Source organism: Equus asinus, chromosome 24 (assembly GCF_041296235.1).
Source record: "Equus asinus isolate D_3611 breed Donkey chromosome 24, EquAss-T2T_v2, whole genome shotgun sequence".
NCBI lineage: Eukaryota > Metazoa > Chordata > Mammalia > Perissodactyla > Equidae > Equus > Equus asinus.
The window spans coordinates 51311189-51455367 of record NC_091813.1 but is presented as its reverse complement, the minus strand read 5'-3'; the positions used below and the strand labels follow the sequence as shown (position 1 = coordinate 51455367).

Here is a 144179-nt window from a genome sequence, read left to right as displayed (position 1 = left end):
CTGCTGTTTTACTCACCTTTTGCTTTCTTAACTCAGTTTTGGCTTATTCAATTTAGAGTTTCCATTTGATGTTTTCCTCTGGACTCCAGTTCTTTAATGAAATTGTCCTTCTTCCTGTCTATTTTCTTGGAGATAGTCATAACAGACATAAAAATTTCTAATACTTGGATCATTTATCAGTCTGTTTCTATTGTCTTTTTTCCCTCTTCTCTTGCTCTTGTCTGTTGGTTTGCCTGGTAAATTTTTTATTAAACCTCAGACATTGTGCATGAAAAATCCTAGAATCTCTAAATGGTATTTAGGTTTTCCTCCATAACGGATTTTAAAATTTTCTGGCAGGCAGTTAGTATAGGTATATGTTACCTTAATCTAATCAAAGATTGAGCCAATTTAAGACTGACTTCCAGTTTTGGTAAGGTCTTGTCTATATTTCCTGTTACTGCTAGAGAGTAGTACTTTAGGGCTCCCAACTGAAAGCTTTGGGCGTTTACCAAGGCTCCCCTTCCTTGATAGGCCCTGAAGTCCAATTTTTATCTCCCCAACACTTGATATTTCCAGTAGCTGAGTATGGATTCTCAGCACCCTGAGAGTTGCTTTATGCTTTGCTTCTCAAACTCTCAGTCTGCATTGCTTTTGATTTCAATGAGTGCTTCAATGGATAAAGAGGCTCAGATTATTTGGCTTACTTGTCTCTTCTCCCCTTGTCTCTTGTATCTTGTATTCTCTCCAGATCCATCATTCCTAATGATTCCCTTTGAATTTTACCTTCCAGACAAACTTACTTCTTCCCATTGCCTAAACATGCCCCTCACATCTTTTTTTATTTGACTCTCATGGCTCTTCCTGCTGAGATAACTCCTATGCCAATATGTTAGCCTGATTGTTAAACATGTAGCACTTGATTTTTAAGGAGAGTAATTGGTATCTCCTCTGAGAATCTAACCCCAAATTGTTATCCTCTTTGAACTGTCCTTACACCCAGTACATATTTCTTTTATAGCAATTCATATTGATAGATAGATAGGTATATATAGATATAGAAATAGACATAGATTTTCCTCTACCAGGGACTTTACTAATCTGCAAAGTCTTTGAGGAAAGGAATGTCTTCATCTTTTTATCCCCAGTACCTTAGTATATTGCATGGCTTATAATGGAAGATCAATAAATATTCTTTGAATAAATTAACAAATTTCCATTGATATTTTTATTCCAACTTAGTAAGTTGTTTCTGCTGATTTTCATAGCTCTGTGCTAGTCACTTGAGGATTTGTAGACTCAGAATGCTCCTTAACTAGATTTACTAATTCTACTCAGTATAGTTAATCTAGATAACCCACCAAAATTCAAAAGCATCTTGCTTCTAAAAAACTGCAAGTCTAGACCCATAAATCTAGCACACTATATGAGACACAGGAGGCTTTATACACAACTCTTTTGCTCTTGATAATTGTTGTGGCCTATTTCACCTAATTAGTAAGATTATTGGGAACAAGTTAAAATTTTTTGCAGTATTTGTCATGCAACACTACCTCCTTAGATAGGAGCCATGTGTTGGTTGAGTTTAATGGATTCACTTATTTTAGGGCTCCTTCAAAGCCCTTTTCCTAATATTTTTGTAATAAATTAGTACAAATATGCTCTTGAGGAACAACTTCTGATCCTAGAACCTGAAAATCCAAGCCAGATATACTCAATTCCTCCAGTGCCTAAGGAGAGTAAAAATTATGTTTGCTATATTCCCTAGTGAGTTCCCAAAACTTTTAACAGAGCTTGGCACATAGTAAATTCACAATATACTTTTGTTGAATTAACAAATAAGCACATAGTAAATTCACAATATACTTTTGTTGAATTAACAAATAAATCAATGATAAAGTATTGGATACAAGTCCTCTAGTCATTAACACAGTGGAGGTAAGAATCTTCCTCTAATCTGTCAGCATTACAGGATTATCAAGAGCCCTGAAGTGACAACTGAACATGATAAACAATTACTTTCAGAAACAAGATTTTAATGTGAAGTATATGAAAATCCAAATCATTGTTTTAAGCAGATAAAATTTAGGATTTTTACTGACAATTTCAAGCAACTTTATTTAACATGCTATTTCATCTTTTAACCATATTCCTGTTCAAAATTAAGCTGTTTGCGGGAAGCTTACCAAAGTTTTCATAGTAGAGTTAGTTGATTGGTTACTTTAGCTATCAACGTTTTCCAGGCCAAGGTCAACCGTTCTATGCTTTCTGCTATATAACTTTGGGATTTCAACAGAATATTTGCTGAAATATTTGAGGAGCTCTCTAAAGAAATATTCCTTAGGAAATTTTTGATCCATTCTGTAACAAAGATATAAATGAAATTTATTTTCATAACAAAATTTCAACTTTTCCTCTTATTCATCTGGAATCTAAAATCTTTAGATATCTGTTTAGTGAATAGCGCAACACCTTTCTTGTAAGCACTTCACCATCTCAAACTGTCAAGGGCATGGCAAACCCTACTGATGGATGTCACGAGTGATCAGAAGCTGGGTGTCACACTCTTGCAGGATTATATCGATATAGATTCTCAAGCTTCATCTGCTGAGATTCTGATTAAGAATCCCACAAATTTTTAAATATTTAAAGCACTTTTCTAAGACAGAGATTTATAAAATAATAAAATCAAAGTGCTGAAGAGGACTTCACTGAACTCTAACTCATCTCAATTTTCAAATAGAACAGCAACTAAACCATGAGAGGTAAATCTCTTTCCCTTTTGTAAATCCTATAGAAACCCATTAATCAATTTCTCTTCACAGTATATCTTACGGTATATTGCCCACTTTAAGTTTAACATCTTATACTTGTATACTATATATTACATATTTTCAGATGAGGACAGAATATTTGAAATTAGAAGATAAAAAAATCTTTTTTTCTGATATATTTAGTCCATGTTTGTGGAAAGGGCAAGTTCTGACCATTTTAGAAGGTTTACCCAAGAATATCCTCAAACATGTATCAGCTGATGAAGTACGGATTTGCAAAGAGCTTTTCCTCTGCTGTTACCAGTAGTTGTTATTGTCCAACACAAACCTGTGAAAGCATCTTCGCTTTAGTTTATTTATCATGCATTCTCAGTGCCTGCAAACGCAAACAGACAGATTAGGAAAACAGGCAGCCATTCCTTTTAGCAGGGCTTGTAAGAACCACACAAATTGCACCACAAATGCCTTCAGGTGTGGAAAGAACTGCATCTCCTTTTGTGTAATTGTGAGGCCAACAATCAGCTTCAAGCCAAAGAGGGACTAGCAAGACTTCCTCTCTGATCAGACAAAGAGATAAGAGTGAAACACTACCTGACAGTTTGTCGAGGGCCCTCAGACAAAACGACAATTTTAATGGACTATGGTAAGCTCATTTACCTTAGAGGTGAAGAAAAATCCTTCACAATGAAACATTCCTAAGAACCAGGGAATTTAAAGCAAGTATCAGAACACATATTTATTTCACCTGTTGAATGAAAGGGAAATGGGTAGATAAGGGCCAATGAGCCAGTACTGATACATAACAAAAAGGAATTATTTTTTCTATGTTTGAGACACAGAGAGAGAGGAAAGCCAGAATCTAGTTATGGTTGAACAGGGTACATTGGAAAAGGAGTGTGGAGGATGTACACAAACTGCATCTTCTGACTTCCTTCACTGGAGCATGTCTACAGGCAACATCTGAAACTTGCATTTGAGGAGAGGCTGTCTTGAAGCTTATGTCAGATACCTAAAAAGGTGGCTCAAATGGCCATCATCCCAGATTGCATTGGGGATGCCTTGTTGAAGCGCTATGTCACTAAAGAGTAGCTTGGCGTCAATAGCTTTCTTGATCTCACACTCAAAAACCTACAGTGGAAATAGAATACCTCTGCTCTTTTACTGTGCAAGTGAAAGGAACAGAAGAATAGGAGCATTCTGATACTTTAAAAAGAGCTCCCAAGCACTTTACTGTCTTTTGAAAACCCTGTGAAGTTTCCTCCTGACACACATGTCTGAATCGCATTCGGTGCTGTGCATTAACTCAGCGCTTGCTCTGAACTTCGCCAGCTGCCAGGTTGCAATGTCCACCTTTGCCAGTCCTTTACACCAGGAGCCCCATTCTTCAGCCTGGCAGCAGCGTGTCGATAGGGCCAACTGAAGCTGGCACTTACTGTGGATTGACAATAGATTGGTAGGCAGGTGGTCTTGGTTCTATTCCTTGCCTCTCCATAAATAGATTTTGTCCCAAGAAAGTCACTTTGCCTCCTTGGACCTCTGCTTCTATATCTGTAAATCAAGGATGTTGAACTGGTTGACTTTTAAGGTGAATTCCCTCTCTCTAATTTTAGATTTCTATATGGCAAAATAGTATCAGTAGGCAATATTTATATTTGAAACCCTCCCTTCTTCCTTTTGCCAGCCATTTTACATCACTTCACGGAAGAAGATGTTTCCATGTGTTATTTTATTTTTTTAAAAGACTCAAACAGATTCTCTTCATGTGTAATTTTAACATTTTAACATTGTGTTAACATTTTAATTGTGTACAACTTGGCCTTCATGTATTCCCAAGAATTTAGCAGCGACTTAGCAAAGCCTCCTCCAGCTCACACCAGCTCTGAGTTGACTTCTGGCATTGTTCACACTGGTCAGAATACTTGGATCAAAAATGTAGATGACGGTTTCGAATAGAGATTTAAAGTATGTTTTTTGTCACCCACACCGTGAGAGACGGTGGCTGAGCTGTTTTCGGGAAGCAAATCTTTCCTGTATTCCTGCAAGGTGTTCTCCATTGTTTAGTCTGCTCTAGTGAGATTTAGACGGGGGGAGATCAGCGTTTCAGCTAAATCACCAGGCTGGCCAAGCACAGAGTGGAGGGACGGTGTGTTGAATAAAGGGTTCAATGCGGGTGACTGTTATCTTTTTACCTGAGCCAGTTCTCTGGATGGGTTCTTTAGCTTTTCATTTTATTTCAAATTTTTATTTTCATCAAAGTTATTTATATGATTAGTTTGAAAGATCCGATTGCCCTGGAAGACTTGCTACAATAAATTGTATAGCGGCTTCTGGTCTCCCTTCTGCTGCTGACTCCAAGTCCGTAGGCCAGCTGCCTTCAACGCTGCTTATTCTCCTGCCTTCTACCTTCATATTTCCATCTCAGCTTTTATGGCTGTAACTGGGTTATTCAGCTCTGGACATTTGCAAAGATTGCTGGTGCTAACGATATTAGTCCTTCTCTTCTTCCCGAGTCTGGGGGAAGACTCCCAGTCTCCTTGCGAGTTACATTAGGGCTGAGAAAGATCTGCTTATGCCAGTAGAAAATGATAGAGCAGATAAATCTCCACATTTTTAAAAATCTTTTTTCACGTTGCCCTCTTGAATCATTCCCTTATTTTGCTTGTTAACCTGCTCCAGTACCCTCCCGAGGCGAGATGCCCACTTTCTCGGCCCTTGTAGATTTAAACACCTTTTATTCTTTTGCTCTCAGTTTAGTCAGGTTTCAGAAGGAGAGATTAGTGTTTGTTTTGCTCAACCAGTAAGGAGCAGACCAGTGATGCGTTTGCAATACCAAACTCAACTTTGGATAAATGTCACTTCACCGTGGAGTGAACAAGGCTCACTTAACCTATGGGGATACTGTCATGCTGATTTCCTCATAAACCATGGTACAATTTCGTTCAAAAGTATTTAGCAAAATTACTGTTAGATTTTTTTCTGCATTTTCTAACTCAACACCAACATTATACTCAGTGCTTTCTGCCCTCAAACATATTCCTTCTCTCTTATCCTGTTGAGGTTGATAGCAGTCATACAATTAGTTGGATCTGAAAACTCAGACATCTTTGGCTCCTCCTTCTCTCCAACTCTGCATGTCCAGAAATGAAGGTTCCTCTCTACCCTATCTTTTTTGCATTCGATGTCACCTTTCCATTTTCACTGCAACCTTTAAGTTTTGTTCAACCTCTTGTTACAGTTCAGCTGGATTTCTGAGCCCTAACACAAAAGCTAGAGTGATTTCATCTGTAGGAACTGAATGATGGACTGAAAGTGGCATTCTCTTAATTAAATTTGTATCTTCCTAATTTTATCTTCCTAAATTTTTCCTTTCCTAATTGAGAAAGAAGTTCAGAGGTAGGCAGTTGCTGGATCAGTTAGGAGCTCAATGACGTCATCAAGGACCCACAGGCTGTTGCTACCTTTGTGCTCTGCCATTCTCAGTATGTCAGTAATATCTACCTAGTAGTCACAAAATGGCTGCTGCAGTGAATTTTTCCAGTCCTCTGACTCCAATTTGACTTATCCCTGCTCTGTGTTCAGAGGACTAACTACATTCTTCCTTCTGTTACATTTTATAGTGGTCATAGTTACTCTTTAGGATCATGAGTTTCTTAATGGCAGCAACTTATACTTGTATGTACCCCTACAGTGTCTTGCTTATAGGAGGTGTTCAATAAATGTGCATTGAGTTAAATTAATTTCAGTTAAATTGTTAAACTCAAGGTCCTTGAAAAGAACGCTAACTCTAGACATTCCTTCAACCTTTAAAGTGTCCTAATGAACTTATCTCTCACTAAAATGAGCTAATCTCATTCTTCTTGGAGGGATTTTACTCTGTGAATGGTGTACTGCTGTTTGGTTGGAATGCAATTTACAGATTTGAAATTCCAAGAAGTTCAAAGTAAACAGAATACAACAATTGAAGCTATTGAAAACAAACTACATTCTAGACGTGCTCACGTTCTGAACAAAGTCAAGTGCTGAGGGAACTCTTAAGGAAGATGTTGATATCTTCTCATTCTTCTCATCCTTGGATAACTTTAAAAGCTGAAAAATAAAGATTTTTCTTTTATGTTACCTTATTTTTATTACATCATTCAGTTAATTTAATCATTCATTCAAAGGTATGCACTAAGCACACACTAAGGAAAAACAATTTATAATTTTGCAGACAAGTATAATAATAGCTATAACAAGTGCATCAGTAGCTGTAACTTAAGTTTATTTCTCCAGCTACTTGAGAAGGGTAGGTATAAGGGAAAGCCAGCGAAAGACAGCCATGGAACGCTTCTTCAGCACAGGGGCTCTTGTGCCAGCAGCAAGATCTCAGTTTCCTCCTGAGCTGCCTCTATGCACAATGGATCTCCCTATATGAAAAAATTAAGCCCCACGCCTCCACAGGAGTTAGGTCTTTTTGTTTGGTTGTCGATATTTCCCACCACTGACTTTTGACTTTCCTGAGTTAAAGAAAAAACTGTTGTCTGCTTCCTTGCAGACCTCTTCATGGGATTTTAATAAGATTTCCCTGATCTACCATTGCTGATTGCATTCATTAGAAGTAACTGCTTAATTTGCAACCTCTGTCTAGTTATAAACACATCTACCCTATGAGATCATAAGCTTGTTTGTCTTAATTCCTAGCTACCGATCATTTACAACAATTATTTTCTGATTAAATGTTACTTAACAGGGAAGATCTTTTCATTCAATGTTCTTTTATTACAATGTTCTCTATGCCTCAGTTTCCTCCCCTGTAAAATGGGAGTAATAACTGTGCTTAGCATAGGGTTATTGATAAATTAATATATGTGAACCATTAGGAAACTTCCCTACTGTAGATGGCACACACTCAATACAAGCTGGCTAGTACTAGTGATTTAAAATTATAACAAACATCTGTTTTTTTTACATACCTAATTGCCTATAAAAATTAAAGTTAAGCGTCACCGAACTAATGGAAGCTACTGACTGAATTCTGTATCTCTGTCCCATTTGAAGATTTAGACTGACGTTATTAAAAACTTGGAAAATAAGTAGGATTTTCCAAAACTTTTTCCTCTCTAAAATTTTCAAGGTCCTTTTGGCCTTGCATCATGGATGAAGCAAATATATATTATTACTGTATTTTTTTTAAGATTTTATTTTTTTCCTTTTTCTCCCAAAGCCCCCCGGTACATAGTTGTATATTCTTCGTTGTGGGTCCTTCTAGTTGTGGCATGTGGGATGCTGCCTCAGCATGGCTTGATGAGCAGTGCCATGTCCGTGCCCAGGACTCAAACCAACGAAACACTGGGCCGCCTGCAGCAGAGCCCGAGAACCTAACCACTCGGCCACGGAGCCAGCCCCTATTACTGTATTTTTAAAGCACTAATGGCATTTTCACTTTAAAAATAACTGTTAGCATTTTTTATGTAGAAGATCTTATGTCAATTTATATGTGTGCTACCAACAACGTAGTCAAATTTGGCTAACTTTGTTTAAACAATTAAATTTATTTTTCAAAAGAACACTAAACTTAGTTGTCAAAGATGTTAAATATGGATTTGGTTATTGTTAATAATTTTCATTTGATTCCTAGTATGACTACTACATAAACTATTGGAATTCTGTAGTCTGGATTTTTTACCATAATTTCCGTATTAGGAATTAACAGTAGACTTTTACATTGCAAGGGTCTCAAGTTTTGACATTTCTAATTTTACTCCTGAGCTCTCTGCATTTTGGGTTTTTGTCATTTTAACAGAAATTCTTATGACAGAAGAAAAATTATCAAGGTTGTTCATTAAAAAGGAAGATGTCAACTTGAAGTCAAATGGAAATCTTGAGAATGAATTTTGTTCACTTAAGGTAGAGAAGGGGTGTTTAGTCTTGAAAATTTGAAAGAACAGGATTATCTTTCTCGCTATTCGCATTCTTGTAAAATAGCCACTTTTGGAAACAGAAACATCAGGGTTGTTTGGTTTTCTGTGAAGCAGCATGTTTGGTAAACAAATGGAGAGAATGGGAACATTTTTCAGCTTCCTGCAAATCCTTTAGATGCATGACTGCACATCATCGCTCCAAACAGAACATACAAATGAGAACGACAACGTAAAATCTGCACAAACACACACGTTTGTTAGAAACACAAAAATTACGGAAAAGATCTCCTGCTACTACGAATTATTATCACTCATTAGATTTTGAATTTATTTTAAAGGGTAGATTTTTTTTTAGCTGTTTTAGAGCTTATTCAGTGTACTAGCAAAAAAATTAAAGTTTAAAATTAATTTTTCTGATTTACAATTTAAGATGATGTCTGGGTGGCAGTCTCCCAATTTTTCAACAAAACACTATGAATATACAGAGAAAGATAAAAAAGCATATCAACACTGAAAATTAAGGTTGATAATCAACCAGAAGATGGTCATAAATTTTACTTCCTTCCTTAAGGGGGAAGACAAAGGATTAGGGAAAACGGTTGGCAGCTCACTCATTCTTCACCCGTTAAAAAGAGTCACCTGCAGATGAACATAGGCATGGAGGCGTTCATAAAACTCCCAGACTATTGGGACCTGCACTAATACTGTAGGCACCAGCCACAGGCAATTATTGAGCACTTTTTTCTTTTTTCTTTTCTTTTTTTGGCAAGGAAGATTGGCCCTGAGCTAACGTCTGTTGCCAATCTTCCTCTTTTTGCTTTGAAGAATATTATCCTTGAGTTAGCATCTGTGCCAATCTCCCACTGCCTTGTATGTGGGACCCTGCCACGGCATGGCTTGATGAACGGTGTGCAGGTCTGGGCCCAGGATCTGAACCTGTGAATCCGAGGCTGCCAAAGTGGAGTGTATGAACACAACACAACCACTATTCCACTGGGCCAGCCCCTTGAGCACTTTTTAAACACGGCTACTAGAAAACTTAAAAATTACGTATGTGGCTTCCATTTGTGGCTCTCATTGTATATAGACAGGTGGGTCTATGGTAGACCCAGTATATCATGGTTCAGGTAGGCGTGGACTGTACTGACTATAAAACTGGACAGCCATATTTTCACTTATTGGAGCTTCTGTTTGAAGTGGCTAGAGTAGTTTCCTTCCTCACTGCCTATCTTTATATCCATGTAGTGACTTGGTCTCAGAAAACAAGGCAGAAATTGGAGGTGGAGTGGGGTTGGTGATTAACTGTTGATGGTTTACTACATCAGGAAGTTTGTGGAAAGGGATGATAAGGAAAATGTCTGATAACAGTGAATATGTTGAAAATGGAAGTTTTTCATTTATAGCATCACTGCAGCGTGTTAGAGAACAAGATAGGGTGATAGGATCAGAGAACACTGCTGTTCAATGGGAAGCGAAGCCAGAGCTATGCTTTTCAGCCTACCTTTTAACAGTAGACCTGAGAAGTGGGTTTATCAGCTCCCACATGAAGAGTAAGAACTAAGGACAATCCATGTACTCTGTTGGAAAATTCCAGGTCCAGATAGATTTCTCCTTATTCAAAATTCATTAAAGAGTAGAGAAAAGAGAAAAGAAAAGAAAGAAACCACTTGGACCAATAGAAAAAAAAAATAACTATAGAGCAAAGGAATAGAAACACCATACTGAAGGATGGGTGGAGGAGCATAATTTGGAAAAAAATTACAAGTTTTCAAATTCACTTAAAATACTTAAAATTGCACTGGAGAGCTTCAGGAAAAAATGGCTATGTAAGGACTTTAAATTTTGAGCTGAAAACGAGGTTAAAAAAAACTGGAAATTTTCTACATTGGCCATCAATAAGCCCATTCCTTCTTATAGCCACACAGCTGATGTTACTGTAAATCAAAGTCTGACCCTGAAGTTGATGAGTTACCTGGTTGATTGATGTTACAGCTTTGTCAGGTCTCATGTAAAAATAAAGGCTTTCGTGGGAAAGAATGAAACATTGAGATTCAAAATGGCTAAATTTTAGAGGATTTGGATAGCTTGGAGTGCCTCAGATCCCCAAATCCCTCTGAGCTCCCTATACCAATAGAAGTAGTCTCTGTTGAGAGGCTGGTCTTGCCTTGCATGGGGACTCATAACTTCACCAAGGTGGGGAGTTTGGGAGAGGATGCCATGTTTCCAAATGATTCAACTTTATTACCAGTATCTTCAGATCAATAGTTAGAGCTAGATAGCAGCATATTCCAATGGGTCAATTATAAACCAACTCAGGGGAAAAGGCTTACATTCTAAGAGAACTGTAATATTTTTCTAACTTATTTTGAATAAGACCTGGTGAGTATATATGAATGGCTTCTGAGGATTCTAGACCAGATGGGTTAGAGCACAGTTTTAGAGTTTATTGACATAGTTGCAAGTATCAGAGATTTTAGATTTAAGGTTCTAGCTTGAGGAGCTTGAAATGATCTTAATTGCTTTCTCAGTTGGTAAACTAAAACTGGACTCAACAGTGGCTTAAGCGCAATAAACTTGAAATACCAGACATTATTTGCCTTAATGTAGAAGACAAAAATACAAATAATTAGGGATATAAGGATGGATGTAAGGTGGATTTATCATGTATAACCAGTTCCCCCTCCAACCATGTCCCCTGAGAGGACTTAGAAGACACACCCTTCATTAAGACAAGCACGCATACATTAGATGAGGGGAGTGCCTGTTCCCTAGGGAAGTGCTGTAGTCTTGCCCTTTGAGGTTGGAATGAAGGGAGGTACTACCTTCAATACATTCCCTGATTTCGGTGGGAATAATGAGATCCTCGGGTGGCAGAAGCCAGGAAAATCAACACTTAACCTCAAGGTTAAGGATCAAATGGGTATGATTACCATAATAGGCAGCAGGCCTTAGATTTTTGTGGTGGCTAGTTGGTCACTAAGACTGAAATAGATGGATAGCCCTCCAAGGTCTAAATTAGTCCGCATAATCAAAAGAATTCTAGGTCTGATGAACCAAGGCCTGACTCGGGGCTCATATCTGTGGAAGTCAGTTCTGGAGAGAAAGGAGCTAGAGCTCAGGATTAGTTTCCTGCACTCCTCCTGGGGCTGGATTCAACTGTTCCTGGAGTTTGGCTGAATAATTTCTTGCTGTTTTAACATCTGCGAGTCCAGGTCTAGGATGGATTAAAGATTTAAATATAAAACATGGCACTTTCAGCACTCATAAAAGCAGGAGAATATATCGGAAAGTATTTAACTGATCTCAGAATTGGCAAGGAATTTAAAACCGTAAAAGCAACGCAAGAAACAAGAAAAGACATATTTGACTGCAGACATGTTTCATATTTCTAAACATCAAAAACAAACCTCAAAACAAAATTGAAAATTGGTATAATATATTAATTGCAAATAGGGCAGAAAAATGTCCTTTATAATAATAATGATCATATGGAATAAGAAAAACTTTATAGGGAAAAAAGGGAACTAAATCAACAATTAAATATTCCATCACAAGAAGATAGTTGCATGACAAATATATGTATTTTAAAGTAAATCTCACTCATAAGAAAAGAAATGTGATTAGACATTGAGATTCTATTTTTAACTTATTAATTCAAGATGTAAAGTAATTCTCACTGCTGGCCAGGTTGCGGTGAAACAGACAATCTTTTTTGTGGTTGGCAGAAGTGTAAATTGGTTCAGTTTTTCTGGAAAGCAGCTAGTCAATGTGCTTCAAGAACCTTAAACCTAGATATTCGACCTAGTTATTTTATTTCTAGGAATCTAGCCCAAGGACATAATTATAAACATGGACAAATATTTGAGTACAAGGTTATCCACTGCAGAATTTTTACTGGGGAAATTCTAAACGACTCAAATAGTAAACTATAGGAAAATTGTTTAATAAATTACAATCTATGCGATACAAAAATATATGAGGCTACTAAAAACTTACATCTTAAATAACATCAGTGCATAGTTTGAATATGCTCAGAATAAAATGCTAAATAAAAAAATCAGTAAATATTCTATACATATACAATTTTGATTATGTAATATAGATATATATAAAGTTTGACATGAAACTACATTTATAAAAGTTAGCATCATTTATATTAGATGATGGTGTGCTGTGGGTAATTTAATTTTTCTTCTTTATATTTCTCACATTTTTTAACACAATAAACATACGTTATGGTTATTACCAGTAAACTACATGAATTTTGAAATCACATGGCCTGTTTTATTCATTGTTGTGATGTTCTTTATTCCTACCCTTTCCAATATTTTAGCCTAGTTTGGATAATAACTAAGGAATGAATGAATACAAAGTCCTTTGAAATGTCTTTGGAAAAATCATTGGTGATTTATCTGCTTTTGTAACTTTTTAAGTTTCAAAATAGTCATACTATTTTGGCCTTTGCAATCTTTCTATTATTTGGTATTTATTTTAAAAATGTGTAGCAGCTTCTTTCCTAAACTGATTTAAGAAAGTTTACAATACAGAATACGCACAGTAATATAAAAAGTAAAAGGAGATGCTGGCTAGTGATGTAGTGGTTAAATTCGTGTGCTCTGCTTTGACAGGGTGGGGTTTGCTGGTTTGGATCCTGAGCGCAGACCTATGCACTGCTTGTCAAGCCATACTGAGGTGGCATCCCATATAGAAGAACTAGAAGGATCTACAACTAGGATATACAGCTATGTACTGGGGCTTGGGGAGAAAAAAAAAAACAGCAAGATTAGCAACAGATGTTAGCTCAGGGCCAATCTTCCTCACCGAAATACATATACACAAAAGTAAATGGAAAATCAAGGCTAGGAAAGAAAAGGAAGAAGCAAATAAGCTATTGATAGGGATTGCCATAAATTATGTGGTTGAGCATTAGACTTGACTTGCATGTCTGTGGCTAGCACAAAGGAAAATCATTGAATGTGTCACAGGTCTTATGATCAGGAAGGAAACGGCATGCCTCCGGAAGGGGCTAGGAGTGTAGGGGGAAAGGATTATTAGAATGTCTGGGGAGTGGAGCACATGTAGCTTGAAGTCCTCCTTCTGAAGATGATTGTGGTTAATACTCGTCTGCCAGATGTTCTCTCATAATTAACGTCTGACCGTTAGAAGTGGGTGTTGGGAAAAAAACTCTTTATGGGTCTCTGATGTTTCTGCATGTCCTCTGACTAGAGGTACTGATTACATTCATCTTTACAGGGATGTTTGTGTAGCAAACAGCCTTGGAAGATAGAGACAGTGTCTCTCTCCAGAGCAGAGGGCAGCTTTGCCTTACATCCAATGTGTTAAAGATAATTTCTCCCTTTGGAGCAAAAGTCACACAGGTTTGCTTACTGTCCATCATAAAAGATTAGGATTCTCTTACTTGGGGTTCTTCAGCTGTGATTCAAATTTGCTGTATGTGCAGTGTCCACCTGCATGTCACCTCTGTGGGCCTTGGGAGGCAAAGAAAACCTTGGCAAACAAGATGCTTCTGCTGCCTGCTGTGTCACCAGTAACTCCGGTCTTGAGCACTGACCTAGGACTTGTGTCTTCAGTTACCATCCATGGAACTGTGGCTGGCTAACTTATTAGCTTGAAAATAGGGTAAAATTGTAGACTCTTTACAGTTTTTGACAATGGTTTGGAAGAGGGAACTTTTCTTGAAGGCTGAAGAGTTGCTAAGCTTGAGCAAGGCTGTGTCTTTGAATGGATGCATCAAGAGACAAATGAAAGTAAGAGAAAGGAGGAAATCACTGATAGCTGGTGAAACTCAACAATGGATTTATTTAAGGGAAACTAATTACAGTGACCAGTATATGAATTAATCAAATAGATAAAAAAGACAGGTAGTAACAAACCCTAGCAATTCCCGAAGATCACTTACTATTAGATATTAGTTAATTGCCGAGGCAGTGGCTCAAAAAATTAACTATTTTTCAATATCTTCTTTTTCATACTGAAGAAATCAAGCTAAAAAGATGTCTTCTCTTTGTATAACATTTGTACATAATGACATCAATGCAAGGCATGCTTAAGTCTTCACACTTCAAAGAAATGACCTTTAAGCCACACTTAGGGAAAGTAAGCTAAAATCAGTGGGGCATTCCAGTTGCCAAGGACACTTGTAATCATTTCCTTAATTGTCCTTGACAATCTTATCATTAAAGATGTGGGACATTAATTAATGATGGAACATCTATTCCTGGAAAAATAGGCCTTGGAGGCACAATAGAGAGCTTATTCTCTGAACATTCTTTGTGAACGCTGTTTCTACAGTGTGGGTCATCCATGTTGCAAGCGTTGCCTGGATGGCATGTAAACATTTGGAGCACTCAATTGTATGAGAATTGGATTGAATAAAATCAATGCTGATAATGCTGAAAATATGTTCAAAACCAATGTTCCCTAAAGAAGCTTTTATGCCTAGATTAGTATCAGTGTTTAATTGACAGCCTCTTCACTTGGTTAATTACTTGGTCTATTGTGGCAGGGAGAGGGAGAACAGGACAAAAGCATTTGTGTTATGAATAGTTGCCAATAAGGGAATCAAATGAGAGAAAGCTCAACACCCTGCCACAGAATGCTATCTTACACAAAGTCTTCCTTGTACACCACATGATTTTTTTTGAATGACTGTCCTTAGAAAAATGGAAATTGTTGAAATAGAGCTTGTCTTTTAAAACACAAGTTAGAATGCTTGTGTTTTTAAGCTACCATGGAAGACAAACTCTGAGGTGAACTTATGGCCTTTGTAGACATTTTGTTGTAAATAAAAGGGTACAGAAACTAAGATGAGAAAACGCATATTGAGGATTTATTCTTTCTACCTTTGAACTTCAGTATAATTTAAACCTTTTCACAAAATGAACCAGAAATTGGGATAATGTGAAAACACATGCACACACTTATTCTTTATACCTTTGATTTATAACGCTATCATTTATAACAGCTATTTCTTTTCTAGATTTTTCTGGAAGAATGTTATGGCAATCCCTATTTATTCTGCAATAGCACCATGATGGTCAAAGACATTTAAAATATAAATGGATTCAGAAAAGGAGTTAGTCTTTGGTCATCTCCTTTTCTGATAAATCCTCATCAGTCTGATCTCTATATTTTGTTGCTCCCAAGGTTGAATCTAAGGTTCTGTCCTTGGTCCTCTGCTCTTTTCTTTCTGTATGTACTTTTTTGGTGATCTCATTCAGCTCATAACTTTAAACGTCATCTATATGCTGATGACACCCATGATGGTATTTCCAGTCTGTACCTCTTACCTGAACACCACTTGGATGTCTACTGGGCATCTGAAACTTAACATGTTCAAAACTAAAGCCGTCTTGGTTCCCTTCTGTTCTCCTCCTCCCATAGTTCTCCTGTACATTGCTCTATTTTCTCTCAACCACACTGTCACTCCTTTAACTGAAGTATAGCCCAGAAACATTGTGGGTTTTTTTTTTACTCTCTCACCACTGCTATTGTTACCTGTTTATTATTTCTTACCTGTACATAATTCTAGTCCCCTAAATGAGACCACTTCCCCATTCTCTTCTCCTATTTCATAGTATCTTTAGTTAACTTTCTTTAAAATCTAAACACTTTACATACGTTACCTTATTTTAATCCTTATAAAAACATTCTGGCATGGGCATTATACCTATTTTATATGTGAAGAACCTGAGCACCAGAGAGGTTAAGGCTTCTATAAGGACTAGAGCCAGACTTTAGGTCCAGCCTTTCTGATTCCTGAGCTTATTCTTTCTATTAAACCACAACATATACTATATTCAGGATTTTAAACACCTGTTAATTTAATGAAAACATTCATCAGATGAGTCATTTTCTGTCACCAAAGAGACTGATGGACTGAGTGCTTCATTTTCGAGCATTGATTTTATTAGAAACAAACTCTCATCTAGACTTCAGCAAGCCTTTTGCTCCATGTGAGTTGGAAGCCAAGCAAGTCACTGTCCTTTGTGGGGAGAGCAACAGGAACATCCGAGAGTGAGCCAAGGAAAAGCAGAGGGAAAGAGTACGACTTGGCTCTACCATTCAAAACCTGATCTGTGCCACGGACACTCATTCAAATGAATTTATGGGGCTTTTTAAAAAGATCATCATTAGTGCCAAAAATCAAAGCCAAAGACTCATGCCATGTTGACTGATATGAGGGACACTATGAAACTAAACGATCAGGCAAGTCCTACAGTTTTATTCCAATGTGCACCATAGTTAGATTAACATTATTTAGGCAAGACATAGATGTTTATCTTTTTATTTCAGTTGGGAAAAAGAATAGGTCTCACAAGTCATCTAATTTGTCCTCTTTAATTTAGGCCTAGATTGATATGTGTCTAAATGAATGAGTAACTTCTGTGTGGCTAAAGATTTCTAGACCAGAATTACCCGCATTGTCATATTCCACCTGAATGGCAGGGATCATTACCCTGACCATGTGCTGATTTTTGTACATAAATATGATGTGACCAGCCTACGAAAGTTGAGATTAGGAAACATCCACTGAGCACTTACTACACACAAAGCAGGCATTATTTTCCCAGTTTACAGATGAGAAAATTGAGACTCAGAAAGGTTAAATGAGTTCCTAAAATCATGACACTAGTTAGTTGCAAACATTCTCTCTGGGCTCCACATCTGCAGCTTAGTGTTCTTTTCATCTGCGATTTATAAAAATGAAAATCTAACCCAACAACAAAAAAAGTGAACACCTTGCATTCTAATAATGCTGTTTTATTAATATAGAAATCTAATAATTCTACTTTTGTGAACACAGGACTTACACAGTTGACATCACATTGTAATGCTGCTTCTATGGAATCATGTCCGTGGCTTTATCCATAGATAAAATATGATTCAGATGAAATAATAATTGAAGATAATATGTTTAATTTATTTATTTTCTGTGTGTCCCACTCAGAACATTCTTTTTAATCCCTAAAAATGACTTTATTATTACTGAAAGTGGAGTTTCATATCCATCATGCTTAAAGTTCCGTTTAAGAATTTGAGCCACAAGCCAGTTTAATAATACGTACATAGCAGAATGTTAAAGAACTAGCTGATTGTCTAACGAAAATGTTGGTACCATAAGATGCTTTCTTAAAACTGATAGATGCAAACAAAATTGTCTACCTAATTTGTTTATAACACCTGTGTAATACATTATAATTTGACTCTGGGATATACTTGGATTTAAGATTTACTATTCCAAGATTGCAGTGAGATTTCCTAGATACTTATTACCAATGAGAGAAATGCCTGTAATGTCTATCCCAGAAATTCCCATACAGAATTACAGTAACCTGTTGCTCATTACAGGTTAAGAGACATGTGCCTGTGGAATTCAATGCTTCAGTGATGGTCAAGGCTGTAATTTGACAGACGTCTCTGTGTTCCTGCCAGAAGCATAGGTCTCTATTTCAAAGCATGCAAAAATGAGAAAGTAAAAAAAAAAAAAAGATGTAAGAAAGAATCAAATGAAAAATAATTGATAATGTTCATTGAGTAATGTTTGTTGGGGAACAAAACCAATCACACACCAGTTCTATAATTATTCCAAGTTGCAATTTAAGTTTCCTAGTGGGTATCAGATTAATTTGACTATAATTGTCTACATTACTCATTTTGAACCTTAATTACTTAAAATCTAGAATTTTATTTAATTCCTATGCACACATATATACATATAACAATTAAATCGACAAAATTCTGGACTTTAAGTCTTGAATTCTCACTTCCTATTCACTCTCCAATGCTTATAAATGAGCTTATTTTCCCATCTGACGAACAGAAACTGCTTATGTCAAGATCACCGATGTTGTCCTTGTTGACAAATCCAATTGACACCTCCTTGTCCTCATCTTTATTTATTAACAGCATTCAACATAGCTGACTATTCCTTCTTTTCTCAAACACTTTCTTCTGTTGACTCCTGTAAAACCATATGCTTCTGGTTCCAGAGATATTGTATGACAAGGCAATTTAACTTTGGTGCCAGGCTGCCTAGGTTTGAATCCCAGCTCATACACTTACAGACTCCATAACCCCGAACAAATTAGTTTTAATTTATCAATAACTCACATTCCTCATATGCAGAATGGGTTGATAGCAGTGTCTATCTGATAGAGTTGTTATAAGGATTAAATAAGTGAATATTCATAAAACATTTAGAAAAGTGCCTGGCATATATTAAGCACTATAAAAACATTCATATTTATCCACGTCACTGTGTGTATCAAAAGTTTGTTATTTTATTATGGAGAAGTATTTGTTGCATGGATATACCATAATTTGATTCTCCATTCACCTGTTGATGGGCATGTGTGTAGTTTCCAATTTTTGGCAAATAAATTTGCAATTTTTGACAAAGCTCCTATCTTCATATGGTCCTAAGTTTTCATTTCTCTTGGATAAATACCTAGGAGTGGAATGGTTGGTTTCTATGGTAGATGATTATTCAACTTTTAAAGAAACTGACAAACTTTTCCAAACATTCCTACTAGCGTGTGAGGTTTCTAGTTCTTCGACATCCTCACCAACACTTTTGATGATCAGTCTTTTTAATATTAGATGTTTTAATAAGTGTGCAGGAGCATCTCATGGCAATTTCAGTTGGCATTTTCTTTGAATCCATAGGTCTCTCTTCATATACTGCAGCTCTAAATAAAATAGTTCAGCTGGCAATTTAAAGCTACATGATAAAGGATAAATATGGAACTGCTTCAGTTGAACTAAGGGCTGGAAATAGAGTCTAGGGCAAATGGTTACAATTAAGTCATAAAAAATTGGTCACCCTGTCTGGTTATCTAATTCTTGAGATATTAGGGATTGTCTTGGAACTCTCTTGTTTCTCAGATATTCTGATATGAAAAATCAAGATGAAGAAAAACTGGAAACTCCCTCTTTGCAGACACTGCTAACTTTGGCTTTAGCATATTGAAAAGATACATGGTGGGAAGGTTTTGAAAGTTGTCAGTGCATGTGAAATTGTTTACGACCTTTCTACAGTTTGTGTATCAAGCTTTGTCCTTCATAGAATTAAGATATTGTCTAGGAGGGGAAAGGACAAGTACGATGAATCTAAGCTTTGTGAAATTTCCTCAAGCTTTAGGATATGACACTAAGTGGCATCTTATTAGTGGAAATGAAGCCTTGCTGTTTCAAACAGCGAACACTTTTAAATCAACTCTTTCATTAACCTTTCACTCCTTTTAGTCCCTCCAAACTTCCCTCAAGGATAAACATTTTCACAGAGCCATAAAATATTAAATACATGTTCACATATTTACTTTGCATGGTGATTTATGACGAATGGGGTTGTAAATGTTCAATAAGCCTGCTCTATCATGAGTGTTTTTCCTTTATTTCTTGCAGATTTCGACTGATTTCACTTTCACTTACTCTAATAATAAATTATACAGTTCAAATATATAAATTTTGTGCTTGCTTTGTGCCAGACACTATGGTGAGCAATTGGAATGTACTTTTTAATCTTCACAAAAATCCTCTAAATAGATCTTATTATTTTAAAAATTATTTTTATTATTATTATAGAGGTTATTAGTACCAATATTAACAAAACGTTGAAGAAAAAACTACGTCCACCTTAAATCACCTTTATTAGTGGATATATATGCATATAACTCATTTTAATATTCTATGGTGCTTTTCCATATTGTTTTCTCTTATCCTAGCTTCTAGGAATTTACTTTTACTTTCTCTCTTGATAATCTCATCTTTAGGATTATATCCTCCTATGTTCCACTGAAAATAGAAGTCTTTCAGGTTCAGACCTGTGCCTTTTCTATTTGCATTCATTTCTAGTGGTGTCTCCACACTCCATAATTCAATTTTTTAAATTCCTCAATGTCTTGGTTTTTCTGTATCAAATGAGAGACAATTTTACATGATCTGACCCTCAATTTCTGTGCTACAACCCACTCTCAAGTATGTCCTATTAGCTATCTTGAACGAACTTTTTCTACTCTAAGGTACAGAAATATTTCTCTTTGTCTTTCTTTCAAACTCTTTTTATCAGATTCACTACCTTTATTTTAATCTGGTTTTATGGGTCTTAAAGTTTATACAATTTGGGTGGAGGGGCTCTTTAAGAGAGTATGCAAACTTATGAATGTAAATTAGGCAAATATTCAGAATGAGAAAAGCAATCATAGCAAATTACAAATTTTAAAAAGCCGCTGAATACCATGAACACTACTAAAAATCAAGAAAAACAACCTCTTATTTTCTATTACTTTCCTTAATGTACCTCTACAATAGTGTTTCTCCCACTTTTTTGTCTGCCTACTTTTTGATCACCTAATTACGTGGTAAGAAATTTTTAAACATTTCTTATAGACAGAATAGAAAGGTAACTCACTCTTTCTTCTAACGTGAATGATAGAAATTTGTTTTTTATTACCGATAATTGGGAAACATAAAATATGTGAATTCACACACAGACATGCTCACTATCTGTCATTTTGACAAAAGCTTATGCCCTACCAATATAGCAATTTTGGTAAATTCTATTTCATGAGATCCCTATTGAAAAGGAAAAAAATATGTGGTGAATTTGCAATACTCTGCACTGCCTCACTGAGCACATTCTCCAGGGGGATAACTTCTTTTTCAGGTAGGTATTGATGAAAACTGAAAACTTGGCTTATAATTTTACACATCAGATAAGAGGAAAAGTTTTCCATAAACGGGCTTCTACCTCCAAACAATTTGAATCTTATTTCTCCTCTACTACACATTCCTTGAGTACTGGTATTGTAGGACATAGTCACAGAATTGTCCCTGACAGCGGCTATTTTGTTTGATATTTCCTCCATCCCTGGCCCTTTGTGTTGCAACACCAGGTGAATCGTCATAGCAGGCAGAAAGAGTATTCCTAAGACTTAGCCATACTCAAAAATGATTGCAAACCACACTACTGTATCTCACTAAACCAAAGCTAACTACTATCTTCAATCCAACTTCCTCTTACCCAGATTCCAAGAAGGCTTACAGCTAAACCACAGTGCCACACTCTTCACGAAGGTGGGAGTGACTGAGGGAAAGTCAGAGTGGAAAAGGGTAATAGTCTTATCTATTGTTGTTACAATATCTTTCTTTTGATAATTTTACGAAAATAGATGACACACATACACATTGTTAAGGTCACTCCCAGGATCTTGAAGGGGGCCTGTGCATTGGAGGGACCCTGGAATTTAAGCTTACGTAGCTCGTTGTAAATCCACCTCTGGTGCTAACTCAAGAAGCTTTGTAATAATAACTGGCATTCACACATATAAGCCATTCCATTGCCAAATGTTAGTACTCTTCAAACCATCACACAAAACTCTCCTCTTACTCCCACATTTGGCCAACCATATTTCCTGAGCACCTACTATATACTAAGTTCTGTATTCAGCCCTGGAAATACAATGATGTATAAGATATGCGTGGTGGTTCTCCTCACAGAGCCTAGAGTCATGGCAATATCTACCCATCTCTGACTGGAACACCTCAGGTTTGCAGTCAGCTGTTGGCCTTCCTAGGTTCTATCCCACGGTGACTAATTCTTTAGGCTATATTCAGCCTACGCTTTGGCCTGGGTCACCGCACCACAGCCCAGATCACAGAACCAGCATGGCTTCCCATTACACTGGGCTTCATGGGCAGGTTCCTCATTCCCAGTTAAAAGGCCCCTATTACACTCTGCTGAACACTTCAGTGGACTCATTTCAGTGTGTTCCCTATGCCACTACCCCCGTTCAGCTCATGGGAACTCCCTTCTGCTCTCTGCCCTTTCATCCAGTTCTCCCTTTTCTAGAACTTCATTCCCTCACCTGCAGAATTACCTCACTCTCTGCAGAGTGCTCCTCACACACAGTGTAACCACTCCTCTCACAGCTGCCCATCCTCCTTGGATCATGTAAGAGAGTTTATCTTCATCACTTACCACAGCGTTTGGGGTAAAAAAATATAAATTTCATTTTCTACATAAAATCATATTACTAATATTCACTAGTCCTGTGCAGGAGCATGATGCTATAAATTGGATAACGCTTTTTTTTTTCTTCTAATAACACAGTTTTAAGGTAATTCTTTTAATGTTAACTTTCAGTTAAGAAATCTTTACTTTTCTGATGGGAATTTTGGAAGAAAATGACTTACAAATGATGAAATCTCGTGGTCTTCAGGCACAACAACGTTTATTGTATAAGTCAGAGGTAGAGCGCATTCAAGTGTTTGCTAGGCTTTGTTAGGCTCGCTTCTCGAATTAACTTTGCTTTCCGATCCAGATGTAGATACGTGAAATGGTCATCAGCCAAATGCAGGAGGATACACTAGTTGGCTACAAGTCATGATGACCTATCTAGTGGAAGGATGAAACTTCACAGAGACTTGGAGATGGACTCAAACACCACCCTGAGATGCTTAAGAATCTGTTAAGAAGCACATTTAAACCACGAGGGGAAATGGTGAACTCGAAAATGTACTAGGGAAAGGTGCAAGAGGCTCAGCCCAACCTTCTTTGGAAAAGCAGTCTCTGTTCTCGAGGATTTCATAGAATAAATTTATTATTACTACTATGGCCTTGCTAATGATGGTCGGGGCTCACATGGACTAAGCGATAATCCATTCCACACAAATCGAATATTCCAAGGGTGTAAACAATCTCTGTGAACCCAGGAGATGCGTATGGCCCTGAGGATAGTGGGTAACAGGTGTATTGTCGCTATTTTCTCAGAGCTGGTCACATGAAAGGAGAAAACAATGATGTGTGCAGCTGTATTTATATCCTGTATTCGATCATGGAAAGTGCAGCATTCAATTTCATTGTCCACCCATTGAAAGTAAGTCTGGAATCATTCTTTTAGGAATCTCACAAGTTATCTGGACACAGAATTCAGTCCTCAACTACACGGCTCTTTCGAGGTTTAAAACGCAATTCTTGTTGGTAAATGTACTTTGAAATTCGTGAAGGCAAAGTAGTTAAGACACATACATTTTGTGAGTCTCTTAGAAATAGTGGCACCATCCCATCCGAGCAGGCACACTGCCTCTCTTAACAGATGGCTGGGAGAGGAGGCAGCCAAAAGACCATGTATGAACAACAAATGTCCTTGCTACGGGCGGGAGTCCAAGTGGCGAATGTCGAAATTGTTTTCCATCCTAAGCTTGCAGGCCTGTGGCAAAGGGAGTGGGGAGTCAGTTGACCGCTGTACGCTAAAGCGAGATGACCAAACAGCTCCCATGACTGTAGGAAAGGAAATTAGCAGATTGGGGAGTGGCAGAGAGTTCCGGAGCATTATGTATGATCATTGTCCTTGTAGCCTTAGATGGAAGTCTCTTCTGCTATTTGTTAGCACCATACTTTATCTTGTTTTCATCTATACAAGTGAAAACTTGAGTGCCAAATGTACACAGACAGGCAATTTGGCATCTCTAGAGATGAGAAGTTTTCCACTAGAGGGATCGGGTGCACAGCTATGTTGCTCAAGAAGAGAGATATTATTTATGAGAAGGGAGCTGTCTTTGATGGCTGCTACTTCTTAAATTGTGCTTTAAACAACTTTCTACCAAATAAATGTGGGTATGACTAATTTGTAATCTTATATCCGTCTCTTTCAAGTGCTGTAAGGATGTAGCAAAACATCTTAAGTTTTGCCCGCATATGTCAGGACCTCTGGAGTAAAAACTGCAATATTTGTGAATTTTGAGGCTATGTTGTTGAATGCTAATTTTTACATTAATGAGTATTTTTCAATATAGTCTATGGATGGAACTGAAATTTTAATAGAAACACCATATTACTGAAGTCCAATGTCAGTAGGTAAAGGGTGTGTGAGGTGGGTATGTGTATGTATGAGGATGGTTTCTATCTGCAAATTACTATATATGAACATGAGAAAGTGTTTATTAATATAGCTGTATTTAGCTATATTAATTTTTCAGACAACTAGGTTTACTCAGTACTCCCCTGAAATGGTACCAAAATGTGACAAAGCACAGAGCAATGAGGTAGGTAACACGTCTCGTTGTAAAATGAGGCCCTTGAGTTTTAGATTTCTGTTGTAGGATGTTTTAGTTCTTAGAAGTGATCCTAAATTATTATATATTCACAATGAGTGGCAGTAAGAGGGAAATAAAGATCCATTTGGTACCTTAAAATTTGTATAAGTATGCCTAAAACTACTTCTCAAACAGGACCCCATCAAGCTGATGTCCACACCCCTCGTCCCGAAGAAGATTTAGGGAATAATCATGTTCAACCTAATCTTTATCAGATTGACTACACTCTCCACCATATTATTATTGGGCCCCACTCATATTAAATACAATGTGGAGGCCAAGGCATTTAAAACATATCATGTATTTTAAATAAATGAGAATCTCTGCATAAAATAGGGCTGGATGATTGGCTCAAGAATTCTCACACCTCCTTAATCTAAATAATGCAGCAAACAGTTACTGATTATTCTAAGACACTGATGAAGTTTTGTGAAATACATTCACAGAAATTCTTGCCAGATATTTTTGCCAGACTTTGTACTTTAAGCCTCTAGAATTGAAAATCAATCGTGCTGACGACTCGTTATTTAAAACTGTTTACACAATTTACCAAATCCAGAAATATTTTCCCTAACTTTCATCAAAACCTAAATGATATTATGATAACATTTTTGAGTTGTCCATCTATAGTTTAAAATAATTTGGGCTTAAAATAATGCAGTTTAAAATGACCTCTTGGTATTGTTGAAATTGTTGGATTATATTTAGAATCTATACCAGAAATTTGAATTTTTAATTAATTTAAATTTTATAGAATCATAAAATAGACTTAAAGCTTCATAGATGTGGAATCAAAATGACAGTTTTATGAAAGTAGAATATTTAATTTAAAATCTTGAAAAAGTCTGTTAGGCTGGTGTAATGGGACGCCAATGAGTTTGAATGATTTAATTATTGGGGCAGTGCTGCCCCCTACTGATAGTATTTGAGAACTTGCTTTATTTGATGATTATTCTCATTACCTAGAACCAGGCCTGTTAATTTAGGCTCATGTTCTCAATCCTGGTTGCACCTTAGAATCACCTGGGAGGCTTTTAAAACAATCCCTACTCCAAACACACAGTAAAGATTCTGATTTATTCACCTATGGCCAGGCATCAGTCGTTTTTATAAGCTCCTCTAGAGATTCAAATATGCATCATATTAAGAAATGCTAGTTAAGGCATAGAAATAAAGAATTCAGGGTAACCAAAAGTTGTACCCTTGTTCCTAGAGCATTTAGCATGCCAGTGATCACCAGTTTCTCTCATCTGTTCTGCACTGCTATTTTCAGAGGCATGGCTTCTGGTCCTCACATTTCCCTGGTTGACCACGTACCAGGTCACCACATATGCACAGCAGTGTGTACAAACATGCATGCTGAAACATACACGTTCACAATTACACAAGCCAGCTCTTCCTTCTGCTTCCTCTGCACCTCAGCTTCCTGCCAGTTTCCAACAAAACACAGCTTCGTTACTATAACTCAGAAGGCTCTAAAATTGATGCCAACCCTGTTGGGAAGAAAGGGGAACAAAAATGGGAGGATGGCATTGAAACTGAAAACAGGAGAGGAGATTATTTTATCTTGAGGGGTGTGTGTGTGTGTGTGTGTGTGTGTCTGTGTGAGCCTGTGTGTGTCTTTGTGTATGTTTGTGTGTATGTCTGTGTTTCCTGTCTTCCCTACCAGAATGTAATTCTAAGAAGAAAGGGATTTTTATCTATTTTAGAACAAAGGTTGGCACATAGCTGGCACTCAATAGACATTGTTTAATAGAAAGACAAATGAACAAATGCATGAATAAGTAGGTTTACGTGTAAGACTGGGTGAGAGAGAGAATCTGGTTAAAAATAAATGTTCACGGTTGTGAAAGAAAGAACAAGTAAACTCAAGTTGAATGAAAGAAGAGACCTATACAATTGAAAGACTGGAAATATATATCTCTGTTAAATAAATGATAGAATGAGAATAACGAAAAAAGCAAATCTATAACTAATTGGTAGAAATCTGTAAGTTATGTCAAAACCCAATCATTCCAAGACTGGCCGAAGAGGTTATTTAAGAACACGTGGTGGGAAACAAAACTAATTGATCACTTAGGAGGATTCTGGGGAACCAATTCATTATTTTGATAACTGGGAAATAAAGAGAAATAGTCTGTCATTTATCTTGCCTTTCCTATCCAAACGATATCACTGGGTAACCAAATATTAGTATGCTTCTTTAGAATTATTCCAGTTAATAAATGAATAAGAAATTATAGAATTAGCATATCATTAGTTTTCAACCCACAATGAATCAATGGTTTAGGCATGGAACTTCAACAGCTACTAACTAGACAAAAGGAGTGACAACCATATATTAGATGCCTCTGGATGGAAGAAAATAACACCACCTATGAAGTAGTCTTGCTAAAATTTGAAGATAAATCTGGCAAGTCTCTAAGTAAAAATGCCAATATACAGAAATACAGAGGACAAAAAACACCCCCAAACTTATTAAAACCATACCACAGAGATGCAATCCTCAAAATCTGGAATGGAGGAAATTGTATAGAGCAAACAACCTGGTTTCATCAAAAATAAATTGCAAGAAGAAAGAGAGTCAAAGGAAGAATCTATAGATTAAATGGCTTAAACGATGGATCAACCAAGCACAATGTGTGCACCTTATTCGGAACTTAATTCAAACAAACCATAAAAAATTAATAACATTTATGGGCTATTAGAATTTGAACACTTACTGAATGTTCAATTTTAAGGATTTGTTAATTTTTAGGTGTAATAATGATATTATAGTTATGTTAGAAAATAGCCCTTATCTTTTAGAATAAATACTGAAATATTTCTGGATGAAATAATATGTGTGAAATTTATTTGAAAATAGCACAACAGAAGGAAGTTAACGGGGGTGTAGACACTTTGAGTTGGCCCTCTGTTGATAATTGTTGAAGCTGCATGGTGAGTGTATGGAGGGGGGTGCTATTTTTTTTACTTTTGTATAGGTTTGAAATTATCCATGATAAATGTTGTTTTGTTTTTTTTTAATTATCTCATGGCAAAAATGCTTCCTTGCTAAAATGGGGGAGATTGGGGAGGGATGTTCATCACAAACTATTTTAAAAACGGAGAATAAAGAAAGAAAAAGGGTAAAAAGAAGGAAATGTTTTTAATAGATTATGTTGTGTCCATGGTAAGATTTTCATTCTTACTGTTTTTCTGTGAAAGTCCTTTTACATAATGCGATATTACCATCGAAGCCAGCAGGCCAAAAGCATTTCTATTTGCAACAAAGAAGAAGGGAGCCCTTACTATCTTTGCTGTGGGGCTTGTGGGAAAGAAAAGAGGAGGGAAATTGCGTAAGGGTTGCTTCTCTACGACATGCAGAATATTTATTCATTCCTTCTAGGAATATATATATTTCTTTCTGCTAAAGAACATTAGCTCTGAGCTCACATCTGTGCCAATCTTCCTCTATTTTATATGTGGGTTGCCACCACAGCATGGCTGACAAGTGGGGTAGGTTTGTGCCCGGTATCTGAACGCCTGAACCTGGACCTCCAAAGTGGAGGGCGCTGAACTTAACCCCCAGGCCAAGGGGCTAGCCCCTTTAGGAATATTTTTGTATCATTGCTCTTTAGAATGTGTGTCTCCACCTGGGGTCATTTGCTTATATTTTCCTTTCCTATGGAAAATCAGTTATGCTATTTCTTTTTCATCCAGTAACATAAACTGTCAGGAAAATGTAAGTTACCTTGCTCTCCCCATTCCATCAAAATGTCCTTCTGTACTTCAGAGCTGGGGCTTGGTTCATAGAGGACAGAGTGAATGAATGGCTGATTTGGAGTTTACAAATCTGGTGATCTACCCGGTAGATCCAGCAGAGGGAGCAGTGAGCACGGATTTGCAGACAAAAGAGGCGAGGCTACTTCAATCAGATGGATAGTATTTAGACACGCTGTTCCTTTAAGCACCTGTTTTCTACTCCAGCTTTATTGTCTGGATGACCCTGGAGCTCCAGGTCGATAAGTGAGTATCCATAAGCAGATCCTATTTAGTCCTTATCCCACAGCCCTGCAAGATTCCAAGATTCTTGTCGTTAACATGGAGCCATCGGGCATGAATCCAAGATTCTCCTTTTTTGTCATTTTAATTCTTCTTCAGAACTAGAAACTTCCTTTGAATTCTCTACCCTTATTTAACTCTCCCATACCCTTTTCCTCTTCTCTGTTTCCATTTCCTCAAAGCCTGGTCAATAGTGAGGTAGGAGCCACTACATTTTTGTGCGGCCCGCTTTAGATTAAAGATAGAGGCTCAGATATGAAAACAGCCTCTGCTGTTCCCAACCAGGTGTCCTTTTACACGCCCCTGTGATAAAGATTGGTGGTATAAACCTTTCCGGACAAGTAGGGCATTCAGTCAGCAAAGACAAGGCCATAATGGGTGCTTTTGGGGCAAAGCTGAGGGTCAGTTAGGTCCGGGGGACAGGTTGGGGCACTAGGTGTCTTTTCAACTCACTGCCTTTGAAAATGAACCAAGCCACAGAAAGAAAAGCTTAAAGAGACCACGGTAACAGCTGATCCACTTTGGCTTCGCTGGTAACACTCTAAGAACACACCAGCCCAGCTCTATCAAATCCTCGTTCTATAAAAAGCAAGAGAGGCCGGCTCCAGCTTAGCTGGCTGGGTGAGAACGAATGTGGGTTAGCCCCTCCTGGGCAGCAGCTGCCTCCTCCACTGACCGTTCTGCCCGCAGAACGCAGAGAAAACTCCAGACAATGTGCCCCATTCAAATCAGTTTGCAGTTGTTATTTAGGGCAATGTAAATTAGTCCTTCTAGTCTCTCTTGTAGAAAGAACCCTCCCTCTTGCATCAGGAAATCTATATTCTAGATTAGTGCTTCTCAGACTTCAGTGAATGTAAGAATCACTTGGAGAACTTGTTGAACTGGGGTTCTGGAGGAGGGCCAGAGATTTTGAAAAGGTCCAAGCTAGGTTCTCAAAGTGTGATCCAGGGACTGGCCCCAGTGGCATCACCTAGAAATGCAAGAGTGAAGTAGTGCTACCATTTTTTTCCTCTCTAGTCAAAGATCCCTAATGCTGGGATGATGATGATGATGATGATGATTTAAAAATACCATTCACTGAGTGCATATTGCCTACTAACAACTATATACATGTCAACTCGAATGCAAATAGCATTCTCCTTATTTTACTCATAAAAAACTGAAGCTCAAACAGGATAAGTAACTTGTCTTAAAGTCACATACCTGGTAAGTGCCCATTCAAATCTAATTTCAAAGCCCGGACCCTCTTTGCCACTCCACACTACAATAACTGAGATCCTCATCCTACCACTGGCCCTACAAGATTCCCTGACTGCTTCCCCAGCCTCACCCATTGCTTGCTCTTCCCACCGATATTTTTTTTCATTACACTTGCTTTGTCTGCAACATCTGTGGACAAACATCTGCACAGACAACCTCTGTGACCTTGTGCAACACAGCTGATGGGAGCAGTCATTCATTCTGGGGGCAGTTTCTCTGTACTTGGCTCAATTGGGAGAGATCATTGTGTCTGCTTGTGGAGTTTACCAACTGTCTAATCTTTATTTTAGAGGAAACAAGTTTCTTTCTCTAGTGTTTTATTAAAGCATTTAATTTGATTTTCTTCACACTCTGATTAATTTCCTCTGTCTGTATTCTCCTTTATAAAAGGAAATTCTCATCTTGCAATATCAGATTCAAGACAGTTTTCCTGGGGCTGGCCCCGTGGCCGAGTGGTTAAGTTCGCACACTCCGCTGCAGGCGGCCCAGTGTTTCATTGGTTCGAATCCTGGGCGCTGACATGGCACTGCTCATCAAACCACGCTGAGGCAGCGTCCCACATACCACAACTAGAAGGACCCACAACAAAGAATATACAACTATGTACCAGGGGGCTTTGGGGAGAAAAAGGAAAAAAGAAAATCTTTAAAAAAAAAAAAGACAATTTTCCTGTAAGCCATTTGTTGAGGAGGTGTTTTGATTTTCTTGTAAAAATAGACTGATAAATCGCTTGACAGAAGACTTATAGATTCTTATGAGTTAGCTACATCACTTTTCTGTGATCTCCCGTGAAATGCCTACGTACATTTATCCAATAAATATTTTTTGAGCACATACTATATGCCAGACATTGTGCTAGGTCTGAGAATATTGTACTAGTAAAATATATGTAGTCCTTGCCTCCATGGAGCTTTATTCAGTTATGATGTCACAGTAAGCTGGCTTCTATTCTGTTGGCCTTTGGGTATGACAGCAGAATCTCAGGTGGAAAGCCTGGAAAAGAAAGTAGATTTTAGGTTTTATATGGAATATGGTATAGTAAAAAGAGTACATTGGGAGTTTAGAGACCTGACATCTCTCTTTCCTTCCTTCCTTCTTTCCTTCCTTTCTTCTTCCTCCCTCCCTCCTTTTCTCCCTTCCTTTCTCCCTTCCTTCTTTCCTCCCTTCCTCCCCTCTTTCCTGCCTTCCTTCCCTCCTTCTCTCCTCCCTCCTTCCTTCTATCTCATCTTCTGCCCTTCCCTTACCTGTCCTCTCTTTCTCATTAAATACATACCCAACATTGTGGTTACAGCAGGAATCAGGCACAAGAAATCCCTGTCTTCACAGAGCTCTGAGTCCGGTGGGGAAGCAGACATTGATCGTTTCAATTGCTCTGAGTTCGATGAGGAAGTGTAAGGCGCCACAGGCACAGGTCTTAAGCAGGCCTGTTTAGCCTGGGTCTGAGATATAGAAAAGATAGGTCCTGATTAAGCTACCAGAAAGTTGTGTGGCAAGTCATTCAATTTCTCTAGGCCTTGTTTGTTTTTTTTAATCCGTAAAAAAAAAAAAAAAAAAAATAGGCATGCGTGTGCATGTGTGTGTGATGTGTGTGATGGATTTGAATTTAACAGTCCTTTTAACTCTTAAAGTTCTAATATTCTATACAAGAGCTTCAACACAAAAATGGATATAGATTGTTCATTATAAAGAAAAATTACAATGTTTTTCATTCATATATAAAATGCAATTAACATATAACATAAAGAGAAATATGCGTGCCAGTAGTATAGAACTCTTCAGAATTGAGAAAAGCCACTATGAAACTAGATACTCTTTCCTTCAAATTCAGAATGTTTTGATACTACAAATCTCTAAATAACCCCGCTTTCCCCCACCGACCCCTCGATTACGTGACTGGAATATAATCATTGTCTCAGAAAGGGTGGCAGTCAAATAACTCGAACAATAGAGTTGCATTTCTGAAAATTGAATTAAGACTAAAAGTTGTTCTTAAGGACTCCCCCCCAGTGTATACTTAAAATCAATTTTATATATAATAATGTTACCTGTGTATGTAAACCCACAAAATTATATATAAATCTTATTAAACAAAACAAAATTCCAAATTATATATAAACAAATCTCCCAAACCAACACTATTCGTATTAACTTTTAATTTCATGTGACAGATGGTTTTGTTTTGCTGGCACCGAGTGTGAATTTGAAACATCGCGATGCTGACTGCTGGGGGGTGGGTTCTTGCGCTGGGCGTGCCTCACTGCTGAGCGCAACGTGGAGACGCAGTTTCCCATCACTTCCCGTTTTTTGATCTGCGGTGATACTGTCATTCATACAGTACGCACAACATCATTTGGCCTTTGCTTGGCATGAATGGATCATTTAGGTCTGCTTTTGCTCTTTTCTCATTAAGACATAAACTGTGGAATCATGTAGTAAACTCAGTCATAGGCACCAATGACACTTAGGTTAGACAACCTTGATTAGAAAGTGAACATCCAGATGATTCAGAATAATTTTCTATTATATTTGAAAGAGATTTAAAAAATCATGTAATTTTAATTGTATATAATATATAATTTTGATACCTATATAAAAATTGTATATATGTATAATTACATATATTTGCATGCAATTATATGTATGATTATGACTTTTGTATATATAATTATATTTATGTATATGTATAGTTTATGTATATATAATCAGATGTATGGTTTTATATACATAAATATAAATATGTATATTTATAATTATATATAAATATATATTATGTATGCATATATACATATATGTAGATTGTATAGGAATAATTTATATTTTATGTATATAGAATTATATTTATGTATATGTATAATGTCTCCATATATTGTTATATATATGATTTTATATATACATAAATACATACATAAATTTTGTATTTATACATATATATAAAATAGAGAGATCACTGATACTTGAAACCATGTCTGAAATTGCCAGTTTGAAAAAAAGCAGGAATAGAAAGAACTGGAAGATATTCACCAGTCAGTAATTCATAAAAGTCAGTGTAAAGAGTGAGATCAAACTTAGAAATTTTATTTGTTTTTAGAGAAATTAGAAAAGCAAAGACTGTTAAGATAGATTTCTGTTGAAACGATTTGCTATCCTTTCTTGACAGGGAAGACCCTTTCTTCTGAGATCATTTTCTTCCTAAAGTTTTTGGAATTTGACATATCCTTTCAGCTGTAAGATGGGAGATCAGTCCAGTTGTTTTAATGAAGCATCATGACTGCTTCAAAGAGTTTTAGGCTCACTCTGACTTGTTCCATAGCAGCCTTACAGTTTGGTCCTACCTTGTTGAGGTTAGACAACCCAGATGACCCGCAGGATTTGTGCCAGATCTAGCACTGCATCCTGTGCTGCACGGCCACACCTGAATTGCTTCCTCTCCCTGGACCTGTTTCCTTACGGGTAAAGTGGAGGCACTGTTTCCTACTTCCTCAGATTGCTGTAGGATTCAATGAGAGCATGTCTGTTAATCTCTCAGCACCGAGCAGCAACTCCAAGAGTTTGGGCAGCCCTCCTCCACACTGTTGGTCAGCTTCTGCAGGAGAAACGCCACTGAGACAAAATTTCAATCCAGAATTCCTTTACTTCAAACTTGAGACAAGGTCAACCAACTAGTCCCAGCATAGACAAGAGGATATTTTCACTTTCTTTCAGTTGTCCCCAAAAAGAACCTCAAAGTGTTGGCAAGTCTGTTTTCTCAGGATGGAAGCAGGATTCATAGGAGCACTATTACTTATATTTGCTCTGTGACCAATGGTGTGTAGTGAGAAAGTGGCAAATACAGCCGTCTCTACCCTTGAGGACACTACCCAGGTGGAGAAGTGCTATGGTCAGGATTTCCTTTACACATCATCTCTGGTCTTGGATTCAATGAAGCAGAAGGCAACAGCAAGAACATAAGCTCCAGATCTTGGATGTGGACACGAACAGCCCTGCTCTTGCCTCTTAGTGACTTTCTGATCCTCTGTCTGACTTAAGCTTCCTTCACTGTGTCCCAGCTAGGCCTGTGCCCCTCCAGATGATGACTTTTTCCTCTTTGTCTACCATGATGATTTTCTCTTCCACCCCTTAACAAGTGAAACCACCAATCGTATCAATGCTGTTGTAATTCCCTAATACATAGGGGCATTATTCCTAGCTAGGCTGAGCCTCTGCTCAACTTCCTTGAGGTTTCAGAGAGCAGCCAGGTCCTCTGATCTGTTCTGATACAGCCTTCCAGTCAAACTTGGGCTGTTTAGTTACTTTTACCAGTGTCATCTCTAGTTTACGCTTCAAGGACAGTCTTGAGTTCTTGCTCCCAGCTCAGCTTAATTTGTGTCTTCTAATTAGGTCCTCTGGGCTGGGACCAAGTTTTCCTGTTGACACCTTGACTCCATCTGTTGAACAGGTAGCATGGAACAGTGAACAGAACATCCAGTGAGAAGCCCTAAGTCCAAGGTTGTAGCCCCAGCTCTGTCACTCACCAGCCTGGCAATCCGGACAAAGGGACCATACTGGGCCCCATTTCTCATCTGTCAAATGAGTAGAACTAGGACAGGCCTGGGTCAGGGGTTCTCCTATGTCAGCATGTATAAAACCATGCCTAGGATTGGTAACAACTGCCAATCTCCAGATCCAGATCTAGATGTTTTTAAGTAAGCACAAAAAATTGGTAAAAATTGGGCATTGAATCTCACCTTGACAAATCCTGGATCTATAAGGTTACTTCTGTGACTGTACTGGGACTCCCACCTTTTGACCCAGTTCAAGTATTTTCAAGTTCTCCCTCTGAACACCTCATTGCTTCCCCCTCTTCCCGCCACCTAGGGACAATCTTCCCACCTGCATTCTGAAATGCGCTTAATCTTTTCAATTCTGGAGATTTTCTTAGTGTAGTTGATTTAAGTCAAGGATTGTATTAGGAAGGTCGTGTGGTGATACTGATTCACAGGTGTGAATGGCCACTCCACATCACTTAACCTAGTGCTCGACAGAGTAGATTTTCAATGTATTTTTGTTAAATAAATTAGCAGTTTAATGAATTGAACCATGATGGCAGGGAGAGGTGCTTAAAAACAGAAGGATGCATTTTAATCAATTTTGATGTCTATCTGGGGGAAGTCCAGGTATTAAAACTAAGTGAAACTCTTAAGACAAAAGTGAGTGAAATAATTTGGGATTGAGGATCCTTTCATGGTCTTTACCAAGAAGTAGGAAATAATACCACCTGAGTCATCTCAGGCTACCGGAGCATTTCACTCAGTTTTCTGCACAGTCAGCCACTTCTTATTCTTCATATGTTGGATCATGAAGTCTTCACATGGTTTTATATACAAATTCCTTTACCCTTGCAGCAAACCCAGCCTTTTCTAGATTGTTATTCTTCACAAATCTCATTATAAGCTGGCAGCTCAGAATGCCTTGGTGGCTTTTGATTGGTCTTGTGATGAAGTCCGAATTCCATGTGGTATACAAGGCCCTTCAACATATAGCTTCTGCCCACCTTCTAGCCTTATTGTCTTCTCCCACACCCTTCCTGCACAAACGGACATCCCAGTGTTCCAGTCATATGGAATGACTGGCAAGGATTTTGTGACTTTGTGACTGCTTTTTCTCATTACCTGGAATATTCTTCTCACTTTTCTTGCCTTGCAAACTCCTAATTAATCTTAAAGACTTAGATTAGGCATCTCCTCTATGGTAGGCAGAATAACGTCCTCTCAAAGACGTCCATACCCTACTCCTTGGAGCCCTCAAATATATTAAGTTACTTGCCAACAGTGACTTTACAGATATAATTTACATTACAGACTGCAAAATAAGTAGATTATCCTGGATTATCCAGATGGGCCCACAGTAATCACAAGGACTCTTAAAGGTAGAGAACTTTCTCTGAGTGGAGGGAGCAGAGAGATGCAGCAGAAGGGAACGTTGTAGAGAATCAAGGTCTGCGAGAGACTTGACTCATCATTGCTGGGTGCAGCCTCCATGGAAAGCTTGAGAAGAAACATGAGTAATCTCTAAGAACAAAGACCAGTCCCGGGCTGACAGCCAACAAAGAAATGCAGACCCCAGTCCTACCATGCAAGAAAATGAATTTAGCCAACAATCTGAATGAACTTAAAAGTCATTTATCCCCATGGCCTACAGAAAAGAACACTGCCCTGCTGACACCTTGATTTTGGCCTGTGAGACTCTAAGCTGAGAGCCAGCTGAGCCCAGCGGGACTATTGACCTACAGAACTGTGAAATAAGTGGATGTTCTTTAAAGCAGATGCTAAATTTGTAGTAATTTGTTATGGCAGCAGTAAAAACCTATTATAGCCTCTTTCAGAGAGTTTTTTCTCAAACCTCTTGCAGCCACCCAAACCTGTGTTTCATGTCTCACCTAGATGGTGCTGTGGCTCCTGTCTTCCTCATCAAGGACTTAGCCCACTATCCTGTATTTTTCTGTTTACTTCTGTTTACCATTACATTTTGAGTGGTCTAAAAGCCGGAGCCATGTTTTATCACATTTGTATCATCAGCACATACACGAGCCTGTACATGGATGGTGCTCAACAATTGTTTACTAAATGAATAAGGTAGATGTTCAATTCATTCAACAGACATTTGTTGAGCATCTACAATGGGCCAGGCATTGCTTTAAATGCTGGAGTTACAACAGAGAACAAGAAAAAGTCATTGATTCAAAGAGGGGTTGGAAGAGGCAACCACTAAATATGAAAATAAATAAATGAATAATTCTGACAGTGAAAATTTCTAATAAGAATATAAAATGAAATAAAGGGATAGAGGGTTGTAGGATGGATGGCAAACCTACCTTAACTAGAATGGTCAGAGAAAGTCTCTCTGGGGGGCATTGAGCTGAATGAGGAGGAGGCACCTGGCAATGATCTGAGGGAAGCTAATGGTGAAAGAGCCCTGTAGGACTGGAGTGTTTGAGGAAGAAAGCACAGGAGATGAGCCGGAAAACTTAGGTAGAGTTCAGAGCCTTGCAGACTATGAAGGAAAAGTTTAGATTGTATTCTAATCCAAAGGGAAGCCTTCAGAGAAGTTTAATTTACATGATCAAACTTAGGCTTTTTTACAGTTTACTTTAACACCAGTGTGAAGAGACTGTGGGGAAAGGTTGGAAGCTAGAAAACCACTCCATCCAAGTGAAAGGTGATGAAGGCTTGAACTAGCAGTGTAGCAGTGGGGACGGAGGGAAGGAGTCAGACGTGAGATATGATTTGCAGGTAGAGGTAACCGGCCTTGCTGAAGGGTTAGATGTAGGATAGGAAGGGTTAAGAGGAACGAATGATGACCCCGAGATTTTTGGCCTAATCAACTTAGGGTGGGGGGATTGGAGTACTAGCCAGATTTTGGAAGGAATGGAAGCGACAAAAAATTTTGCACTGCATGTGTTAAATTTGAGATGACAATCGGTCATCCAAATGGAAATTTCAAAGACAAATGGATGTATTCGTCTGGAATTCAGAGGAGCACTTTGAGCTGGAGATATAGATGTGAGATTGGTGGCATACCAATGGTACTTAATGTTATCAGACAGGATGATATCATCTCGAGAGAGTAGAGAGGGTAAAAGGTTAAGTATAGAGGTCTGGGATTTCTGGCATTTAAAAGCGAACAGATGAAAGCAAGACAGAAAAGACAGTAAAGAGGAAGGAAAAGGAGAATGTGGGCTCCCAGAAACCTGCAGGAAAAAGTGCTTCACAAAGGAAAGTGATCAGCCACAACATATGCTGTCAAGAGGTCCTAACTATAAAGACTAAAATAATTGGCCCCCAAATTTGGCAAGGATCAATAATTGTATTTTGTTCTTAATATAATAATGTTCTTAGCCAGGTCTCTTCACGGGCCTCATTCACTTTATTCAATTCAATTCAACTCAGGAAACTTTAGTTTTCCAAGATATTGTGCTAGGTATGTGGGGAATGAAAAGGTGACGAAAATAGGACTTCTTCCCTTGAAGAACTTACAACTTAATTGAAGAGACAGACTTATCAGAAGCCGAGAGTATAATATAAAATGTAGTAAACTAGTCAGCCATTAATTCTGAAAGAGAGGAACTAGGAGACCTGAGGAGTCTCTAGGGAGAAAAAGGTCCTAGAGTTGAGTCTTGAAGAATTAGTAGTATTTCAGCCAGCAGAAAGAAAGGAGAGAGGGTTCTTTTTGGTTTTTGTTTTTTTTTTCAAATTGACAAAATAGAGATAATGTAGTTTAGGTATAAAAAGTTTCTACATGAGAATGGTGACATTGGGAATGGGAAGGAGGGGAAAAAGTGAGTGATGATGCTATCAATAACTGTTGTTTATATCCATGCTTCACAATACATTTTTTTTCATTTTACATCTACAATTCATGAGACATACAACCCAGGCCTCATTTTCCTCGTTTTACAGAGAAGGAAACTAAAGCACAAGTTACCTAATAAAAACAGTATTGAAATGAATACAATAACCAGACTGAATTGTCAAAGAACGCCGAAGACTTAAACATCACCACAACACACACCATCAATTCGCAGTGAGAATGGAAAGGCATAAATGCCTTTGATATGATTGCAACTGGGAAAAATCAGTCCAACTACATCAAACATAGGTCCAAGACAGATCTTTGAGTCATAATATTGGAGAGATATCTGACCATGGCATTCTACAGTATCTAATGGAGAATACAGAGGATGTACACAGGGCATTTCTTTTTGGAGTTGAGAAGAACAATTTCAAGGAATGTTGCATCCTATAGGATGTAGAATTACAGAAGTAGTTGCACAGAACAATGTAGCATGAGTGAAGATGACCAAGCACATCTCTTTTAAAACTCAAGTACATCATTACAGCCATTCATTCCATAAATGTTAATAGACTGAAGCCTCAAATCTCAAATGGCCACTCTGGAGCAGAGACATTTCATAGAGGAGCTTGAAAATGAAATTCCAGTCCCTTAGTCCTCTTGAAGCACCTCTGCAAACATTGCAAATCTCTTTAGCAGAGTTTGTTTGTATACAAAGAAAATGGTAATATAGAAGAAGCTGAGATACTAGCAAACAAGAAAGCTGCATGTTTAGTCTCAGAGTCAGGAAGAATGCTTTTGTAGCTTGCAGACCATGTTTTATAGAAGACCAGGGACAAGTGGGCGATAAATTAGGAATGTCAATCATCTTTTCAGTAGAGAATTTTTTATGCATTTATTTGGACTCTAAATCTGATGAGAACAAACACTTGTTTGCATGCTTTTCCCAAAAAGGAACAGTCAGTTTAGGGTTAACATTCAGGGAAGATGGAGACTTTTTTTGAGATCCTGTTTTATTTAGCTCCCTGTGCATGATAAATCTTATGTTGCACTTGAAAATAATCTATAGAAGTGACTGAGGAAGGAGCTGAAATCCTCTCACCTGAATAACATGATTATACAAACTCTAGCTGTCTTCACCTCCATTTGCTGTTTTAAGGACTTCCTCTCACACAGACAGTAACACAGCCAACTTGAGATGCTAAGTGATGTTTAACCCTTGGCATTTTCTAATTGGCGTTTGATTTTTGCCATAAGTAGTTCTTTTTTCTCTCAGTGAGAATTGGTTGACACTTATGTTCCACCTAATGCAGTAGTAAAATATTTAATAGAAGTGGAACACGATTGCTACAGTATATTTTCAGGTACTAAAGTTCGAGCAAAATGGAATAAGGGCCAGGTGGCGGTATCTACAAACTGTGCTAATAGCTCCATCAACAGATGTTTAATGTACCTAGAGTTATTCTCCACATCCTACTGTTGCTAATACATTTCCTCCCATACCTCCTCTCAACACAAAAATTTTGAGAGGAAAGGAAACATTAATAACCCCAAAGTGTTTAATTTCAAAGGATATTTAAATCTTAATAATGGCCATAAGGTGACCTATTTGACCACTGGATAGCTTATTGCAGGCTCCAATAATTTTGTTGCCGTCATTAGTAAAAGTCGTTATCCAAGAGAAGGCTTAAAAATGTATAGGTCTTCTCCTTTATTTGCCCATGGATTGCACACTGCTTTGAAGTTATTTTTCAATGGATCAAAAATACAGAGGTGCCATATAGCAGTGTTTTAGCCTTGGGTGCAGGCGAGGTTGGCTGGCTGCCTCCCTGTGTGTGAGAAGCGTGCTGGTCAGCCAGGGAGAACCCCTATTTTCTGCCCATAGTTTTCAGTTTCACGGTCGGTCTATCAAGTCAGGCAACTAAGATGAAGGAGACAATTTTAGAGAGTCACAAGCCAACATCATAGAGTGTTTTTTTTCAACGGTGGGAAAAAAGGATGAAGAGGTGACTCCCACCTGGTGCAGCACCTTCAGTGAACATGTTGGGAGGTTTATTTATATGCTTATTAAGCCTCCAGGTTGCTAGATACGAAGAGGGGCCTGAGGGGATGAGCTGCAGGACAGAAAGGGCTTTGTGAGAGAGAAAGGTAAGCCGGCAGGATAGTTTGGGAGCATGGTGGTTGTGGTCTTCTAAGAGCTCCCCAAAGCAATTCCAAGGGGATGTGGCAAGGGAGGATGTGAATAAATGTGGGCCAGCCCATAAAGGAGCCTCCCATCCAGGCAGCTACATGGACAGATCATTGTTGTCATGTCCCTCGTGCTTGTTTCCCCATCTCATCTCCTTTATCTCTTTTCTCCATCCTATCAAATTGTCAAGCTTTTCAATTTTCAATATTTTTACATGGAGAAGGGGGCCCACAAAAAATGCCTCAGGCTCATGAAACTCATGATGCAGCCCTGCTTGTGCATTCTCATTCAACAAATTTTCATCTGTTTTATAATTTAAAGTCTTCTCAATGTGGGTTAGATATAATAATTCGGTCAATTGACAAATAAGAAGAGGAAGTCATCTTAAAACAAAATTTCAGGATGTGGATTTTCTGTAACACTTGTTTTAAGTTAGATGTCGACAGCAACAATAGAAAAACTTCATCTCTAAAATTAGACTGAAATGGAAGCACCATACGGTGATTGACAGAGTTTTGGAAAGGAAGTCAAGATGCTATCTCCACTTTAACCCTGGTGAGGCCTTATCCAGTTATGAAAGGTTATGAAGGTTACTCATCCTTTGTGATGACCACTGGAATAAGATGATGGCTACTATCCTTTTTAAACTGTAAAAAGTTCTCTGATCCTAAGCATTGGGTTTTGTTCCTGCTTAAGAGAATGCCTACTGACATTTCTGTTTGTAGCCAAGAACAAAAGACAGGTTAAACAGAAGCAAAATCGAGAAACATGAATCTTTGCTCTAATGCAGATTAAAATTGTAGAAGGGCTCTGTCCTATGTGAGATCCTATTTCTATTTAGTAACATTAACAATTATAATTTACAATATTCTCAATGTGAGTTAGATGTAATGATTGAGTTAGTTAAGAAACGAACTTGAGAAAAGAAAAGATATCTTAAAATGAAACTATTGGATGTAGATTTTCCATAACAATAATCTACAACATGAAAAATAACAACCGTTAGCTTTGGGAAGGAGAGGGCTGCTCCTGTGAGAAGAGAGGGATGTGCTGACTTCTAGTGAGCCTTTCTAATGAAGAAAAATGGAGAATAGAAGAGACCAAACAGAGAGGAAAGAGAAAGATATTAAAACAAGGTAGTATTTGAGAAGATGACCATAATAACATAGCACAAACTGCAAATAATGGTTATGAAAATAATGATGTGAAATATAATGGGAAAACAAATGATCAAGATATAAAAAGTAAGAATGTTTTCTAACACTTATTAACTCATGTAAAGACAGTCCTGGTAGGCTATATATTTTCTTTCTTTTACTTACCTTTCCCTGGTTGTAATATCCTTGGGAAATACAGAAAATAGAAAGAAAAAAAGCACCCTAAATCCTATACCACAGTAAAGACTATTTGTATCTGGTATATTTCCTTTCAGATATACACATTTAAAAATAAAATTTGTATGATATTTTATAAACAGTTTTATGTCTTTATTTTCCCAATATTGATTTTCATAAATATTTTCCCTCAGAATCAAATAGTACTTAAAGACTTGGTTTTAAGTGGGCCTATAGTATTTGTTGTCTGGATGAAATGATTCCCCTGTTGTTATAAAAATGTCATTATCCATCACGTGGTAACGTGCAGTTAGAAGTAACAGATTCAGTGTTCACACAGCAGCATACATGGATCTTAAATCCACAATCCTGAGTGGGAAAAAAGTAGGATACAGAACAAGTCATATAACGTAAAGCCATTCATATAAATAAAAACACGTGTGTGCAAAACAATCCACAATGTACAAGAACAGAGCTCAGCACAAACACTTTGTAGCATAGCTTTGGCCATATCATCTAAAGATGAATGTATTATATATACTGTGACTTATAATTCCACTCCTAGGCATAGACCTGATAGAAATATGGAGATGTATTCACCAAAAGATGAACCAGAAAGTTCTTAGCAATCCTAATAGCAAGAGCAATATTGGAACTTACCCAAATGCCCATTAACATTAGAATGGAAATGAAAAATGATATAGTCACAAAGTGGGATATTATACAGCAGTGAGAATGAACGATCTTCAACTGCACGCAAAACCATAGACGAATCTTAAAAATACAATGTTGAGCTGCTGAAGCCAGACACATATGAGTGCAAATGGTGTGATTCTGCTTATGCAATGTGCAAAACCAGCAAAATTGATCTCTTCTGCTAAAAGTCAGGATAGCGGTTCCCCTGAACTGATAGCGACTCGAAGGAAGCAAAAGAAAAGCTTGTGGGTGCTAGCATTGTCTGCTTCTTGATCTTGGGGCTGATTGCACAAGTGTGTTCACTATGTGAAAATTCACCGAGCTGTACACTTAAGATAAGTGGAATTGTCTAAATCTCTATCATATTGCAGTACAAAGCTTTTTTTTTAAAGCTGTACATTAAATACTTTAGAATTTGCATGTCAAGAGGGAAATGAAAGAGAGTCAATGAATTTCAAATGAATGGTTTGCAAGAACTTATCACTGAGAAAGACCAAAGAATTTCTTAATTTTATTATGAATTTCAGAAGAGTAAAATGTTCACCTTTTGCTTCAGGGCTTTTAGAGAACTTGCGGCATAGAATGAAATTAGGTAAGCAACTACACATAAGTCTTGTTACTAAGAATTTAGATAATTAAATTTTGATACTTCTCCAAAAGTGAAATTAATGTGTGGTAATTATGATTCAGAAGGTACTTACTTTGCCTTCAAGTAATCTTTTAAAAATTGCACCTTTTCAGCCACTTTTATTTTTAGAATATAGTCTTTATTAACTTTACTTTTTCTTTTTCCCAGATTTTAACCTTAGCACCAACCTTTCCAAATATTGTTGACTGTAATCCCAGCCACTTCCTGCTGGAATGAGGCATTTTTCCTTCCAGAGCAACCTAAACAGACTAGAAATCACAAAATGTTTCTGATTTTAATTCCCTGCAAGAGTTGCTAGAAGAGTTGTTTTAGGTTATCCTGGTGACATTTATTAAGATCAGAAGGTGCAGAGGTAAGACCATCAGAAATGTTTATTTTACTTAACTGTTTAGACCCTCCCACACCTGCTTAACTCAGTGACCCTAACTATCCTCTAATTGCCTATATTAAATGTTTAGTGGATATGAGGCAAGAATACACCAGCTTAAGGAAAATGTGTGTGGCTTTCTTTTACATCAGTTTTAACGGATGGTTCCCATTCCATTTAATGAATAAAATGAAAAGAATTTCACTGAGTCATTTGTTACATGAGTGTATTGCTAGACATATAGGAAAGCTTTCACTAGGTATTTTAATTTTATTTTTCAGTATTATAAGTTGAATTAGCATCAGGATTTAATCCACAAATAATTTTTTATAGCCTCCAATCCTTTCTGTTTTGGAAAAAAGATGATAATTTTTGTGAAGAAAACGAACTTAAATTTTGCCCACTTGTGTGATGAAAAAAAACCCCAACTTTACAAACATCTAGCAATTGAATCATATCTTAGTATGTCATCACTTTTCCTTTGAGTTTTAAGCCAAAACTGAAAATTTAATGTTTGGAAACACAACTTACTAATATATCATTTCAGAATGATAGTTTTTAATGAACTACAAACTCACTCCTGTGACGAACTCCTTTATGTAGCCTTAACTTTTCCTAATTGCTCATTTTTGCTGAAGGTGAACCCTGTCTCATAATATTGGGCTCCAGTAGACCTCATCAGGCTTGTTTGCGTACGTACATATATTGCATGGTGAAATAGATACTCACGTATATAACTCTTAGTCCTCTGAGGACATTCAATGAATAGAAACCCAGAATCATGTGCTCTGTAGTTTACTAAAGCCCCATGGAAAACCCTACAGCAGTAGCTATGCAAAGTTCTGGTTAAACATTGTCCTAGCGTTTGCACTGCTCCGTCTGTTGTTTTTACGCTACAGACTCAGCCCAGGTTGGAGGCAGTATTGACTTTGTAATTAAACCATTTTACCTTCAGAATTTTGTAATCACTGCATTTAAAACCATCTGTTGTGGTGACAGGGTAAACTCTTTTTCCTTTCAATGTAAAGAAAGAAGTCTACAGTGGCCTTATTTATTTTTTATACTTTCAGAGTCCTGATTTTAGGGCCTTGATTTGCTAACATATCAAATCAAGAAAAAGAAGAGGAAATTCTCTCTGAGTGCTGGAAAAGGAGGCCTGTCATAGAATTCAAAGTAAATTCAGATGAAAGTACCTTCTTACCTGCTGCGCTTTTTCAAAAGTATATTGTTTCCTTTTGTACATGCAGAGTTCTTATTAATTTATTAGAGGATGAATGGGGTGATATCAAAAATGGGTTTTATATGTTTTATAGTATTGGAAACTTCTCTCGCTAACTTGCTGTGATATTGTCTGGACTCTAAGCATGAGCGTTTGCCATGGGTAGTGTGGCGCTTATTACGGTGAGTATAGAGGACTCAAGAACACAAGCAGAATGTTCAGGGAAGGGGGAAAGATTTTTAAAATAACTAATAACAAATGGTTTATGAAATGGATTGGTTTTGTAGTGATATAGAGTCTGTAGGCCTGCCTTTCTGTTCCCCAAAATAGACAAAAGAATGGCCTAATTCGTAGCTCTGTTAAAGCATTTTAAAGGGCATGAAATCAATCTAATCCCTCACCCCCACGCCGTGGACATAAACAAGGTCTGAACTACCATGAATCACACCTTTGCATTTGCAAAATGTAGCAAAAAGAGTTTGAAAATATGAACTTTGGAGTCAGACCAGGACCCAAGTCATGGTCCCTTTTTAGCTCATGGGCTTGGGGACGTTGCTTAACCTCCCTAAACCGAGGTCCCTTCATCTATCAAATAGTCAAAATAAGAGTACTTCTGTCATAGGGTTGGTGTGGGTCTTTATGAGATAATGTGGTAAAGTGCCTGGTACGGTGCCTGACATGTTGGAAACATAAAGAAAATTATATCTTCATCTCCATCAACTGATCTACCTGGAAACAAATTCTTGAGGCATTCCACCTTTAAGTTTCAGCGTAGTTCATCAATAAAAATACCTGGATGTGTGGTTCAATAGTGGATTGTAAGGCAATTTCATATTTATCTCTGGCTGACATTCTATTTTATATGTCACTTGGGAAGAGAAACAAAATAGGGAAATAACTGCCAACTATCATAAAAGGCATTACTAATTGAAAACTTTTTGCAAATAATTTGGAGGCTTTTGAGGACCAATTCAGAGATTCCTTCAAACAGCTCATGGCAAGCCAATGACAGCTGGCTATAACAGGGAACGCGGGTGTGACGGGGGTGAGAAGAAGGGAGGGTGGGTGGGAGCAGAGCACAGTGTCAATCCTAGGCAGAATTGTAATATCTCAGAATTTAAGCTTTAACCTCAGAGTGCCTAGCTTTAACTCTTAGCTCTGTTGCTTACTAGATGTGCAACTTTGGGGAACCCACCTAACATCTCCAGTATACTATTTACTCATCTGTAAAATGGAGATGACAATAGCACCTAACTCACAAGGCTGATGTGGAGAATTACGAGGTAATGCATGTAACCCACTTAGCACAGTGCCTGGCACACACCAGTCACTCAGTAGATTTATTTTTTATTGCAAGGGCACCGTAATTATGTGATGGCTGGCTATCGAACACTGGAATTCAACTTAAGAGAGCTGCCACTGACATCAGGAAGATTCAGAAATAGTTAAGAGCATATAATTTCTCTTATCAGTTTACTCATCCTCTGCCAAACTCAAGGATTATTTATCTTTTAAGGTGTTATTGTGACCATATTAATAGAAGCTGTTATTAAAACCATGTTTATGCCAGATAACCAATAGATAAATGATCCTTTTTACCCTGAAATGGAAGATAAAGAATAATATACCTTTAGCAGCACACTGTGCTAGGCACATAAAAATTACTTCAGGAGTGTGCATTCAGGTCAGTTATATCAATGACGTAATTGATCCAATGTTTATACAGTGGTTCTGATTAAAAATTATATCAAAGGGCAAGCAAAACTCATAAAATTTTGTCCTGCTTATGTTTAGAAAGACAAGATATGTAAATTTTATTTTTAATTTGTTATGATGAACTTGTAATAAGTATTTATGATAATAATTTCAAAAAGTTCTGATACCTATAAAAATATTGCGTAAACTCATAATCCAGGGGCACATTAGGTTGTGTGACTGTTCTAATTGGTAGAACATGTACAGAAAATCTATGAAAAAAATCTAAACGTATGTAGGCTTGAAAAGGAACTAAAGCTAACATCAGGAAAAGAATTTCAAAGAAATGGAAATTACTTGACAGCTACAGGGATTTCTAACTACTTGGATATTCTGAAGAATAAAAAAATCCTATTTCACATTCCATAATCAGTTCAGGAAGCAAAACTTTCTAGAACCCTGAATATTACAGGGAAATATCTTTCTTAAAACTTAATCTGACTTACAATCCTCGTGGAGTAGGAAATTCCTCTTGGTTGAGAAATAGATGGTTTTATGAACCAGCATCTAGCCTTCTACCATAGCTTAGCAATGATCAACGGTGCCTCCTTGAGCTATGGACAAGCTCTTTCTCCTTGAGCATGGGAGGTGGGGAGAAGTGGAATAGAAAGTCTTAAAATCCTCTTGGAGGGAAAACTGTGTGGCCAACACAAATCACAGCTAAACGATCCATACTGCTTGGGAGTTACAAGTATTCCTTTGGATTTTTATGTGAATATATTAATAATATGCTATCATTATCCTTTGTCCAATTCAGATACTTTTCTTGTTCTTATCGGCATAGATAAAATGAGGTAAACCAGATGTGAGAGAAAGCACGGGAACCATCAGCTGTGCATCAGCCACCCAATTGTTCTTCTGTGTCTGTGCTCAAACTTGCCAGTCAACCAGTCACAAAGGCCTCTGCTTTGATCTCAATCTGACTCTATTTGACAAAGCCAGTTGCAGATGCTCTTCATGGAGACAGCAGATTACAGACAATACCATGCTAAAGAAATGCTATCTTCTAGCCATGGATACACTAAAAGCTATCTCTGTATTCTGGGATGTGCTCATTCCAAGGAGTTCCAGAAATGAGGCAACTGTGGAATGGAAAGCATCTATTTACCTGAGTTACAAAATCTCCCTGCGAAAGGCCAAATTCAGCAGCAAGAACTAAGCAACAATTATATATGCCGCAAAATCATATAGATTCATTTTCAAGGAATAGTTAGACAGACTGATGGTGCACTCAGGCAGCTAAATGTGCTCCACATTTTCCCAGAACACGTCAACCTTGAACTGTTGAAAGTGAGCACAATAGCAGAATCACATGATTGAGAGTTAACTTGCAAGCAGGTGATACAAATCTTAAAAATCCATTTTGACCTTTGCTATCTCCATGACTTAGGAAGGAGACTCTGATTCCACTTTGGCCAATAACTATGGAAGGAAAAATACCATTTTAACAACTTAGTTCAAAGTAACCTTTACTACAAGACATATGTGGCTTCTAGTTGCCATAAAGTACAAAGCCCTTTTCTTTGTAATTTGAAATTATACTATCAGAATTGAGCAAATGACTTTGTTGATGTCAAAAGAATGGATTTTGAGTTTTATTCTCGTGTTTGGGTCAGTGCATTGCACAGTGGTCAAGTTCTCCCTGTCTCAGCAGCCTGAGACACATCACATAAAATGACATTGCTTTCCAATCACATTTCTTTTGTGCTAGACTAGAAAATTGTAGTCTTTAATCTTTTAAAGTTAATAAACAAAACTGAAGCCCTTTCTCAGCTTTGCTTCCCTTTAAAAATTGAAAGAAGATATGCTTATCTTTAAGACGCAGTTTCACACCCAGAGTCACGTCACTCTGGCGCTGGCTTGATGCTTCTCATCCCCTCTCATTTCCAGCCACTCCTCTTGTCATTCAAATTTGAGAGCTTCTCATAATCTAAGGCTGTTTATTTACCTCCACTAAACACATTCTCCAAAAAACTTTTTCTTGTCCAAATTAAACAACTATTGTTTTTGTTGTGGTTTTAGTTGGAGCGGTGCAAATGGTCTGCTAGATTTTTGTTTTACCTTGCCTTGGGAAACTGCAACAATGTTTCTAAAATCTATGTGCATATCTGTCATCAGCCAACAGAATGACTACCATTTCCCCTCGATCTGGGCCATAAAATGGAATAATGCAAAGAGAGTCCTTAAACATAAGACAAGTATTCAGAGCTGGATCTGTCCACGAATCTGGTTCATCAAGTTCAAAGGCCTGCTCGGTAGCAGAATTCTCAAGAAAACGTACATTAGCCCCTGGTCACTAGCAAAATATTCAATGCTTTAATTGCCAACTCCTAAATCTTAATAATGTGCGTTATAATACCAGATCTTTTTTCTAATTACAATAGTAATCAACAAAATTTAATTATTGTAGGAAATCATTAAACAGAAAGTCCTGTGTAATTTTCTCCACCCTAGAAAATCACTGTCGCCAATTTGAGGCCTAAAACCCAGCCCCAATATTTTCTTATTTATATTTATACCAAAAAATGTATGCATTAAAAAATATGTGGTATTATGTACACTAACTTGTAATCTTCTTACCCACCCTCTAGTACATGGAAATGTTTCCATGTGTTTCAGAACAGCACTAGGTTTTAAAACTCATTTTGGGGATGAGCCCTGTGGCCTAGTGGTTAAATTTGGCATGCTCTACTTTGGTGGCCCAGATTCACAGGCTCCGATCCTGGGCACAGACCTACACCACTCATCAGCCAGGCTGTGGTGGTGACGCACATATAAAATAGAGGAAGATTGGCACAGATGTTAGCTCAGGGCTAATCTTCTTCAGCAAGAAAAAAATAATAAGAAAAGAAAAACTCATTTTGTAGAGTGTTTGCTTTCAGAAATATCTAATATAAATCCAAACATATACCAAATGTGGTAAGCTCAAATGGAAAACGAGAAGATTGTCTTGTTCAGCGAGTATCTAATCTTTCTTAAATGATAGCATTTCCAAAGTCTCAAAGAAAGTGGAGAAAACCATGAATTCTCTTATCATTGTACAAATGGGCAGACTGCAGAGGCAGTTGTATGGATCCCTACATATCTGTATCCCACAAGGATTCAGTATGAAGTCATGAGGAGTAATTGTTCTCTGGCTCTCTTTCCATATGCCTCTTTTCCACCTCTCACCTTTTTCTTAACTTCTAACCCAGCATCTAGATTTTTTTCTATGTACATAGCATTTCTAACTTTAAAAGTTTGAATTTGTTGCAGGAGATTATTGTTTCCATTACAGCAAGAGAAAATGACTTATTGAGAGTCATTTTCATCCCATTTAAATGTTCTTTAAAAAAAATGAAGAATTTGAACACAAGGTACATGCTTATATTCAGGTGATGTGCAAATTTATACAAGAATATCTATCTTGTCTTGAGTCTTCTTTCTGCTTCGCTCCTTTCTTTCTCTCACTGTGGTAACCAGGGCATAAGGGCAGCTGGAACATGTGGCTTTTTATTTGATCAAAGGTAATGATCAACCAAACCCAGAGCAAGGTAGGTCAGCTTTCCTAGTTCACCTGCAAAATAGAATCTTTTTACGTGCTCTCCAATTGTGAGTCCATCTGTGCCACCATTAAGAAGGAAACATCTACAGACCTAAAGGTGCTGAACACAATAGGAACTGAATATTTAAAGTTGATTTGAGTATGCGTACATGGGGATTGCCACTCTATGAATGCAAATATGTCCTTTTCTCATTGCTGTGAATCAAAAGGACCATACATTGCTTCTGTTGTCTGTTTGCGTATTTTTATTTTCTTCTCCTGTGTCATGATTTTTTCTTTTTTAGATTTTAAGCAGAGGAAACAATTCTCAGGATTGTACCCAGAAACACCGAAATATGCATATGTACTCTGCAATCTATGTTAGGTAATCATAGTTTCCAGAACAAATGGTCTTTGTTTGTGAAGAATGACAAAGGGGAGGAATTCTTTCCAGGCTCCCTAGGTATTTGCTACACTAATATGTTTCTTCCAGCACTTGAGGAAAATTTATAGTATCTTGGAGTTTCTATGAATCCTGACTATTTTTCCGATACAAGTCATGTAAATGATGTCAGCATCAGACTTCCCAAGTTTCTGATGTAATAACTTAATAAACACTATTGGGCTCCCAGGCCACTCTAATGCTATCAGTACCTTTCTTGCCCATGTCTGATTCTTTGTGCTGCTTAGGAATTATATTTTAATTATTAGTAGTGCTCTCTGTACAGACAAAAACCAGAAAATAAAATAAGGTATATCTGCCAATGGCTGTTGGCTCTGGAAAGCCTATCTTACCACCCTTCAAGATAATAGTGCCTGGTGCTTAACAATATTTGTTGGTTGATATATTGACTGATTACCTCAGAAAAGGCTTCTAGAACTGCTGTTGGAAGGTAGTGATAGTTGGCAGTGGGCCAATGACAGTGGATAAAGAATTGTCATATGAGCTGTGAACTTCAGAAGGGAAAGATGACGAAAGAGAAACAGGAGATGGTCATGGATAGAAAGTGAGCTGTTAGGAATGAAGAGAAGACAGAACAAAGGAATCTAAGGAAGTCGCATGTCCTTCTGACAAGGCTGTTTTGATGATGCTATTTTCCCATTGTGACCGTTTTACATTTTATATACACTTATGAAATTAAAAAGACAAAGTATAAATTTACAGCTGTAAAACCTACCACGTAATAAGCACGACAGGACACTTTCACATTTTCTAACCCTCATCCTGTCATCCAGGTCACACATAAGGATGAAGGAGTGAGTGTGAGGGGTGGGCTGGGGGTCAGGAATGGAGTAGGGATGTCTACTGTGCATCTTACCAGGAATTAAAAAGCTGAAAGTTTAACCTCTACCTTTAGAGTAGCATAAAAGTCTCTATGGCATGTTATTGCTATATCAGGACTTCCTGCTTTGCCTAAGGACCAGGAGAATAATATATCTTGGTGTGTTATCTGTACATGTGCGTGTAATGCAGTGGTTTAGAGCCTGCCCTAACTCAATTCAAGCAGTCAGGGAATTCCATGAGATGTGCCCATTAACTTGGATTTTGCAGAAATGTCCACCTTATCATGAAGGTTTTGTGGCTGTGATGCCATAATAATGGATCTCGTCTTGCATGAGGACCACCAAATCATAAGGTCATTTTCTTGCTGATGTAGCAATTAAGAAGTGTACAACCAAGTAGAGAAATCGTTCTGGTTGGATTCTGCTTTCACTTACCAATCACCAGGTCTATTCCAGTTTTCTTCTGCCAGTTTTGCATATCCTACTAATGTATGTCATAGATAATGAATGGCGCATGAATAGAGAGTGTCATGATAAAGCAGTGAGAAGAAAACAATAACAGGTCCCACTGAGCAGCTAGGAGGATTAACATCTGGGATGTCTCTCCAACCATTATCTCCATTTCCCCTGTACCTTTTATGCGTTTCTCTCTGCCAATTGTTTCTCTGCATCCATAAGCATGCTTAAAGTTTTCCTAGTCAAAAAGAAGAAGAAAAACAAACAGTGCTCTTTTAACACTATAGACCCTGTTTCCAATGCAGGGAGTCCAGGAAACATTTTTAAAGAATGTTCCGTATTCATTGTCTTCCTTTTCTCATTCCCATTTTCAGCTCACTCTAAACGTATGCAAGCTGGTGGTTGCAGAATACTCCACTCAAACTGCACTCGCAAAGCCCACCAATCTCCATATTGCCAAACCCAATAGATATTTCCCAAACCTTTTCTTACAGAACATCTACACTATATTTACCACTATTAGCCACTGCATATTCTTGAAATGCTCCACTTCCTGACCGTTAGTCTCCGTCATGAATGTCTTCTCTTTAAACACAGGATTTTCTTTTGGCGCTTTGCTTTGCCCAGTCTATGAACTCTCCCTGAGCAATAACTTTGACACTTATTAGTTATCTAATACTTTATCTTAATGACCATCAAGTGCATATTTCCAGCCTTTATAGTTCCCCCGAGTTTTAGATCAGAAATAGGCCAATCGAGGTATACCTCAGAAGCACCTCAAAATTAATTTACTTCAATGGATTATGTTTTTGTCACTTTTCACCTGTATATCCCTCACAGAAACAATACACCTCCTCCTATATTTCTTAATCAGTTATTGGCATCACCACATACCAAGTCTCCCAGATAGTCTTTTTCTCTCCCATCTTGTATCACCATCTCCATCTCCCACATCCAATTAATCAAGTCTTGTCTTTTCTTCTTTTTAACCTATCAAATTTATCACAAGAGTTGAGGCCTTAAACCAGCTTTAACCTAGAACATCGCAGTATCTTCCTCACTGTTTATACAGATTGTAGTAACCCACCGAATTCCAGGCACAGCTTTTCTATGACACGTGGGGCTTCCTCCCTTGAATTACTTGCACTGCAGCAGAAGCACGAATATACAGACCTGCTCGGAAAAAGCAGTCCAACCAGGAGTTGGTCTCCTTAATATAACTTAGAAAAGTTCTTCATTGTTGGACATTGTTTCTTGCATTGACCTTGGGTGGAAAATTAGATTTTATTCCTTCACAGGGATGTGTGGAAGATGTGTCTGAATCACTCCTTTTATCTAAGGGAATGTGTGATACATCTAGCCTTGAAAGCAGAAGGCAGATGAGTTGCTAGGCTATTGAGAGGTGTGTTTGCATGGAGAAATAATTTCAAGGGAGGAAGCCATGTGTTTATAAGCTCATCAATATTAACTGAACTTGAAATAATGAATTGTGACACTGACATTGATAGTGGATCAAATCATGACCTCCATAGTGTCTCAATTTCACGAAGTGTGGTTCCTTAATGGTATTTACCCTCACTGCAATTCTACTTGCTTGTATTCACTGTTGTCCATTGTGTTCATCATCTCTTACCTAAACTATTGTGATACTCTCATGGATATGTGAACGTGGATGTTCATATTTCAGAAGGTCTTTTTTTGGCATTTGGGCCAATAAGGCTATTTCGTGATAGTCTATCCTAAAGGAATCATACAGAAGTTTCTCCTAATCGTCAGCATGAATGTTAATGTAATATATTACATAGGATCGTTGTGAGGATTAAAAGAACACATCCAGTAGTCAGTATTATTAATATTTTGGGAAGAATTTCCATTTAAGAATATTTAAACAATTTAGTCATCCCCAAAGAATTTTATTTTGAAAATTTTTAATGTGACATCGTTTTCTTCACTTCCAAAGTAGGCAGGTAAAAATTGTTCTGGGGAACAACATGGATAGACCTTGAGGGTATTATGTTGAGTGAAATAAGCCAGACAGAGAAAGACGAACTCTGTATGACTCCACTCATAGGTGGTAGTTAACATATGGACAAAGAGAACTGATCAGTGGTTACCAGGGGAAAGGGGGGGTGGGGGGAGGGCACTAGGGGTGAAGTGGTGTACCTACAACATGACTAATAATGATGTACAACTGTAATTTCACAAGGTTGTTAACTATCATAACCTTAATTAAAAAAAATTGTTGTGGGGATATATTCACAGCCTAAGGATGCCAACTTCTGGGCATGCTAATAGCTGAGCAGGACGTTGCAGTGGTTTTGTCTCCCAGACGTCAGACATGCTGAAAGTACCTGGGAAATTTAGTCCATCATCTGGATGATTCCTTATGTTAAACAAAATCAAGTGTACGTGTTTTCATGTTGGAGTTCAATAAAAACAATGCTAGGACTGGAAAATATTCCAGGCCATATTATGTCCAGCAAACCAGGAAATCATTATCTTTTTCCATTTTTTTTTTTTTAAATCTAGAAACCACTTAAACATCCAACAGTAGGGAATTGGTTAAATAAGTTATAGCATATCCATGTGAAGAAGGTCTGCACAGCTACTAAAAATCTTCTGTTCAAAGAAACTAACATAAAAAAAGAAGTTCAGGGGCTGGCCCAGTGGCGCAGCAGTTGAGTTCCCACATTCTGCTTCGGCGGCCCAGGGTTCGCCGGTTCGGATCCTGGGTGCGGACATGGCACTGCTCGGCACGCCATGCTGTCCCACAAATAAAGTAGAGGAAGATGGGCACAGATGTTAGCTCAGGGCCAGTCTTCCTTAAAAAAAAAATTAATCATATAATGCTGAGTGTGAACCAGTATGCACAGAGAGATGTTCCTAAACCATATATGCCTGTAGTCATGTGTGTACATATGTAAAAATTATGTTTATAGATTTTACTTATGAGAGGTGGGATTATATGTCACTCTTGCCCTTGATTTTGTATTTCTGAGCATCTTTTCCTTTCGTAATTAGGAAAAATATTTAAATGTTTTCAAAGGAAGGGCATTCTTCTCCATCTTATCTAACAAAACCATTTATCACTGCCTAACTGCCCTCCTTAGGGATATGAACATTTGCTAATAAAACTTAAGTAACCTTTTAACTCTCAATAATATATATTTTGTCCTACTCACTGATGCATTGTTGAACTAACATCTCTGGACAAAGTTTTAACTTTTAAAACTGAATAGGATCTCCCCTCTTCCGATTGATTTTTCTCTATTTAATTCATGATTATGAAATATTCAACTCTACCCTAAAGCATACAGAATACTATAACAGACATCAAGGTGCTCATCACTCCACCTTAACAAATGCTGAATATCTCGCCACGTTTGTTTCACATGTTTTTAAGGAACAAAGTGTTTAAGATATAGTTGAAACTGCATGCGGTCCCCCACCTCTGCCTCCTTCCCCCACGGTAGCCATCATGCTGAAGATAAGATATACACCTCCCAACCACGTATTTACACTTTTACCGCATATGTATATCCATAAATAGTTTTGTTTTATGGTTTTTAAATTTACATAAATATTAGACTTTACTTGCTCTTTTGAACTTACTTTTTTTCACTTAACGTTATCTTTTCATGATTTATTCCTGTTAATATGTATAGATTTAATGCATTAATTTTGCCCAAAGTGTAGTATTCCATTGCATGAATTCTTTTTTTAATCTTTCCATCTGTTGATGGTCATTTAAGTTGATTCTGATTTTTTTTCTATTACAAATAACTCTGTAATGAGCATCCTACCATTTGTCTCCTTGAGGAAAAGTGCAAGCATTTATTTAAGATGTATACCTGGATCCCATGGCTTATAAAAGCTTCTTCCAGGCATCCCCAATCAACCAATCAGTGCACTAATATTTGCTGAGGACCTAGTCTACCAAAATAAGTAACTAGATCTTAGTTCTTAGACTCCCCTTGTGTTTCGACCTCGTCTCTGATTCAAAATATAATCAACTCTAAAGACCAATAAAAGTAGCACAACTTTCTTCTCGAAGGAATGCTTCAGACTTGTGACTCTGTCAGGACAAGCTCAGCCTCAGTAAATTTTCATGCTTTGTGCAGTTTTGGGCCCCTGTTAGGGGACAGTGATGGTTGGTTCTGGCCTCATTATGTTATTTGGAACACAGAATCTTGAGCAATGGACCCAAAGGTGATTATTCACTGAGTTTAAAGGTTTTCCTGATGTGCAATTTTAATTAAACATGTTTTTATTGTGGGAATACATCAATAAACCTAACAACCACCTCAACCACCCCAGAGCTTATAGTCTAGTTCAGGAGACAGAAAAACAACACAGTAAGTGTCATACTGGAGAAGCACAGGACCCAAAAGGAGTATACTGGAAGGACACTAACCTGGACTTTGGGGTTTCAGGAGAGACTTCCTAGGGAATGCAACATCTGTACTGGAAGGTTGAGTAAGAGTCAGCCAAGCACAGGATATGCAGAAGGAAGAGGAAGAGGGTTTATTGAATGCCTGTGTGTTAACTCTTGCTTTTTATCTCAACGTTAGCCTCAGTTCTTTCGAGGTCTTTTTCCTCAGGCTTTCAATATCACTTTTTCACACATTAGAAAGACTGAGAATTGAGCCCAAAGTTTCCATCAAATAAGGTTTCTTTCAATGTTGTTTGTGGCAAATGCTAATGTCTTGAAACATTTTAGAGCCATTAAAGCCATTGATTTTTACAAGCATTTAATTTCTATTGACCATTTATCATTCATACTCCTATACTTTCTACTCTGACCACAAAATATAAAGGAAATCACAGTACTCACACAGTGATTACTTTTGACATCTAAAACTTCTTATGAACCTTCCAATTGCAGACAAAGTTCCAAAGAGGATATCCATTATATTGATTAATATTAGGTCCACGCAGGAAAAGCACAAAAGCCTTAGACCCATGCTGACAAGTTTGGGCCTTGTTCTAAGGTCAAAGAGGAGCCGGAGAAGGATCCTGAATAGAAGTGCAGTTTGTGTTTAAGGAAGATTCCTCTGGAAGTGACAGAAGCTGACTGAGTTAGGGCTAATACCGTAATCCTGATAAGAGATGAGAATGCACTGGGGCATTGTACGTGAGGCTGAGGAGGATGAGACGGGAGCTCAGAAAGAGAATTAGAAGGAATAGAGTGACTGGGAGAGGGAGCAGTGAGGAGATCTTGGGATGACGTCCAGGTTTCTGACTGCATAGCACTATATTGACAAGAGGGAAAACATAGTGAGGACACATCTGAGAACAGAGCGAATGGCTCCAGGTCTGTACGTGCTGAACTTCAGGTGCCTGCAGAACATCTTGGAGGAGATGTTCAAAAAGCAACAAGTTGGCTGTTCAGCTTGGGAGAATGCTTAGGGTAAAGGTTTTCCTTACAGTGTAATGAGGAAAGGAGAAAGCACCTTGTTCCTTGCCTTGCAGAAGGCAGTAGAAATGTCCAACACATTAATTTCTGATGATAAAGGTAACCATTTTTATTTTTAAAAATACTAGTTTAACTGACTGTTGAGGGGGAATAAAATTAATTGATGAAAAATATTTTCTTCCAAATGAAATTCTTCATAGAAAACCTCATATTTTTATGGCTATTTACTACAGGTCTGTGAAAACAAAGACAATCAGACTGAAATGAACAGTGACAACTCCCTCCCAGAACTATTGACTAATAGTGAAAGAATTTGCATCATTGTATGAAACCGTGAAATACGTATGAACACAAATTATTTTAAAATATTGCTTGGAGTCATGTTTTCATATCTAACAATCAAGCCATATTGTATCCTGAGTGTCACGTCTATGAAACCATACTGGAGTAGTTAATGATTTACTACACTTTGCTTTTTTCCTTTGCTTTTACATAATAAATTCTTATTTAATTACACCAGCTTAGATTATCTTGCTAGCCCACTCTAGCTATAGAGCAGTCTACATTACATCTACAGGCACACAAAACAGTTTGCATTGCTTTCAATAATACTACTGATTCCATGGGATTTGAATAATAATGATAATTAATGACAGTTACCATTTATTGAGCCTGTACAATGTGCCAGAACCTATCATGCTAAATATTTTACAAGCATTAGCTCAGTTAATCCTCACAAAAACCTTTTGTGGTAGATACTACTGTTAAGCCCATTTTACAGGTGAGAAAAATGAGTCTTGGAGAAGTTATTTAACTTGTCACACAGTTAATGTGGTTTCAAACGCAGATTCGTCTGACTGTAGCAAACATTTTCAATTGCTACATATTTTGTCTTTGCTTTGAAATCATATTTTATATTAATCTAATCTTCATATTTTAACAGAAACTTGAATGACCACTTCAATGGTGTTATATAAAGGTGAGTCTGTGTTCTTAGGGCAGTACCTTTCCTAGGAGAACTCAAGACTAGCCCACATCATCCTGATACGTTTTAGTCCCTGCTTCACCCTGTCTGAATCTTTAGTGGTCTCCTGTTCTCAAATGCAGGGAGCCCAGGAAAAGTTATACAGGAGTTTCGCTGGGGCCAGTCACTTAGCACTGGAGCATGTGTCAAAGACAAGCTATTTATTCTTTTCGGTTTCCAAGATTCAGTTGTCAGTTCTTGGCCACTTTTCCCTTACCTTCCTTGGGAAGCATCAGGACAAGAGAGAACCACTGATACGCCAAGGGGTTATCTTTTGCTGAAAGCTTAATGTACTCTCAGAGGGCTGTCTCTGCTAGTTTGTCGTCCAAGTGCCTCTAACCCTCCAGGCAAGTGAATACTCAGCTTCCTGTGAAAACAAAACAGGTACCATCTTCAGGCACATTTTCTAGGTGAAGTTTTTGTGAGGAGCAGCGACTTGAAATGAATATTATAAATTGTAGAGGTATCTAGACATTGAGTAATGAGTGAAAAACAGTATGTGCGTGAGGAGAAGGAATAGCAAATAGTACAAATATATTACCCCTCAAATTTAAGGCAAGAAATCTTGCCACTTTGAAATATAAAATATGGAAATGGCTTTATTTGCCATAGAGGTCACGTGTAAAGCATTAATAAGCTAAAGTACACAAAGTTAAATGACAAAACTTGATTAACAAACTGCCCATGAAGCTCATATTTGTCTCCGTATGTTTAAAGATGTTGAAGGCTGTCAATCTCTGACTCTCATTCTAACTATTGATTGGAAAGAACATGACCCTTGTTTTTAACTAATAAAAACAATGGTTTCTCTTTACTTTAGAGCAGGTATCATATTGAGTAGTTAATTTTTCACTTTCGTGAATGTGGTCCTCACCCAATTCTTACTTGGAGATTCTACGACAACTATTTTAAGAAAAGAGGTAAGGTCACCGCATCGCACTGAGAAATCTTGGTTCTGAACTTCTCTTCACCTTTCACCTTCCCTTCAACTTTAGGGTTAAAGTTAATCACCTCAACATTACAGAAAAATGCCTCTGAAAAGCCTTAACATATTTTTAATTTTCCTGATATTTAACTGCCTTTTTCAGGGGAGGAAGCATGGGATCAAACTTGTGGGAAAAGAATAGAGAATTCCGTAAAAATATGTTATATTGGCTGAAGCCATAATTCTTTTAGAGACTCAAAATAAGACCCTCATGAAGAAAACCATGAGATTAATTTTCTTAATTATGTGTTGACATAGAACACAGAGAAGAGGCTTCAAGGCTATTTTTAATAGTAGATTCTAGAAGAGTAGTGCTGTTATCATCAAGTAAATATTTCAGAGTTTATATAAATCTCAGCTTGGCATTCTTACCAACCCCCTCTAATATTTTGTAGATCTTCGCAATCATCCAAGTTTTCGTGTTTTCTCAATAAATTACTACAATCATCATTAAAGTTTGAAAGCCTCAGGAGTATCTTTCTAGACTCATTCTGGCCACTCTTCCAACCTCTCCTTTCTCTGCCACATCTTTTCATCTTTTACTTCCAGTCACATGTTCCTTACATGGTGGATTCCTGTCCTGAGCTCTTGTCCTGCCTGCTTACTCCTCCCACCAACTTCCTTCCCCAACATGACCTACTTCCCACTTATTCTTCCCGCTTCAGTATCTCACCTCTTCCAAGAAGTTTCCCTGACCAGCTTTCCCCATTCCATCCCTGCTCTGTATGCATCTCCATGAGCTCAACTCTTGTAATTTCTATTAGTAGGCTTCACTTCTTTTCACAGTTTCAATTAATTATTTCTTAATTGTAACCAACCATGTAAATGTTTAGCTTAATGTTTGCCCTACCTCATAAACTGTAAGCCCCCTGAGGGGAAGGAGCTTGTCTCTTGTTTTCACCAGTGTGTGCTGATATATTTGTTAAGATGTAAAATAAAAGGAAGTATCTCTTGGAACTTTCAACACATTAACTCCTTAACAAAACTTAACCAAGTCTACAAACACTAACTACCAAGACATTTCATTAAGAGTACTCAAGCAATTAATAAATTTTAAGTCTTACGATTAACTATTTGTAAAAAGCGAGATCAAGTTTTTAATAGGAACAGGATTCCAGAGGTATTCTACAGGTATAATTATATATGCTAAGGCTTCCCATGCTATTGAATGGACACAGAGGGTTTTACTAGAACCTTCTAATATGACAAGTAAAAGGGTCAAACTAGTGAGAGGTCAATTTTATCTCATAGGCATCTACATGAATATGATTGAAATTATAGACATTAGAAGAGAAATTTGGGGCAAAAATCAGAGATCTTTCCAGCTGGATTAGATGCTGCAATAAACTAAATAAAGTAAATTATTTTGGTCATTCTAGAAAATAGATTATTTTTATAACAGGAAACATTACCATAGCATTATGTATCAAAGGTCAATAAAAAATTAAGTACTCTTTATAGGATTTTGATATTAGAAAACTAATAGAAAAACTTTTTACCAATCCAAACAGAGATAAAACCTTATTTTGTAATCAAATATCTCAAAATTAGTGACTAATTATGCGTTGGAGTCCACTTACAACTACCAATTTTTTTCCAGCCGTTCCTAATGCCAATAATCAAGAAGTAACTGAAATTTATTTTCCTTTCATTTAACCAGTGTGCTTTTGGAACAGACAGGTTGTGATCTTGGCCATTTACAAACTTGAGGATTTAATTTAGAATTCAATAATTGAATGAGATAGTACAATAACCTTTTATATAAATTCATCATTTCTTATCTTCCCCAAAGCACAAAATGTCCTGTATGCCGTAATCACCACTGTTTACTTTTCTGGAAGGTTTTTGTTTAAATTTCTATAACTCACTCCAGATTGTAAATCTGCCTTCAAAATATAGTACGAACAGTTTACTACTCCAGGCCTTATAAGAGCTCATAGCTGATACTGTGAGCCTTGTATGACCATTAATTTCACTCCCTGTGATACAGAAATCTGAGTACTTGCCATATCCCACTCCAGGGGGTTTAGACATATCACTCTCATTTGCCTCTTGCCTTTTTAAAAAGTTGGAACTTTGTGATGGAGGTTCAGAATTCATTTATCTCAAAGATTTTTTTCTTTCCTTTTTTTAGGAGGAGGTCAATGCACTATCTGGCCTGACTTTCAATAAGCGGCAATTTCTTTGTCCTATTTTTGTGAACTGCATTTGTATGAGCATAGATTCAGTAGTTCATGAACATGATCACTGAATCTCTAATTTCCTGTTTGTCAAGATTTTCTGAAGAAGAAAAAAACACTTGCTGTTGTGGACTTGGTGGTGTAGTCAAAGCAGCCGTACTCTGAGCGGCTAAACGGAGACTGCGTCCATCAAGGGCTCCAAGGGTGAATTCAAGTGGGCAGAGAATTGGGCATTGTTCCTCACTGGTCAGGATGGCACAGACACAGCTGTGGTGTTCTGCAACAGGTCTGGGGACTTGTCGTCTCAGTCTCCCATTAGAGAGGCCCACCTATTGCTGCCAGTTAGATCCCTCCCACAACTCAGCTTCTAACTCTCCTTCTCGCTCTTTCTCTCTGCTTCTAGCCCTGCTCCTCTGCTTGTTTGTTTCTCTAGGCTGTGTATGTGAGTTTCACAGTCACAGTTCCTGAAGAGATGATCTGATTGGATTAGTTAGATATTATTTAATATAGAGTGCCACTGTTGGGCAAAGTTTTGGGACAATCACCTCACAGCCTACTAGTTTACTTCCATTTTTCTGTAGAAGTTTTATTGGCTTTTGAAGTGGGACAATTCTTCACTGTGCAAATCTATCCCACACATTGGAGGATATTTACATCCCTGGTCCTGACACTAAATGCCAGTGCACCTGCTCCCTTTAGGCATCATGGCATTGAAAAATGTCCCCCTTCCCGTTACCAAAATGGGCTCCTGACATGGGTGACCTTAAGAGTCTCAGGGACTCTTTTCTCTCACAGCAGAAGCAAAGAGAAAGATTTTACATCACATCTGTAATTGGAATTTAGCTTAAATAAAAAGAAATCCTTTGTGACACGAAAGTCTACTTAGGAACATACAGCTGAGGAGACTCTCACTTTTCCTAGTACAACACTACCTGGAGAGAGGAAAATAAACCAGATCACTTTTGATCTGTGAGTCTATGTTAATGATGTAGCTGAGTTTTAGTTTTTCTTTAAGTTGTTATGAAATAGGCTCTTGGTCTCTGAATTGTATTAAGAATCCACTGGATTAATTGAAACCTTCATTTTTCATTATGTCTTTTATCTGTAGTAACCGACATCACTTTTGAAAGATAGAACCCTAAGAATTGAGTCATAAACCTAGTATTTTTTATGTTCATAGAAATATCCTTAATACAACTATTCTTAAATGATGCATTACAGAATGGAAATCATGTCCATTCACTGAAATAACACTGTGCTGAATGTAGTTTGCAATTAACTTGTTAGAACATCTTTATTACAAGCTAAACGTACCATTTTTTATTTCTATCCTTAATTTTGCATTTCACAGAGGCATTAACTTGCACAGGTCACATCTTTATAACGATAATCCACAACTTCTAAAAATTACTTGAAAAATGGTTTATTTACTTTTAAAAACAGAAACAATAAAAAAAATCTAGGCAAGATCCTTTAACTATATTAAAATTAACCTAAAGAATAATAGAAAATGCCTTGAGCATCCAGTCTTTAGATCCATGAAGGAAACAATTCTTAAAAGATGAGTGTAGCTGAAGGGCAGGGAGATATTAAGTGTCTCATGCTCCTTCTAGGTAAAATCAAATATCCAGTCACCTTTAATTTGTGCAGGAGTGGCACTGCCTCTGCAAGGGCATTTGGAAATGTGGGAGATGTTTTGGGTTGTCACAAGGCTGGGGGGGGGGGGCCGGTGCGTTGGCATTCAGTGTTTGAGGGCCAGGAATACTAAATCTTGTGCAATATGCAGAATAGTCCTGCAAAACAAAGAACTGTCCTGCTACAGTGCCACTAGCACCTGCACTGAGAAACACTGTTATACATCTAATTGAGATAAACTCAAGTCCCACTGCCAGGGGAAAAGACCAAGTTAGTCTTCTTGATGTCAAAATTTACCACCTGGTCATCAGTCAGATGTACATGAAACCCAGAGACACTGCTCACTTGTTTTCTGAACTTTTCCCTGCTCCAGATCGTTTCCCCTCATCTACAAAGTGAGTATCAACATTGGGTCAACTATTTGCACTGTAATGCTTTGCAAATAGGGTTAAGGATAACTTTAGAGCCACTGTTGATATATTCCATTTTTTTATTCCCTATATCTGCTCAGTTACCAATCCTTCAATGTATTCTTTGAAATGGTGTTACTTTGAAATGATGCTTGTGCTTCTTTCTCTCTCCCCTTCCTCATTCACTCTGCTTCCATGGAGTCTCGCACTCATCTGCTGGACATCTGGATGAGAGAACCAGCCTCCCAAATGGCCCACTCTCAGGCTGATTCCTCTCCTATCCAGTCCACCTCCTCCCTCCAACTGCCGCTACACGTTCCCTAAACGTCACTTTCCTTACATTGCTTTTTACTCAAAATTCTTCAGTGAGTTTCTACTTCCCATCACATCACCCCTTCATGACTGCATCAAAACTTATTAAAGGTATTGGTAGTGTCTTTTTCAGCTTTGTATTTTCATTTTCATCTCTTTCATCTTTGTCTTTTCCAATGTGTCTGACACAAAATAGATGCTGAATATATACTTAATTACTATGCAATAGAAATTTGGTTCTTAATTTTCAAGACTTATGTCTAAACACTTATTTAAGCTGTTTTGTTTTCTACTTCAGTCCCAGCCCTTATTAATTTCACTCTGTGCTCTTGCAAGATTACCACAGCAAAGAATAGAACATTCAGTTTGCTAATTCTCATGATTTATTACTGTTGCAAAATTTTTCTGCTCAATTAATTAGCTCATAAGCTGCATACAACTGAGCACAGTACTGAGCAAATGGGAGCAACACTCCAACAAGTCCACAATAATTGTTTATTGCTTGCTGAAAATAATTCCACAGTTTGACTTGACCAAATTACATCAGGATGCATAATGGGTATTTGGGGCTTACAGCATAACCCAATCCTTAATACAAACATTATAAGGCCTGTCATGAAACTATAGGAGAAGCCTGTAAAGTTAATGGAAGTTTCCCATTATAGGCCATGAGTCTTATAACAGACATTACAGCTAAGACATATGAAAAAGAAAAAGAAATGGAATCAGATAGATGGTGTATCAAATTGTACTAATTTATAATGAATTTGAAATGAATCCTTCACTTTTGAATTTGTGTTTGCATCCAGATAATCCCTGAACACTCATTCACTCTCAGAGCAAAGTACTCAATTAAAGACTGGTTCTCAATCTGGAAAAGCTCAAACAGCCTACAAGTCACAATTTCCTTATATTTATATGCATGGATTTGATATGAAAATATTCTTGAATTATGGTGTTTTAACCAACCGCTCTTACTCTTTAATTCAATATTCAAAGAAGCTATGCCTGTAAATCCCCAGCATTCTTCAGAAACAGTATCAGCCCTGAGAGCAACCAAGCCTTTAAAAATATTTCCATATTTTATTTCCTTTATTTCTATCTTGTTTAAATAAAGAGAGAAAGCATTTATAATCTCCATTCAGTTACATAGAATTGGAATACTGCTATGTAACAGAAATCATCAACTAATGCACACGAATTGAAAGTCAAGCAACTTTGGTCTAGGCTGAATTGAATTAAGTCTTGACCTTGTAAACATTTCCATAGGAGGTAGAACATATACATTTGACTTTTTGTCAAATAAGGGATAGTAAACAATGATTCTGAGATCCTAATAAATTAAAGGTATTTCAGAGGCATTAAATAAACTTTTCTCTTTTTTAGAAACCAAAGATGAAACAGCATACAGATTTTCAATAAATTAGAAAGTGAAATATTAGATCTTCATAGTTGAAATGTTTGCATCTTTAAAGCTCCACCGATTCCATTTGATAATGTTTGAAACTATGATTAACAATGAGATCACGTTTTAAACAATTTGTGTGCAAGGAAAACTCTGCAAGTATCTTCGTTCACTTTGGAGTTGTCCACAGCTTCATACCAGTAACTTGAAAAACAATGTCCTGCCACTGTGTATTCCATTTTCTTTACTCTGATGGCAATCTGAGTTAATAATATTTGAGCAGTAGAGATTTTAAAAGTTTCAACCCCTACTCAACATTGTCGATTTAAGTGCCTCCAGCTGCTGCTCCCATGAACACAGTGTTGATGGGTGGTAAAGAGGACACCATTTCTCTACCATTTGCTCCATGGGAATCCAGGCTTTCTTGAGCTGAGTATTGATTGGAAGTTCCATACATACATTGGGATGACGAGGAAGGAATTGGAGTTTGCAAGCTGGAGGCTGTAAGGGAAAATATAATCAGCAATTGAAAATTTACAGTTTCTTGTTTCTGCAAGTGCCAATTACTTTAAGCCTCTGTATTTATTTTTGCATTTAGCACACTTATCTGTACTAAATTTGGGTGTGTATGGTTCCTTAGAATAATTTTTATCTTTTCTTCCAGTTCCCCCTTACTGTTCTCACAGAAATTCTTCTACACATTTCACAAAGAAAACTCAATTTCAAACTTAGATGCAGACAACTTTATCACTAAAATATACCCCCAATCCACCTCCTCTTTCCATCTGCGTCTCTACAATTGTGGTTCAAATGACCATCTTCTCTTACCTGGACCAACACAGCAGCCTCCTAACTAGTCTCATGACCCTCACCTTTGCTCCACTCCCTCACTCTGCAGAAAGGAGTCATTCCTGCTGAAGTATACATCAAATTGTCACTCTTCTTCTCAAATGCTACAATGACATCCCATTACTTTTAGAACAAAATCCAAGTTCCTTGCCCTGATTCATATCACCCTTTGTGAATTGGTCTCCGCCTTCTGACTTATTTTTCTCCGCCCTCTTCTTCATTCACCACGCTCAAAACACACTGGCCTTCTTTCTGCTCGTTGAATTTTCCAAACTTTTTTCCATTTCAGAGACCGTGCACTTGCTATTTCTTCTGCCTGGAACTCCACCATCAGACCTTTACGTCATTGCCTCCTTCTTACCACTCAGCTTTCAACTCCAATGTTTCTGCCTCAGTATTCCTTTCCCAACTACCTCACCTAAAGTAGCTCCTCCATTACTATCTGTCATTTTACCCTATTTAACTGACTTCACAGTATCTGCATTTTGTGTGTGTGTGTGAGGAAGATTCGTCCTGAGCTAACATTTGTTGCCAATCCTCCTCTTTTTTTGCTTGAGGAAGATTAGCCCTGAGCTAACATCTGTGCCAACCCTCCTCCATTTTGTAGGTGGGATGCTTCCAGAGCATGGCTGATGAGTGGAGTAGGTCGACACCTGAGATGGAACCCATGAACCTGAGCTATCGAAGTGGAGTGTGTGGTACTTTAAACACTCAGGCACAGGGCTGGCCCCTGAAATTATCTTTTTAATTCATTTGTTTACATATTCACTGCCTTATCTCTCCCTTCTAGAATATAAACTTCACACAGGCAGGGACTGTGTCCCAGTCACCACCATAACCTCACACCTAGAATGAAGTTTGGCACACAGTAGGTTCTCAAAAAATTTGACAACTGGCTTACTAACCTACACTTTCGGCATTTATGGTTGCTGTGTTCTCATTGATAATTTCTAACTACCATCTTCCCTGTCACTAAAAACTGGGCTTTATAACTAAGGAAACATATAGTGGATCCTAACTCCCCCTATACTATTTACTGACTTATTCTGTCCCCTTTTTCACCCTGACGCCATCTTTGCAATTTACTTGTAAGCCAGCCCTGACAACTAAAGCTTAGAATCCATCCTACACCCAAGCTATGTTCCATCATAGCTCCCACTATCTCTACAAGTAAACAGAACTAATAGTACCAATAGCAACGTGGTACATTTTAGTCTCACAGGGAGGAAACTTCCTGAAGTGGAATTTTCTGCTTCATTAGAGTAACCTAGAAGCAATGACCATCTGCAGATAGCACAAGACGAGCTGCTGGACTCCGCTCGGGGAGCATCTGTGATGGTCACAGGAAGGGAAGAAGTGCTTCCTATTGAATTATTGGAAAAGCACACTGAGTGGGGAGAGATGGAATTTATCTCACTTTCCCTTATGCTCTGGTTGGGTGACAATGCCCTTTTACTTATTGCTAGTCTAAAATCAATTCCATTGGAAGATTCCAACCATCTCTTACAAGCATTAACACTCTGCTTGATACTTTCATGGATATATACTTGCTCTGTAATGCCTTCTTTGAAACAAATTTGTTTCTAAAATATATTTTTGCCTCTTTTTTCAACTCACTGATTTATTGAATTACTACTGTGTGGCAGACACTTTGCTGGGTGCTGCTGATGCATCTAGTACAAGTTGCAGAATTTTCTTAGGGGCAGTAACATGGTTGGAAGAAGATGCCAGGGGACTTCAGGGCAAACACACCATTTTGCTGACTTTTGCTTAGACTGGAGGTTATAGAAGAATTAAAATAGCAACGTTTCCTACAGAGATGTCCAATCACATTTTACATACAATTGAGAAAATGATGGTAACCTCCATCACAAGTCACTATTTTTTAAACTTAGAGTGGTTTTAGGGTACTGATGGAGATTATGGGGCCCAAAGACACCTCTTGGCACTGCCCCTGGGTCCAACAGCGCACAAGACAGAGTGAGAAAAAGACATCATCACTGCTATCATAAAACTGCCAGTCTTCTAGCCTGCATTTGACAGGCTATATTAATTTTTTGCATACATTATAGATGCCAACTATTCTTTTTGGAAAGAATAACAGATCTAGCAGTAGGCTGCACAGCGACATACATACTGAGAAACCATAAGACTATTTCTAACAGATACAAAAATATAACTTCAGATCCAAAGTGACAAATCATCTGTAGGAACAAGAGTGCTCAGCTCACCTCAATAGTTAGCCTCCAAAATAATACTGCACACCTGAGGTTAACAATTTTTAAAATGTTTTCAAGAACAACCGAAATAATTTACCTACTACTGGAGTTCGACATGCAACTGAAGGTGATGTGTCTGCATAAAACGAGCTCGTCTGCTTTCTGCTACTGTCATCTAAAATGTTAAGTGGATCATGGATGTCGCTGTAGGGAGGCAAGGAGCGAACACTGCTGATGACAGAAACGTGTTGATTCACCATGGAGCCAAGTCGATGAGACTCTGGGTAGTTTATATTGCTTCCATAGTATCCTATAACAGAAAGTGTTGAGAATGTACTATTAACTTATTACAAAGAACATTCCAAGAACGAAAAAAGGGACAAGGTAGGGCAGAGCCCTAAAGATATCACAGTGTAAATATGATATTCACATCCACGTTTATTTCCACATTTACTATAGAGTTGGATTTGTGCTTATCTATGGATATGGTTCACTATGCTGTTTTTGTTTTTTTTAAAAATACATAGGAGTTATTCTATTATTAATTTTAAGGTATAAGCCTACATCTCTCTCCTCTTTCCCTTATCTAAATTAACAAGATCTGCCAATGAAGAAAAGAAAGCGCTTCTGGCTTCTCACAAAGATTACACTACTTGTCAAATACCAATTCTATTTACAGATTCTTGTTTCTGGGAGAAGCACTGGCTTACCCTTGGGAGAGAGGCATCAGAGCAGCATACACACAGAGCATATTTTGGTGCTTGGAGAAGGCCACAATCTTTCCAACTCCCTAACTTCAAGAGTTTTATCAGCTTGACAAGGGGCACTATTTTGGTCCTAATCTTTAAGATCTGCTGCTAGCTTTTTGGAAGAAATATTATTCACTAAAATTATTTTCAAAGGACAGAACACTCTTCTTTGGGGCTATTAAGGTTGGTCTCAAACATATGGTTTGACATAATATTTTTTTCATCAAGTCTGGCGTTTAGAAGGGCAACTTTAAGAAAGCCACAAGAAGTAGGGATATGTTTGTATGTGGCAGAAATTAACTCCAAATGTCTAAGATTCCATGATCTTCAGAAGCTTTACATGGGATGACATGGCACTCAGCAGAGGTGGGACTCAATGTTTGATCCTGTCTCATTGCCATCTCAAAAGCCAGGAAAAATTCTTTAAACATTTCAATACCATTAGGTGAATTAGGAGGCAATGTTGCTCCTTGGCAGCTGGCAGCCCCTGTGTTGCTCAGGAAACTGAAGCTTCCTGTGTTTAAAAACTGCATACTGTGTGAATCTTGGCCATGTGGCGATGGTCCATAGCTGGAAGGTGGCCGAGAATTATATGGAGACCCAGCACAGCTGCCACTGAAGAAGTCTCTAGAAAGCTGCTGTTCACTCCAGGCCGTGCATCGACCATGCTCGGGGCGATGAGGATAGAGTCCTGATGGGGGGTGAGGCTGTGCCCTAAACACAGTCTGATAGTTAGAGTTGGTCCCATAAAACTCGTGGTTGGCTTGAGGGAGAGTAGGATAAATGGGCTCTGGGTATGTTGAGCAGTGTGAAGGGGCTGACAGCACTGGACCCACACTTGGGGGTCTTCCTGCCATTGGCCCCTGGTTAATGACACTTCCTCGGTTCACCATGGCTGGAGAAATGGGTGGTGTCATCAGATGACCAGTGTTCTGGGAAAGTTCCATTTGACCTGGAAAAAAATTACCAGAGCATTCACTAGTGGCATATTAATATATCTTTTTCCAACTTAGTTCATTCCTACCCTCCAAAAATAACAGAACTGGGGAACATCAAAAATATAAGTTTAAAAAACACCATCACGATACATGTATATTTCACAGCATTGGAGAGTTTTGGAGTTAGTGGCTATAGAAGAAAGCCTGGGATGGCTTCATGCTTTCACGGTACGAGGATGGTTAGAATTCAAGCTTGGGAAGAGCAAGGAGGTCTGCTGTTCACATTTCTGCATAATTAAAAAACAAGCTGAATGTTAAATGGTTTGATTTTTAGGGTAAGAGAAAAAGGCAATAATGTCAACATGACCATAGCTTCGAAGCAGCCAATTCAAAACATCGTGCAAATACCATTGATGAGCAATGAGTTATGAATGCCACGAACTCCCTGGGTCTCCGATTTTCCATTGGTGGAATTAGGTCCCTGAACTATAATGCCCTTCCAGGTTTAAAATTCTGTGTGTCCAATGAATTAATGTATATAAAAGAATTTTTAAAAAGACATAAGGCAATAGGCAGACTTAAAGCATTATCTAGGAGTTAGTTCAAGCCACTAATCCTTCAGATTGACACAAAGGGGACCCTAGACCAAAGAGGGAAATTATTGTCAGAGTTATCCTAAAATGGCCAAATCCATTTTTTAGTGAAGGAAAAATAAAGTCTCCTCAAAAGCCAAAAATAATTAAGCAGCCCAATCTTTTGACTCTCAAAGCATCTTAAGGTTTTATTACATCCAATCTAATTTTTTCTTCCACTAAATGAAGATAACTGATTATTTGTACTTCTGATATAACTAAGAGAGTGCGTCAAAGTGTGATGCCTATGTTAACAACGGTATTGATAAAAATGTGAATGACGAATGCTGAAAAATCACAAAAATATCACAAAGCTTTATGATGTCAGTTAAGATAAGCTTTTTTAATTCTTGGAATGCCTGTAGGTTACCAGTTTTAAGAAAACAAAGGAATAGGCCCCTGTGAGATGTAATGAAGCCAAAGTGGTTTTCTTGGTTGTTTCACGGCATACCTGTGAGCGGCAGGTTGTCTGTATTCCCAGCAGGGAATGGGGGCAGAGCAGCAGAGAAGTCTCCAGGTTGACTGGATGACAGAGGAAGATAGGTCGTTTCCACATGGCTTTCATTCTTCACAGTGTCACTGGAAACTGTGCTCCCTTTATTACGGTTGGCCAGAAAACACGAACTTGGAGAAGCAGTGAAGGCAGCTTTACTTGCATCTGGAAAGAGTTTTTTAAACGGAAAAGCTAACATCATTCTCCTAGTAGATAAACCCTAGTAAAAGAAACTGAAAATGTTTTAGAGTTGTGTCATAAATCTGGAAACTCCTGAGAAATGTCCACGGGAAACGAGGCTGGCAGATCTTTAGTCTTGGCAGTGGTGCTGGTTTTTGTGAAGTGTATATTTGTGGGTGTAGGTGTGTTCTGAGGGGCACCAAATAAACCACTCTGGAGTGGACAGTCCTCAAAATGCAAGCCGTCACATCCCAATTAGATGTGTCCCCTTCCTTCTCTAAACCCCTATAGAACTTATTTCTATACCATTTATAATGTGGTATACGACAATTGTCTTGAATTACAGTTATTTTTTGTATTATAGTCGCCTCTCCAATTTTCTCTAAATTCTCCAGAAGTTAAGAAGATAGATTTGTATCCTTCAGAGTTTCCAGTGAAGTACTTTGACTACTCTATATCTTAATGGAGGAAAGTAAAAATAGTGCTTGAATAGTGCTAGTATACTGTCATAGTAGTGACATGTTTGGGGAAAAACTCTGAGACTGTTATAAACCCACTTAACACGTGTGCTTATAAATTCTTAAACAAAGCAATATGCAAAACACAATATATATTTTAAATTACCTGAATTCTTCATATATTTGTCCAATAAATTCTGTAACTCCTGCTCTTTGTCATTATTAAACTGGGTCTCCATGGCCAGGAGAATGTATTCATCGAGAAGCATTCGGATCAAATGGAAAGAACCTTGCATATGGATGGGGAATGGGCAGAGGACATTGTGAGAAGAAATAAGGGAGAGAAAAAGAAGGAAAGAGAAAGAGAGAGAAGTCAAGTTATCTTTGTGACCATCTCGCAACACTTTACAAGGAGCAACCGAAATAAACAAATACTTGTTGGACTTTAAATGACCTGCTAAGACCAACATGCTTAACTTGGGTCTCTAATCTTTCTGGGTCCCGCCTGCCCAGCTCACTGTGTGTACTGTCCTGCCAGCTCTTTGGCCACTAATTACATCAAAGGAAAATACGGATGAAAGTGAGACACGCTTTATGCTTTAAGAGGGCACACACTGCAGGGTGATAAGCTTTAACCCGGGGAGAATGAGCTCTACTCTGCTCTATTTCTGTTTACTTTCTACTAAATAATTAGACAACGGCCAACATAGTCTGAAAAGGTATCAGGTTAGAAGATGTCTTTCTAACCTGGAGCAAAATGCTCTTTGATTTGATAAAAGCAAAAGAGTAATTTTCACGTGGAGGATGTCCTGGAAAACCTTAAACATCTTTTAACTATTCAACAGATTTCCCCACACAAGTCTTTTTTTCACAATAAAGTCAGGCTTCGATGTTGTATAGTTTAAGAAACCTTAAATATGAGCAAGATATTTCAAATAATAGACAATACATTTTGTTGAGCCCTCAATACAAGCTCACTGATTTTACCTAACTCCATTGAAAATTACATAAAAACAATTTAATTGATTGCAATCTATTTTATCTTCTGAAGATTTCTTGAAATGCAACTACTAAATCCAGAAGTACTGTCCATGAAATAGCATTATAACTACAAACTGAGAATCCCAGAAATTTGAGGAAAAAGAAAGTATTGGATTTTTTAAAAAGCTGAGGACTCAATTTTTTTTCATAAGTCAGATAGATTATGAAAGATGGCTCAGAAACATGAGAGCAGGTCTTTTGCTCTTTGATTCTTGGAGTGAAGCTACATGGGTTCCCTGAAAAGACACCAAAATTTGCCATATTGCAACGAATAGTGCCTTTGGAAAATAATGTATTAATTATTGTTTATTTGCTTGTTGACAAAGAAAATTTATCCAAGCACTGATGGAATGTAATGATAATAGCTGCTATTCCTTAAGTGTTTACCAGGTGCCAGGCAATGCACTTTATATACATCATCTCATTAGAGGCCTACACAACCCAATGAAAGGAATATTCTCTCCCTTCTATGGTGAGCACCTAGCTTGGGTAAAGCCCACACCAGAGAGAAGCAGTGTGAGGATTTAACTGCACGTGATCTGACTCCCAAATCCAAGCTCATAACTACCGTTTTACTGGCTCGATATTCAGATACGGTTTGAGAAGTGATGGTGCCACATGTCTAAAAACTGATAGGAAATATGACTAGGGAATGAATGATGTAATTCATTTAAGAAGAGTTTTATAAAGCACATAGGATACCAAAACTGGATGCATTGTTCAAGGTGAGATTATGCATTACTCGAGCACCAAAAAAGCTCCACTTCAGCAGAAAGTCTTGAGCCCTCTTCTTTAATGATCTTCCATTTTGTTTGCTGGTCTAAAAGTAAAGGAACAAAATGAAACTGTAAAATCTGTCATCTCCTTACTACGTGCACCCTACATAAAATCAAGAGATAGATAAACTGTTTGACAAATGGACAGATGGCTGACACGTCATTTATTTCATCAAATAAAGTGATCTGTCCATGGATTTTAATTTGAGTCCATCTTTGCTGTCATTCTTAGGGTTAACAGATCTTTATTCTGTATGGTTTGTTACCTAATAAAATTGTACCACAAAATGGAATAATTTACAAAATATTTTATCTGCTGATTTTCCTTTGACAGAACTTTAAAAAGAACAGAAGGTGAAGTGTGAAGGAAGGGTTATATATTTCTGTGAATGATTAACTGACTCTTCTGGTCTTGAATGATAATCTGTTTTCCTTCCAGGAGAAAAAAAGTCCCTACACTAGAACTGGCTTCCTTGATATGGCATGGCTAACACCAGCTAGTGATGGATATATTTGTTCTTATTGCCTTGTTTCATGATGGATGACTTCAAGGTTAACTGAAAGAGGTGAAGAAACCACATACAAAACGCAAAATACTGAGCTCCTGGAATTCAAAATGTGAATACTTAAAACCGTATTTTCTTTCAGCACTTGTGATAGCTTGCTTTTTAGAAAAGGGCCAGAATCTTTCCAGTTTTCAAGTTTATCTTTCACAGTTACTCTGCTGTAACTTTATTGATGACAGGGGAGGCAGAGTGTCTTGCAGTCCTTCATCAAGAAAAGATAAATAGAATGTAATATACGCCCAATGCTCTCAAATCTGACAAAGTCCTAGTTTTGATATTTGGGCTGCCTTCTTTGTAGGGCTTCAAAAGCTTTTCAGATCATTTTCATACACAGCCTGTCACCCGCCCCTACCACCACCATACAAGAAGTTACAGCCAGTTTAGCATTTATTTATTTTTTGAATTTGTTATTGAAAAGTACCTTAATAACTCTCTGCTCTACCACGGTATCCAGCCATTCAATAAAAGCCTCCACAGTGGCATTCTTCTTAAGGAGATCTTTCAGTTCTTGGAACACCGTGATAGAGTCGTCTACCATGTAAAAGAGAAAGAAAAAAGAAAGCAGAATATTACACTCTACTTTGAATCGAAGAAAAAAATCTTAAACTAGAAATTATTAATGATTTTATAGCATAAAAGGGAAAGATAGGTAGATTAAGTGTGTTAAAGGAATTAATTTCATATCCCGGGAACAATAACAAAAAATCCTTAGTACTTTACTCTTCAAAATTTTTATCATAAGCACATGTATCTTGGTATATCCCGAAATATAGGTTTATATACTGGGGAAGAGTAGGTTGTCTATATAGTTGATTATTCATTTTGAATCTAACGCTTTCATTAAGTGCAACAGATTAGCTGAAAGCTAATGAGTGAAGTGAGCTAAATTTTTTGATTTCCTGCTTTCTGAGATATCCTTTATCTTTAGCAAAAATTAAATTCTGCGCTGCAGAACTGAGTCACATGAATGACCTTTTATCATGTTATTATGTAAAATTTAAAGGGGCAGTTTAGGACTATCATTTTATTAAAGAGTTTGAGGTTTATGGTATCTCAAAGAGTAATATAATTTTATGTCAGGAAACAGAAAGCAGGTCTGAGGTTGGACTGTCGCCAGAGAACAGTCCGTCATTTGTGCTATGGCTTATAGGTGGCTGCATTTTTTTTTAATTTTAATTTTTTGTCTTTTGGGAGAGAAAGGGAGGGAGAAATAGTGGGCTGTTAGCCCTCGGAAATTGTGCCTGGTTGTCTAGTCACGTGTTTTGGCCTGGTAAGTTCTGTCAGATGGTCCAGTCTGAGCAGGGGGTCTCTGCTTTGAAAAACAGTATCATGCTGAGATATCATTTTGATTTGCATCATATACCATATGATGCCAAGAGCATAAAGCACATGGAAATTTGTAGACATGTAATATAAAACTGAAAGAAAACTCATAAAATTTAAAAACCATTTTGATAATTTTCAGGTTATTTCTACTTTAGTTATTTCTAGGCAATAAGTTTATGGAGGACTTTTATTTTCCTCTTAATATTTTCCATAATTAGTAAGTACAACTGTTTTTAAATAGAGAACAAATTATTTTTATTAAAAATGTTTCTCAAACAGATGTGCGTCCAAGTAACGTAATGGAAACATTACATTAATGTTACATAATGTAATGGTAATGTCTGGAAACATTTTTGGTTGTCACACCTATGGGGAGGCTGCTACTGGAATCTAGCGGGTAGAGGCCAGGGATGTTGCTAAATATCCTACAAGGCATAGGACAGCCTCTCCCACTATCAAAGAATTATCCAGCCCAAGATGTCAATAGCGCCCACGTTAGGAAACCCTGCTCTAAACAAAGGGAGAAGACTCACGTTCTGTGTAGATATCAGATTCAGTGTCTGTGCTGCCCGAAATAGTGAGAAGGGCCTGAGATCCAATACTATTCAAGTCAACCTTTTCAATATCAGATACCATAGAATTCACGACATGCTGGTCAAAGAGAGCTGGTCTGGCAATCTGCATAAAGAAAGTAAAAAAGACACTAAACTATATCAGTGATGGTCTATCTAAAGGAAACTTTTAGCTTCTAGAGAAATAGTTTCTTGAAGGAAAAGTATCATAAATAACTGTTTTCTTATTTTTAAAGTAATAGCTAAGGGTCATGATCATTTCTGTTAAAGCTTTGAAAACTACTTTTGGACTTAGAAGATGACTTTTTTTTAATCTATCATCATAAACAAGGATTTCACAATGTTATGTTTCTTATCTGGAACTACCCTCAGCTAGTCCTTAAAAATTTAGGGGGCTAGAAACCTTCATAAAACAAGCAATCATTTGAGGAGAGGGGGAGTATATTTTAACAATATACAAACATGTATTCCTAATTTAAAAATTACTTTTTTTTCTCCCTACGTAAGAGAACCAAATAGTAGGTAGTTTAAAATGTGTTGGGTTTGTGGGTTTCACAATATCAAATATCACATAGGTTCATTTGCTACAACCTTAATTTTTATTAATTGGACTCATGTGATAAATAAGAGTTTTACATTTTACATCGCATTCAGAAGGGATTTTTTTTTTTACTTCTTATTTGGAAAAATTTTAAATTTACAAAAAAATTGCAAAGATAGTGTGAAGCATCGCCAGATGCTCTCTGTCCAGCTTCTCCTAACGTTATCATCTTCTCTAAGCTTATATATTACCAAAATCAAGAAATTAACATTAGTACAACACTAGTAATTAAACTGCAGGCATAATTCGAATTTCATCAATTTTTACACTAATATCCTTTTTCTGTTCTAGCGTTCACTCTAGGATCTCACATTCCATTTAATTGTTGTCTACTTAGTGTCCAGTCTCTGAAAGTTCCTCAGTCTTTGCTGTCAGATGATTCATTTTCGATTCAGAGACTCAAACACCCGTGCCTTACCAACATACCTGAGCAAGATGTAAGAAAGATGTTTGTCGTTTCAGAGAAGACACAAATCTTCGCACAATAGGTATTTTCTTGTCAGTTAGAGCTTCTGGCAAGTTTTCCAAGGATGAAACAACCCACTGTTCCCAATTTTTAGCAAAATTTCTTATGTCAGCCAGTAAGCTACAAGAAAAACCAACAACAACTATGTATTCAATGCTAAGTTGTTCAACACGTATTAAATAAATGTAGTTTAATGGAGGTATACTGTCTTCTATTATTCCAAGAACATGACTTTGAAGTCAGATAGACCTAGCCTATGTCTGCCATTTATCATCTTGGTCAAAATATTCAATCTCCTCAAGCTCCAGTTTCCTCATCTGTTAAATGGGAATAAGAATAGCAGGGGCCAGCCTCATGGCATAGTGGTTAAGTTCAGTGCACTCCACTTCAGTTGCCCAGGTTCACGGGTTTAGATCCCAGGCATGGACCTACACCACTGTCAGCCATGTTGTGGTGGCAACCCACATATAAATTGGAGGAAGATTGACACAGACATTAGCTCAACGCTAATCTTCCTCAAGGGGAAAAAAACCAGGAAGATTAGCAACAGATGTTAGCTCAGGGCTAATCTTCCTCAGCACAAAAAAAAGAGAGAGAGAATAGTATCTGTGTCATAGGATTATTATGAGGATTATATGACATAATTCTTGGAAAGCGCTCAGGTTAAAGCCTGGCATGTAGAGAGTGCTCAATAAGTAATACTTTATTATTAATATTAAACTCATAATTCAATAATTTTCTATAAAATATTTCTGGAAAAATGTAAGTGTGCACTTGATTTCGCATATATTGGCTTCTTGAGAGACATCACATTGGGACCATATGACATCATTTCAGGTATTTAATATTAGTTTCTAGTAACATAGTCTTGTAATCAAAATATAACTGTGGGATAAATTATCAAATATTTATTAATTATAGGACCCTACTTAGAAAAGTACAAATATTGGTTGTATATATATTATGAAAACATACTAAAATTTAAAAATCAGTCAACAATCTACATATCATATCTCAAACACAGATCCAAATATAATTGGAATAGTGTATATGTTGGGAACAGTGATGTGGTACAGAAAAAGAATAGGCAGAGTTTGGAGTTAAACATACCTCAATTAAAATCTAGGTTCTGCTTCTGACTAATTAGCTGACTCCGGGCAAATTAACTTCTTTCTGCTCCCAGATTCCTCATTTGTGAATTTGGGATCACAACAGCTAGTTTGGAAAGTCTGACAAGTTGTGTTTACAAAACTCCAATTGTTCAATGACAAGGAATTGCTTAAATAAAGTAAGTATTTTTCAGATGCTAGAAATCTATGCAATCGTTTAGAACGATAGTGTTGATCTATATTTGTTGACATGGAAAGACTTTCATAGTATTCTACCATAGCAATGTATTCTAGTTCCTATATGAGTATACTCTAGTTTCATTTTTGAAATATGTATATTTATAGATTTTCCTACAAAAAAGTCTGTGAGATAATAACCTAAGACATTAATAGTGCAATGAGATTGAGTGAGTTTGTAAATGTACTTATGCATGCTTTTCATTCTCTACAGTGATCATAAACTACTTGCATACCTGAGAGATAAATACATAAATAGTCCCTTTCAGGCTGGTTGTAGGAATTAAGTGAAATAATTTATGTAAAGTCTCAAAGCCAATATTGTGTTTAATAAAGATCAGGTACTATTACTCTTAGTCACGTGGCTGGATGCCTGCCACTAAATAAGCACAGCCATTCTGCTGTGACATAAAAGTGTTAAGTGTATCTAATTCAGAGCTCAGATTAATGCTTAAAGACTACATATGGATAATTAAAAGAAATCATTGAGCAGGCCAATGCCAACTATTATATAAGTAAATAAAACAACCTGGAGGAAAAAATAAATCAAAAATAAAATTGGTTTTATCAATCATCATGTATTTATTGAGCACCAACTATGTCCACCCTACATGTATTTGGGCCCCAAGGTACTAAAATAAATATCGTTATTTCATTAGACTTTGTTTTAAAAAAAAAATCTGGGGGGCTGGCCCCATGGCCGAGTGGTTAAGTTCTCACACTCCACTGCAGGCGGCCCACTGTTTCGTTGGTTCGATTCCTGGGCGCGGACATGGCACTGCTCGTCAAACCACGCTGAGGAAGCGTCCCACATGCCACAACTAGAAGGACCCACAACAAAGAATATACAACTATGTACTGGGGGGCTTTGGGGAGAAAAAGGAAAAAGTAAAATCTTTAAAAAAGAAAAAAAAAATCTGGCTTTTTTTTTTCCCAAGTCTCTATTGTTCTCCCATCAGAAAAGACTGTGAAGAACCTTCAGGAATCATTTCAATTTGAGATCTTATTCCTTTGTTAAAAGAAAGTGGGAATTCCATTATGCTTCTTTCTGATTTTGCAATTAAGACCAATGTTAATAATAAAGATAAAATAATTTTCCTTATAGTTTTTATTATTGTGATTATTTTCCATCAATTATCCCCATTTATCTTCCTTTAGCCAGTTTCCATTGAAGAACTTTCTCAGTATCTTGAAGGTCAACTACACTAAAATATTTATTTTTCACTTGGGCAGCTCTCAAATTAAAAGGATTTCAGGATCGTTCCATTGGTTTTGTTCATTGAGGTTTGAAAATAAGGATTGAGGCACATATCTTCCAGCTAATACGAAGGGAAAGGAGCAGGAGAATAATCTTGGTAAATGAATGAATTTCTGTATAATGTTTTCCCTTAGTATAATGTATAATGTTAAACCCTATACTAAGAAATTATAATATTTTATTGACTGAACCTACCTTTCAGGCATTTCTTGCATTGTTGCAGGAATTAGTACATCTGTAAGAACCTGAATCACAGCAAAAGAGTGTTAACATAAATCCTTACTTAGTATTTCTATAGAAAGACACATTATTTATCAATTACTTTTTATTCCTAGCTTTCTAGAGAATAACGTTAACTCATTTCTTAAAGTTATATTTTTATCTCTGAAATGAATGTACGTGTGAGTTGTGTGTGTGTTTGTGAGTGTGTGCATAAAAGACAAGGGGAGAGGGAGATCTAAGAACACGCAATACTAGATTAAGCAGGTGACACTCATGCACTGAGTACAGAGAGTTAATGGTTATAAAAGAAGGAATACTGAAAACAGAGGGCTGGACTGTGCCCTAAATGTGGGTGAGATGGGTAGGACCTTAATGAGGACCAGCAGAAAGAAGAAATTCGATAGTGCTGGCTGATCCCAGCTCAGGAAAAACTATGATAAATGAAGGAGGTGGGGAGCGGACAGGATAGGAGCCGTGCTCATCCACTAGGCTGGCTAATAAACCGAGTGGGCCAGCCTGGGGAAGAGGACAAAGGGGTCTAGAGGAGAAGATATTTCAAAATGTGGGTAGACACTAATTTATAAAGGCCTGTGTAGCCTACCAGCAAAGCATACCTGTATTCCTTGTGTATGAGATGGTAAAACAGGAGACAGCATTGTATACGCCCAGTATGTTGGTTACCAATGAACTGGCCTTGGGAATCATGCTCTGTTTTATGGACTAAAAGCTAACCACTCTCTAGAGATGGGCTGAAAATCTTGCAGAAGCTCATTTTACACTGCTCTATTTACAGTGCTCACTGTGCCTCCCTGGGTCTATGGTGAGAAGGGAAAATTTGATTTATTTAAAGGTACTTAAACTCAGGATTTTTGTGTTGGACTCAAAAAAATAGACCATTTGGGAAAAAAAAATGCTTTAAGGATATTTCTTGCAGGTGGTGAGTGACAGTCCAGACAGTGTTACCCTGATGGCGGTAAATGTGTGTGCATGACCCCCAGGTCTTTTCTTATACCCTCTCTTGGAGTCACCTTCTTTCTCCCTTCTGGTTATTTCCTTGAGGCTTAGACATTGCAGACAATCAGTTAGTACAAACCAACACTTTCTCTTTAAATAACGACATTCTTATTCAACCCAGAAAAATGAGACAATCCTCTCTCTCTTTTGTCATTCTTCAACTTTCACTTTAAAGGTAAAGAATATACGCACTTAGGCCTCCATTCTCTTATCCCGTGGTGAGGGAGAACTCATCACAGAGGATGAACACATGGGTGCCCCCCTTCTGGTTCAAGCCTACCTACAAGTTCTTGGTGTGCAAAGTTGCTTCTGGACTGAGTATATCTAGTTTCTGCCTCACTTCTCTGCAAACCTAAGAACCTAATCATAGTAACTAACTTAGAAGGATTTATTTCCTAAATGCTTAACAGGGTTCCAGCTTGGGTTTTCCTGCTAATTCAGATTATGTTTTAAAAGGAAAGCTTTTGTTTCTGCTTATGACAATATAACAAGTAAATGTGGTGAACTCACTTTAAAATACCCAGATTGCAATACAGTTTTCTCCCTCAGCTTGCACCTTGTTGCTCTTCTAACTAGGGAGCAGGTCGGGGAATTAACTTCTCTTCCTGCCCAGCTAAATGCTTGGCTAGAAGGCTAACCAGCTCATCTTTGTTCAGGGAGTCTTCATGATCCTCTATAGACACTTGAAGAATTTTATTCAGTTTGAGAACAGAATTAGACATTAATGCATTAAAGCTAGAGATTTCCAATATCTTAAAATTATTAATCCTGTAAGAGTGCTTAATTCTGCTTTTCCCCAAAACACTGATATTGTGAAAAAGCCATTATGTTATTTACTCTGAAAACACCTTAAAAACAGTCAATAAAAATTAACTAAGTTTTCATGTATGAGTATGTCACATTAGAATCATTCTTAGCTGTAAACAGAAGTTGATTCTGTTTTACTTAATGTAAACTTACCTTAAAATACATACACTATTAAACTGCTTGCTTTCTCATAAGAAAAAAAATTAGTAGTGTATCTCCACCCAGAAAGAACAAATTTATTGAAAAATAATGCAAAAATTTAGATAGAATGCTCTTTAAATAAATATATGGTTCATGTTTAAGATATCCCAAAGAGCTTACCTTATAAAGAATTGAGTCACAAACACAGAAGATGTCAATGATAACAGGATTTTCAAGCAGGGGAAGAAGATGATCAGGCATTCCTTGCCAAAAGTGTAATAAGAAATGCTGGATCTAGTTGCAGAGCAAAGAGTACGTACATTAAGATTTTTCCTTAACATGAACTCATATAAAGAACAAGACAAGAAAGCATATATATATATATATATATATAGTCAGCAAAGAATTCTTTGCCACTCTTACCTCTTCAAAGTTTCCATTAATTGCATTGTCCAGGATGCACTGGCAGTGAGTTTTATACATCATTATGAGGGTATCAACCTATTTCAAGGAAGAAAAAGATTAACCAAAGCATCCTTTCAACAGTGCCTTCATTTGTTCGTGCCTTCATTTGTTCATTCATTCAGCACTCATTTATAAAGCTCTTGTTATGTACCAGGCATTGTGCTCAATGCTGTGGGATCAAAAATAAAGGCATGATTCTTATTTCAAGGAGCTTACTGCCTTGGGAAGAAGAAAGGCAAGCAAATGAACAATTACAGTATAATAAGAACAATGAGAAAGGTGACTGTACAGGGAGCTATGGGCCAAAGCTGTATAATTTTCTGCCTAATAAGAAAATTACCTTTGATTGGAGAAATAAATGTAAAATGGTAAAAAAAAATGGTAAAACATAGCAACTCTTCACACAGTCTTATTAAGTGAGTGCTTGGGCAGTGTGGCATGGTGGTCCTCAGTTTTGGTTCTGGAGTCAAATAAAACTGAGTGCCCAGCTCCACTGCACTGCCTTGCATGTGTTGCCTAGTCTCTGAACCCTCGGCTTATTATCTTTAAGTAGGATGGTAATAACATATTATGCATATGGTGTTAAGAAGATTAAATAAAATAAAACGTGGTGCACATAGAACAGTGCCTGGTGCACAGTAAGACCTTACTAATTATCACCTAAAATTACTAATGATATCAAATGACTCATTTACCCAAAAAAGATTTGAACACTGAATGTCTATTATGAAAAGTTTCTATTTGCAAGTTACCACAGATATTTGCATTGCGTAGTTAAAAAATGTTAAACATATTCTAAAATTTGCAATAAATTAGAACTACATAATATTGTAGCAAATTAACAGTACTTAAATTCAAAACTCTTTCTTTCGTATGCTAGAAATCTCCCTACTTGTTACTAATTGTGTGGCCCATGTGAATAGGAGCACGGCTTACAGGTTAAAGGCGTGAGCTTTACCCTGAAACTACCTGGATTCAAATGCCAGCTCTAATTCCACTTACTAGCTATGCAATGTCGGCCAAGCTACTTAACATTTGTGTGTTTTAATTTCCTCATCTGTAAAATGCAGATGATAATAACAGTAAATATTGAACGGGGTTGTTACGAGGACTAAATGAATTAACAAATGCAAAGTGGTTGGAGTAATCCATAATGCATGTTAAGAAATTGACTGATGTTAGTTATTTTTATACCAATAGTATGGGATAAAATAGGGTGGTGATGGTGATGGGGGCATCCTACCCTAACCCTTTGTTCTCCAACTTTTACTCCTGCAGCCCTATGACAGCACACATCTTTGTGGTTTAACTCAAAACTATGTAATGATGACATGCAAATTACCAATCTACCTCCAAGCAAGTATGTCAACTATAAGACATCTGTAGTAGGATATGTCATCTGTAGCAGGATATGTCACCATTTAATACAATTTAGACGTGTTCTATACTTTAAGCAACGATATTATATTTTTAGATGGGTTGCCAAGATGTATATTTTTAAAATGAGGATAAGGACAGCATGAAAGATAGAAAAGAATTAGAAAAGAATTCATAACTGTTGTCAAAAATTAACCCTTTGAGCCCTGAAACCTACTAAAGAACAAGTAAGCTTTTATGTTCACAAGTATTTCCATTTATTTGTGTCAAAATTTATACAGAAATCATCCAAATTTTTAAACCTACCACTGGTACTTCATTTGTTTATTCAATATTTGCATAGTCTTAGGACAATACATTTTCACTGTAGTACACCTAGCATTCTTTAGAAACATAATTTTGCTCAATTTTCTGAGAAGAGACATCACATTATAGAGGGCAGGAGCAGAGGCAAGGCTTATTTCCAGTAAAGTCAGTGAGCATGTGGTTGGAGGTGACAAGTGCCTTGAGTGACACACTATGATGAGGCAGAAAGCAGTCCCCTCAGCCTCAGTGAACACCCCTCACTGGGGTCAACTTCTCACTGGGCAGCCTCCATCCTTTCTATCTCAAGAAAGCACATGCTTATAGTGCTTAGTTTCAGCCCAACACCTCTTTCTAGAAACTGACAAGCTATCTAGGGAACTTGGCTACTGGCTAAGAAGGTGAAAGGCAGGGCCCAGTTGTCCTTAAGGGACAAAAAGGGATGTTAGTGTTGGTGCTCACGAAGGGGACCACTAGAATAAACTTAGAAACCAGGGGTTATTTAAGCCTGTTGATTCCTGAATGACAAATGACCTACAGACCAGTTTTTCAAGTTGACAGGTAAGGAATTCCTTGGAGGCTAGCAGAGAAACTGAAATAAACTATTGGAACATGTTCCTCCTCTCTCTTTTTTTCTTTCTTGCCCTCTTCATCTCCCTCTCTCTCACCACGTATATTTACACAGTAAACATCTTCATGATATGTTTGCATGTAAGCAATCCTCTCCACAAAAGTGATCCAACAATACCCTCCCCAGAAGAACTGTGTTCCCCGAGGTCCCACTGATTTCCAAGGTTTCTCCATGAAATGCCTCACATGTTAACATTTACCAGAAGTGTTTCAAATCTGAAGTCATAAGATCACACATTATATTTATAAGGTTAAAAAATGATGTGATAACCCTGAGAAATGCGAAGGGAGAGGAGAATAGTAGGAAGTGGACATATTTCAGGAGACTTGCTTGGAATCGGCATCTGAGAATTATCTTCAACACTCTGCCTATTCTTAACTGGGAGAGTAAGTCTATCATCAGAATGAACTATGCATCTATTTTTCTATCAATAGACCTTTTTATCAATGTGTTATTTTTATTTCCAGTTTTTACAGAAAGCTCACTACTAAAGTAACACAGCTGGACATTAGTCAATCATATTCCTCTGTCTTTGCACCTCAAAAATATGAACTGACAGTATTCTATGAAACGTGTCCTCCTCAAATGATAATAAAAAGTGAACTTTAGTTGAAAGAATGTAGAAATCATTATGCCCTGATTTAATAATGGATCCTGCTATTAGTCAGCCAGTAGGTACCCAGCAAATGACTCTAGAAGTTCAGAAATAGAGGAGGATTTAAACTCAGACTTTATTACATAAGCATTGAAGAGCCATATGGAGAATTATTTATAAACTGAATCCTATGAAAATGTTTCCTCCTTAACTTTCAAAAAAATTGCAAGTGTAAGAGAGCACAGAATTTTAGAATTGAAAGGAAATTTGTGCTCATCTAGTGTAGTCTTTGCATTCATCTAGGTATCTCTCCCTCAGCGATGGGAACAAGTTCTGTCCTAGAGCGGTGCTTGATGACTATTTACTGAAATTAGATAGAGCTAATCCAAAACAAAGCAGGCAATTAAAGAAACTGCGTGTGAGAGACACATTCTTATATTTTCTTCCTTGATAATGAGTTTTAAATAAAAAATAATCTTCAGTCTTTTGAGGTTTATTTGACAACCTTCTGATTACATACTATCATGAAGATGGTAAATAATTAATTGGAAAGTGTTTAATCGATGTTAGTAAACGTTTGTCCCTCCTATAAATCAGTCAATTATGTTTGATTATGCAGATTTCTGACTGCTTCCTGCAAGTACCATGAGATTTCCAGCAAACTGAGATATGGAACCAATATATCAGAAAATCAATACAGAAGTATCTTTAATTGATACCTTGTCTTTAGAAATGCATCCTTGGTACACAAGGTGTTGAGCACTGGGGAATTCTGGAAGAAGCGTTCCAGTTTTTGAGCTAAGCGAATATTTACGAGTGAAGCCACCCTATAATTTAGAAAAATGAAAAGAAGCAAATCATTATCAACATATGGTTCCAAAATAAAATTCTAATAAATAGAAACCCATAAAATTTCATTCTTCTTAATCTTGCAAATCATGAGGAATTAAGGAGATTGGATAAAGTGTTTAGACGGTATAACTGAAATAAACTAGACATGTCAGCAAAATTATTATTTCCAAACTATAAATAGTTTCATCGTCGGGATATTGTCCCTATTACATTGAATTTTAGTTTGAACATGTGTCCATTTTCACAACTTTTAGAGATTTAATTTTAGTTCACCTTTGTTACTGGCATAGTTTTGAAAGATGTACTTTTAGAACTATTGAAATTATTTTAACTATAAGAAGCTCAGGAATTGACAAATCCACCCCCCGCCTTATGGATTAAGTAAATGAAGCGATAAGAAGTTAATTAATTTTTTCAGTCTCAGAGATAATTAGTGATAGAATTGTGATTAGAATCTAAGTCTTCTGATTCCCAGACTAGGACTCTGGACTTTCCCACCTCAACTTTCCCCGACTCTAAGTTCAGATATTTGCTGTTCTTTTGAATCCTTTGGGGAAAGTACACCTCCAGCAGTTTTCAGAAAATTAGAAAAAGTGACAAATAGCAAATAATATATAATGCTGGAGTGCTGATTCACCTGCACAAAACCCCCCCAGAAAGAGAGAATGCGTATTCATGGCAGAACCAGAGCCTCAGCAAATCAGCCTTTCAGGTCATAGCTGTTTGTTCCTGCACAACAAACAAAATTTTAACAAACTAGATTGTCATCAAAAGTTTGGGCAAAGAATGAAATTGTAAGTATGGTATAAAGGAAATAAAGTATTCCTGGCAGGGACCAAATTTCATTCTTTTCCATAGTTTTCCCATATGCATTTCTAGATACTCGTTTCTTTGTCTTTGTCATATTGAAGATGTTTGCTAGACAAAAGCTTTATTACTGACATAGGTAGGTTGGGTTCCCACCCTGTCTTACCATTCCCAACCTTTGTAGATTTATCATGAAGGATTGAGAAGTTAGGAGGACTTTTGAGTCCTTAAACACCAGATACTTTAGAAACACTGATTTCTTATTGATTGATTTGATATATGCTTTCAAAAAAATTTCATACTAAGAGTGCCATGGAAATCTATTTCTTTCAGATTCTGTTTTAAGCTTTAGCCTTGTTAACCTTTATTTTCAAATATAGACAAAGAATAATTATTCTGATTAGCTATTTTTAAGAAATTAATAAATAATTACTATATAAATTTACTATCATAAAGTGATATAAAAGCATAGTTAATCCAAATCCACTCTATTTAATCAGTCTTAATAATTCAAGATATGCTTCAAAGACTTTCAGTGTTTTGGGTTTGTCATTTATAAACAATAACTATCATTGCACTGTCAAAAAATGATAATGTCAATAAGTAGGGAAAATGACAGAATGCAAGAAAATAAAATGTTTAATCTTCAAGGAAAAAGTTTGGCAAAATATGAAACTAACATTTGACAGATAAACATAACAAAAATGTACCTAAATTCTAATTTTGGGAAAGTTTATACTTTTTCTTTTACCTATTCTCTCAGGTGGAAAATCATGTTTATTTACCCAAGATGTAATTTGGTGAGATGAGAAATATAAACCAAAAAATGACAACACATAGTGATGCACCAGCCCTGGTGGCCTAGTGATTCAGTGCAGCATGCTCTGCTTTGGCAGCCCAGGTTTGGTTCCCAGGCATGGACCAACACCACTCATCTATCGGTGGCCATGCTGTGCTGGTGGCTCACATACAAATTAGAGGAAAACTGACAACAGATGTTAGCTCAGGGAGAATTTTCTTCAAGAAAAAAAATGACAATGCAATGTATTGTGTTAAATTTAAGTTAGGAATATGAGAACAGTCTCCTTTCCACGAAACAAATATTACCAATCAAAAATCTTTCCATAGGGGCTGGCCCTGTGGCCGAGTGGCTAAGTTCACGTGCTCCACTGCAGGTGGCCCAGTGTTTTGTTGGTTCGAATCCTGGGCGCGGACATGGCACTGCTCATCAAACCATGCTGAGGCAGCGTCCCACATGCCACAACTAGAAGGACCCACAATGAAGAATATACAACATACAATATACAATATACAATATGTACCAGGAGGCTTTGGGGAGAAAAAGGAAAAAAATAAAATCTTTAAAAAAAAATTTTTCCATAAAGGAAAAGAAAAACAGGCTCAGAAGATTTAACAGGTGAGTTTTATCAAGCAGTCAGGAAACAGATAATTTCACACTTAAAAGAATTTTTCAGACAATGGAAAAGAAGGATCTTTTTCATTTGAAAACTTTTATGTTTGAACTAGATAAGGATAGAGAAAGAAAGAAAAATTGTGGGCCAATCTTGATTATTATCATACTTGAAATAGTACTAAACAAAATACTAGAAAACCAAATCTAGCAGTGTATAAGAATGACTATAGCCAAATTAGGTTTAAATTCACCACACTAACAGAAAAAAAAGAGAATGCTATATATTATATGATGATCTCAACTGATGCACAAAAAGCATTTGTTTAAAGTTTAACTACCAGTCATTTCTTTCCCTCTGTCTCCCTTTCTCTCTCTCCCTAAGTTAGAAATAGAGGAAAACTTCATTAATCATTCGATAAAGAACATCTTTCAAAAGTCCACAGCAAATACCATACTAAATGGTAAAATACTATAAACACAAATCACAAATAAGATAAAGTTGTCTACTCTCAATTCTTTTATTCAACATCATATTAGAGTTAATAGCCAGAGCAGTAAGAACAGAAAAAGTAATGAAAGATTAAATATCAAAAAGGAGGGAAAAAACTAGCCTTATTTTCAACTGATATGGTTGACTACATTGAAAAACTACAACAACCTGCACAAAAATTGTTACAATTAACAAGAGAGACTTTTAATAAAGTTGCTAGATACAAGATCAATGTAAAACTCAACTGAATTTCTAAAATCAAGGAACAAACATTAAGAACAAGCAATAAAAAAGATTCTGCATAAAATAACAACAAATATTAGAAGATACCTAAGAATAAGTTTAACAAAGTAGTGCCAAAACATTTATAAGAAAATGATTAAACTTTATTAAAAAGTATTAAAGAAATTATGAATAAGAAGTTTCAATGTTGTGAAAACGTCAGTTCAACACAAATTAATCTATTTCCTCAATGCAATTCCAATCAAATTCGACCAGGTTTTTGTGAAATTTAACAAGCTGTTTCTAAAATGCATGTGGAGATGCAAAAGACCAAGAATAGACACAACACTCCTGATGAAAAAGAATCTGGCAAGAAGATTTGCATTACCAGATACCAAGATGTCTTATAAAGCTTTAGTAAATAAAACTGATATTGGCATAGGGATAGGCTAAAAGAACATTGGAATGAGATAGCCCAGAAATGGCCCTCGTGTACATGATAAAATTAGTATTGCAGATTACCAGAGATAAAAATGGCTTCCTATCTCATATCACACTCAAAAATCAATTACGGGGGAAGATTATGGAAAGATGGTGGAGTAGGAACTACCAGAAGTCTATCTCCCCATTAAGACAACAATTGCACTGGCAGGATCTGTCTGATGTAACTATTTTGAAACTCTGGAGTCTATTGAAGACTTCAAGAGGAAGGCTTGGATGGTAAACTGCAGTTAGTTTTGGCCAATTTCAGCTCTAGCCCAGTAACAGCTACTATCCCCCTCCTGCAGCCCATAGCAGGCAGTGTGCAAGTTGCACTAGCAGTTTGCTCATAGCTCGTGGGAGCCAGGGTGGGTAACAAGGATCTTGAGCTCCAAATATTGAGGGCCTGTGACTGATCACTGATTGCTGATTCTGATCATGGAGGTGCAGACACAGAGGCAGGGAATCACTTTTGCATCCCCACCTCCAACTACTGCAAGGTCCTCCATCTCTGGCTGACATGACTTCTAGGGGATTTAAAAGATTGGCATCTTTTGCTCTCTTTCATTTTCTTTTCTTTTTTTCCCTCTTTTGAGAACTAGACATTCAAGACTAGGACATGCAAAGGCAACTGCCTATATGAGAGAAATTAGAATATTGCTGAGCACACCCAGGGAAAGGTGCAGGCTCAGAAAAGAGCTGAGAAGACCTTAAGTTTACACCTCAGGCTGATCTTGGCATGGAAAAAGCATAAAACAATAAAAAATAAAACAAAACAAAAAGCAAAACCTTGGGAATGGGGGGAATCAGATTTCCATAGTTAGAACATTATTAGATTCAAATGTTGTTTTAAATAAAAAAATCACAAGGCATACAAAGAAACAGGAAAATATAGCCAATTTTAAGGGAAAAAATAAACCAACGGAAATTATCACTGAGAAAGATTAGATGGCAGACCTACAGACAAAGATCTTAAAACAACTGTCTTAAAGATGTTCAAAGAACTAAAATAAGACATGGACAAAGTCAAGAAAATGATATATGAACAAAATGTAAATATCAATAAAGAGAGAGAAAACCTAAAAAGAAACCAAAAGGAAATTCTACAGCTGAAAAGTACAATAACTGAAACGAAAAATTTATTAGGGGGATTCAAAGGCAGATTTGAGCAGACAGAAGAAAGTATCAGAGAACTTGAAGAAAGAACAATTGGAATGATCAAATCTTAGGGACAGAAAGAAAAAAAAATTGAGAAATGTAAACAGAATCCAAGCACCCTGTAAGACATTATCAAGAAGACGAACATACACATTGTGAGAGTCCCAGAAGGAAAAGGAGGGGAGATGGAGGGGAAATTCTTTGAAGAAATAATGGCTGAAAACTTCCCAAGTTTGATGAAAGACATGAATATAAACATTCAAGAAGCTCAACAAACTGCAAGTACAATGAACTCAAAGAGACACACACTGAGACACATTATAATCAAACTTTGAAAAGACAAAGAGAGAATCTTGAAAGAAGCAAAAGAGAAGCAACTTATTACATACAAGGGGTCCTCCATGAAATTATCAGCAGATCTCTCAGCAGAAACTTTGGCGACCAGGCTAATACATTCCAAGGGCTAAGAGATATAAACTGCCAATCAAAAATCCTATACCTAGCAAAACTTTCTTTAAAAAGTGAGAAACTAAGATATGCACAGATAAACAAAAGCTGAGTGAGTTTGTTACTACTTGATCTGACCTGCAAAAAGTGCTAAAGGAAGTGAAACAGGGTAAAAAGAAAGGACACAAGACAGTAACTCAAAGTCACATGAAGAAATAAAAATCCCAGTAAAGGTAAATACGTAGGCAATTATAAAAGCTACTATTATTGTAAAAACAGTGGTAACTCCACTTTTTATTTTGCTGGAAGAGACTAATACATTTCTTTTAAAAACAATCATTAGTCTAAAAGCTCAGATTATTGTAACTTTGGCTTGTAACTCCACATTTTGTTTTCTACATAATTTAAGAGACTGATGCATTATAAAAAAACTATTAGTGTGTATTTTTGGATACACAATTTATACAGATGTAATTTGGTGACATCAATAACTGAAAGGGGTAAGGATAAAGCTGCAAAGGAGTAGAGTTTTGTACATTATTGAAGTTTAATTGAAATAAACTCAAATTAGAGTGTTATAACTTTAGGATATTAAAAGTAATCCCCATGGTAACCAAAAATAAAATAGTTATATAATATACACCAAAGCAAATGAGAAGGGAATTAAAATGTTTCACTACAAAAAATCAACTAAAGACAAAAGACAGTAATGTAGGAAATGAAGGACAGAAATGCAATAAGGCATATAGAAAACAAATAATAAAATGACAGAAAGAAGTCACCCCTTATCAATAATTACTTTAAATGTAAACTGATTAAATTATCCAATCAAAAAACAGACATTGGCAGAAGGGAAAAAACAACATGATTCCAAGGGCTGGCCAGCAGTGTAGTGATTAAGTTCATGCACTCTGCTTTGGTGGCCTGGGGTACACCAGTTCTGATCCTGGGTGTGGACCTACACACTCTTCATCAAGCCATACTGTGGTGGCATCCCACATAGAAGAACTCTAAGGACTTACAACTAGGATATACAACTATGTACTAGGGCTTTGCGGGAAAAATAAAGGAAGACTGGCAACAGATGTTAGTTCGGGGCCAGTCTTCCTCACCAAAAAACATAATAAAGCATACCTTAAAAAAAACATGATCCAATTATATGTTGTCTATATGGGACTCTCTTTAGATCCAAAGACACAAATAGGTTGGAAGTGAACGGATGGAAAAAGATATTCCATGCAAACAGTAACCCAAAGAAAACAGAGGGGGATACACTAATATCAGATAAAATAGACTTTAAATCACAAAATTTTATAGGAGAAAGGACATTATATATTAATTAAAAGTTCAATAAAGCAACTATAACAATTATAAACATTTACATATTTAATAACAGACCATCAAAATATATAAAGCAAAAATTGACAGAATTAAAGGAACAGTTGTACAATAACAGTTGGAGATGTAAATACTCCACTCTCAATAATAGATAGAACAAACAGACAGAAGATAAGTAAGGAAACAGAAGTCTTGAACACTACAATAAACCAATTAGATATAATAGACATATACAGAACACTCTGCTCAACAACAACAGAATATGTATTCCTCACAAGTGCACATAGGCCATTTTCCAAGATAGACCATATGTTAGGCCACAAATTAAGTCTCAACATATTTAAAAAGATACATATCATATAAATTATCTTCTTTGACCACAATGGGATGAAGTTAGAAATCAATAACAGAAGGGAAACTGAAAAAATTCACAAATTTGTGAAAATTAACCAATATACTCTACACAACCAATAGATCAAAAAAGACATCATAAGAGAAATTAGAAAATACTTAGAGATGGAAAAAAAATGGAAATACTACACACCAAAACTTACAGAACACAGCAAAAGTAGTGCTAAGGGGAAAATTTATACCCATAAATGCTTGCATTAAAAAATAAGAACGACCTCAAATCAATAACCTAAATTTACAATTTAACGACCTAGAAAAATGAGAACAAACTAAACCAAAAGTGCACAGAAGGAAGGAAATAATAAAGATTAGAGCAGAAATAAATGAAACAGAGAATAAAAAATTGATAAATAAAATCCACAAAACCAAAAGTTGGTTCTTCAAAAAGATAAAATTCACAAACCCATAGCTAGATACACTGAAAAAAGAAAAGAGAAGACTCAAATTACTAAAATCAGAAATGAAAGACTACAGAGTACTGAAAAAAAAAAAGATTCTAAGAGAGTACTATGAACAGTTGTACACCAACAAATTGCATAATCTAGATGAATCCAATAAATTCCTAGAAACACAAATTCTACCAAGACTGAATCACAAGAAAATAGAATATCTGAATCAGTCTATAACTAGTAAGGAAATTCAATCAGTAATCAAAAATCTCCTGGCAAATGGAGGCTCTGGTCCTGATGGCTTCACTGGTGAATTGTATCAAACATATAAAGAACTAAAACCAATCCCTTCTTAAAGTTTCCCAAAAAACTGAAGAGTAAGGAACATCTTCTAACTCATTCTATGAGGCCAGAATTGCCATGATACCAAAGTCAAACAAAGACACTACAAGAAAATAATGCTACAGACCAATATACCTTTTGAACATTGGTGCAAAAATACCAGCAAACTGAATTCAACAGCATATTAAAGGATTATACAACCTGACCAAGTGAGATTTACTCCTACAATGGAAGGATGGTTCAACACAAGGAAATCAATCAATGTAATACACCACATTAAATGAATGAAGGGGAAAAAAAACATTATCTCAATTCAAGCATTTGACAGTCTTTCATAATAAAAACACTCAGCAAACTAGGAACAGAAGAAAACTACCTGAACATAATAAAAGCCATATGAGAAACCCACAGCAAACATCATGTTCAGTGGTGAAGGACTGAAAGCTTTTCCTTTAAGACCAGGAACAAGGCAGGGATGTTGGCTTGAATCACTTTTATCCAATACAGTACTGGAAGACCTAGCCAGAACAATTAGGTAAGAAAAAGAAGTCAAAGGCATCCACACTGGAAAACAAGAAGCAAAATTACCTCTGTTCACAGATGTTATGAGTTTATATGTAGGAAGTCCTAAAGATGCCATCAAAAAAAAGTGTTAGAACTAGTAAATAAAATCAGCCAAGCAGCAGAATACAAAGTCAACATGCAAAAACCAGTTGCAGTTCTGTAATATAAAAATGAACAATCTGAAAAGTAAATTAAGAAAATAATTCCATTTAAAATAGCATCAAAATGAATAAAATCCATAGGAAGTAACTTAACCAAGGAAGTTAGTGAAGAACTTGTACAATGAAAACTACAAACATTGCTCAAAGAAATTAAAGAAAACATAAACAGGAAGACATCCCATGTTCATGAATTGGAAAACTTAACATTGTTAAGATACCAATACTACCCAAAGCAATCTACAGATTCAATGCAAAATCCCAGTGATGTATTTTGCAGAAACAGAAAAATCCATCTTAAAATTCATATGGTAGCTCAAGGACCTCAAATAGTCAAAACAACCTTGAGAAAGAAGAAAAAAGTTGGAAGATTCACATTTCCTGATTTTAAAACTTACTACAAAATTACAATAATCAAAACAGTGTATTGCTGACATAAAGACAGACATATAGATCAATAGAAGAGAATAGAGAGTTCAGAAATAAACCCTCTTATAAATGATCCAATGATTTTTGACAAGGGTGCCAAGGAGGAAAGGGCAGTCTTTTCCACAAATGGTGCTGGAAAAACTGGATATCCGCAAGTAAAAGAATGAAGATAGGCCTTTCCCTAATACCACATACAAAAATTAACTCAAAATGGATCAAAGACTTAAATATAAGACCTAAAACTACAAAACTCTTAGAAGAAAATACAGGGCAGAAGTTTCACAATACTGGATTTGGCAATGATTTCTTGGATATGACACCAAAGGCATAGGCAATGAAAGCAAAAATAGACAAATTGGACTTCACAAAAATTTAAAGCTTTTGTGCATCGAAAGACACTATCAATGGAGTGAAAACACAATCTATGGAATGGGAGATTATATTTGCACATCATATTTGTGATAAGGGATTAATATCTAGAACATGTAGAGAACACCTAAAATTCAACAATAGAAAAAGACAAAGGACTTGAATAGACATTTCTTCAAAGATGATATAGCAATAGTTAACAAGCACATGAGAAGATGTTCAACATTACTAATCAGTAGGGAAATGCAAATCAAAACCACAATAAGATACCACTTCACACTCACTAGGATGGCTAGTGTTAAAAAAAAAAAACAAAATAAAACAGAAAATAGCAAGTGTTGGTGAGGATATGGAGAAATTGGAAGCCTTGCGCACTTGGTGGAAATGTAAAATGGTACAGCCACTGCGTAAAACAGTATGGCAGTTCCCCCAAAAATTAAAACTAGAATTAGTATATGATGCAGTAATACCTCTTCTGGGTATATACCCCCAAAAATTGAAAGCAGAGTCTCAAAAAGATATCTGTACACCCATGTTCATTGTAGCATTATTCACAATAGCTAAACTGTGGAAGCAACTGAAGTGTCCATTGACAGATGAATGGAGAGGCAAAATGTGGTATATTCATATAACGGAATATTATTCAGCCTTAAAAAAGAAGGAAATTCTGGCATATGCTACAACATAGATGAACCTTGAGGACATCATGCTCAGTGAAATAAGCCAGTCATGAAAAGACAAATACTGTATGATTCCACTTACATGAGGTGCTTAGAGTAGCTGCAATCATAGAGACAGAAAGTAAAATGGCAGTTTCCAGGGACTAAGGGTAAGGGAAGATGGGAACTTATTGTTTGAGTATAGTGTTTCAGTTTTGCAAGATGAAAAGAGTTCTGGAGATGAATAGTGGCGACAGTTGCACAACAATATGAATATACTTAATACCACTAAAGTGTATACACTTAAAAATGATTAAGATCGTAAATTTTGTTGTACTTTTTACTACAATAAAAAAAACATTGAAAAAATCAACTACAGATAAAGTAAGGACTTAAGTGTTCAGAGTAAGTTTATACTTTTAGAAGAATATATCCAAAAAATATTTATATGATCTGAAATATACACAGATTTTAGAAAACAAGATAAGAAAACACTAACCATAAAATTAAAAATTATCTTCATCAAAAGATACTATAGAATGTTAAGCCATGCCACCAACAGGAAGAGGTTACTTTCAATACCTAACCTATAGGATATTAGTATCCAGAATATATAAAGAACTCCTAATAATTGAACTTTTAAAACAGCAAAATTACGTGATCTGAACAAATATGTCATAGAAGAGAACTGGCCAATAAAAATCCAAAAAGATATTCAAGTTCATATTTTTGACATAGCCATCAGAAACAATTTTCAAATGAAAACCACACATAACATTTTACACCCATTGGATTGGAAAAACTAAAATGTCATTCAGGGCCAATTGTTCACAAGAACATGGAGCAAAAAGAATGCTCACACACAGCTGGAGAGACATAAGTTGACACACAACCATTTTGAAAAATAACTTGACCTCAGCTAGTAAAGTTAAATACGAGCGTATCTTGGGACCCTGATTACCACTCTTGCATGAGTGCACATGGGGAATGTTCACAGCAATGTTGTTTTTCAAGCAAAAAAAAAATTCTATCAACAATGGAACGAATAAATGCATTGCAGTATTTTCATGCAATGGAATACTATACAGCAATAGAAAGAAAGGTATTAGAACTACATATATTAGCATTGATGAATCACAAAACCTAATATTGAATGAAACCAGTAAGTCACAAAAAAATGAATCCACTTCTATGTAGGGCAAATAATAGACAATACATTGGCAATAACGCACAGCACATGAAACTGACTCTTACTCAGTTTTAAGTCTACAGCTCAGCAGTATTAAGGATATTCATAGTGTGCAGCCACCACCACATTGTTGGGTATATATTCATAGCGATAAACCTTAAGAAAAACAAAGGAGTGATTAACACCAAATTTTGGATAGCAGTAACTTTTGCTAGGGAGGGAGGGAGACGTGATTGGGGTGGAGTACACAGAGGACTTCTCTCTTTTAAGGTGTGAGGTAGGTCTTGAGTTTTATCTTCTGGTTATTTTTAAAACTCTGTGTGTCTGTGTTACAAGTAATACATTTCCCAATAAAAAACGTTAAGGGTGCTAAGGAAACACATATTAAGGAACAAAGTATATGTCTTTTATTTTAATACTTCTTTGAAACTCCCATGTTGATAAATAATAGTTCTGTGTAATGGAAGCCAGCAACATGTGTGAAGCGTCAACAGGAGGCAGAAGTGCCCAGGGAAAAATTATTTTAATTAAATTTGTTTGGATATGTTAACAGTTGGGTACAAAGTTGGTATAAATCAAATAATAATATGCTACCCAGAACGTGTAACTCAAAAAGAAAAGACAAAAATGATAAGCTGGGTAAAAAGTAAAATACGACCATTTTAATTCCATTAATATCTTTGCTATGTTAATTGCAGAGGTGCCAGATCATAGGCCAGCTACAGAAGTCTGTTGTGTTTTGTTTTTTTTTCTCGACTGATTAACTTCAGTATTCTTGGGTGAACTATTAAGGATCTTATTTCCAAAAGAAAACAAGAAGGAACCTACAGAAAAGAAACAATATGACTAAAAGGCAAGAGGGTCTGATTTATGAGGAAAGATTAAAGGATTTAAGCTGCACAGTTGGGCTAAGTGATGACTAAAAGAGAGTGTGATAACAGTCTACAAATATTTGAAAAGCGTACACCAAGGAGAGAGGATTTGCTATTTATCTTGGTACGAAGTTGTTAAACTGGCCATGAATGGTGATGGTAAGGAGAAGGAAACTCAGGCTATCAGGCAAGCTTCCTGGTTGAAACGTATGAAACCCAGGAACACACTCTCTAAGAAATAATGGCAACTTCATTACTGGAGAAAGGTAAGATAAAAGGCGGCCCACATTAGATTCACAGGAAAAGAAAGGCTTTCTTTGATCAGGACAAAGTATTGAAACTAGGTCTTGATTGGTTGTTTGTTTGTTTTATTCCTGGGAATTAAAGATTCTGAGACATTCTCTAAGACATTTCTGAAATCTGAAGCACCACATTTATCAACAAAAAGTTAAAGCAATCAAAATTCATACCACTGACTGATAATTACTCTTACCATGCTTTTTCTATCTATTCGTTTTGCTTTTGTTGCTGTTGATTTTGTTTGCTTTTATATTATAAACTATTTTAAACTTAAAAAAAGGTATCAATAAAAAGTAATAAATACCCATGTACTTAGCATCCTGATTAAGACATTAGACATTTGAAATATTAAAGCAGCCTCTGTAGCCCTCCCTAATCTCATTCCCTACCTTTCCTGCAACAAATAATTAATGTTCTGAATTTGGTTAATATCATCTCTATTCAAACCTCTAAAAACTTACCTCATATGCAAATATTCTTTTTTTTTTTTTAAAGATTTTATTTTTTTCCTTTTTCTCCCCAAAGCCCCCCAGTACATAGTTGTATATTCTTCGTTGTGGGTCCTTCTAGTTGTGGCATGTGGGATGCTGCCTCAGCGTGGTTTGATGAGCAGTGCCATGTCCGCGCCCAGGATTCGAACCAACGAAACACTGGGCCGCCTGCAGCGGAGCACGCGAACTTAACCACTCGGCCACGGGGCCAGCCCCTCATATGCAAATATTCTTAAGCAATATATACTATTGTTTTAAAATTGGTGCCATACAGTATGTATCCTATATTCAACGAGCTTTTTCCGCTCAACTTTAGGTTTTTGAGATGAATCCAATTTGATCCTTATAGCTATAGTTCACTCATTTCCAAGCAGTATAGTATTCCCTTGTATAAATACATAAAAATATATTCTCTCACTGTATCATAATGACATTTATTTTCCAGTATTCTGAGATTATAAACAATACTACACTGAACATCCTCATACATGCTTCCTTGTGCACGGTGTGAGGGTTTTTCTAGGAATGCAGTCATAGGTAACTTTACCTTCAACTGTCCTCCCCACTCTTTATGAGAGTTCCTTTGCTCCACATTCCTAACATCGCTATATTTTCAGATTTTTTAATTGCTGTTATTCCAATAATAGTGAAATAATTAGTATGGTCTTAGTTTGCATTTCTCTGATTAAAATGAAAATTTCCCTGATTAGATTGAGCACTTTTCATATGTTCACTGGCAGAAATAGTATTCAAAACGTTTATTGACTGTATATTATGGAATCTGGTCAATCAGAATGGGCGCCATGAGCACCAACACTATTTATTAGCCATTCTTTTTTATCTTGTGTGAACTGCCTGTTCATGTACTATGCTATATTTCTATTGGGCTGTCATTTCTATTATTGAGATGAATATTTTACGTATTCTAAGAACACCATCCAGTAGAACTTTCTATGATGATGAAAATATTCTATATCTGCACTATCCAATACCACATATGGCTATTGCACTTGAACTGTAGCTAATGTGACAGAGAAACTAAACATTTTATTTTATGTAATTAATAGCCACGTGTGGCTAGTGGTATCATACTGCACAGCATAGTTTTAGATATTAATCCTTTGTCACTTATATTGATATACAAATATTCACTTTTACTTTACATATTTTACATATTTGAAGCCATATATACATATATTTACCTTTGTGTCCAGTTTTTGTTCCTAATTAACATTTCTCCATGTCATTAAAAAAGCCTTTTAATAAATGACACAGCATTCAGTCCCATAAATTACGTAACCAATTTCTTCCTTTTTAGTCATTTAGGTTGATACAGTTTTTCACTGTAGTCAATAAAAATTTTGTGCATAATGTTTTGTCCGCTTTTACTATTATTTCTTTATGTGAGATTCATACAAAAGTGAAATTAGTGGGAGAAACAGTATGAACCCTTTGAAAACTTGATACAGATCTTGCAACTATGTTCCAGAAAGTTTGTTCTGTCTTCACTAGCAGGATATGAAAGAGCTTATCTCACCATACCTTCACCAGCTTCACAATAATTTCTTAATATCTGATAATTTTATAACTTAAAAAGATGTTTTAATTTTTATTTATTTGGTAGTCTTTTTCACGCATTTATTGGCCTTTCCTTGTTATGTATACTGTCTATTCATGTCTTTTACTATTTGTTGTGGTCTTCATGTTTTTCTTATAAATTCATAGGATTTCCTCATCTAGTAAAGATATTATTCCATTGTCATATTTGCTGAAAATATTTTCTCCAGTCTTTCCTTTGACTTCAAATTTTGTATATGATGCTTTTGATACAAAACATTTTCCGTTTCCATTTTTATTTTTTCCTTTGAAATTTCTTAAATTGTTTTCATGCTTCAAAAGTCATTCCCTATCCGGAAATGAGGTAGATACATGTGTTTCCTTCTAATTGTTCTTTTTATATTTAACAATTTATATGAAATTCATAAAGGTATGAAGTACAGAAATTTTTTTCCAAAATAGTCCCTTTTTCTAACATTATGCCCTGAAGAATTTTATCTATTTATTTGGTACTCCATCTTCTTCCAGAAAGAGCTTAAGACAATTCATTGAAAAATATTTTCTGCCATCGTTGGTTGTAATGTCTCCTTGATCATATGCTAAATTCTTATATACGTATTGGGGTTTTTCTCAGGTATCTAATCTCCACTGCAGACTTGTTCTGCCTGCAGTTGAGTCAGTATCATAGTCTAATATTTTGATATCTGCCAGACAAGTCTCTTTTTGACTATTTTTGCTTACATTTCTCTTAATTATTACTTCCTGATTATTCTTCAAGATCAAGTGTATAGCCATTTTAATCATTTCCAAAAATTAATTACCCACTCAAACTTTTATTAGAGTATTAAATGTCTAAATTAATTTAGGAAGAATTGGCACATTTATAATATCTAGCATTCCTATCCAGGCATGTGGTATGTCTTTTCATTTAAAATTTTCTTTTATATCTGTATTTTGTTTTCAAACAGTAGTATGCATCTCATTATAAGTGCTCTTAAATATTTTGCATTTCTACTGGTTCCTGCAATTTAAACTTTATAATGTTCTACTTATCCTGTCTTCCACAGAGACTGTTCCCACCTCTTTCAACAGTGGATCTGTGAGAAGATTAAGTCCTATAGAACAGGATTTGAGTGACCATTTTCTCAGTTTTCCCAAGGATGGCACTTAGCTAGTACCATTCTAGATACATAAAAGAGCTCATTCCTTACATACAACGGGTGCCTTAGGGCATCAGGAATACACTTTCTTTGGGAACCCTGATTGAGAATTGCTGGCACTTTCTTTAAACCCTTCAAACTCCCGTCCCCCTCCCCGCCCTCAATGATTTTCACTCTCAGTAGATGACCTAAGTGACTACTGACTAATATCTCAGAAAGAAATCCAAAACCACCAAACTACATCAATGTCCTGTCGCAAAATCTACAAATCTACTTGCATCTGGATTTACCCTTTCTTCTTTCCAGTTTTAATGAAAGAAGTGTTTCTTCTCTCTAGGGCACCTTCTCCACTCTGAAGCTCTTCCCTACCCACCTCTTCAGTGATCTTGTGCTCTCAACTTTCCCCTCTCCTTCACATCTTCAGTCTCTGCTCTTTATTGGATCTGTTTTACCAGCATTAGAAGGTTGGTCTAACCATCCTTCCAAACTAAATTTCCAGTCCTCCTATGACTGTCTCCCTCAGCTTGACTAAATTTTCTACATTCAGTGCCCCTTCCCACTTATTTCACAAACCAATGGAACTTCAGCTCTCCACAGAAAATGCTTTCCCTCAAGTCATTCATTATCTCCACTTAACTAATTTCATAGACCTTTTCCAGTCCTTATCTTGATGACCTTTTAGAGCTGTTTGATAGTAGTAATCATTCACTTCTGTTGGAAGCATTCTTTTCTCTTAGCTTCTGTGCCACTATATTCTCTTCTTTTTCTTCTTACTTCTCTAAATTCTCCTGTTACCTTACTGACGTTTTTCTTCTTTCCCACTTTTCACAACTCTTTTCTTACAACATCTTCTCTTCTCATTCATTTTTTTCTCTAGACATTTTTATCCATTACCATGGCTTCGATCACCATCAAAATAAATATCTAAGCTCCCTTGTCCAGTCACATATGTCCAATATATCCAACTGCCGATTTCAAGTCTATATTAGATGTTTCACAAACACATCAAATATGACAAGTCCCAAACTGAACCCATTATCTTTCTACTCTTTCTGTTTATCCTCCAGTGTTTCCTAGCTCAAATCAGTTACTTTTCTCCATCCCTAGGGCTGTTATCTTAGTCCAGATGTTCTCTCATTCAGACTTTCCATATGTCTATAACATCATGCTCCTCTTGCCTGCCTTCCCATTTGCAAGTGGTTGACATCTGGCAATGTCAGAGACATTTTTGTTTGTCACAAGGGTGGAGGAGTGCTACTGGAATCTAGTGAGTAGAAGCCAGGGATACTGCAATGTTGCTAAACTTCCTTCAATGCACAGGACCCCACCCTCACCCCCCGCCACAACATAGAATTATTTGGCCCCAAATGTCAACCATATCGAGGTTGAGAAATCCTGACCTATGCTGTTCCATCTGTCTGGACCACTCTTCCTCTCTCTTCACCTACTCCACTCCTCCTCCAAACTCTCACTTATTCTCAGTTCTTTCCTTAAATGTCATTCCTGTGGGAAATGTTCGTAACCACTTAAACTAGGTTAATCTCCATGACATCCTTTAAAATTACTTATAGTCACTTGTTTAAGATATATTTTCCTGCTAAAAGATCAAATATAAAACTGTAAAAATCAAACTGTAAAAGATCAAATCTAACCATTCACTATTTAGTCCCTTAGTACCTGTAACTCCGTATATCTATTGATTAATACCTTGACCATGGGTTTTAAAAAGTAGAACTTTATTCAGAATTTTTTAAGAAAGCAAATACATCTCTCAGCCTTAGTTTCCTTAGCTATAAACGAGCAGTGTTAACACCTGTTTTCTCCACCTGACAGTTGTTAATGTTCCAATGACCTGAAGTATTTAGGGGTTTACACTGAAAGTCTCGCATCCTGAGCAAGCTATGATGGTTGGTCACTCTAAATACAAAATAACTTTTTGAAAATTTCAACTTTATTAAACAAATATTTTAGTACCATCTTTAAAAGTATTTAGAATAGTTTTGAGCCTTTAGAAAGCCCTTACTTGTGTTAATTTCTATAATCATCATAATAATGATACTCTATTATTGCTTCAGGCATATATTTTGCTTTAGAAAAACAGGCTGTATAGCCTAACCAAAATATTTTATTTTAACTTTATTAACAAAATCTACACTTGAATTTGTAGTGCACTCTACTAAGGACTTGAGAAACATTTTTCTTTAAACATTTTTCTTTTATTCTATAAAGCAAGGTTTGCCATACACATGTGGCATCAGCTGACAGCTCCCTATTACCACGAGCCTCATCAAAGTGGCAGAAAGAACACCCGAGAGAAATTACTTACATTCTTTATTGACACAAACTTCAGTCAACTGAAGTGTATTTCTAAGTCAATATTTTTGCACTTTCGCAATTGTTTATCTAATAAAGAGCTATTATTTCATTGATAAAAAGAGCAATCTAGTGGATTTTATTATGTAATTAGCCATTAACTGTATTAAAAGCACTGGTGGGAAGAAATTGGTCATTTCAGAGGGTTGGGGGCTTTATATTATTTCTTAAGATAATATGCTTGCATCATTTCACCAAACTAATGGAGTTACAATTTACCTCAGGGCCAGATTTACCACACAACACATTGTCATGTGCCCTTAGTTCTGTGGCACCTCTTTTTAATGATTAGTTAACTACAGGATAATGAAGGCCTTATCATGTGCCTAATTAGCCATGCAGTCCCTAATGGTAGTCTAACTCATTTAGATAAAGTCAGTTTGCTGATCTGTTCTTTGGTTGGAGGTGGGGAAGGGGAGGGAAATTTAGGGGGAAAGTGTGTGTGTGAGATGTACCCTTTCTCCCTAGCTCCCACCTCCACCATCCCACTCCCCTACTGCAGAGGAGATCAGCAAACTGACAACTATACGCACACACACATACACACACACAAAGTGTTTAAGACAAATCATAGGCTTCTCGATAACTATCCAAGGTTTTGTCTAAATGGATATAGTCCAAATACAAATTCTTTCCATATCCTCAACCTTAAACTTTTTGTTTACATTTAGATGGAAATTTCTTGGATCAATAATGGTCTTTTCTTGCAATCTCTTAAGTATCTGATATTAGGTAAGGATAACTGAAAAATTACCCCTCCTAGGGTAATTGGAAGTTGTTCAGTAGGTCCGCGTAAGGAATCATTAGTTGCCCCAAACCTAACTTAGCTCTGTCTGAAGTCCTCAGTCATTCGAGGGACTCCTAATAAACAACATGTATTTCTATATTTGCCAGTGAGGATGATTAACACATTATTCAGCTTGTAATACAGATTATAGAAGATGTAAAATAGAAATGAAAATAATTCTTACCTCATTCTTCAGCTTGCTTCCAGAAAACCTTAAAAATCAGCACAGTTTCCATTAGTTTAAAATATATATATATATATATTTACACAGTTAGAGCAATCAAGGAAATACAGAGGACATACAAAAGTAGTAACTTCATACAATGATTAGTGAAATAAACCTGGAGAAATTTGCTCGATTTTTCAAAGGAACCCAAGTATATTTCTCAGCTTACTAAAAAAAAATTCCTTTAAGAGAAAGTAAAATGAAGAATATCCAGGATGTCAGGTAAGATTTAAGGCAAGGAAAGAACACGATTTTAAGTATTTGTGTGTATTCTGGCCTGTATTTTCACTTTACAGTGAGTAATGGCTAGTAAGATGCCATTATGTTCTTTATAATATCTGTGTTCATCTTAGTATGACTCACGTGACTAAATTTTTTTTTTTCAAATTACTCAACTTTTTAAAATATTCCTTCCTTTGAGAGCTAAGAGCAGTTCTTGATAAATCATGCAACAAGGCAATCTCAGATGCAGGTTCAATTATTCATAGCTACAGTATTTAAAAAGTAGTAATTGTATATTATCATTGGTTTCATCGGATGTCACCTCACTTGTCAATGACCTCCTCCTGGTAGTTTACAGCAGATTTGAGAAATGTGTTCTTTATATTCCTTTGTGTTTTTCCTTTCACAGAGACTCAAACAGGTCAGTAGCTTTACCTTAGTAAAACATATTCGAAGTACAGATGATTAGAGATGATTATAATAACCTTTCTATCTTTGCAAGTTACTAGTCAAGCCCATAGATCTTTAAAACAGATTATACCTTAGAAAAAAAATTTTACATTTTCTGCTTTTATTTTATTAAATCCAGCCTGAAAACAGACTCACTCAGCCTTATGAGTAAATACTGACTTAAAAGCAATTCTGTTTCCCTGATTTCTCCTTTTCATCTCTCTGGGACACCTGGTTCCCCATGAATCTCTCACTAAAGATTGCAAATTATATAAACTGCCAAGTAATCTAGACCCCATCATTATAAATGTCCATACAAAGTTGAAATTAAGGTCTGATGCTTAAAAGGAAACATTTCAATAAGCAAAATTAGCAAGTCATTTTATTCAACAGATATTATGGATATTTAAAGAAATGCAGAAAACTTGTCTTGAAGATAGCAGAACTCTACCTCGTCAGGCCTTTTCCAGAATAAACGGAGTGGTAATATGCACTGCTCTCTTTGATGCCAATCCCATAATAATGATACCTAGAGCAAGGACAGGAACCAGCTCTGAGTTAATGAAGAGATTTTTTGAAGGGGAAAAAGAGACTGAAGTATAATTGAAGTTAATCCCAAGTATGAACTGCAACCCCTTAATCATTTTCCTTTCTTTCCTGATTTTTTCAAGTAACATCTTAACGTGTTAAATCTCTCTTCCATGGTCACTAATCCTACTTATCATCACATTTCTGACTCTAGACTTGAAAAAGTTAGGAGAATCACCCACTGCCAATCCCCTTCTAACTCCTAAAATATTAAGTTTCAAAACCCAAAAAGTATGTAAACATAGGCATTTAAATGTAGGCATTGGCTCTAAGTATATCAAGTGTATCTGTTTGTAAATTGCTTGTTCAATTTAAATTTAGTCAACTGAATCAGAAAATGATCAGTTTTCTTTGCAATATATCTGCTGGATGAAGAAAGTGTATGACGTTATGTATGAAGAAGATATTAATGTCATGCACAGGAATACGTCTGAAGCATGTGATCTTTTAAAACATTTTCAGAAAACAGATTCACTGTCATTTTCAGTTCAAACTTCTGTGCAACAATGGGGGAGAAACTATGTTATAAATCAATGAAAATATGAAATACGGAATGTAACGTGCTACAAATAATTTGTTATAAATTTGTCTAGGGATCCTGAGCCACAGGCAAGTATCCATCTCACCCATTCTCAAGTTGTAACTCGTTCTCCTTTGCTGCAAACTCCTGACATATTATACACGCAAGTACAACTGCTACAAATGTTATACAAAAGCTAGTCAAACAGTGGGTATTTAGCGAGGGTGGCCAAAGCCTGCTAACTTCCGCTTTCACTCTCCTTGCCCCCATCCCTTCCATGAGGTGCCGCTACCTACTTGGTTACCTACCATTTCAATTTGCATTTATCTAAGATCAGGTAAGGAATGAAACAAAAGAGGGTAGGTGGTTTCCATTAGACTTCAGTGTAACTATATTTAAAATTTCATTACTTAACATCTCATCATCTGAATTTAAAGTGGACAGGACAATGAAGGATCTAGGTTTCAAGGCCCCTTGTCTGACCTCAGCAATAAAGAAAGGACTGGGCAGAGCAATTCCACCCCTAAAGATTTTCAAGGTCCAGGCCAAGAGTACAAATAGAGAGCCACATACCATATATCTAAATATTTAAAATATATAAATCAAGCTAGCAAACTGCTAAATAAAACATCCCTATCCTTCTATCTTGTCAATTTACCTCCACAATGATCTGGTAGGCAGGTTTGAATTTAGAATTCTTAGATCTTGGTGTTCCACGTGGAAATACGGTGGTGAGAGAAGAGCAACCCCATTTCTTCCCAGCCCCTTCTCTGTTTACTGTGCAGGGTCTCTTGTGAACATGCAGCCTCCAGTTCCAAGATCCATCCACACCCCCCTCCATCAAAGAGCTGCCCCCTGGCACCCTTCAAGTCTGTGTACGCTGGTAGAACCGAGCACCCTCCTGAGGCTAAATGGAGGAAGAGCCCCACACAGGCACAGGAGGCAGGACTGGGGCTGTTTGGACAAGGAATTTCAGGGCCCCAGAGACCTGGGATGCAGTCTTGACAGGGGATGTGGTCTCTGGGTGGACACATTCACTCAAACAATGGACCCCTGGTCTCCTGGGAAGGGGAACAACTGGAGGAGGGCCAGAACAGAGCCCTCAAAAGTGTGAGGCCAGAGATGGGTCCTCGCCCGTTCGGTTCTAAGGGCAGCACTAGGCAGAGAAGTTGCATCTAACAATCCCTGGGCCATTTGAGATGGAGAGCAAAGTTTCTTTTAAATATGAAGAAAAAATATTACATATATTATAAAAAGAAATGTTCCCAGAAAGAGCTGCTACATTTGAGAAACAGTAATAGGGACGATCAAGGTAAATGAAGATATTTTATGATTATGCCAGACTGGGAACAAGTTTTCCAAGTCCTCGATTTCGGTAGAAGGACAATAGTGTTCTGTTAACCCAAACAGAGGAAGCGCACAACTGCTCCGTTTTTACCATACAGAAATTAACCCTATGGTAGATGAGGAGAAAAGAACCTCTGAGGTATATTGGAACAAAGGGAGAAGCGAAGGAAATATGAAACTTATGAAAACTAAAAATATTGAACTGATTCTATCTCTAACTAGAATTGAAAAGAAGGAAGCTTATTTAAGTCATAAAGACCTGACCAAAAGCAGCTATACTAATAGAAATAGATAAGGGAAATACCTAAAAACCATGAACAAATGTGCAGATTTAGATGATATTCAGCCAAGCATATTAGAATTAGTTTATAAAACTATGAGTGTGAAATAAGTATTAATATTTCCTTTATTAGATTTTAGAACTAAGATAACCAAGGAAATATTTTTATGTTAGAAGAAAGCAAGTGATATCTGAGAACAAAGGGATCTGTTACAATGGAAATATATTGTAATTTCATATTCTTTTGCAAAGCTTGCTGTTTGCTCTGTGGACACTATAGTTTAAATAACTATATTTTAGCCGCTTGCTGAAGCAATATATGTTAAGCATTGCTTTAAAAGTCGACAATATTCTTTCATTATAATTTTGATCTTCTTGCTTCTCATCTATAATCCTTTTTTCATCATGTAAATATTATTATACTGTGGTAAAGTGGTTTGCCATGCAGACTGAGAAGAAAATACATTGCCTTCACAGGCAGTAGACAAAAATCCTAAGATAAGTCGAAAGCATGACCATGAATTCAACAAATATTGGAGTACATAGTGTGTCCTGACCACTGTGCTAGATGTCAATGCAATGATGAAGAAACAGACACGGAAACTCAGGCAGGAACATATGTGATTCTGAATTCCGCCCCACTCTATGGCTTCCTGAGCTGGCCCACCTGCCAGTCCTGGAACAGTGATCACAGTGACCAGCACTGAGGCACAATTTACTTCCATTTTTTAAAATTGCCTGATGATCACATTTTTTAAAAATTGCAACATCCTTTAGGACCCAAAAAGTACTGACTAATATGGATATGTTATTTTTTTTCTTACTTAGGTCTTTTGAGGAAAAGATATTTTCATCGCACAATCCATTTCTTCCTTATTTTTATAAAATGAATGCATTATTTTGCCCCCCCCTTTCAATCATTAGGGCAGGATATCTTTAAAAATAGAAGTATTTAACCTGTCTAATTACCTTCAGAGTCAAGATTTTGTACCTACCAAAAAAAGGTCCTTTTAAAGTAATGTATGCATTTTATTCATAGGTCAAATGTAAACGATACTGTGAACCCAGACACACACTAACATGTGAGGAAGGTGACTTGGTCAGCTACATGCTGCTCTACAAATGAGAAACAGCATGTCCTTTTCTCATCAGCAATGCCTCATAATTGAGATATGTTGATACAGCTGAATGTTTTCCAGCAATACAATGTAGTAAATGTGCTGGCTGATAGAGAACCAGTGAAAGAGTGGACTCTCTTTTCTTCAAACACATATTCAGTGCTTACTGTGTGCTAGGTGCTGAGGATTCAGAGAGGCAGAAGGGGAGGAGTTGACAGTCTTGTGAGGGACAAAGGCATGCAAAGAAAGAATTGCAGTACTAAATTAATATGTGCTAAAATTAAAGCAGGTGATAGGTAATAATAGAAATAATTGCCATTTATTAAGCACCTATTACATGCAAAGAGCTTTATTTATGCTTCATCTCAAGTTTCCACAGCAGCCTGCACATAAAGTGTTATCCCCATTTCAAAGAAGAGGTTCAAAAAGATTACGTGATTTGTTTGAAAAGGTTATGTGAGAAGGTTATGGATTTGAAGACAAAATTCAAATCCATAGCTCCATAGAACACTCTTTGCTTCAAAAGCCCATGTTGCCTCCATACTCAAGATGTAAAAGATATATATATATAATTTTATACCTCAATTTTATTTATAATTGGAAATTCTTAAGTGAAACATAGTTCGAATACGCTTGCACTCAGCATACACACGCCCTCTTCTAGATCAACATGAATCATATTAAGCGTTGATAACTAACAAGAATCATTAAGACCTACACTATTGATCTGGATGTTTCATATTTGACGTTCCATATATAAGCAAAGACTCCTTCTAGAATGTAAGCTTCCTATAGGAGGAAATCAATACACATCTGTTGAATAAATTAATAACATGAAAAAAGTTAAAAATAACAATGTGTCATAACGAAAAAACTTTACAAACAGGAATTTATCAATAAAGGTCATGCATATAGTATCATATACTTAAATATATCAGCACAATTTTAAACTTGGTAGAGAGTAAAGAATCTCTTGTCTAATATGGCATAATGAAGTCCACTAACTCCTTCAGCCCTACCACAAGTACCGCATAAACCTAGCTATTATCATCAGAATTACTTCCTCTCCGTAAATAACTTGTGCTTTCCCGTTTTGGTGCCTTTACTTTGTTGACCTGCCCATTGGGAATGCTCTCCTTCCTTCGTGGCCTCATTTCTTACCCATACTTTGAAGCATAGCTTTAACACGTGAAGCTTTGCCTGGTCTCTCAGGCAAAACTAATCTCTTTGTCCTTTGAACACCCTCTTGGTCATTTATCCCATGTAGCTTTATACATTGTAACATCGGTATGGGTATACATGGCTTACTTCCTCTGCTAAACTATAAGATTTAGAGGAAGGGAAATGTGTCATTTCCTTCATTGCAGTCCCGCTTAGAAATTACGGCAAAGAAAAATCCTCACCTATTGGATGAGTCAATGCATCCTGCTAGGAATTTGGAAACTGATAAAACACAAATTCTCTTAAAGTCAATAGTTTTCAATAACTGTCACCTAGCACTGTGCATTTCCAGGTTACCAGTAAAATCTTGGGGTTGAACAAAAGCTGTTTACCTAAACAATGTACATAAAGGGCATAAAATCAGTGTATTTAGGTAGAAAGACTGTTGCCAGGAATATACATCTCAAGATTTTGTAATGACTACTGTGATGCTTTAGCACATTTCATATCCAGTTTCTTCTGGAACCAATACAATAATCTTCCCCCTCTAATCTTCCTTTTAGCCTGACTAGGTACATGTTATCATCTGAGGGATAATCTAGTGTCTTTGAGAACACAGAAGAGATAGTAAACGAGCAGCTCTCTTCCTAACAGCTAAAGATAAACCTCATAAAACTGGAGAGAGTAATTTCATGCAAAGTATACATGGATTTTTCACTTGCAATATTTTATAGCATTGTTTCGTTGTTAATATATTTACCTAAAATAAGTCTTGCTAGGAAATATTTGCCAGAAACAATCAAACATAACAAGAACATATGCTGGTGCATGTTGTAGAAAAAGGGAGATTTGCTTCACTGTGGGATAACTAGTTGTTTTAACTTATATACCACTGCCTGATGCCTATCCTGTAGGTTACTCTGAATAAAGATTCCCAAACACTTCACAGTTCTCTCTCCCTTTATGATTTTTATTTAAAAAGATATATGATAAATGCTTAAAAATTCTGGGTATGCTTAGCTAATTTCTCTAAGAAAATATTTGCATGATATCACAATCTTTGTGATTATTGAACAAGCTTGTGTTCATTCATTAGCATCACTGTCCTTCGACTTATATCAAGTGACAGATATCATTTGCATTTGTGGAATAAACAATTATTAGTTAATGTTTATGTCCACATTTTAAAGTGAACATGGTATAAAATATAAGACATTTTTAATAGGATGAATGAAATTATTGCCTCTCTTTTTTACTACTAAAATATTTACACTTGTGTCTAATATTTACTACTTTTCTTCATTTGCTGATCAATTTATACCTGCATTTATATTTCTTCTTTTCCATTTCAGTCTTTATATAGAATTCCTGAAACATATGTTCCCACTGAGCTAGTAGCCCTGAGGTTAGTTTACACTACCCAAATGATAAGTGATAAGGAAATGATGGGATTAAGCTGTTCAGGGACTTGCAATAACTTACTATGATAAGAGCAGCTGCCATATCAGTTTTATTAACTCACTAAATCACTACTAATAAATAAGATAATAGCTTTTGTCCATCATGTCTGAAAACCAAGATTCAACTGATCAAAGTCTACAAGAAATTAAAATGTAACTCCAAATTAAACAGTTTACCATGTGCATAAAATCTACGGGGTGGGCTCAACTGTGTTCTCCCTTACCATGCTAAGCTATCCTGAGCAATGGTGGGATACAGGCTCTTTTTGCTCACCATTGTATCCATGGGGTCTAGTCAGCACCAGGACGCTCAGCAAAATGCTTATTAAATAAATGAATATTAATAGTGAAAGTATTTTGATAGCACGTACTCTTGCTATTCTTTGCATCTCAAAAACTCTTTAGCACCATGCTTCATGCATCAATATATATATGAGTGGATTGATTATTCCTGATATAATACATTCATAATATAAAATATGCAAGAATTACTTTTCATTAGATACTCTTTGTACCTATAGAATTTTGTTTCATTTTTATTTATTCAAAATTGAAATTTAAAAGTATTTCACAGGAAAAAGAATTAGGTGTATATATTTGGCACTGGTGGTTAATCAAAGAGAAGGAAAAAAACCACAAAAGTGAAGACAGTCTTTGTGTTGGTATTGAGAAGGTGCAGAATTTGCCATTGGGGTTGTTGGTTTTCTTGGCAGGGAGGGGATGGTAAGAGTGAGGGAAGGGATGGAGAGCTGAGCTGCTAATGCCCCTGCGAATTGACTGGCTTTGTCCCAAAAGACACTTAGGTTAGATGCTCTTGGGTGAGAATCTCTGACTGACCCCAAGTGTTAATCTTTAAAGATCTTTTTCTATAACTATCGACAGCAATGGCTCCCTCTGTAGAACACCGGACTTCCCACTGGAAACAAATTATTCCATTTTTAATTGTTTCTAATTTTGACAATGGGTGATATCTGGCCCTACGCAGTGATTCTGTCCATTTGATTTTTGTTGTTGCTGTTGTTTTTAATGGACTGTATCTGTTTGTTTTAAATATTTTCTCTCTCCCTTTTAGTTGAATAAATTTTTGGCTCATTTTATGATATTTTTATTATGAAAGTTAAGCTTTTTTCATCTTTCACTTTTTGATGAGGGAAAGAAGTAACAGCTGCACAAAGGTGAGTTGAGAGGACTGCCCATTTATTACCCAATTATGGCAGGACTTAGAGAAACAGAACTTGAAAATAGATACAGAATTCACTCCTATTTTTTAGACTCTACTCACTGTCTCTTTGTCACATAGGTCGCTGTTTCCAAGACTTTTGTATTTCATACATGGAACAGTAAAATTTGAAGAGTGACATTGTTCCATGAACCCCAAAGGCATCTAAGGGCAGTTCTAGAAACAGTTGTGCTGTCTTGTGCCCAGAAAGCAGAAGAATCTTTTGAGTTAATCTTGATTTAAAACAAATTCCATCTGAAAGACCCAAATGAAATGATTGGACATAGTCTAGCTATTCTATGAGAATTTGGCAAAAATTGAGAACTTCTTTTGTTTAAATAACCATCATCAGTTTCATAATATTAATATACTTTAATATGCAATCCATAGAAATTGAAATAAATTAACACAAAATTTATTTATTTTTATTTTTATTTTGCTGAGGAAGATTTGCCCTGAGCTAACATCTGTGCCATTCTTCCTCTATTTTGTATGTGGGTTGCCCCCAAAGCATGGTCAATAAATAGTGGCATAGGTCTGCATCTGGGAACTGAACCCAGGCCACTGAAGTAGAGCATGCTGAATTTAACCATTAGGCCATGGCCAGCCCCTATTTATATTTTTGAAATAATTCAATCAGTATTTAGTGATAGTACATTTAGGGCACTATACTAAACACTGTGACAATAAAATAAGTTTTGCAAAATTCTAGTAAAATTGAGAGAAATTATGAATTCCTGTTTCTCCAAAATATGCTTACTTCTTCATTTATATTTCTATGTTTCATCAATTGTTCATATTTCTGTAGACATAAAAATATTCTTCATAAAATATGAACTTTTGAAACATTAAACAGCCATTAGATATGTTGATTGTGAAGATAATATACCAACATAGAGAAATGTTTAGGGCAAAAATTAAAAACAGAAACCAAAATTGTGTTTGTGCGACAAATTTGCTTTTATACAAAACATAAGGGGCCAGCCCCGTGTCCGACTGGTTAAGTTCGCACGTTCTGCTTTGGCAGCCCAGTGTTTTGCCCGTTCAGATCCTGGCCGCGGACATGGCATTGCTTGTCAGGCCACACTGAGGCGGCATCCCACATGCCACAACTAGAAGGGCCCACAACTAGAATATACAACTACGTACTGGGGGGATTTGGGGAGAAAAAACAGAAAAAAAAAAAGAAGATTGGCAACAGTTGTTAGCTCAGGTGCCAATCTTTAAAAAAAAAAAACATAAACATATCTAAATAAATATAAAGTAACTGAAGATGCCTTATGATGAAGGCTTGAGAAAATGTTGTTAGCTCTTTGAAGAAGAATCTAATATATTAATAAATTTTTAAACTATTACAACAGAAAAAAATTTATATTTCAAAAAATCAAACATTCAAGTAAGCAGTTGTTTTGTTGATATGACTGAAAGAAGTAGGCTTTACTGGTTGACAAAACACAAACTTCAGAGCCAGATGAACCTTGATTTAAATGTCAATATTGTTATTTTATGGTGTCTGTGTGGACTGGGTCCAGTCAATAATCTTTGAACTGCAGCTTCCTCATTTTTAGAACAGTCATTCCAATCTTGTCTAGTCATTGTAAGGATTAAAGAGTGCGTGTGTGCGTGATCAATAAATAATAACTTTTAATTGCATTGCTGATTTTTGGATGCATTGAGTGATTAATTTCACATTATTAAGGATAATGAAATTGAAAGCATATTAATTTATCCATCCATTCCTATACTTTATTTCATTTAATTTTCACAACAAACCTGTGAGAGATATCGTATACCCATTTTACTGATGAAAAGCTGAATAATTCACCTAGTGTCATTCAGCTATATATGGAAGTATGGCATTAGACTTTAGATTGTCCGACTTTAAACTTCATGCTCCTAACCACTAGGCAATGCTGCCTTTTGATATTCTATGTTCCAAGATGAAAATCTAAGGATATTTTTTGGAAGTAAAGACAGGAAAACTACCTGGCTAAGAATAATTGCATCAAAATATTACTAATTACAAGATACACAAATCCTACATTTTGCCATATCTTTCAACATACTTAGTTTACGTATGGGAAATTTGTTTTTCCTCATGATATCAAAATACCTAAAATATAATAGGCAAGTTATAAAAAGCAAATGGTGTATCAGTAAGGTAGAAAAACATTCACACTGTTAGCACTTTGCTTTTGGGCACATCTGCTTTTAGATATCAAACAGATTGCCTAAAGTCGCCACATATTGCTACATAAAGCTAAACACTGGAGCCTCACTGTGTCACAAAGGACAGGGTTAATGATTCATCCCTAAGCCTAAAGGCTCCTTCTAGGATTAATTGACTTTCTCTGCAGCCTGTCTGCCTGCCCTCTTGTAGATCCTGTGAAAGGCATTTCTCTGCATTGCTTTGCCTCTTTTTCTACTATCTACCTACTTCAAACACTATCTGATCTTTCCTCTCCCTACACAGTTCGGTAGGAATCAAATTCAACAGAAATCAGCCAGTTAAACTGAGTCAACTTTGAAAAAACAGCTGACTTGGTTCAAAGGAAAGGGCCAATTTTGTCTTTTGCAACCTGGCATTTCATTTCTTCTTCCTCAGGCCACAACACTGTTAACATTAATTGGAATCAATTAAATAAATACTAATTGATAATCTATTATGTATCGGACAACAGAAAGGATATGAATATGAATGAGACAGCCTCTATCCTCAAAATAGTCACTATCTGTGGAGGGGAGGAGACAAGCTAATTGCCCATTAAGATAGGTACCAACAACTTGCTGTGTGGGTGCAAAGAAAGAGCCTACGATTAGAAGGCTAAGAAAAGATTCAGAAGAAGAAGAAGTGCGTGGGACATTCTTTGAAATGGATAAGATTTCAACAGACCTCTAGAGGAAAAGTCATTTTCAATAGAGGAAGACAGCATAAACAAGAGTGACAGTTGAAGGCAAAGCAGTGGATACTGGGCAACAATTTCCTGACAGCATAGGCTACATGCTGAGAAGTGAGAAGTAGATGATAAGACAGGAAAATGGGTTTGGACTAAATCATAATGGACCTTGAATGCCAAGGTGAGAAAAGTTTGTCTCTAATAGCAGAAATTATGAGCCAGTGAAAGTTTCTGAGCATGAGAGAGATATGACTGAATCTCAACTTTAGTTAGGTCGATTTGGAACAAACTGTATTGAAAAACTGGAAAGACAGACTCAAGGCCGGGTTATGAATGTGAGAATGCAGAGAGACAGATTCAAAAGAATTCCAAAAGTGGGACCTATTTTCTGGTAAGTGACTAACAGACACTAGACAATAGGGCTGCCATTAGTCACATGTGACTATTGACCACTTGAAAAGTGACTAGTCTTAAGTTGAGATGTTTTGTAAGTGTAAAATGCAGACTAGCTCTCACAAACTTATTAGGAAAAAAAGAACGTAAAATATCTCATTAACAATTTTTATTTTGATTACATGGTAAGCTATGTTTTGGATATTTTGGGTTAAATAAAAAATATTAAAATCAATTTCACCTGTTCCTTTTAACTTTTTTAATGTGGCTACTAGAAATTTTTTAACTAAATATGTGGTTGCATTATATTTCACTGGACCGTGCTGAACTCGTTGCTAGGGCATGAGGGGACACTGGACAAGCTAGAAAATGAGCTATACAAGAGAGAAAGGGACCTGGCAGTGCTGTGACAGAGAAGCCACAGGGGAAGTTTTACGTATTTATTTATTTTAAGAGGACATCATCAGCAGGTTCAAAAGTGAAATAGGTGCCAAGAAAGATGAGTAAGAGTAAAAATGAACCATTGAGTTTTTGCCCAGGTGAAAAAATGGACCAGGACAGAGGCATGTGATCAGCAGCTACTCCTTCAAGAAATAGCAGAGAAGGAAAGTAAGAGAGCAATCTTGAAGAGTAGAGCAGTTTTGAGATGATTTTATTTTTATCAACATAAAAGAGATCTCCATATGTTTGTAGGCAGAAGGAAAGGAAAAACTGGAAACGTAGTGGACAGAGGAAATAATGGATGAACAAGAATCTGTACCTGGGGTTTCTACAGAGATCGCCACAAGAGAAAAGAAAAGCTAAAGTTACCAAGAGAGGGAATACGTGACAGCTTAGTTTACGTTTATATTTACATTTAGAGATGACTAAAGAGGTCATTTGTGTATGTCATTTGTCTTGAAGGGAAAAGAAGAGGATATTAAGGAATTATTATCAGAGAAAGGAAACCAGAGGAAGAATCAGAACCTTGCTTCCACCCCTGGCTTTGGCTTTGCCCTTTGGGAGTGTTGTGAATTCCATGTAGTCACATATTTAGCCATGTACATTTCATTTCATGACACTAGTGCCGTTAGCAGTGGCTTTAAGACTATTAAAATGATTATTTGAAATTATTTCATCAGGAAAAATAATGTACTATGATTTTTCTGTGTAAACTTTGCTTTTTAAACATTATTCTAAAATCCACTTATATTTCTTTTTAGTGCTTACAGTTGGCAACAGTCGGCTTCACCAAGAAGAGAATACTCAGTTCTACCCTATTCACTGATAAAGCAGTACTTATTTTGCATTGTGTCAATCCTCATGTACAAGGTATCTTGTGTACAGATCTGATATGTGCCCATCGAGGTGTCTTACTTTGAATGGCCTCTTGTTCCAAGCCGCCGTGTCGTTAAGAGGGGAAATTTCTGGCGAATTGTCTAAAAAGAAAGGCAATTACTTTAGTCTTTAGAAAGTGTGTGTTTCTACTGCAAGCCACGCATAACTAATTAATTCTAGAAAGTAAATGCTGAACTTCGAGTAAATATTTAGTCTCGGAAAAGTAATACCATACACATCTTGATAAGCAATAATACATCAGCAGAGGCGGAGGGGTACCTTTTAGATGAGATTTTTCTACTATCCTTGTTTCAATTTGCAAAGCAGATCATGCCAATACCTGTTTTTGCTTGGTGTGACTAACAAAGCAATTATACTTCATGTACTTAGTTGCAAGATTTGAGTTTCGTTATACTAATTCTATCCAGAGATTTTCTCATAATTAAATATCTGTCTTCACCCCGAAAGGGCACATGAAACTTCCCCTGCCTCGGTGGATCTCCACAGCAGTGTTTTAAAACTTTTCTATGTTTCTTTCTCTAAATTTGCTAAAAGTAGCATCTGATTAAAGATCAACAACATCTTCTACATGAAACAGGGGTTTTAAGTTGGATCATAGGAGATTCATAGGTGATCTCCTATGGGGTCCACGGCAAACTTCACATATGTGTTAATTTCTTAGGGACTTGTTCTGTAGTTTTCTCCCTTTTTTTGGTGAGGAAGATTGTCCCTGAGCTAACATCTGTGCCAACCTTCCTCTATTTTGTACGTGGGACGCGGCCACAGCATGGCTTGATAAGTGGTGTTTAGGTCTGTGCCCAGGATCCGAACTGGCGAACCCCAGGCCACCAAAGCAGAGTGTGTGAACCTAACCACTATGCCACTGGGCTGGCCCCTGGTTCTGTAGTTTTTTATCACATTCTCAAGGTGTTTCATGACTCCCCAAACAGTTAAGAATTACTGCCATAAGGTAGACATAAAGTAGCAATGCTAAAATGGACATCAGAAGTTGTCTTATCCAACCTCCTCATTTTATAGAACGAGTGAACTGAGTTTTGAAAGAGGTTAAGTGCTTTTCAGAAGGTCTCACAACAAATCAGCCACAGTCTAGGCTGGAACCTAAACCACCGGATTACCGTGCACCAATCACACTGTCTCCTGTAAACAGATAGGTTTTCAAAATAAATTAATATATTGTTTTATTTCAAAAAACTGAGAAGCTGGACCATAGTATTCACTATTTTCTGGACAATGAGTCCCTCTACAGGTTAGAATTTGGATTTCAGTTTACATGAGATGGAATGTTTGAGACCCAAGCTTCCTGCAGTTTTTCTGGGATATCCCAAGTTCTTAGACAATAGAGCATGACAAGAATCTCAAAGAACAAGACTGTCCCAAGAGACTGATATTGTTTCCTGATTCTCAAAATGAGATCAACGTATGCAAATATAGTGATGTCAGTTCTTTAGAGTCCCATCCTAACCACACAGGTTGGGTAGAAAGGAATGTTTTTCAATGAGACAAATTTAACCAATCCCCTCACAATGTCTTGGTGTTTCAGTTGTAAACACACTGAGTGAAATGGAGAATTAGGAGAACGATTCAGATAATAGAATAAAAATCTATTAGAAACTCATATACTTGGACTAGTTAAATAATAAACATAATCACCAATTGCATTAACCAGATACTTGTCATCTGCACTTAATTTTCCTTCTCAAAACAGGCCATACCATACTCTATGTATCCCTCTTTGCAGGGAAATGTCACTGCTTGAATGGAGCTTCCCTGAAGGTCACATTAGCTCTTCTGATAGCTGGGGTTCTAATATTCAACACATACAGTAGTTCAAGGTAAAACATATGGTAATTCCAAATACAGCCCTTAAGAGATTCATTTATACTCACGAAACAAACTTCTTACTATTCTGTGAGAAAACTCAGATGCATTTCTCAGATGAATTTGTTTCCATACTGTCTACCTGACTTGACTTCAGTTGTAAGGTAGCATAGCCACTATGTGTCATTTACCTTCCCAAAGGTGGCTGCACAGGCTGGCTCCAATTTCTCTTTCCTGCAGAAATCTAAATAATGTGCATACAGGATGCACCGGGGTAAGCAAACTCCTTCACATACAATGTAATTCTCTTCAAGCCTAAGAAAAAAGGCAAAAAACTAGATTAAATCTTTTGTTTATTTCTCCTTTCCTTTCCTCTTTCACATTGACTTAATGCCCATTTTGAATATAGACTCTATACAAATGAATTCATGAGCAGATGCGAGTAGATTTCCTTTATTTTGGATATTACTAAAAATCAGATCACGAGGATTAATGTTAGAAGAGCAAGAATCCCAATGAACACCTGCTAGTGCAGTTAAAATACTGTGGCCAACCTAAAACCACTCCTGCCTGGTCCACATCCCAAAGAATAGGTATTACTTCTAGGTAGATCCTCACTGTTCATCGCCGTTTGCCCTGTGATATACAAATATGAATGGTGAAATTGCAGATGATGGATTTTTTAAAAATTTGTGTGTGTGAGGAAGATGGGCCCTGAGCTAACATCTGTCGCCAATCTTCCTCTTTTTGATTGAGTTAGACTGTCACTGAGCTAATATCTGTGCCCATCTTCCTCTACTTTAGATGGGACGCCACTAGAGCTGGCTTGAAGAGCGGCGCCAAGTCCGCAGCCCGGATCTGAACCTGGGAACCCGGGGCCGCGCAGAAGCGGAGCGCGGGAACTTAACCACTACGTCAGCGGGCTGCCCCGAAGATGATGTTTTTTTAGAAGAACATTCTCAACGCTAAAGTGCTTCCAGGCCTCGGGTTGACAAATGTCGACAATCTCTCACTTTCATTCACAAACTAGTTCTGAACCCTGAATAGTCAGGGAAGCAAGGTAATGCATTTACTTGCAAAATACATACGAGTAAACTCTCTTCATTTAAGTCTGAAATGGTCCTGATCTTTTTCTATCCCTACACTTTTTCGCTGTGATTAGTACTACTATAATTACCTACAACATCCTGTACCCTTGAAACATAATGTGATTCTCTATAGATGCCTCCAAACATGACATATATAAATTCAACTGTATATTATAAATATAATTCCATAAACTTTGACATTTTAGAGATAATTCTACTTAATTGGATGTCTACAATTGCAATCAAACATAATTTATATAAATGTAATAATATATAATTAAATCTTACAAATATCTGAACAGCAATCAAAAAGTAACTTGTAGATCGCACTCCCAGTTTTTCTAACAATTCAGTAGGTGATTTTGGCTAAAATTTACTTATACCCACTGTATGTATAGTAAAATCATAATTATTACTATACAGGAACAATGCAAGATAGAGTATGCATTCAGATTAAAATTGGATGAAACGCTTCAATATCTCTGATTTAACATACCCCAAGTGCACGAGATAAAAGCTAAAGATGTTCCCTAAGCAGGTAAAGCATCAAGCATCCACTTTTCTATGAAGAAGGAAAAAAAGAACCAAAACCCAGTAAGATTTGCACGCATAAAACCAAACACCTAACTGATAGTGAAAACTGGAGTTACTTAGCCAGATTTTTCACTTTAATTTTCATTAGCTAATTTTTATCATCCCCAATATGATCTATAACCTTAAGGAAAAATTCTCAAAATACATATAACTCACTTAGGTTTTTTTTAAAAATATACATATAATATACTCTTTTAGGAGAGAGTATGAAAAATTCAAACAAAAATGACAGTGTTCTATAGTTTCAAAAAATATGAAAATCCCTGAGAAACATTCAATGATTTAAAAATTACAGTGTAATGACATGCATATAATGTCCACTTTCACTTGGCTATTTTGATGTTCTTATAGGCATTGTCTTTGTCTCCAAAATACTGAATAATCCTAGACATAAGTACAACATCCATTTGGGGTATGACTTTTTTCTTTAATTGTAATGCATTCATATTTATAAAATGAAACCCAAGTTTGTTTCCAATCACTCAATTTGAATTGAAAAAAATGGAAGTGCTCATTCAAAAGACCTCCATAATATATCTGGAATCAAAATGCTTCTGCTCCAATTACCTTAATAAAAATAGTTGTATCCTAAAAATTCCAGATAATTAGCTCAAGTATTTACTACCAGTAAATGTGACACCAACTTCAATAGCTAAGCCATAACTTTGGAAGAATATTTGGTTTCAATTTCAAATATTTGAAAGAGTTCAAGTATACAATCACAAAAATTTAGTATTTGCAAATTATAATTCAATGTTTAAATAAGTAAAAATAAACTTTATTAGTTTCTTATATACTATTTTTTCTATTGTATTTTTCTAAGGTTTAGATCATACTTGGCATATAAACAGATTATGTAAGTAATCAATAAATAGATAGACCTTTTTACTTATTTGCTTATTATTTGGAATTTGGGAGGAAAGTTATATTCCTATTTCTTCACACTATGTGGGGAAGTTTAATATTATATTTTTACTTTAGATCAATATTACAAAATGGTCTGTTTATGTAGAGTGCCTACTGATAAAATCTTGGGTTTAAAAGATTTCCCACAAAATCCAATTCATGAGATTTCACTATAATAAATCATATACGACAGGTGCTATAAAAATAGTTGAACATTTATTCAAGTTAATAGCTATATCTTAACTGATTTTTCTAGCCTGCTAGTTCAAACGCATTTCATCTTATGGCCAATAAACGATTTTTAATTTGCCCTTTTAAAGATAAAGGCAATGTTAACATCCTTCCTCCTTTTAAATTGTTTTTAAGAATCATGTTTTATAAACACAAAACTACCAAATGACAAATATATAAGGACCGAACTGATTGCACGTTAAGTAAATAAGTCATAAAACATTCATTACTGCTTATGGAGAAATTACAGTTTTAGTCAATAGTGAACAAAGTGATGTGGTTTTTATTTGTATGGCAGATGATTTTTCATCAGTACCAGAACATGTCTTTATACTAATTTCAGTAAAAAATAATTTGGATAAATTTCTAATTGGTCTTTTAAAATTCCCCCAGAAGTCTGAGGAAGAAGCAAATTGTGAAAAGCAAAGATTCTGAAGATACTGAGTTTCAAAACTCAACAGGTGCTGAGGGTACCCCGGTGGGCGAGTCTTACCACTGCAGAGTGAGCTGAGTCTGCTTCTTTTTATCCTTCATTATCTGCGTGATGGTCTTCTTCTGAGAGAGGTGAGGATCTGCTGCTTTGGTTTTGCTGTCGTGACTGTCCGCATCGTCTTCTTCGGAGGAAAAGTTACCGTTGCTTAAATGCATTTCTGATTGCAAACGGAAAAGAGAGAAAGAAAATCAGAACATAAAATCGATTAAGTAACCTCTAAATGGAACTGGGCGTCAAGGGGGTGGCCTATGGGAGTTTGGGAGGAGAGCAATGCAAAATCCCTTAGAGTTAATTTCTGGTTGACAAACTCTTTCCTGGGGGAAATACAAAGATCTGGACAGAATTTATATATATGTTTGCAGTGTGTGTGTACTATTATTGGATGCCCTTCTTAGAATTCATCCGTGTCCCAATCACATCCGCGGAGCCGGCAGAGCTCTCACCTGATTTCACTCCCACCGGCAGCTCCGGGTCTTCCCCTTTCTCCCCGCTGCCCAGCGCGCCCCCGGGCTGCGCTTCAGCCTCCAGGTACACCCTTTCCTCTGGGTAAACGAGCAAGCCCTTGCCCAGAAGCTGCACACAACACTCCTCCTGGACCTCAGGGGAAACCTGGGGAGAAGGCTGCGCCTGCAAGAAGGCGTCTTCCAGCGCCGGGACCTTGGCCATCCTCCTGGCCGCCGGAGACTTGGGCATCCGCCGCTAGGCCGGCTCCCAGCGGAGCCCCGAGCCCGGGGCGGGGCGGCGCTGGGCGGGGCTGGGGACCTGGGACTGCCGGGGCGGGGGCGGAGGCGGCCTGCCTCGGAGCCCCTGGCGTCGCGGAGAAGGGGGGCCGTGCACCGGGACAGCCCAGACAGCAAACGGCACTGCCTTTCTCCATCTGTCTGTTGTCCCGGCAGATACTCAACTTGGAACTCACTTCCTCACCTGCGCCGATCTCGCCCCGGGCAATGGAGTCCCATTCCCCACGTCTCCTTTCCCCTCTCCTCCCTTTCTCTTATCTTGAGCTGGATCTGAGAACTTCTCACACCCAAAGGTCCCAGAAACATCCGAGAAAGCTCCACTCTCATCTCCCGGGGAAGAGCAGCTGCAACCGTCCCCATCCTTCCTCTCATTAGACACGGCGGGCAGCCTTGAATCTGCATGCCCGGCCCCGGGAGAGGAGGACCCCAGAGCGCAGCTCAGTCTTTGCACAACTTGGGCCAGGTTTATTTATTCTCAGAGTAATCCTAGGGGTTGGTGAGAGCTCTTCTCAGTGAGGTAGGGACAGACGCCATCGCATCACATACCTGCCCAGACTGCGCTGCTCACAGGTAGGGCTCACAACCCGGACCTCGCTGCCTTCGAGGATCTAGCCCTGAGCTTGGAGGAAAAGATGCGTTCGCTCCCTGCGGTATTTTGTGACTTAAACGAGTCCCTGATGATTCCTTATTTCTTACACCTAGGGGTAATGCAACGAATGTTTGTTGAAATGGAAAACGAAATCGCCGTGTTTTATTTCCAATCCACAATGGCAGGTGAAAAATGAGACCGTGTGCTCTCTTTTAGGAAGAAGTCAGGAGGGACTTGGGGTCGGTGTTGCCTGACTGCCACATAATCTTTAATTCCGTCCAGCTTATGTTCTTTTAACAAAAATGTCCTGTGCTTACTATAAAGCCTACCACTCCCCAGAGAAAGCAAGGATCCTGCTTTGGTTCACATTGCCTCACCAAAACCTACAACCTGCCATATTCTTGTGGAGCATTAGAAGAGAAATCACCCCTGAACTTGAATTTAATATTAAAATACATTACATCAAAATTTAACTTAGAAAAAACGAAATGGGACCCCAGTTTGGGGAAGGCAGAAGGATGAGTTATGAGGAGGAGCCTAGGAGCATTATCTTACCTAGGCAGCCAAGATTACCATGTATTTTAACCTTCCCCATTTTTTAGCACCACTTGTTGAGAAAGGCACGATCTCTCTGTCAAAGCTTTTCTCCCTACCTGGTACCTCCAGCAGCTGGGGCCAGCCAGCCACTTATCCATGCACCCAGAGCTCTGAGGTACACTCCTCCCAGGGACAACTTTGCATATCAATCTCCCCTACACTTTACCCCCAAAACCTCAGAGCTTTCTCAGTCCATGGAGCCTGGCGCTACAGTACTAAAGTTGGAATGCTTCCCCTTTACTGAGACACCCTCAGACTCATTCTGCAAAGGGAGTTCTAGTGATTAACCAGGTGTATACAAAAAGACTCTGCCAGCTTATAGCACATATTCAGAAGGAAAACAATCAGGAAAATGACTGGGAATTCTTGTTGAATTTTTTAAAATAGTGAACACGATATTCCAGGTTGATTGTGTGTGTGTGTAAGTCATACAGACACTAAGTAAATATCTGGCATTTATCCAATTGAATTGATCAATGAAACACAAACCAAGGTCATTTAAGGCCTAAGTGAACTTTTTGCCTGAGTTTTAAGTAAACTGTCTGCCTAACAAAAGAACATGTAAGTTCATTGCGCTTCTAGTCACAAATAGAAATTAAATAGACCTAAAACAAGTAAAGAAATTGAATGCGTAATAAAAAAAATTCCAATATAAAAAATCCCAGGATAAGAGGCTTCACTGGTGAATTATACCAAATATTTAAAGAAGAGTTAATGCTAATCCTTCTCAGACTTTTGGGGAGCAGTGCAAGCTGTGCTCCCAAGGGGGAGAAAAGCTGTCATCATCCTAAGTTGCTGTTTGTGATTATTATAATTAATTTGAGCTCATGATACCAATGTTTTAGAGACATAATAGTAATTTAGTCATAAGATCCTAGGCTGGAAAATAGGTCAATATAGAGGGTGATCTTTCAAAATAGTGATTTTTAACATTTTGGTTTTTATACGCACTATAAGAAATCTATGTAAGCCATCGACTCTCTCCCCAGGGAGATAAAAACACATGAATACACTCACCTACGTACATACAAAATTCTACATACAATTTGGCACATCCCAAGTAAAGAATATCTTAAAAAGTTTATTCTCTTTTAAGAAAAAGGCACAATGATACTTGAAAGAGAGATTCTTACAAGTTCCCACATGACAGTATCTTCATGACCAGGGGCACCACATTAAAGGAGAAAGGAAAAGGAATTTGGAGTTAGAGGCATTTGCACTCACTCTCTTTGTGATTCTGGTCACTTAACCTTTCTGTTTCCTTCTTTCTAAACTGGAAAAAATAGTGCCTATCTGTAGCAGACTTTGTGGGTGCTCTGCCCAGGTCCTTTGGATCCCTCTCACATTTTCTGAGCACCCTTTCCCCAGCTTCTGCCTCCTTTTGTTTCCAGTAACCAGCTCCACCACCACCACCACTTGAGAGCACCTGAGGCTCTCCTTTGCAGGAACTGCCCTTGGCCACCAGACCACCGTCACCCATAGGCAGAGAGAACATAAGTGCCTAAGTGTTATATATCCCCTGGGTAGCTCTTAGCCAATGACTGATGATTAGGGCGCATAAAATCCTACCTCCTTGACCTCATGATGGATTAACCTGAGGTGCAATTTACAGTCCAGAGCTCCTCTGTGGGATCAGGCTGAAGCATCCTCTGCTGGACAATTCCTGAAATCCCATCCTTGTTTGGCTGCTTGTCCTTCTCTGTCCTGCTACCCCTCCTCCCTACCTGTTTCTCCTAGAAACATTTCCTTCAAAATCACTTTTGTAGATGACTTCTTGACTCAAGGTCTACTGCCATGAGACACCACATTATAGGGTTGCTGTAAGAATTAAATGAAACGTGATAAAAAAAAGAACCTAATACAGTGCCTGGAACAGCAAGCTCTCAATAAAAGGAATCTAATATTCTGAAACTTTAGCTCCCTTTTAGTGCTCATGTGCAAGGAAAGAAATTTTCTCTTTTTCATTGCAGAAAGATTCTGAGGAACATCTTGCTCTTTGCCTAGACTGTTTCTGGGCTTGCTATGATCTGGATTGATTGTATGCTATGCAACTTTCTTCTGTGAAAGCTCACATCTCATCTTATTTTTTCTGTTCACCAAGATTACTTTTTAAACATGAAAAGTACTTCTTATTCTGCCTTCAGGTAATAAATTTCATGTTGTTGCTGCTCCTTTCAAGTAAAAGTATGGTCAGTTATAAGCTAATAACAGAGCCCCAAAATATATGAAGCAAACACTGATTTTGACAAAAGACCATCAATGGAGAAAGAATAGCTTTTTCTTTTTTTTTTAAAGATTTTATTTTTTCCTTTTTCTCCCCAAAGCCCCCCAGTACATAGCTGTATATTCTTCATTGTGGGTCCCTCTAGTTGTGGCATGTGGGACGCTGCCCCAGCGTGGCCTGATGAGCAGTGCTGTGTCCGCGCCCATGCCCAGGACTCGAACTAACGAATCACCAGGCCGCCTGCAGCGGAGCGCGGGAACTTAACCACTCGGACACAGGGCCAGCCCCCAAGAATAGCCTTTTCAACAAATGTTGCTGAAACACTTGGATATTCACATGCAAAAGAAATCCTTTTCCACATGAATTTGAAACTTTCCTTTACACTATATACAAAAATTAACTTGAAATTCATCAAAGACCTGAATATAAGAGCTAAAACTATGCAACTCTTAGAAGGAAACTTAGGTGTAAATCTTCATGACCTTGTATTCCACAAATATTTCTTAAATACAACACGAAAAGCACAAACAACAAACAAAAAATAGATAAATTGAACTCCATTAAAATGTGTGCATCAAAAGACACTATCAAGAACGTGAAAAGACAACACACAGAATGGCAGAACATTTGAACATCATCTTTTTGATACGGGTCTAGTACCCAGAATATATAAAGAATTCTTGTAATTCAACAATCAAAAGATAATAGTCCAATTTGAAAATAGGCCAAAGATTTGAATAGACATTTCTCCAAAGAAGACAAACAAATGGTCAATAACCACATGAAAAGGTGCTCAACACCATTTGCATTAGGGAAATGTAAATCAAAACCTCAATGAGATAGCACTTTGCTCCCACTAGGATGGCTACAATTTTTAAAAAGGAAAAAGAAAATAAGATGTGGGGAAATTGGAAGCCTCATACATTGCTGGTCAGGAATGTAAGATGGTGCAGCCACTATGGAAAATTGTGCCTCAGTTCTTCCAAAAGTGAAACCTAGAGCTATGATATGGCCCAGTAATTCCATTCCTAGGTACATCCCCAAGAGAATTGAAAATATATGTTCACACAAAGCCAAATATAAAAGGCCACATATTGTATGATTCCATTTCTTGAAGTCTCCGGAAAAATCAAATCCGTGTAGACAGAAAGTAGGTTAGTGAGTGTCAGAGGCTGGAGGTAGGGGGTTCTGGGATGACTGCTTAATGAATATGAGGTTTCATTTTTGGGTAATGAGAATGTTCTGGAATTAATGGTGATGGTTGCACAACATTGTGAATATGTTAAAAACTACTGAATTGTGTACTTCATATTGGAAATCACCATCTATCTCAATAAAGAAATTTTTTTTTTAAGTAGGCAAAGTCAGGTTATAAAGAAACAACTTAAAAATCTGTTCCATTCTTACCAGATTAAGAAATACTGCTTAGTCCAAGACTCTGATATTAAGGAAATTTACAAAGTTTGGACAAACTTCCCAGACTTATTCTTAAAATATGAGCTATTAGTTTTGCTATTGTCCTGTAAATTTCAACTACTTATGTCTCCATTCCTTATTCAAATCTAATTTCTTCCTACTTTAACTTTAGTTGTGCCATGTTAATTTTTTCTTTCTTTTTTTAGTCCTTATTGCACGTAGGATCAGAGAGAAGTAATGCGAAACAGAGAACAAAGAAGATAGAAAGAAAGAATAAGAAGAGCCAAGAAATGGCTCAGAGGACTGAGGGAGCCAATTAAAAAAGAGAGAGAGAAAGATAAAATATTTCCACTTGGTTAGAACTTAGGAGACCAAGTTGATGGCTCAAGTCTCCACGGAGGCAGAACTTTTTTTTTTTTTTCATAACTGCAAATCAATGTAAAAGGTCAATCAATTTGGGGAAAATTCAGGAAAGGGGTTTTCTAAGAAGCTACAGGCCGATTCCATCTGGACAGTGATCAGGCCCTGGAACGGGAGTGTGCGCTTGGAAATGGGGTGAGCGCCAGGTACTAATATATTTTTTTTTTTTTCCTTTTTGTCCCCAAAGCCCCCCGGTACATAGTTGTGTAGCCCCCCGGTACATAGTTGTGTATTCTTCGCTGTGGGTTCCTCTAGTTGTGGCATGTGGGACGCTGCCTCAGCGTGGTCTGACGAGCAGTGCCATGTCCGCGCCCAGGATTCGAACCAACGAAACACTGGGCCGCCTGCAGCGGAGCGCGCGAACTTAACCACTCGGCCACGGGGCCAGCCCCAGGTACTAATATTATTTAAAGGAAGAATCACTGCTGTCTGGTGACTTATGGACAGGTCTTCATGGAAAAAAAAGAGTTATTTCCCTGATTGCACTCTTTAGGAACTCTCAAGGAAAATAAGAAGTACTTTCTAGGTAAATTAATTGCTCAGCTCATTGCTGGACACTGCATCAGAACTCACTTGTAGTCATTGCCAAACACAGTTACCAGACAATTTAATGAACAAGAGCTATCTCTTCTACCACCATCATTCCAAAGATAGGCAGAGACAAGCTTGAACTGGTCCCCAGAGCTAAAAACTCAGCCTTGAACCAGGAGTGTCTCTAATGCTGCTGAAACCCATTCAGGTGTCTAGACATTTCGTTAGATTTTCCTTAGGGTTGTGATGAAATACTCTTCTTGCCTTGTAACTCTCCATACTATAAACCCTACTGAGTGACTGATGCTAATATTTTCATTTCTTATTCGATATGTTGTTTAGAAATGCCAGGATAGAGGGTACATGGGTGCTCATTACATTACTCTCTTTACTCCTTTCTAGATTAAAATTGTTTCAAAATAAAGTTTAAAAAGCAAAGTTATTTGTCTTTAGTAAAGGTTGACCTATGGCGGTTTGTAAATAGAAGATATTTGCCTAATTCTAGGGTTGTATATGTACACAGAAAATACATTAAAGCTTGAGAATATGTTTTTTTTATTACATTACTTTTAAAAATGGAGGCATCGGTACATTTAAAATATTTCAATATTCACTTCTTTAGTTAAGTTAAAGTAAAAGTCAATCTACTTTTTGTTGGAAGTTACTTTGTTCAACCTTAATATCCAGTGCCTCTAGTAATCTTTGTCCTTCACATATAAGTAACCACCTACCTCTCTTTCAATTTCTAATAAAAGATAGTCTAATGGGTTTTTTTAGATTAATATAAAATTAATTGTATGTTTGCAATGGTGAAGAAAGAAAATAGATTAGGTTTGTACAGAAGTAAATAATGTTCTGCTTTATGTGTATTTGAGAACTGCTTCCTATATAATGTTGCAATAAACACGTACAGTAAATAGCAAAAATATAACTTGCAAATCAAATTAAATATTAGATGCATATGTTAAACCACAGCTGGTACATAGTAGATACCTGCTAGATATTTGTTACAAAAATGAATGGAAAGTGGTGGCAGACGTCCATCCTCTCCTGCATTCAACCAGAAATAATTTATCATGACCTGGGGATTCAAAAATAAATAAGACATGATTTCTCTCCTTTCAGTACTCTAAGTGAAGTGGAGGAAGCAGATATATTAGAATACAACATGATTAAAATCTGTAATAGTGACAGGCACAAAGTGCTCTTGGAGCACAAAGGCAAGAGTGAGCAGCTCAGGCAAGGGCAGCTTTGCTCCAAAGGAGGGCAGGCAGAAGGCTTCAGAGAGAATGTAACATTTTAATAAGTCTTGAAGGATTGGCATGCATTCACAGGTGGAAAACAGAACAGATCGTGCAGAGGCACACAGGCAAGAAAGAGCATGACTGGTCATAGCAGTCAGTAGTTGGGTGTAGTTGGAGGGTAAGAAGCATCATGGAACATGGAGGATAATGACTTGAGGTCAGATCTTGAGGGGTCTTGTTCAAGCTAAGAAATGTAGGGAAGTTAGGAAGACCAGGTGATAAAACAAAGGCTTAGACTTTGGAGCAATGGTTCTGAAAACAGAAAAGAAAGAAGTGATTTAAGAACATATTGAGGATGCATATATGGTGCTTGCAATAGATTTTTGCAGCCTTGGCCCCTAGTGATTCATGCGTCTTTCATCCATGCCTTTGGGTAATCCCTTCCTGGGTTGACTCTGAACTTGGGCATCAGCAGACATGCAAGCAAAGGTTTGAAAAGCACTTATGCATTGGGGTTTCACTTCTCTTGCTGATGGTGGAAACCCTGAGACCACCACCATGTAGCCAAGCCCAGCCTAGCTTGCTGGAGATATAGCAAACCCATCATCCCAGCTGATAGCCAGAATTAACTAATAGCTAGAACCGACTGCCAGACATATGAGTGATGTAAATGAATCCACTCTAAAATAACCAGCCTCCAGCTGACTTGCCAGCTGAGTACAGCTTCATGAGTGAGTCTTGGTGAAGCCCAGCCCAGCTGAGTTCAGCCAAATTGCTGACCCAAAGAACTGTGCACTAATAAATTACTGTGGTTTTAAGCCACTAAAATTTGGGGTGGTTGTTACACAGCAAAAACTAACTGATACAGTAACGTGATAGCCTTACATATCACAAAAAGTTGGTTGAACTTTTAGAGATATCAAAATAGCAGTAAGCAGTGGGAAAAGCAGTTTGAAAAGTGAGTTGGAGCAACTTTTTATTTTTGTTTTTGATGGGTTTTTTGGTTTGTTTTTGTTTTTTTAGGTGAGGAGGAATAGAACTCAAAGGTGACAGAGATTTTGGATAAAACTTACTTCAAAGGGTTAACATAATGATCACACAAAACATATATACACAAAAACAACAAACTAAAAATAATTGTTACCTTATAAATCCATATATGTGTAGACTAATTTACTTTATTTTCTGTTTGACTTTTTAAGGAATTCACACAAGTGGGTATACACATAGAGAGATATGCATGCATCCTATTTTAAGGAGAAACAACTTGGGGTACCCCAATACACTCTAAAACAGCTCCCTAAAGTTCCCAGCTACATGTGGGATGTAATTTTCACAGGCATATCTCTGCTTCTACCCCCATACCCAGAGAATTCTGCAGTTGCTTCTTCCAAATGAAGTGTCCACACAGAGACACACTCAATGGGTATAAACAGAATAAGATATTCCAGGTGTGAACCCTAAACCCTCCAAATGAATTAAGCATGTTTGAGGGCTAAACAAACTCTTCATTTTCTAACTTTTTATTTACAATATTATATCTACACATATTTTCCTAGTGGCCTTGGGGCTGAGGTACCTATCATTTCCGATAACAAGCTATAGAACAAGATATGCTATTAATTTCAAAACATAATGTGTAATGTACAAGATGAAGACAATAAATTTTTCATGTCATATCAGTGTTTATTTGGCAGAAATAGGCAAAATTCAGAATGCTTTTTAGTCCTAATATTCCTATCATAACAAGGCAAATAATTGAAATTAAATGACGTATTTTAAGCATGAATTTTTAGTCTTGTTTTATCTACTGACATGGACAATATAGAATAAATAAATTAGATCATCTAAAATTTAAGGCAGCATGCATGATTTATCATAGATTTACCCTTATATGTTTGTAATCAATCGCTGGCTCCAAACCTGTTTTTCTTCTCAGTGTGCTTCTGTATTTTATTGCTCAGTTGCGAAATATACTCTAAATGGTTTCTTTGCTTAGAATTCTTATTCCCTGAATATCGAAGATTGTAGCCTTTTTTTCCTCAGCCTTCCAATTTTTTGTGTTTTGTAAAATTGACATTTGAATATGCTGATTGTAATCAATTTGCTGCATATAATAATTTAACTAATAATCATTGATAATTTTGACTAATACATTGCCTTTAAAATATAATATTGAAATCGATAATAACCTTTTTCAGAACTCATGTAATTTTCTCCAGTTAAACAAGATTAGTTTTGCTTAAATCACTAGTTTTGTAACTTGTCACTGAGGGTAATGGATAACTATGCCTACTAACTCCGGTCTGTGGTTCTAAGACTGTGTGTACAATACATTTGTTTCTCATCCCTCACTCTGTTTGAAAGCTTTTAAGCCCAATATATCATCTTTACTGAACAATTTATCAATTGGAGGAGCTGAGTAAATGCTACTCTTTCCATAGCATATTGCTCTTGGGTGCCAGTAAAGGACAAATAAGGACAGAATAGCGTAATAAGTAAGTAAACATTAGGTCAAGAGAAGAGGTAGTTGGCTATATCTAATGCAAGGATTAAATGGTGCTTCTTGAAGTTGTACCATCTGCATCAGAATTACCCAAAGTACATGTGAAATAAGCAGATACTCACCTCAGAACCAGAAAATCACTGAATGAAATGGATTTTATCAATATAGTGTCATATATTATAAATTTCTCACATCAAGACAAGGAAAATTGCCTTTTAGAAGACATGAGAGAGGATAATGTGTGCCAGCCTAAGCCATAGTCTAAAATCTTAGAAATTTTTCAGCTGGATTATGATTCAGCCTTGGCTCATTCAGAAAGGCAGTGTGGAAGAGAGAGTTAAAGGAAAGAGGGGAGGCAGCTTATGGAGACAGGCTGAGGAATGAGAAGGTGATCACTGTCTCTTAGTAGTCTCAGCAGCGCTTTCCTGGTTTTTTGACTATGACACAGGTAGAAAATGATGGTGTTATATCCAGCTGACAGGTGTAAGCAGATGAGGCTGGTCACAGAGACTCTGAACACCCCCAAAGAGACAGGGGATCAATGCCATCCCCTTGGGGACACCCTGTTGGGAAAATGCTCCAAGAAACATCCATCACTCTCTGTTAGTGTGTTCATCATTACATGCTTTTAACAATGCCCAGGCACTGGTTTTGTCTTCTCTACTTTGAAGAACAAGGAGGCAATACCAGGAACTTGCTGGGCCATTCTCTAGCTCTTTGTAAAGAAGGACATAGGATAGTTTCTTCATTTCCACACTTAATTAGTGGACATTATTAAGTGGATGAAGCATTACATGTAGGATATTTTTCTTGATTACTGTATGTTATTTACATTTGAATGATTAAATAATTTAATAATTGTATTAGAAAGCATGTAAAATTTATATATCTTGTCTTTCCATTAGCCATTTGTGATAATGTGAAGTGAAATTTCAAAAGGATTTTTACTAATCCACATAAAATAAGAAAATATAATATGAATACAAAATGTAGAAAAAGAAAATGCAAAATATATAGAAAGGTGATAGAACCCATTTTTATCCTTAGTTGAAAACTGTTTGCTGATCATGTTGGCATCTTTTTAAAACATCAGGCATTCCAGGTTAAAAAAATAAGTAAAGGTGGGGAGGAGGACTCAATAAGAGATAGAGAAGTCAAAAAGTGGCTTTGATATTAACTTTTATAAACCAAAAATAGCTAAAACCACCAAATTAATATTTTAAATAAAATCGTTTATTGATCATTTTTATAAATTCTGTGGTACAAAAATGTGTTTCCACATATACAAAATTCAAACTATGTTGAATTTTAATTCACCAAAATAAATCATAATATATAACTTTGAAAATAATACAACTTAAAAAAATTAAACGGCACAGAGTACCAAAAGTAAACAACACTAACATTTACACTAACATTTACACTGCAGAAAGCAAATAATAGCATATGATTACACATTTTGGGTTGATCTGTTTGTAATTTCTGTTTGCTCACACCTCCAGAAACTTAACTCATTGTCAAGTAAGGCAACATAAAATCAGATGTGAAACCAGAGTGTATATTAAGCCTATTCACAAACTTACAGTAAATGTGAAATAAGCTTCAATTTTATGAACTGAATAAATAGCCACTTCATCCTCACAGCATAGCTATTATAACTACTAATTTATAACTTAAATCACATCAAAAAGGTGGTTGATTATCTGTTTCTAACTATGAGTTAATTTTGAAGGGAGACAGGAGAGACATAAAAGTTAATTGGTCTCTCCCGAGATAGTAGGTCAGTTTTCAAGGTCATTTTATGACTTGCTGCTGGACCATAGAAGGAAAATTAAACTAATGGAAGATTCTCCTATGACAAGTTTCCAGTAAATAATCCATGGATTGCCAGCTGCCTTCAGCATTCACTTAGTGTTAGAAATAAGAGGGTTGAGGAAGACTATAAAAGATGGAAATTGCAATAGTTGAGACAGGAAGTGATTAAGGTACAAAGAAGGAGTTTAGTATAGTTAGGGTCATGGTAAGGATGATTTCTGTTCTGACCCTGTTCCGGTGTGTTGATAATTACAAGCCTATGGAGAAACAAAGTAATTCCATCGTGCCAACAATAGGCATATGTTAGACTTCCAATTATTTCAGCATCCACTTTGATGTGAATGAATCCAAATTTTAAGCTGGAAAAATTGGTACTCATGAAAATTTGTGGAAATATGAATGCATGTCATAGATAATGAAATTATGAGTTTAACTTAAAAGTTAAGATTGTAAAGAGATTTTTTTTCAAATTCATGACCATCTAATGTTTTATTAAGCTTCGTTGAACAAGAGAATGGAAGGATATGATGTCTTCACTGCTTCATTCAGTGAGCAGTACGCATGACGTGCTCTCTGTATGGGAAGCTTTGTGGAAAACTCTTGTAGGAAGCAAAACTCCCTCCCTGTCAGGGATGCACTTTAACTCTTTTAGTCAGAGGATACATCCAGACTTGCTGAGGAACCAGGCTGCCTAGCCTCACCCAACAAAGCCATCTATGTAGAAGAGACTGATGACATCCAAAGAGATCTAAAACTCACATTCAGCTGTGCGCAGTCCAGAGGTCCAGCAGAAAATAAGAAATGCTGATGAAAACATGAAGAATGAAAGAAAAGTTAATGGAAAGAAACCCAAAAGCTAAGTGTTTGATATATTTGAATGCAAATTCAAGACCCAGAGGAAATCACCAAGAAAAACTGAAAGTAGTAGAATTTTGCATAATTGGGAAAAACACATGGTAGAATAGTAGCACATTTGAATTCTATGAGCTAGAATGGAGGTGCGAGTTCCTCAGGAATGAAAGCATAAATATAAAAGATTTACCAATATTTATATTGTTAATAGTATATAACACTTTGCTCATAATTGGTGCTCAATATTCATTATAGGAGTCAATGAATTTATCAGGTTTTAATAAAAACACATCATATAGCAAACATCAATTGTGTACTGGGTACTACGTTAAGTATTTGATATGTCATTTTATCCTCACTGATTCTATGAAGTAGGTGCAAATATGACTTTGTTACAGGTAAAGAAACTGAGACTCAGAAAATGTAAGTGACTTGCCCAAGGTCTGGTTGTTAGTAAATGAGGAAAGAGGATTGAACCCAGCCCTGCTTGATTCAAAGGTTCATGGTCTTAAACAGCACAATGTCAAGCTTGTTAGACCACCCACCAGCACAGAGGTCAGGTCTGTCTCGCACAGGCTCCGACCAGTGGTTCTCAGCCCTATCCACCCACATCCCCACACCTCCTTTCCATAACAAATATTTTGTAACATTCTCTTTACTCCACTAAAAAGAAATTCATAAATAACTACACACATATATTTAATCAATGTAATACACTGACTCTATTATAATATAATAATATTATAATATATAATATTAATATAATATATAATATAATTAATATAAAAATATTTAAATATAAATAAATATAAAGAATAAACTGATGTAACATATAGAGTATAAGTATATTATATATTTAATATAAATATAAAGAGTAATATATAAAGAGTAAATTAAGGAAAGATAATAATAATATGCATTTCAGTAGATACATGCTCAGGCATGACTACACTAAAATACTTTATTGAGAAATCTGATGTTTGCGTCTAAACATAGAATCACCATGAATGGAACAGTTATACAGAATGATATTGGTGTGGGGTTTTTTGCTTACTGAAATACATGAGAGGTATTGCCACTGATGATGCACTTTGCTGAAATGGTAAGTGACTCTTGTTACATATCAATTTCTTCATATTGATAAAAAGATCAATTCTTTAAGACTTTAATATGTATGCTTCTAAAAACAAAGCTTCCAAATTCATGAAGCAAAAGCTGAGAGAACTAAAGGAAGAAACAGAAGGTCCACGATCATAGTTAGAGATTTTGACATTCTTTTCTTAATAATTGGTAGAATAAGAAGTCAAAAAATTAGTAAGGATGTAGGAGATCTGAACAAAACCATCAGGCCACATGATCTAACTGTTACTTGCACACCACTGTACCCAACAACTACATATGCATTCTTTTCAACTGTCTGTGGAACATTTACCGAATATACCATGCTATTAAGAAGCAAATCTCAGTATATTTCAAAAGGTTGAAATCTTACAGAGCATGTTTTCTGAACGGAATTCAATTAGAAATTATGACAGTAAGATATCTAGAATACGTAGAAATTAAATATCACACTCCTAAGTAACACACGGGTCAAAGGAAAAAAAATCACAAGGGAAAAAAATATTTTGAACTGAATGATAATTGAAACTTTATCAAAATTTGATTTTGATCAAAACTGGTGAGGTTCAGCCACAAGTACTTACAAGAAAATTTATAGCTTTAAGTAACTATACTAGTAGAGAAAAAGGTTTGAAATCAGTGATCTAAGTTTCCATCTTAGGAAGTTATCAAAAGAAAAACAAATTAAAACCAAGGAAGTAGAAGGAAAAGCATAATAAAGATTTGAGGAAAAAATTACTTCAGTGAAAAACAAACATTGAAGAATATTCAAAAGGTGATTATTTGAAAAATTAGTAAAATTTATAATCCCCCAGCAAGAATAACAACAACAAATAGGAGTGAGACAAAACACAAATGACCAATATCAAGTATAAAACATGGGATATCACTATAGACCCCAGAAATAGGAAAAGGATAATAAGGAAATATTTATGAAAAAAACTTTTGGCCAATAAATTTAAAAACTTAGACAAAATGGACAAATTTCTTCCAAAACACAACTCATCAACACTGATTCAACCAGAAATAGAAAATCAGAATAGCCTATTCTATTTTTAAAAATTGAAATCACAACAAAAATCTTTTCCATAAAGAAAACTTCAGATCTGAATGGTTTCATTAATGATTTCTATTAAGTATTTAGGAATAAATAGTATCAACATCACTCTTACATAAATTTTCAGAAAAACAGAGGAGAAAGGAATACATTCCAACTCATTTCATAAGGGCAGCATAACCCTGCTACCAAAAGCAGACAAAGACATTACAAGAAAAGAAATTACAGCCTATGCTTTACAGGCATAGACACAAAAGTTCTCAACAAAACTGAATCCAACAATATACTAAAAGGATGATACATTATGACAAAGAGTTTTATCCCAGGAATGCAAGGATACTGTGACATTCTAAAATCAATCAATATAGGGGGCTGGCTCCGTGCAGTGGTTAAGTTCACATGTTCTGCTTCAGAGGCCAGAATCGGATCCCAGGTGTGGACATATGCACTGCTTATCAAGCCACGCTGTGGCAGGCGTCCCACATATAAAGTAGAGGAAGATGGGCACTGATGTTAGCTCAGGGCCACTCTTCCTCAACAAAAAGAAGAAGATTGATGGCAGATGTTAGCTCAGGGCTAATCTTCCTCAAAAAAAAAACAAATAAAATCAATCAGGGGCTGGCCCCGTGGCCGAGTGGTTAAGTTCGCGCGCTCCGCTGCAGGTGTCCCAGTGTTTCGTTGGTTCGAATCCTGGGCGCGGACATGGCACTGCTGGTCAGACCACACTGAGGCAGCGTCCCACGTATCACAACTAGAAGAACCCACAACGAAGAATATACAACTATGTACTGGGGGGCTTTGGGGAGAAAAAGGAAAAAATAAAATCTTTTAAAAAAAAATCAATCAATATAGCTCACTACATTAAAAAAATAAAGAAAAACAAACATCTCAATAAGCACAGAAAAGGCATTTGGCATGATTCAGCACCCATTCTTGTAAAAGCTCTCACAAACTAGGAAAAGATGGAATTTAATTGGGCTCAAAAAAGAAAACTATTAGAGAAATAATGAATGAAAATAATTGAGATAATCCTTTGCCTAGTGTCTCACAAAAGGAATTGCAATGATAAACTCGCTTTTCAATTTGGATTTGCAGGAAGTCACACAGATGATAACGATGATGATGACGATGATCACGACGACCAGGATGCTGATTACATTCTATTTGTGTCATTCCCTTATGGCACTAAGTTCAGCTACTGTCCAGCATCTCACTATCTAGACCATTTCCCTTCTCAGTCTCCCACTTTCCCCAACCTGTGAGATGCTTATCTCATCACAGTGGGAAATCTGCTGTGATATCATCACATATGTTCTCAAATCAACTTTATAAGGCAAATTACTTCCTGCTCTGTTGCCTTCTGGGCTTCATCTCTGCATCCTTTTCTCCCACAAGTTCAACTCTATCAACTGAAAGTCTTGACTTTAAGACTTTTGTCTCTGCTATTAAATTGTTAAAATCTTTTTTTAAAGTCTATTCAGAAACTTATTTCCTTTCTTCGTTTTTAATCACTGTTAGAAAATTAATGTCACAGTGCAGAATGGACCGGCTTGGGGAGAAACTAGAGGCAGAGAGGCCACTTAGGAGGCCGTTGCAATCCTCTAGACATAAGATAATGAGGTCCTAAGATCCTGCTTTGTGTTGAGTCAATGCTTTGTTCTCTTGCTCAGTGAAAATGCTGAAAATTATTTCTTCCTTAGATTATATTGACTCAGTCCAAAGCATAGTTTATTATTCTGTGATTTACCGTATCATAAAGCTCTTAAAAAGGCCTCTAACACCTAGTAAGTGCCCACTATGCATTAATCATTATCATTAGTAGTAGTACTTTATATCTTTAAAACTGTCAGTTCTTTCACTAATTGAATAATATTGTTTAAAGTTACCAGTAGGTGGGGATGTTGAACAACATTTTTCTAGGTCTTCACCAGCCTTGTTCCTGACTTAAAAAAAAAAATAATAAGCAGGCCTGTGAATAAACACCTGCCCTATTATAGTATATAATCTCTTTTTAATGGAATTTTCAAAAATTATAAATAACTTTTCAAAGGTTTCAAAATAACTATAAAAATGATTGGATTCAGCCTAGAACATGAACTCTGGAGAAGGGCCCTCTCACCGCACAGGGTCAACGTTTCAGCCTCTTGTCTCTGGGCTGCTTAGTGGACTCTAAACCAATATCTCATCTCAATTTTGGACTCAGTGTTTTGAGAGTGGATTACAAAATATAGATGATGAATAAGTGCCTGCGCCTGACCCCTGCTGAAAATACTAGGATGGAGCCTGCCTCTTCTTATTCTCCTTGTATTTTATTTTGTTTATTTTTTTTAAGATTGGCACCTGAGCTAACATCTGTTGCCAATCTTTTTTTCTTCTTCTTCTCCCCAAAGGCCCCCAGTACATAGTTGTATATTCTAGTTGTGAGTGCCTCTGGTTGTGCTGTGTGGGACACTGCCTCAGCATGGCTTGATGAGTGGTGTATTGGCACCCAGGATCCAAATCCGCGAAACCCTGGGCCACCAAAGCTGAGCACAGGAACTTATCCACTCCGCCACAGGGTGGCCCCCTTTTATTAATAACAGCTATTAAGTAGCTACTGGTGACAGGTGCTAAATTACGTGCTTTCCATAGTTGGTATTATTGAATCCTCATAGCAGCTGTAGGAGGTCAGTATTATTAGCCCTATTTTACAGATAAGGGAACTGAGAAATTAGTTACTTGGTTAGGTTCATTCAACTACTAAGCAGTGGGGACAGAATTTAAACCAGGCTTGGCTGACTCTCACATCTGCCGAATAAGAAATAAAAATTCATTTACTGACTTTTAAAAGAGAAATGAACTTAAACATGTGCCCTGTTGGTCACACCTCAACTTAAGGCATCTAATTGATGGCCTGCCTGTGTTTTGTCCTAGAAGTCAATACTGACTAAAAGCCTAGAGGTTAAGTGAAACTAGAAAATCATATCTCCCTTAGTGTCAAAACTACAGCAGTCAATGCACCTCTTTGAAAACGCGACTTCAACCTTTCATCTATGGAAGCTGCCAGTTTATCAAAAACAAACAAAAAAAACCAATGTTTTTCTGACTTATCCACAAAGTCCTGTCCTTGGGCTAGTCATTCTGACCTGAATGGGAACTATTTTTCTCTGATACTTTAGGAAATATCGATGGACAGGAGTTTGAGAAGAGAAGATACAGAGTGATAGACAATATTTTTAAATCAAATGTCTAGCTGAATTTGTAACGAACTCCTTAAAATCAATAAGAAAAAGAGAAAAACCCCATTTTTAAATGGGCAAAACTCTTAGAACACGCACTTCATGAAAGATAGCTCCATAGGGCTATGCAGACGGTCCCCAGCTTACGATGGTTCAACTGAGGATTTTTCGACATCACGATGGCGCGAAAGTGACAGGCATTCGGTAGAAACCTTACCTTGCATTTTGAATTGTGCTCTTTTCCTGGGCTGGCGATATGCGGTGGGTTCCTCTCTCGTGATACTGGGCAGCGCCAGCCCCTGCAGCTCCCAGTCAGCCATATAATGGCAGGGTAAACAACTGAGGCGCTTAGAACCATTCTGCACCCATACAACCATTCCCTTTTTCACTTTCAGTACAGCATTCAATAAATTACAAGAGATGTTCAACACTTTATTATAAAATAGGCTTTGTATTAGATGATTTTCACCAACCGTTGGCTAATGTAAGTGTTCTGAGCACTAGGCTAAGCTATGATGTTGGGTCGGTTAGATGCATTAAATGCATTTTCAACTTCTGATGTTTTCAGCTTATGATGGACATAACCCCATGTAAATCAAGGAAGATCTGTATCTCTAGGCTGAATAGAGGCTGAGAAGTGAGACCCCTGGGAGTGGGGAAAAAAAATAATCTAGCTACTTAATTTAACCCAGCATTTTCCATTTTATTTAGATTAAAAAGATCCTTTTATCAAAGGACAACTATTAACATCTTAAGGAAGATTGGGAAACACTGACCCAGAGATATTCTTTTTCTCTTCTTCTAGTTACTCACATAAAATTCTTAGATTTTCCTGGCACCCGAACTAGCAAGTCATTAGACACCTTTCTCTTGTCAGTGTTATATCAATCACAAAATTTTAACTCATCAATGTTTTGTTTTCTTGTATCTCCTGGGAGATTTTTTCTTAAGTGGAGTCAAGTTTTTTGTTTACTTCATAATCACAAGAAAATGCTTTCATCATCTCTTGTTTATTAAAGCAAATTATAGAAGTTTTAAACTAATCATGAAAGTGAAATATGAAAAGACACTAAGAGATAGTAACAGCATTCAAATGTTGAAAAATATCAACTCTTTTTCTTTTCCTGTTTTCCCTTTACTGTCTTTGAAGACAAATGGAGGAAATTCTTTGATCTTTTGCATTTTCCAAGATGGATATATTCTGTTATTGTTAGGTAAACACAAAGATAGAACCATGACGGTCAAATTGTTTCAGCCACACTTCATTAAAAATAATATTTACTACACACTTAGTGAGAGAAAAGACAGTTTGCATTTTATTTTTTATCTCATTTTATCTGAATAGCCTAAGATAAATATAATAATAGTACAAAAATATTGAGAAATATTATATAGTTTTCTTGAACTATTATCTACTTCAAATCGTAGTTTCTATAGCCAAGTAATTTGACTTCCTGAACATGCCCCAGCATCCTTAGTGTATCTGTGGATGGAAACTGAGAAAGGAAAAATATATGAGTTTTAGAGCTGGCAATTTTTCTAAGTAATTATCCAAGCAAATTCTGTTGGCTCTACTTTTTAAAACATATGCAGAATTTGACTACTCCTCACTTTCTCCACTGCTACCAGACCCATCAGAGCCAGCACCAACTTGCCTAGATTATTGCAAGAGCTGCCAGCTAACCTCCAATCTAGTCTCAACATAGAGACAAAATGATCCTTTAAAAATGTAAATCAGAATATATCACTCTGCCACTGAAAACTTCCCAATAACTTCCCATCTCAGAAAACCAAAGTCTTGACCATGACTTGCAAAGACCTCATGACACGATCCCTTGTGGTTCTCTAATTCATGTCTCACTATTATCCTGCTTTCTCCCTTAACTCCAAATACACTGGCCTCCTTGCTATTCTGGCACGCTCCCTCTTCAGACCTTTGCACTGGCCTCTACCAGGATCACTCTTCCCTCCCAGATCCACGAGGCTTCCCCACCCCACCCTCTTTAAGTCTTTGTTCAAATGTCATCTCAGCAAGGCCTTGACTGACCAACTTGCCCGATCAAAATTCCAACCCCGCTCTGGAAATTTCCATGCCCTTTCACTGATTTATTATTCTTCATAACCTTCTTAATACCTTCTAACACATTATAAAACATGTATTTTGTATAATTGTCTGTCTCCCTGGTTAGAATGTAAGCTTCATGAGGGATGGGTTTTTTCCCCTATTTTATTCACTTCTGTTTCTCCAGTATCTAGACCAGTGCCAGACACATAGTAGACACTCAATAAGTATTTATTGAATATGAATAAACTGTAGGCATGGTTTAATATACCTCTTTCCCAAGAAAGGAAAGGATTCACAGGCAAATGAAGAATCTGATCAGTTGTCAGGTAGTTGCCTGAGGCTAGATCAAGCAAGCCTAAGAAAAGAGTTGCAAGTATAAATGATCCAGGTTCTCTCTACACTTCCCCAAAGCATTGAATTGCTACATAATCAGTTTACCTTCGATAGCACTTCAGGAAATTTGATAATCATCTATCAGCACAAATATATTTATGATTCAACCTCATTTCTTGTTTCCAGTTCTCATTTTTCTACTCTATAGATTTAAAAGATTATATACATTTATTTTTACAGTATTTGAAGACAAATTGATGGATTCAAAGACCTAAATGAAACTACTAGTCAACTGAATCTAACCAAGTAGGATTCTATATAGCAGTCATAAGTAGAATTATCTTTTTAAATTGTTATCTGTTACAATGTCTTTTTTAATCATAATATAGACATTTTCTACCTATTTATTTTCAGTAGCTCTACTATCTCTTTCTTCAACTAAGCCTTGAAAAAAACTTTCGATGATTGCTTGCCAACTGAAGCAGCAGATCTGCAATAATTCACCAACCTGGTCTAACCAAAGTTGTCTGCCTTTGTTTGAGGGATTAAGCCTGTTGTTTGCCTGGAATCTTAAGGGAG

General features: G+C 36.9%; 1 protein-coding gene across 1 annotated transcript; it reads right to left on the bottom strand.

The window, feature by feature from the left end:
• Positions 1-64320: 64320 nt before the first annotated feature.
• RFX6 (regulatory factor X6) lies at positions 64321-123604 on the bottom strand. Its single transcript, XM_014866210.3, has 19 exons — positions 123318-123604; positions 122875-123031; positions 119754-119877; positions 117763-117824; positions 105875-105952; positions 104710-104737; positions 85987-86094; positions 82320-82397; positions 82077-82190; positions 79908-79957; positions 77069-77228; positions 76003-76147; positions 74565-74674; positions 73504-73621; positions 71927-72049; positions 71081-71287; positions 69499-70011; positions 68408-68620; positions 64321-65743 (listed from the first exon to the last, which is right to left on the bottom strand). Exons 1-19 carry the CDS (start codon positions 123565-123567, stop codon positions 65568-65570), a joined length of 2814 nt encoding a protein of 937 aa, XP_014721696.2. The 5' UTR covers positions 123568-123604; the 3' UTR covers positions 64321-65567.
• Between the last annotated feature and the right edge of the window lie 20575 nt (positions 123605-144179).

Excerpts from the sequence above, each read along its gene's own strand:
- RFX6 (XM_014866210.3), bottom strand. The coding sequence starts at position 123,567 with ATGCCCAAGTCTCCGGCGGCCAGGAGGATGGCCAAGGTCCCGGCGCTG. Across the intron at positions 82,191-82,319 it reads TTAATGGAAACTTTGAAGAG|ATCCAGCATTTCTTATTACA; the intron begins GTAAGAGTGGCA and ends CTCTGCAACTAG. Across the intron at positions 68,621-69,498 it reads GCCTCCTAATTCACCTAATG|GATACTATGGAAGCAATATA; the intron begins GTATTGAAATGT and ends TTTCTGTTATAG.